Genomic DNA, 144179 nt, shown 5'->3' on the forward strand with positions numbered 1-144179 from the left:
CTCAGGCAGCTTCTCTTTGCTTCCCTGTCAGAAATCTGCGGGGAAGCAAAGAAATCTGAGGGGGTCATGAATTCTGCACATGCACAGTGGCACAGAATTCCCTCAGGAGTAGTATAGAGGAGGTAGCCACCTGACTCAAAATTCAGAGGGGACAAAAGACAGACTGGTGGGGGAGGAAAACTAATAAACTGGGACAAGGAGCCTGGTGTCTCGGAGGATGGTTAGAAAAACTGTGACTAGGAGTTGGGGGAAAACTGGGACTAGCTGGGCAAGGAGACTGCGGAGTGGACACTGGAAGTAGGACAAGGAGCCAGGGTCTCTGAACACTAGAGAATACTCCTCTCCAGAGCCTAGAATGGAACCCAAGATTCCTGAGCCTCACCATTCCTCTGCTGTCAGTGAATATCCATGACTTCTACTGGCAGATTGTGCTGGTCCACAAAGGGGAAGACAACCTATCATTACTATCAGTTACTCATTAGCTCAAGTAGCAGAGGTCTGTGCAGTGGATCTAAAGGTTCTAATCCTACTGATGACCCATGTGTGCACCATCCATCTTGTCCATTGAATGAGGTGGAAGTCCTGTGGTGATCATGGAACAAAAGACTATATCATGTAGCATATGCTGAAAAAGGATGCTTTAAGCTTGCACAGGGACCCTTAATTCTGGCATTCCCTAATTTCTGAGGGCTTAAATTTGCAACTTTATTAATCTACTTTTAAACATGGTTGTTCAATGGCCCCAATGGATCCAACCCATCATCATTCATTCATCACATAGTTTGGAGATGTTGAAATCTAGATCCAAGTTTGATGATTCAAGCCTACCTCAATAATGGACAGAGTGCCACATGCAGATCAACTTGTACTTTGGGAAGGTCTGGATTTGTACCCAACTCTAGATCCATACTTCATAATTTGGGCCCATCTCTCTGCAGAATTTCTACAGTTTAACAAAACTACTGTCAGTTGCAAGACATTTAATATTACAGTAATTCTACAATCAGGCATTGTGCAAAATCCTAAGAAATCTAAACAATGGCATATGTACACACGTGAATAATAAGTACACATGACAATAAATCTGATTTTTATTGAAGTAGCAATCATATGACTATCCATCCAGCCTTCAGAATAACAAAGCTAGCCAGCCTAAAAGGTAATGTCTACACTAACACTTTTGTCAGTATAACTTATGTCACTCCAGGGGTGACAAAACGCCCCTCTGAGCGACATAAGTTACACTGACAGAAGAGCCAGTGTGGACAGTGCTATGTTGGTTCAAATTGCTCCCCTTATCTCTGAACCTATTGACTCAGCAGCATGGCAATATTTTTCATCCAGATCCTCAGCCTCTTCATCTGGCAGCCTGGGCTATCAGACTTTGCCTAACATTGAACAATCCTGTCCTGTAAAGGTTCAAAAAGTTTCCCTTACTTCTAGAATACAATCAACAAGAAAATGTTACCTTTTAAATGGGCCAGATGTGTCTCTGATCAGTCTGATCAGAGTCACTGAATACAATTTTCATTCCTTGTGTTTTGGTGCATTTGATATATTTACAGTTACAGAGGTCATCAGTTTCCTCTTTAAGCATTCATTGGCTGGCTTTATCTCCTAATTATGTTTTGGTGGTGTTTTGCATAGTGTGAGTAAGAATTTTGAAAGGACTATCTAATGTGTATCCTCATCTATGAAATCCTGTTGCAGCATGGGATCTTAATTTGGTTTTGTATCAGTTTATGAAATCTCCTTTTGAGCCATTCATGGAAAGTTCTTTGTTTTATTTGTCTGTTAAGACTGCATTTATTATTGCTATTATGTCAGGTTGGCGAGTGAGTAAACCGCATGCATTGATGCCATTTACTATTTTTCATAAAGATTATGTGGTCCTTTGGCCTGACCCCAGGTTTTTTCCAAAATAATGTCTGAATTTCATATCAATCAGCCCATACATTTACTAGTATTCTTTTCTATGGCACATGCCAATAAAGGGAAATGTACTTCACATAATTTTAGATGCTAAAAGGGTTCTAGCATGTTACTTAAATAAAATTAAGGATTTTAGAAAGTCTTCAGGGTTGTTTGTTTCCCATGCTAAGCATCACAAGTCACCATGTATCCTCTCAAACCATTTCTAGTTGGGTGAAATAGTGTATCCTCAAGTGTTTCCATTTAGCTGCAATTCCTTTAGCTAAGGGAGTAAAATTGCATTCTATTAGAGCAGTGGTCCCCAAACGGTGGAGCGTGCCCCTCTCAGGGGGGGGGGGGCATGGAGGAATGTTTGGGAGGATACATGACAGGGTCCAGGCCAGGGGTGGGGAGGGAGTGCCACCCAGCCCTGCTCGGCCCCCAGACCAGCTCCGACACAGCCACAACTCCACTCCACCCCCTGCTCTGCACCAGCCCTGGCCCCTGTCACAGCTCCCCTCCACCTCCTGCTCTGCCCATAGATAAGTTGAGTAATCATTCTATTCCTGCTTCATTCCCTCTCTGCCCCAAGGTCAGCTCTGCCTCTAGCCCCAGCTCCTCCCCCATCCCCAGTTCAGCCCCCAGCTCCACCTTCAGCTCAAGCTCCTCTGCCGAGCCAACTGTGCTGTTAAGGAGGGGCCTGACAGGAAAAGTTTGAGCACCACTGTATTAGAGCAATAGCAACAGCCTTTGCTTACTTTAAGCATGTTCCACTTTGGGAATGTTCTAAAGCTGTTTTATGGAAGTCAATGCACACATTTATTAAGCATTTTGTATTGGGTTTGGCACCTAGACTAGATGCATGCTTTTGCAGAGCTGTACTTCAGCCCTTATTTAATTAGGACTCTATTTCCTACCTCCTGAGTACTGAGGACTGCTTACCAAACTATCCCATGAGTGTCCTTATGCAGAGCCACTTGAAGAAGGATTGAAGGCTACTTACTTATAACCAGAGTTCTTGACGATGAATCTGCATATTCACATTACCTGCCCCCTCCCCTCTTTCTCAGAGTCCTATAGCAGTTTCTCTGGGACAGCAGTGGAAGGAATGGAGGTGGTAGAGGGCACCCCCTTTAAAAGCCTTCCCCACACAACATTTGGGAACACCGAGGGAAGGGACAGGACAGGGCTCACAAGCACCACAACAAGCACTTCCTGGAGACATTCCACCACTGTGCTACAGTAGTCAGTGCGATCCAATGTGTGTGATTACGCAGAGCCACTCGAGAACTCCAGTTTAAATAAGTAACCCCCATTTTCCCAAATATCTGAGTCATTGTACATTGGTCTAAAATTTTACACAGCAAATTTCATGTAATAATATTCTCGTTTCTGGTTTTAAATTCCCTATGTAGCAATGCTGTTCTTATTGCAGCCAGTAAAGGTAGTGGTAATCATTCCAGTGCTAATGAATCTTCAGTCTCATTTGCAGGCAGCACATAGACTTAGCTTGGCATTTGAAACTAGGCAGATTCAGATCATTATGTTTTCTTCGCTGTTAATGCAGTTAATGATTATGTAGCCGAGTCTACGTAAAATTTTACAACTGATCCTCTATTATACTGGCAAAATGAGAGGATAATGTGACCAGCACTCACAAATTTGGCAGTAAAATATTTGGCATTTCCTCCCACTAGTGTTCCATCTGAAAGAACCAGTGTTACCCATTAATGTTCTCTACAAAGGTCTTTCTTAGAGCATAAGCTGGTAGAGTGGCTTGACTTTATTAAAATGAGTTGACAATTGTTGAGTAAGTGTTCTATTCCAGTGACTTGTAGGGCAAATTAGTCATTGAGGAAAGGGAAAGCTCATTAGTTGGTATGAAATTAGCAGAATATTGTGGCTTTATACAATTTTTGGTGGGGGCAAGAAAAATGTAATTTCTTTTGTATTGGTCCTTCAATAATTTTCAGTCTGAAATTTACATATATATGTATAAAATATGATTACATAATACAAATATATATTTAAATATGTACAAATATTATTGCATGCCCAAAACTTTGTTAAGGGAGAGTAAAGTTGCCCAGTGGCACTTCATGCTTTTCCAGAATGTGGAGAGTGGCTAAAATTACATTTCCGAAAACCAGGAAATATAGAGTTAATATGCCAATGCAACTTTAATTCCTTCCCTCTGGAGTTGGCAATAACCACTGGGAATTATGTGCCTGAGCACTAAGAGTTATCCTTTGAATGAAAGGCATTGCAGAACTTTAACTATAGTGGAGCTGCTGTTTCCTCTATAATGCAATTAAAGTAAAAAAATTAACTTTCCATTTCTTAATTCATATCATATTATTTTATTCCTTCGCCTACCTTTGTCCCTGGTCTATCCTACTCTCCCTGCAAGTTTTTTCCACCCCTATAACTCTCCTGTAACTTTTTAAGCAAGGAAATGGGACAGCTGGTTGAAAATAGAAAACGATTTTCATTTCCCCACAAAATCCTTTTTCTTTTAATCTTTCCCCCATATTTTCCAACATTTTGCCACTGAAATAGAAAATTTAGGAGAACGCTAAAAAAGAAGTGAAATGGGGGGAATGGAAAGATGATAAACCAAAAAATTGAAAACAAAAAAAACATTGGTCAAAGAAGACTAATTATATCCTCTTCCAGTTTTGTCATGAAAACAGAAAATTTCCTGAAATCTCTGAATTGGGGGGGGAGGGGGGGAGATGATTCTTCAACCAAAGAAGTTTTCAGAAACTTTGGCCAGCCCTAGAAATAGCATATTCTTTAATAATATGTTTAGTGCCAAGTTATAATAAGTAAAATACAAACAATTCAGATATATAGTGTTAATTAGAAGTGCTACAAACAAGGGTATCCTTTTAAACATGTATACATTTTCATATTTCAATATATCACAAAATTTACATGGGCTGTTTTGCCGACCCCTATCATTCAAAATTCATGAGTCAGGTCCCCCCAAACACCTGAGATTTGTGCATTTAAAATCAGTCAACTTTAAAAATAATAAAATTTGAGATTCATTTTGTTTGCTTTCTAGGTTTCGAGCTTGTAGGTTTCATGTTTTCAAGCTTTTCTCTGCAACCTGAGGGCTAGAAACTTCATTTTTTAAATGTTAAAGCTGAGAGTGTTGCATATATCACATGATTCCAGGAGCTGGAGCTTTAGAAAAATGTAAAATATTGGGATATTTATAAATATATCATGAATCTGCAAATGTTATGCTTTACTTGGAGAAAAACACATGCTTCAGAGCCGCATGAGATGAGGACTCTGTTTGCAGACCCTCCCCCTTTTCCACAGAAATGGGGCTCAGCTATAGTGTCCCTGTCCTGTGAACCTTGCAGAATGCTCTCTGATGGCCAGTGGTCTGTATTGGGGAAGGAGACAGGAAATGGGCAACCTTGTAGGGATTAGTGGACAGACTGAGGAAAGGGTGGGTGGCCTCGTCATGAAGCTGGGTGGACATATGTCTCCATGCCCTGCATGCAGCAGAGGTTACCTGTAGTCGTGTTATCTTTCCCTCTGGTGATGGGGATCCTCTTTTAAGAGAAGGTGAGGAGTGGCCCATGATCATCCATGACCAGGTAAGCCACAAGGTTTCCAGGTGGATTTCAGGACAGATTCCATGGAGAGGAGGATTAGGGAGGTGTTTTCTTCCCGCTGAGCCCAGCTCCGCAGGTTTTACTGGAGAAAGGGGTGATATGCCTGGTAGCAATTGTGAAAAAATGACCTCAAAGTTGCTCTGTCTTGCACCAACTAGAACGATCCCCTAGGAGCCACTCTGCCAGCTAGAGCTGGTTGGAATTTCAGTGAATTTGTGTTGAAAATTGTATTCTTAATATTTTTTTAAAAAAACACTCCAAATTTTAGGGTTCTTTACCAGCTCTGTTAGCCCAGGATTGCTGTATCACAACAATCTCCATCTTTACACATCCTGCCCCTGACTTGCCCCCCAAGAGGCCCCTGCACCAGTGGGGCCAGGAATAGGTGTCACAGAGCCAGCTAGATATCACCAGGGTGTCTCTTTATGCAAAGGGACTCCCCAAACATCCTGTTAGGGCAGCTCTCTCACCCCCTTATCCCTTGAGAGCAGAACAAAGAGGATGGAACAAGGGACAGAAATTCTGGTAAAGACTTTCAAAAGTGATTAGTGATATTGGTTGCCCAACCTGAGTCAGCTTAAAGCATTTTGATTTTCAGAAAGTTATGAACACCCACTTTCTGAAAATCAGTCATCCTTAAGGTGTCTTGACTTGGACACCCAAAAATGGAGGCATTCAAAATTCCTTTAAAAATCTTGGCCGCTCTTTTTATGTAATTATTTTTATTATTATATTATTAATTTGGTTTGCTTATTTATTTATTTCATTTTACTTAACTGAATCTCTTATTATTATTTCCCATTTCCCTTGCAGACTTTCCCAACCCCTCACATTTTTCCAATTTCTATTCATATTTCTTTCCTCGTGGGCTATCTCCTTATCTCTTTAGACACCCTACTTTGTTTTCTTCTGTACACATTGTGTCATTTTTTTCTCTTTTCCATTTTCTTTGCTTTTTCTTCTAATGTCCCCCATTTAATTGATTTTGCTGAGTCTGTGACTTTTCTTTTTCGGTTTCTGTATTTCTCCATTTAAGTTCATTCCTTTTGTTCTTTTCATTTACTTTCTTTCTTTGGTGTCTGGTTTTTTTTCTCTCTCTCTCTTTCTCTCTTTTCCCACTAGTCCTCCCTATCTTCTTCTTCCTTTTTTCTGCTGGCCAGTATGTGGGTAGCCCTAAAAATGTAACAGGAATAGTTTATTCCCCGTATATTTTCTTTAAACTACTGGGGGGGAGGGGAGGAACCCAAACTTTTATTTTTAAGAACACAAAGTCCAGGATCCATATAACTAGTGATAAGAAAACCTCACAAGCAGAATCTGGCTTTGACTATCAATGCAGCTGACCATATCATAAGCTTTTGGAACTCCCCAACTTGGGTTACCTTGTGAGATTTTGCTGCTTTTCTGCAATGCAGAGGTGTAACATTTTTCTCTTTTTAAAGATTTTTTTAAAATTTTAATGCTAATTTAGTTCCAATCTTGGGCTGAAGGTTCAGCTCAGTTTTTATTTTATCCAAACTGGCTCGCTTATCCCTCCTGAAAACCAATTAAAATTATTGTTCATAAAACATACCTTCTCTAATGAAAATGTCATAGAAATGAGATGCTGCTCACTGGTTTTAGGGTCTCTAAGCAGAGAGTTAAATAGGGTGACATGGAGGGTCAGCTGAAAATTAGCTACTTCATGACAGATTTAAAAGAAAGATAAATATATTTTTGATGGCAGCTGATGTGTACCTTGCAGATGAAGAGACCTCAGGTCAGAATGATCAACGATGCGCACTTGCTCCATTGAAAAATCTTAAATGGAATCCAAGAAATAAATTATATTACCTTGGAAAAGATTAAACTGAAGCACTCTGTGGAATAAAAAACTAAGATAAAAGATTAAGTGGTAAACCTAGATTGCCTTTCAATTTTTAGTGCATATGAGCTTAGGCACTGGTTAATGGAAGAACTGCTGCCATGTTCTGGAGGGCAAAGAATTGCAGCAGACATGGGGTTTCTCTTCCATGCAACTTTTTCTTTAATTTTAGTGGTATAAGAACTAAACAGATTGAAATTACTGTCAACCTGACACGGTTGTAACACTGGAGGAATGCAGCAGTGAATCAAGCCCTTGGTGTTTAAGAAAGGAGCAAATTCATACTAAAATACCTGGATAACAGTTTCTCAAGATAGAAGTAAGAGAAATGTTTCTAATGGTGCATTTATGACCTAGTGGAGGTATGCATTCAGGGCCAGCTTTTCAAAGGTATATAGGTGCCTAAAGATGCAGATGGACACTTACTGGGATTTTCATAACCACCTAAGTAGGTTAGGTGCCTGATATAACTTGATTTCAATGGGAATTAGGCACCTAACCTACTTAACTGCTTTTGTAAATCTTACTAGGAACCTATCTACATCTTCAGTCATCTAAATATCTTTGTAAATCTGGCCATGAGTTCTAAATAGGCAAACCAAAGGATGTAAACTTTCTTAATCATAGGACCCATCCAGGACGCTTAAGGTGGACAGAGCCCCAGTCAAAATGACCAAGATTCTCCCATGTTTGGGCCACTTTGCACAAGCTGCGGCACAATCCAGTCCTTAAGCCAGAAAAGCTACATAAGGATCACCACAGTGTAGGAGTACTGTCTGCTGGCACAGAGCCAATGAAATGGCTTTTATGCTACCCACTGCTCCCTGTGGCTAGCTTAAGAGCATAGCTGGGACAAGGGAGCCTGTCTGGGGCATTTTCTTCAGCAATTTTGGGATGCTGTATTGACCCATTGGGGCCACTGAAAGCTAGCATAATTTAGAGTAGCCTTAAGTCCTGCCTGGACTGTCTGCCAGGTGAGAAGAAAACAGGACAAAGCAGGAGGTGGCTCAAATTCCCCAGCTCTACACTAGCTAAGGAAAGGAGTATTCCCTTGGGAGCTGTTTGCATCTATTGATGGCCTCTTTGTACCATAGAACATCAGACAGGAAAACAGAGAACTGGCCCCCAGTTTCTGTGAACACTTACACATGTGACGCTGACATTCACTACCTGTGAAAATTTGTGCCAGTGAAACATCTTCAGGAAGTGAACACAAAGGGGGGGTGAGCAGGACCCTGTAGAAATCTGAATGACTATGAACACTTTTTTGCATTATACTCTCAGATCTGTATTGTGATCTCAAAACTGTTTTTTGGGTTTTTTTAACTGAATGCAGATAGTTTTCTAGAATCAATGTAATGACTGAGCCAACAGTGAGTCTGAGTGTTTTCTCTAAGTTTATTTTAATTTTTTTCCATTTAATCCAACTGGCTGTAATGGATTTTTTCCCCCTCAATGACTATAATTTTACTTCTCCAATTTCACTGATGTCTCCCAGGGCCTCACTATGCTCTATGTCAGGTTGCAATTTCCCCAATGAGATTTTGATGTAATAAAATGTAAGGGCACTAGTTCACTTGCCCAATCAGGATATGGATTTTTAGAGGAAGTGGTGGTAAAACAAGTTTAAACATGTAACAGATGAATAATCAAAAGTCCCATCATCAATGTATGCAGTTAGCTGCACGTGGCCTGATTGTAAAGATCAATACCCAGGAAGAGAGGAGATTTTAGGTCTCAGCAGTTAACTCCATGCCAGAGGATGAGACTGAACCCAAATTGACATGCTTAGCATTCTTATTTCCATGAGAGGGCTGGCATTCCAATGCTTTTCACATGCATTTTGCAGGGATATGGGGGTGCAAGCTCGGTGTTAATCCAAAAAGGAGTCATTCTGGATAGTCTTTGGCAGTTGGTGAGTTTTTTAAAAGGCAAATCTGAAGATGTAATAAATTATACATTCCTTCCTCCTTCTGTGTGATCAGTGCTGAGCACATTGCTTTGTCATACAACTGCCTCCGAGGCTAATCCTCCACACTTGCAAAATCTTCTTATTCTGACTGCCAGAGCACAGCTGAAGCCAGGATTTAAGACCCTAAAAATAGGAGCAGGATTATTCAGACTGCAGACTGCTGAAGTAGTTTTAAGGCTTTCTGGGGGGGAGGGGAGTTGCCATTTTAAAAACAGATTGTTGACTCAAAAAATTAGATTTAAGGAGTATTTTAATTAATCAGTTCATAGGCTCCTTGATTTTCTTACACAAATAGAAGAATCATGCTAGATTAATATGTACCTTCCTCTCCCCCCCACCAAAAAAAATCCAATAAAACCATTTAAACTCTTTTCTTCATACATTAAAAACACCTCTCAGAACCTGGGAGCTTCAGATCATTGATGTCAGCCTTTACTTGCTCTCAGCTTTGCCTAAAATAAGGGGAAAGGGGTCTGCAAACACCCCATTACTGAGGTTTTATTTGACTTTTCAGCATCTTTTGCAGTGCGGTTGGGAGTACGGGTATTCTGGTGCTCTCTGTAGGGACCCCACAGCCATGATACATAGCACTTTAGTGGTAGCCTTACTGGGAAGCCCTGCCGAGGGAACAGTGTTGTGAGGATTTTTAAATTTAATCCTAACAAGGATTTTTGGAGTCAGTTCATGGAGTCACTCCCAGATGAGAGGTAATTAGGCACAGCTGAGCCTACTTATCCTTAAAACCTTAAATAGAGGCTAGGGTAGCTATAAAGGAAACAGTAGTTTTGCTGGTTAGAGATAGCTGTGGGAAGCAAAAAGCTATTTGTTTTATTGGCGTATGTTTACAAGATGGTTTTGTTTGGGGGAGCTTAAGAGGCATGACGTGTGCATGGCCAAAGACTAGGATGGAAGCTCTGTTGTTTTTAAAAATAAATCTGAAAGAGGGATCATTGCTTGACCTGGGATCAGATTCTTTTCAACTGGATGGACCCTGGCCTAGCCACATTCAGCAATTGTTCACTTCTCTACTTTCCTCCCCCCACATTTGGATGTTCAATCCTTATGCTGTGTTCATGCAATTTGATCCCTACCATAATTGACAGAGCAATTGGGGAGTTGTCAGTTATTCTGCAAAATGTTTGAAAATATGAGCAGTACTACTGCCAGCCTTGCTGGAATTTGTGGCTGGGAGTCTAATAAACATAGAGACAAAAATAGCCCCACACTCCTAAAGGTGGCCAGTCCAGGTCAGGGTTAATATAGGGAATCTGCATGTAGCTGGAGATAGTAGACAAACACAGGTTTCAATAGAAATGTTAGTTTCATGAAAATTACTCTTAATAACTTGAGACAAGGTGGAGCCAACATGGCTACAACACCACATCTAAAAATCTATTGAATATAATATAGAATGAGGCTTTCTAGAACTTTTTTTTTTAAAAAAAAACCTATTCAGCAGAGATATAGTTATGTTTTAAAGAGGGTTTATTTAAAAAAAAACTGTATTCATTTCTTTAGCTTTAAATAGGAAAAAAGCTTTTATGGTAAGCTCTAGGGACCCTGACAATTAGCATTATAATAATTACAATAATGACATGACACTTGAATTATAAAAAGAGCTCATATAGATCACACTCAACCAACCAGTAACATTAAACAATTTTATAAACCGGAGCGCCTGAACTAAGCCAATATGGAAAAGCATCTTTCCTTCTCTTGTAAGAGCATACCCTCCATGTTCCCCCAAACCCTGTGAAACAAATGAAAGTAGGTTTATAATTTTCTATTTAATTCCATAAGATTTTATCTGCAAGAGTAAATTCACATTGTACTGGGTTTTGGTTTGTTCCCAAAAGTGTGCTTATAGGTTTCTAAGTTTCTTTCTTCAGATACCTTAAACATCTTACAAGGTCTCCTACCATCTTCACCAACATGGATTATGTTGCTTGGTCTCCTTGCTGAATCCTTGAGAATACTAGTTATGGAGTCTTCTGAGATTCCAGGAAGGTACTGGCTAGTCCCTACTTTGCAGCCATTCTAATTTCATTTATAAAAAAATGATCATACCATATCATTCTCACTCACTCCCCATCAGAGTGTAAATTCTTCAGGAACTCGTTGACTATTTGGCATTGATGACTTATGGCTATAGCTAATGAGAAATAATCCTACTGCCAGTTTCACATTGGATGGTTTAGAGCCCACAACCAATTAATACAACGAAACTTTCATTCTTAAAATTATCGTCCACAATATGACTGCAAATCTCTGCTGCCTGTCCCTCCCATCTTGCATTCCAGGAATGTGATAATTCTGTGATGATTTTCCTATTGAATCTCCTGAGGCTGTCCCAGATTTCGAATACTATTCCCTAGACTTTTCCCATCTGTCTATAGTAGACTCCTGGTTCAAATACTGATTTTCGCTCTTGTTTCTTATGATTCACTAACCAGTTTGGGAGTTACAGGTGTGAAATATCTGTTTATTTTTGTTTTTTAAATCTTGGTAGCTGATCTTCACTCTAATAAATATACTAAATATGTCAACACAATAAATACTACTTAAAAAAACACTGTGCAGCAAGATCTCCAATAATTCCTAAATGCTTTTTCAAACTATGGTCCTGATCCTGCAATTGGATCCGTTCAAGTGGTGCCTTGCACCTGGGCAAATCTGATTGCTGACTCCTGGCCTATATTCAGGGAAGTATCACAAGAGGGAGGAGGCAGTAGCAGCCTCCTTTTATAATGTCTAGCCCAGTGGTTAGGGAACTCACAATTCAATTCCCCCTCTGAAGAGAAGAAGGGATATAGAAAGGGAATGCCCATCTCTCAGGTGACTGCCCTAGCTACTGAATTACAGGATATTTTGATGTGGTATCTCAAATTCTCCTGCTGAAGCCATTCCACTTCATAGGAAATTAAATTTCCATTAGGCCAAAGAGAAGGAGGATCACTCTACAGTCCAGTGGTTATGGAGTCTTCCTCTTCAAATTCTTTCCCCTCATCAGGCAGAGAAGGGAACTGACTCAGGGTTGCTACATCCTGAGTAAGTGTCCTAAACAGTGGGCTGAAGGTGATAAGAAAGGCTTCTTCTTCCTTCTACCAGGCCATTTTGTGCTGTTTTTCAGATTTGTATAGTAGTGGTATATTTTCTGTTGTATTTTTCCATCCTGTTCCTAATATTCTGTTAGCCTTTTTGACCATTGCTGTGGATTGAGCTGAAGCTTGAGAACTATCCATGATCCAAGATCTTTCTTGAGTGGTAACAGCTAATTTTAGAACCCATCATTATATATGAGTATTTATGAGTAGTTGGCGTTATTTTCTCCAGTGTGCATTACTTGAAGTGCAATGTTTAATTTCATCTGCTATTTTGTCACCCAGATATCCTTTTGGTAACTCTTTGCAGTCATCTTTGGACTATCTTGAGTAATTTTGTATCCTCTGCAAACTTTGCCACTTCACTATTCACTCCCTTTTCCAGATCATTAATGATTATGTTGAACAGCACAGGTCCCAGCATAGATCCTTGTGAGGAGTTTGGGGTTTGCCCCCACTGGTTGTGAAAAACTGATCACCAATTCCTACCCTTTGTTTCCTATCTTTTAACTAGTTACAGATGGATGAGGACCTTCCCTGTTATCCTATGACGGCTTAGTTTGCTGAAGGCTTTGGTGATGGACATTGTCAAAGGCTTGATGAAAATTCAAATACACTACAGTGACTGGATCACCCTTGTCCGCATGCTCGTTGACATCCGCAAAAAATTTTAATAGATTCTTGGGGCATGACTTCCCTTAACAAAATCCCTGTTGATTCTTCCCCAACAAATCGTGTTTATCTGTGTGTCTAATCATTCTGGTTTTTTTACAATAGTTTCTACCAATTTGCCCAGTACTGAAGTTAGGCTTACTGGCCTGTAACTGTCAGGATTGCTTCAGGAGCGCTTTTTAAAAATCTGTTTTACATTAGCTACCCTCCAGGCATCTGGTACAGAGGCTGATTACAGCAATAGTTTACATACGACAGTTAGTAGTTCTCCAGCTTCATATTTGAGTTCCTTCAGAACTCTTGGGTGAATACCATCTAGTCCTGGTGACTTATTGCTGTTTAATCTATTTGTTCCAAAACCACCACTTATTGACACCTCAATCTGCAACAGTTCCTAGATATGTCAGCTAAAAAGAATAGTTCAAGTGTGAAAATCTCCCTCACATCCTCAGCAGTGAAGACTGATGCAAAGAACTTATTAAGCTCCTCTGCCTTGTCTTCTTTGAGTGCTCTTTTCACATCTTGATCGAGTAGCCTCACTGCCTGTTTAGCAGGCTTCCTGCTTCATAGATGTACTTTAAAAAATTTACTGTTAGTTTTTCTCTTTCTAGTTGCTCTTCAAATGCTTTCTTAGCCCTGGTTTACACTAAGAATTCAGGTCGAATTTAGCAGCATTAGATCAATTTAACCCTGCACCCATCCACATGACAAAGCCATTTTTGTCAACTTAAAGGACTCTGAAAATCAATTTCTGTACTCCTCCCCGACGAGGGGATTAGCACTGAAATTGACATCGCCTGGTCGAATTTGGGGTAGTGTGGATGCAACTGGACGGTATTGGCCCCCGGGAGCTATCCCAGAGTGCTCCATTGTGACCGCTCTGGACAGCACTTTCAACTCAGATGCACAAGCCAGGTACACAGGAAAAGCACCGGGAACTTTTGAATTTCATTTCCTGTTTGGCCAGCGTGGCGAGCTCATCAGCACAAGTGACCATGCAGTCCCAGAATCGCAAAAGAGCTCCAGCATGGACCGAATGGGAGGTACTGGATCTGATCGTTGTATGGGGACACAAATCCGTGCTATCAGATGAGGATTTTGGAGACGAGGAAGATGAGGAGGATGAGAATAGCACACGACAGGCAAGCGGAGAAACCATTCTCCCTGATAGCCAGGAACTGTTCATCACCCTGGAGCCTATACCCTCCTAAGGCGGGCTCCCAGACCATGAAGCCAGAGAAGGCACCTCTGGTGAGTGTACCTTTGTAAATATAATACATGCTTTAAAAGCAAGCATGTTTAATGATTAATTTGCCCTGAAGACTTGGGATGCATTCACAGCCAGTACAGCTACTGGAAAAGTCTGTTAACATGTCTGGGGATGGAGCGGAAATCTCTAGGGACATTCATAGGTGGCCGTTTCTGCTGGGCTGTTTGTCTGTGGCTCAAAAGAAATCATCCCTGCTTTTAGCCACATGGTGGGGGAGGGGGCCATTCACGCTGAGCTGTTCACATTTGGCTGACAGGGATCTTCTATGATACTAGTCACGCGGTGGGAGGAGGGGTGAAGTGATCATCCCAGAGAATTGGGTGGGGGGGAGTTTAGTTGGGTTTGTGCTGCACGTTAACCCGAAAACCACAGCCCGTCCTTTTAAATAGCCAACCCAACAGGTGCTTGGTATGGGAAAGGAGGGTGCTGCTGTTTGAAACCATTCCCACATGTTATGAAGGTTGAAGAAGCCAAAAGACTGTGGCTTACCATAGCTGCCTGCAAGCCGAATTCTTTTGCCTGGCCCTGCGTGTGTGGTCTCTCAGACCAAATGGGCAGGGCCTCAATATAAGAGGCAAAATGAGACCTTGTACCGAAAGCACATGTGCTATGTAATGTTAACAGCTTGGCTCACCGTGAGAGAGTCTACCCATTGTTCTCTAAAATGTGTGTCTTTAAATACTACTCTCCCTTTTTTTCCATCCACAGCTGCAAATGTTTCAACACTCCCCCTATCATCTCTGTCCCAGAAGCTAGCGCAGATAAGAAGGCGAAAAAATTGCACTCGCGATGAAATGTTCTCTAAGCTCATGCAGTCCTCCCACACTGAAAGAGCTCAGCAGAATGCATGGAGGCAAACAATGCCAGAGTCCAGGAAAGCAGAAAATGAACACGAGGACAGGAGAGATGAGCGAGATGAGAGGTGGCGGGAGTGTGATGAGAGAAAGCAGGATGCAATGCTAAGCTTACTGGGGGATCAAACTGACATGCTCCGGTGACTGGTGGAGCTGCAGGAAAGGCAGCAGGAGCACAGACCGCTGCTGTAGCCCCTGTGTAACCACCCGCCCTCCTCCCCAAGTTCCATAGCCTCCTCATCCAGACGCCCAAGAACGTGGGAGAGGGGGGCCCTCCAGGCACCCAACCACTCCACCCTAGAGGACTGCCCAAGCAACAGAAGGCTGGCATTCAATAAGTTTTGAAGTGCAATGTGGCCTTGTCCTTTCCTCCTCCCCTCATCCACCACCCCACGCGGTGCTTCCCTTCTCCCCCACCCCTCCCGGGCTACCTTGGCAGTTATCCCCCTATTTGTGTGATGAATTAATAAAGAATGCATTATTTTGAAATGATCACCGCTTGCAGCGGCAATAAAGTCATTGTTGAAGAGGGGAGGGCAGTTGGTTTACAGGGAAGTAAAGTGAACCAACGGGGTGGGTTTTCATCCAGGAGAAACAAACAGAAGTGTCACACTGTAGCCTGGTCCGTCATGAAACTGGTTTTCAAAGCTTCCCAGATGCACAGCACACCCTGCTGTGCTCTTCTAACAGCCCTGGTGTCTGGCTGCACGTAATCAGCGGCCAGGCAAATTGTCTCAACCTCCCACCCCGCCATAAACGTCTCCCCCTTACTCTCACAGATATTGTGGAGCACACAGCAAGCAGTAATAACAGTGGGAATATTGGTTTCGCTGAGGTCTAAGCGAGTCAGTAAACTGCACCAGCGTGCCTTTAAACGTCCAAATGCACATTCTACCACCATTCTGCACTTGCTCAGCCTATAGTTGAACAGCTCCTGACTAGTGTCCAGGGTGCCTGTGTACAGCTTCATTAGCCATGGCATTAAGGGGTAGGCTGGGTCCCCAAGGATAACTAAAGGCATTTCAACATCCCCAGCAGTTATTTTCTGGTCTGGAAAGTAAATCCCTTCCTGGAGCCATTTAAAAAGACCAGAGTTCCTGAAGACACGAGCGTCATGTACCTTTCCCGGCCATCCCACGTTGATGCCAGTGAAACATCCCTTGTGATCTACCAGTGCTTGCAGCACCATTGAAAAGTACCCCTTGCGGTTTATGTACTGGCTGCCAAGGTGGTCCAGTCCCAAGATAGGGATATGCGTTCTATCACCCCACCACAGTTAGGAAATCCCACTGCAGCAAAGCCATCCACTATTTCCCAGAGTCACTACCCTTGATAGCAGCAGCTCCGTGATTTTGTTGGCTACTTGGATCACAGCAGCCCCCACAGTAGATTTTCCCATTCCAAATTGATTCCTGACTGACCGGTAGCTGTCTGGCGTTGCAAGCTTCCAGAGGGCTATCGCCACTCGCTTCTCAACTGTGAGGGCTGCTCTCATCTTAGTATTCTTGTGCTTCAGGGCAAGGGAAAGCAAGTCACACAGTTCCATGAAAGTGCCTTTACGCATGCGAAAGTTTCGCAGCCACTGGAATCATCCCAGACCTGCAACACTAATTGGTCCCACCAGTCTGTGCTTGTTTCACAGGCCCAGAATCGGCGTTCCACGGCATGAGCCTGCCCCATTGCCACCGGGATGTCCAAATTGCCGGGGCCCATACTTTGAGAGAAGTCTGTGTCCATGTTCTCATCACTCTCATCTCCTTGCCTGCCTTTGCAGGTTCTGGTTCTGCATATACTGCAGGATAATGCACGAGGTGTTTACAATGCTCATAACTGCTGCGGTGATCTGAGCGGGCTCCATGCTTGCTGTGGTATGGCGTCTGCAGGACAGCAGAGTTGCAGCAGAAGCGAATGACGAATGCCACAAGAATAGATATTTATAGAGAATGACGAGAGGACCTGCGAGGTGGATTCATGAGAGCAGGAGAGCAGAGTTGCAGCAGAAGCGGTGGAGGACAACGGTTAGCACAGCGCACATTTCCCGAGGAAGAGCACACATACCCGGGAGCCCATGACAGACAACATGGAGAAATTCGCTATTGAGACAATAGCAGCAGAGCAGAGTTGCAGCGGAAGTGGTCGATGACGACGATTAGCAGTCCTACTGCACCATCTGCTGAAAGCAATACGGCGTCCACACAGAAAAAAGGCAGAAACGATTGTCTGCCATTGATTTCGCGGAGGGAGGGGCGACTGACGACATGTACCCCAAACCACCCGCAACAATGTTTTTGCCCCATAAGGCGTTGGGAGCTTAACCCAGAATTCCAATGGGTGGCGGAGACTGCGGGAACTGTGGGATAGCTACCCACAATGCACCACTTTGTAAGTCGATACTAGCCACAGTAGTGAGGATGCACTCCATTGTCGTAATGCCCTTAGTGTGGACATATGCAAATCAACTATACAAAATCGATTTCTAAAAATTGACTTCTATAATATCGACCTAATTTCATAGTGTAGACATACCCTTAGTCTCCTGCCTCATGCTTTAACACACAACCTACCAGAGACTGTGCATCTTCCTTATTTTAAAGGATCTCATTTCCCCCCTCCCGCCCATCTCCATTACTCTGATGTTTAGCCATGGTGGCGTTCTTTGGGTCTTCTTTTATTGTTTGTGGAGTTTTTTTGATTTGGGCTATTTATTTAGTTTGAGCTCTTCTATGATGTTTTTAATGGTCCCCATGCTGCCTGCAGGCATTTAATACTTGTAAATTCCTTTTAATTTCCATCTAACAAGTGTCCTTGGTTTTGTGTAGTTCCCTTTTTTGAAGTTGCGTATTACTGTGGTGGTTTTTTTGGTATTATCCCCTTTACAAGGATGTTAAACTTAATTATATTCTGGTCACTATTACTGAGTAATTCAGCTACAGTTACCCCTTGGACCACATCCCGTGCTTCACTTAGGACTAAATCAAGGATTGACTCTCCCCTTGTGGATTCCAGGACTAGCTGCTCCAAGAAGTAGTCATTATATGGTGTTTAGAAATTTTATCTCGTACCCAGTCAATCTAAGGATAGTTTAAGTCACCATTTATGGCACTTTCAGCCTTTGTAGCCTCTCTAACCTCCCTTTACATTTTGACAATCACGGTCATCCTTGTGGTCAGGTGGTTGGTAGTATATTGCCACTGCTATACTCTTTTATTCACGCATGGAACTCCTATCCATAGAAATTCTATAAGGAGTCTGTTTCATGTGAAATGTTTCCTTATTTGACTACATACTTTCTCTAGCATATGCTGCTCCACCTGTGTGACCTACACTGTCATTCCTATATATTTTATACCCTGGTATTACCGTGTCCCATTGATTATCTGAATTCTACCAAACTCCCAGTATGCCTATTATCCTCAGTGCCAGGCACTCTAGTTCACCTCTCTGAGTATTTAGACTTCTAGCACGTGTATATAAGCACTTGAACATTTTGTCAATATTCAGTTGCTTGCCTTCGTGCGTTATATTTAAATGGCACTCTTTCATTTGACTTTCTCACAAGCTCTTACCAGTATCTTACTGACATCTGTCCTCCTCTCTCATCTAGGATACAGTGTTCCTTCTTTATTAACTTCATCTAAGGGATGTCTCCTTCTGAAACATATGATCCTTTGCATCTGTCAGCGTTCTCTCTCAGCCCTTTGTTTAAAAACCAAAAAACCAAAAAAAACCCAACCCTACAACCTTTTTAATTTTATGTGCCAGCAGTCTGGTTCCATTTTGGTTTAGGTGGACCCTATCCCTCCTGAATAGGCCATTCCTTCTGCAAAAGGTTCCCCAGTTCCTAATAAACTTAAACCTCTCCTGCCTACACCATCATCTCATTCACAAATTAAACCCTGCAGTTCTGCCTGTCTTTCTAGGCCCATGTGTGGAACTGGGAACTTTTAAGATAATGTTACCATGAAGGTCCTGGACTTTAATTTCTTACCTAGCAGCCTAAATTTGGCCTTTTCCTATGTCAATGGTACCTACATGTAGTGATGAGCTGCCAAAATCTTAACAACTGGTTCCCTCCTCACCCCACGAGGGGGTTGTTGCCCACCCCCACCCCCCCAGGATCCCTGCCCCATCCACCCCCCTCCCCTGTCCCCTGACTGCCCCCAGAACTGGGCAGGAGGGTCTTGTGGGCCACCGTAGTGGGTGTCCACCCCGCCCCTAAGAGCCAGAGGGACCTGCCGGGGGGCAAGGTGGGGAATCCCGGTGGTGCTTACCTGGGGCAGCTCCCAGGAAGCATCCAGCAGGTCCCTCTGGCTCCTAGGGGCAGGGGAGCGTAGTGGCCGCTCCCCACACTGATCACATCAAAAGTGGTGCCTTAGGTGCCGACTCCGTGGGTGCTCCGGGGCTGGAGCACCCACGGGAAAAATTTGGTGAGTGCAGAGCACCCACTGGCAGCTCCCCACCCCGCGCCCCACCCCTGGCCCCAGTTCACCTCACCTCCACCTCCTCCCCTGAACGCGCTGCCCCGCTCTGCTTCTCCGCCCCCCCCCCCCCCGGCTTCCCGCGAATCAGCTGTTTGTGTGGGAAGCCTGGGAGGGCTGAGAAGCAGGAGGCAGCTTCGCACTCAGGCCCAGGGAGGAGAGCTGGGGAGGCGAGCAGTTACCCTGTGCACCCCCGGGTTACCTGCTGTGGCGTGGGCAGCCCTCCTTGCGCCCTCCCCTCCCCCCCCTGCCCCAGCTCACATCCACCTCCCTGGCCCTAAGCGTGAAGCCACCACTTGTTTCTCAGCCCTTCCAGGCTTCCCGCTCGATTCACGGGAAGCCAGGACGGGGGGCAGAGAAGCAGAGCAGGACAGTGCGTTCAGCGGAGGAGGCGGAGTGGAAGTGAGGTGATCTGGGGCCAGGCGTGGGGCGGGGCGGGGAGCTGCCGGTGGGTGCTCTGCACCCACCAAATTTTCCCTTTGGGTGCTCCAGCCCTGGAGCACCCACAGAGTTGGTGCCTAAGGAGCCACTTTTGGCCGGTTGTTAAATTCAACAACTGGTTCCAGCAAACCGGTGCGAACCGGCTCCAGCTTACCACTGCATACATGTAGCATGACCAGTGGCTCCTTCCTAGCACTATATATAGTGCTAATCTAAATATCTCATGAGATCTCCTACCTTTGCACCCATCAGGAAACTCACATGGTCATCAAAAACCCAACTATCTAGATTTCTAATAACTGAATCCCCCACTGCTATTGCCTGTCTCAACACATGGAGGGATAGCATCAGTCCAAGAGGCTATCATCTAGGAGATGTTATGGGATCATTTCCCTCTGTTCCAGCTTGATGCCCTCCTGCTCTGAGACTTCCCTCCTCTTTAACAGCACTGGTGCTATCAGACAGGAGGTGGGACTGCTCTACGATATCTTTAAAAGTCTCATCTGTGTACTTTTGTCTCCCTTAGCTCTTCCAGTTCAGCCCCTCGGGCCTCAGGAGCCCATACTAGGCTACTGAGACCTGAAATTTGATTGCACTGCATGCACATCTGAGCTACCTTCCCACAAGGAAGGTAATACTACGTGTTGCACTCAATGCAACAAACTCAGTGGCCCTGCTGCTCCTCTTCTGCTTGCATTTTTACTTGTGGGGGTTTATTGTGGCATAAAATAAAGAAATATATCCTAAACTTGGCAATTAATTAGAAAGGTACCAAGTCCTCATGAAAAGTGTTATAATCCCTTGGACTCTTCCCACTGCAACCAAATTCTCTCCTTACCTTGGCAACTCACTCAGTTGCTGTGCTTCCTCATTCTGTCGTGGGCTCTTTTTGCTCAAAGGAGGTCTCTAAATTTATACCTCTGGGTTGGCCACACACCTCTCCCACCTCCTGTTGATTGCTAGGGTCCTGACCTCAATCAAGTGACCTCATAGCTTCAACAGAGTCAGTCATTGAGTTTAAGGCCAGAACGGACCACCGGATCATCCAGTCTGACCTGTATATCACAGGCCCACTAAACCTAGTCTCTTAAGTCTTCGGCTAACTCTTCATGACCTTCTAAATTCTGTGCTTGACACGTTCCTCTGAAGCCGAGCAGGCATGTATCACTAAGTTAGCAAGCTAAAGCTTAGCAGCTTAGAGAGCTGGTTCATCAAAGTTCAAATCTCAGTAAGTTTACTGCAGCCTTCTCACTGATTCAGGAACATTTTGTTGATGGCTGCACATGAAACTACCAAGAGTTCTTATTTAATTTAAAAATAAAACCAAAAAATAAACATTTACACTTTTTTCAAGTTGTCTAAAAGTTTAGAGTACCGGAAGGTTTTTCTCTTATTTCTATAATGTTGAACAGTTTTTCATAGGTGCAGGGATTTTCTTCTCTAGGTTTTTCTTCCACATGAAAAATAAGTGTCATCAAATCTAAAGCAGTAAACATAAAATATATAGAAGGGATCTTTTTACTAAACACTAAAAGTGTTATAACTCTCTACCTTCTTTCCTCTGTTAGACATCAACTGTGTACAATCCTCTGAAGAGGTCACAAGTCCTCTCTGCAGACGTACCACTAAGAAGGATCTAGCAACCACAACAATGAAGAGAATAAGTAATCAGTGTGAAGCATGCTTTTCTCCCTTGCCCTTCCCCAGGGAAATGCTACACAGGATTGTATTAACAGGAGTAGCTGGGTAATCATTCTGTTCACTAGTTACAGCTCAATTAGAATATTCTGTACAGTTCTGGGAAGCACTCTTGATTCAAAAAGAGAAAATCAAGTTCAGTTGAAAATCAGCAAAGCTAATATAAATGTTTGGAAAATAAGGTTAAGGGAACTAGGCATGTTCATTCTGGGGAAAAGATGTCCAGCAAGAATATACACTGCTTCAGACATGTGGGAACGAGAAGTGTGCTTAGAATATTTCAGTTAGAAATGGCAGGCTAGTGACATGCCAATTACTGCCAAGAACCTTTGTTTTACCTGCCATACAATCCTACTAAAATGTTATACCTAGGACCATCCATTCAATGGAGCATTCACCAAGTACAGCTAATTAGCACAGTAATGAATATAGTACCCATTTATGACCCATGTTTGATTGGGTTTGTTCCAAAGAGTTGCCTTCCTCTAGTTCATAAATTTATGGTGCAGTGGTAGCCTTAGAGGTCAATTTTTATAGAAGTTTTAAACCTTCATTTTGTGTGGGTTTTTCTTAAATACCATCTTGAATGCCAAAGACAGAATACCAACATTGAGTACTGTTTGAATTTTCCATGGCAAATTGATGAAAAACAGATTGATACAGATAAATACTAACAGTGAATCACCCCATTAAGTAACCTTTTTTTTTTTAAACTGGATTGTCTTACTCTTCTTTGTACTACTTTTGCAAGACATCTAAAACATTCTGGGACCTGTCCTTTGGGTGCATTATTGTTCCTCATGTGCTGATTCCTAGACTATCAGTTCTGCATCAGTAGTATTGTCTGTAGAGCATTTTATGACTTTGGCTATAATGGAAAAAATTTACCAAGCCAAACCTAGTGACTCCAAATTAGGGCTGTCAATTAATCACAGTTAACTAAAATTAATCGTGATTAAAAAACTTAATCCGTTTTAATCGCACTGTTAAACAATAGCATATCCATTGAAATGTATTAAACATTTCTGGATGTTTTTCTACATTTTCAAATATATTGTATTCTGTGTTTTAATTGAAAACAAAGTGTACAGTGCTCACTTTATGTTTTTGCTTACAAATATTTGCACTGTAAAAATAAGAAACAAAATAAATGGTATTTTTCAATTTTCATGCAAGTACTGTAATGCAATGTTTTTTGTTTGAGTGCAGTTTTATGTAACAAACCTAAAATTTTAGAGCCTACACGTCTGCTTGGTCCTACTTCTTGTTCAACCAGTCACTAAGACACAAACAAGTTTGTTTACTTTTACAGAAGATAATGTTGCCCTCTTCTTATTTACAAGGTCACCTGAAAATGAGAACAGGCCTTTGTATGGCACTGTTGTAGCTGGCATCGCAAGATGTTTACATACCAGAAGCACTGAAGATTCGTATGCCCCTTCATGCTTCAACCAGAGGACCTGCTTCTATGCTGACAATGGGTTCTGCTCAATAACAATGATCCAAAGCAGTGTGGACTGATGCATGTTCATTTTCATCATCTGAGTCAGATGCCACCAGCAGAAGGTTGACTTTAAATATTTGACTCTTCATCCCAATTCAGGATGGGTTCCCCTTGCCACTCCCCGCCCCCAAATTTATATTTGTAGTGGGACCTAAATTCTATTCTCTGGACAGCCCTAGTTCAAAGCCTGCTGCTGATCTATGTGGGGGATGTTCCATAATGTGAAAACATCTTTAAATCTATCATATTTTTTTCAGTATAAAATGGAGTTTAAATTATTTTATGATCATTCAAAGAATGTTTCACAATTTAGTCATTCATCACACATTTTGCCAGTGTAACCCACTGGCTAGTGTGGGTCATCCATCCCACTCTGTGCCCAGTACAAGGCATGGAAGTCTGAAACTGTCAGTTTGAGACCCTGTCATTCTAGCATCAGTTATAAAGACTCTGCTTTTAGCTCTGGAGGTCATCAATTCAATCCCTAATTTTGGCCAAGATAGTGAATGTCATAATATAGATGTCATACATCAGCATGTTTGAAGGTTGAGTTAGCCTTCATACTGGCAGGAATGGGGGTCCTGGAGGCAGTGGGACATAGGCACATCTGCTGGTGTAATGCAGACATGTCCTGAAGTGGGGTGGGAGCAGCCAGGCCTAGAGGCCAGACCAGGAGCAGCCTGCTGGTTGGAGTAGGAGTCCGAGATCAAGAATGGGACCAAAGGATAGAATCAGGAACTGATCAAGGCTGGAGTGGACTGGTCAGGCCAGGAGCAAAGCAGGAGCAGGGAAGGCACAGGAGAGATTGTAACTGTGAGCCTGTGAATTGAGCAGCAAGAGATCAGTTGTTCCTATTGGGCTTAAGAGCAGGCCTGCTGGCTGATTTGGCCAATCAGAGGGATTGGTAAATCAGGCAGCCCTGATGTTATATAGCTGTTCTCATAGGCTGCTTGAAGACTGAGCAAGCAGAGTTGCAAGTCCTCATTCCTAACCATAGGAACATCTGTCTGTATCCAATTTCCAGAAGTCCATGAAAGGATATGGAGTGTTTTGGGAAGTAAGTGATGACAGGCTCTTGCAGAGGTTCTCTCCAGATGACCGTTACTGTCAGCTCTCCAGATGATTGTTACTATTAAACAGGGAAGGTTGCTTTTGGTGTATGTACTTCTGGTAACTTTTTAAAATGGGGATGATGAAATGTAGAAGAACATACTAAGGCATTTCACAGCCTCTCAATGTAACCTGTTCATTAATACTTTATATCCTCTACAGAGGCTAAGGCAAGAATCCCAGATATTCTGATTTAGTGAGGCACTAATTCCATGGAAATAATACATTCACTAGGGAATAGCTAGACCTGGCATCTATGGCTTGGTGGTGATTTGTAAATAAGACTAAAATGTCCTAGACTGGAAACTGATCCAAATTGTTAGGGTAATATTGTACAAAGATGTTCAGTTCATTTGTGTCAGTCTTACTAAATTTTAATAATCTGCAGTTATCTAAAATTTGGTGAAATATGGTTCAGGACTGTTGGCAGGACTTCCTGGACAAAAAGGTGTACTTTAGAATGCATACAACTGCCAAGGTGGGAGGTAATGTCATCTAAAGAAATGTCATAGGAGTGGCATGGGAACTGAACTGTTTGAAATTGGTATGGTACTCTGAAACCAAGATGAGACAGAGATGCTGTGGGAACATGACTAAGCATTTCAACAGAAGATCACAGCAAAAGTATCAGTTGAATGAGCCAAACCAAGGACTCATTAAAGAAGTTTTAACTGTATATAATATAATGTAATTGACTTAGTACATCTTCCTTTTAAAGAATTAATAACATGTAGGATACACGCTATATAAAGTAAGAGGCCAAAAATGACTAACCCAATCCCAGAATGTGTGATGCATGCATTGTATGTCTAAATGGGTATACAAAGGAAGAGGCTTTTTGTGTAATGCCCCCATCTCTAAGCCATCAGCTCCAGTGTCCTTTGTCTGCTGATTGGCGTCAAACTGAGTTCTGGGGGAAACAAGTGGATAAGGTCTCAGAGGATACCCTAACACTGGTAGCACAGCAACAGTGACCTGAGCTATAATATTATACACAACACATATGGGAGAGCAAAGTTTGTGTCTTGAGCTCTGCACTCTGTAAATGGAAGAACCCACTACATTCAGGAGGGGGAGAGGAAGGAATTGGGAAGAAGTATAGAGGGTGAGACTGCAGGCAGCTACCACACTCCCTTTTCTCTTGTAAAGTGGTATTACTTTGGTAGTCAGATTATTTTGAGGGCTGTTTTACATCCTCTTTTGCCACTGAAGCAAATATGTAAGCCTTATCTTTCACTTTTGCCTTTTTTCCAAATCGTGTGACCATCATGTCACTCTCTTACAGTATAGTTTAGATTGAGAACAAACACTACTCTCTAATTGTCAAAATTTCAGTAAGCCAGCTAAAAGGTTTGCCATATTGTGCTTTCCCTTTGCTCAAGCTATAATAGCACCAGGACAAGCGCCCAGTACAAGCAACATAGCTACTTTCAGAAAGTAGCAGTTCAGGGATAATAAGTTAGAAAATAAGTTAGAAATGGCCAACAATTTAAAAAGAAATGAGTCTACCATTACAAATTAATTGCAGTTTCCAGCTGCATAGGGCACGAGGAAATTTGGGGCACCAAATTTCCTGGTGCCATGTGTAACTGCGTGCTGCTCCAGCCCCTGCTATGGCTCTTCCTGCCCCACCCTCACTCCTTATAAGACTGCAGGAGGGCCGGGCCTGCACTCACCAGCGGTGGGAAGTGCAGCGACCCGGCCCCAGCCACGCTGCCAGTGAGTGCTGGGGGGTGGTTCCCCAAGCCAGCCCCTCCCCCCGTGGAGGCCTAGGGTCCACCCCCCCGCAGAGGCCTAGAACCCCCCCACACACATACACACACACACCTCCACGGGGGAGGAGGGGCTGTGTAGGGCCCCTGAATTGCTAGGGACGACCCTGAGTGTTAGTAACAGCAAAGAGGGCTACTTGCTGTTACTTGCTATTTCAGCCAAAGGGTCAGTATGACTGAATTGAGAAATGATTGGCCTAAATCTTCTGAGGTTGCTGCATTCTTTCCTAGAACTAACAGTCTAGCTGGCATTTTATGGTTTCAAATAAAGCCCTTATTTTTGGGTTCCTGGGGCTAGATTTATTTTGCTTCAGTCATACTAATTGGATACTTACACTAAAGATGGCTCCATGGCGTTAATTTCAAACAGTCCAGCTACATTAGTTGAGGGGATGGATGGACAAAGTAATCCATATGCTTGGGAATGCTGGAAAGGAGGAAAACACTTCACATGAAAATAACTGGAATATAAGATTCTGGATTCAATAAAACCACTTGGAAACTAGAGATGTCTCACTGAGACTTACAGGGCTCAATCTACAATCAAGATTTTGATGGCCAAATTCTAACCATTGAATGCATGAGATACACATTAGTTGTAGCAAAACTTATGAAACTGGTTTTATCTTGCATCAAAATTTTAAAGGTTTTTGGCTGAATCCTTAGGTACACCTGAAAAGAGGATAAAGTAGAGGCTCTGACACTTTTCCATCCCCCGCAATCCTGGATGTAGCTAGGGGCCACTTCAATCCCAGCACAAGCTTGAGCAAACTCAGTGTTGCTCTAAACTGTGCTGGCTTGAAGCAGAGTCCTAGAAATTACTATGGCAGCAGGAGTTATGGGATCTCAGTATCCCCCACCTGACCCTTAACATACCCTCATGCCAGGGCAGTCTAGGAATAGATGACTACAGCAGCAGTGACAGTTGATAGGGGAATCCTTACATGCCCACTTGAAGTAGCCTTAGTTACCCTGTGTCTACTAAGTGACACAAAAGGGACTTAATGGGCTGCAAATCTATCCCTATATGTGTGTTAGCTTTTCTGGATGTACATTAAAAGAGCATTCAGGTTGTAAAGTCAAGTACTCAAAAGTTAGGAAATGACATAATTAAGGTTGGCTGCATAACCTTAATTCAGCCCACTTATGCATATACATTCTGATGGGCCCTGGCTTCTGCCCTCCTCTACTTCTGCTCCAAGGCCAACTCCTCTTGGTCCCCTATGCCAAAACTCCTACCTCCTGTCCTGCTCTACTCCTCCCCAACCTCTGGCTCCTGCAAACTCTTTCCCCTGATTTCAGTTCTGGTATTCAGCACCAGAGCAGCCCCAGGTTGCTGGGAGTGGGAGAAACAATTACAGGGAAAGTCCTACTCAGCCCCTGCAATCCCAGGCTGTAACATGTTCAGTCAGAATGTGGGCATGGTGCATTTGCAGTCCAGTAAGCCCACAGGAGGTGTGATAGGAATGGAGTCTGCTCAGATCAGATGGAATCTTCAGTGTTTGGCTACAAAGCTCTGCTGAGCATGTGTGAACTAAGATTTTTCTGATGTTTTACAACTTAAGCAAATCTTCATGGGGATGGCAAAGCATGATAGCCCCGATACAAACAGCAGCCGCCCACCACCACCAAATTTCAAGTTCCTGCTTCAAAGCATGGAAGTGCTGGAGGTTCTCAATGAAACAGTTGCAAGAATTTTTTTAACATGGGCAGAACAGCCTTGTTCTCAGAAACAAGTGAACTGTCTTGGCTGAAACTTTCCAAAAGAACTAAAATTCTGCCTGAGGCACACATCTAGCCCAAATGACTAAAGTTTGGTAAAGTTATAATCAACTGAAAACAGGTTCTTAAAATGGGAAGTGTTGGGCCACTTTAATAAGTGGTGCTACAGGTTCATCTAGAATAATGCAACAGAATGTTATACCTTCAGAATAACATGACAAAACCCATGTGTCCTAGTGGAAAACCCTGTCTGGTAGGGATGAGTATTTAAAAAAAAATAATTCTTACACAGCCAATATTATACAGGTAGGGTTGCCTGTAATATAATGAGGATGCATGGATCAGCAGGAGCTCCTTGGAGGAAATGTTAACAAGACTAATTGACAGCTTGTACTTGATTTCTCTGGGAGCAGAGGTTATAAAATAGCAGGGAACTAGCTGAGGTAAGGTAGAGGCTGAAAGAAATCTGATGGGTTGCAGGCCTGTTTAAAACAACCTCTCTTTTTGCCATGGGTTAAAGCCTGTGGGAGCTCTGAGTGTGCATTCACAGACAGAATTTGATACATTTACTATACAAATCCATATTCTTTCCTGCTTGTGATATACTGAAATAATTCAGGGGATTTATACATAAATTATATAGTAACATTTTTTAAAATGGCCTGACTCTGGTTGCCTCAATATCTGGATGCCCATTTACCCTCTAAAAATCAGGCTCCTTTACGCTGTCTCATTGGCAACCCAATATTAGTCACTTTTAAAAATCTTGGTCCAAATACCTACATTAAGCATTCTATTAGTCATCCTTTTTGTATAAAATTGCCACCTAGTAATGGTCCTGGATAAGATGGGGGAGGGGAAGCACGAAAAACAAAGGGAAAACAATAAGAATGAACAGGACATAAAGAAATCATTGGATTTTTATTTATATTTTTCGTTATTGGCATTACAGATAAGACAACGATTACCTAGAGGGCTGTGGTAGCTGTTTCTATTTATTTCCTATTGACACTTTGCCAGTGACAATCATGTTCACTAAACAAATTTATAAGCTTCGCTTTCAGAGACTGATGCACAATAACATTGCAATAAGTAATATTTGTGTTATCTTGTAATGGCTTGTAAATTTAGCTCACTACTATTAGACACTTCTTCTGAAGGCAATCCAGGCTTTCTAAATCTATTAAAGCTTCTTTAAAAATGTTGTTGTCCTTCTTTAAAACATATTATCTTGCTTTCAAAAACATTTACATTCAGGGACATACTATAAGCACCTTTGGGACATGGCTAATCTTTGTCTTTTGAGAACTATATGAATAATTATATTTCCCCCTTTCATTTTTCCATACATCCTATTTTTGAGACGTATTAAAATGTTGGACCAGATCCTCAAGAGCTATAAATAAGCATAGCACCAATGGAGCTCTGCCCATTTGCACCAGCTGGGGAGATGGTCCCTTGTTCTCGATCTTACTCCTTTATGAAAAAAAAAGATTCTGCCAGCCTTTGTGTGTCTAGGTCTTAGCAGACCACAATAATGATGCCTTCTGCATTTCATCCTCATTTAATTATCGTAACATATTACTAGTCTATAAACATTAATTACCTGTGTAAACAGGAAGATACCTGCTTATACTAATGAGCGTGCCTAGCTAACAATGAAATACTTACTTGGCCTGGGTTTTTCCCTCTGAATCAGCAGCCATTCCTTTTCAGTGATTTAATCACTTTCTTTCCATTTAATTACTTTGAGGATTAACTGCAGGCAAGTGTATTCCAATAATAGGCTGATCTACAAAGACCAGGAAGCTTTCCCTACATTCCAGGGGGAATTCACCACTTCCGATTGTAAGGCTGCTAAATAATCATGTTTCCTTTATCCCTTAGGCCTTGTGTATCACCTTACAGTACTTGCTTAGGGTAAGGAAATGGCATGGGATGAACTGTTTGTTTGCAGTTCTGGCAGGAAAGAAAATAAGTCCTTTCTTAACCTGGGCTACACAGAAAACTATTTCTTCCCAAACAAAGAATCATTAAAGATTTTTGTAAGCAAAAGCTTCTGCCAAAACCAAATCAACTTGCAGAACTGTGAAGCTTCCCTTCGTTGCTACACCAGTAGCTGGGGATAGCTATAAAAGGATCTGTAGTTCACTAGAGTCCATCTGATCAGTTGATCCTACATTTTTAAGTTGGATTTATTTTATTTGCAAGCCAGGGCTAAGATTATGGCCCAGTGTGTTATGGAAGATAACTTTATCCTCATTCAGAACAAAAGTTATCTGTTGGAGCTACTTTGCTCTGCTAAAGCACTCCCAAAGCCCTTTATTTGACTCCTGACCTAGACCTAGCTTACATTAGAAAAAGCTTGCAAATTCACTATCCCACAAACCCTCCTAATGTAGAGATGGCTTATATCTGAAAAAAAAAATACTTACCCCATTTCGTGGGCAAATAAGCAATATCAGGAAAAGCACTTTTATGCCGGTATAATTGGATCTAACTAGGGCTTATGCTGGTATAGAAATGTCATTAAAGAGAAAAAATCACACCTGTGACATTGGTATATAAGAATTCCTAAAGTAGACCCACCCCTACAACTGCTCATTTCATTCTTATAAGTCTTGACTGCATCATGATTTAAGGCTTGATTCTGGAAGGTGCTGTGGCTGTAGTAAAAGCATTTTGTATGTAGTAAAAGTATTTTAAGAACATGAGTGATTCTACTGGCCTTGCTAAGATTACTCTCATGCTTAGTTAAGGACATATCTGAGTATTTTGCTGGATTGGGACCAGGGTGAAGCTGGTTGGAAATTTTTTGGACAAATCATTTTTGTCTATAAATGCTAGTTCATCAACCCCAGTACTGCTTGCACACACACAACGAATAGCTTTGGAATTATTTGGGGGGGTTTATTCAATTTTGTTTTTCTGGTTAGCTTTTCAAAATCAAAGCTAATTAGACAGACAATATTGAAATGTTTCAATTGACCCAAAATGGGTGTGGGGTGTGGAAATGGCTTTTTGGTTGGCTGATATTGTTGAGATTTCAAATTTTGGGCCCAACTCAGGACAGGAAAAAGCTTGGCACTTTCCAATATTCGTGAGACTGGAAACCCATTTACCACCGAGCTCTATAACAGAGTGTTCAACACCTAAGGTTGAGCCCTTAATATCATACACTTGTCTCCTTCTGCTCACTTCCCTGTGCGTATGCAAGGTATAATCTCCCCTCCCTGTTCTATTCACCAAAAAAGATGTTGATTGAAATGCAGGTCTTTGCAGAGAACACTAAACTTTGAATGCAAAACTAATTAAAATATGCTGGTTTGGATTGGTTTGTTTGTTAGCCTTGTGTTGGGTTTTTAATCTATCATTCTTTCTTTTCAAAAGTGGATATAAATTCACAACAACTTTTCTGTGTCATTCTGACCAAAGAATATTCATACATGAAAGATTCACATCTCTCAAAATAATTGAAGTCTGGGGAACAATGTATAATACAAATAAGGGTATCTTCCAGTTGAGGCTCAGCCAGAGGAACATACCTCTCAACTGTCCCTCATGAGAAGGGACAGACCTCATTTTGCAACCAAGAAACCTAGTGAAAGTGATCTTACACAATCTCACTTTTTTCCCCATAAATTTTCAACATTGATAATGTTGAATCATGAGACTGGGGCTTTTTTAGACATTGTTATTCTAAATAAATTAACCCCCCTGTCGTGTTAAACTTTTTTACTGTATTTTCTACATAATGGGTCTTTCTCCGACATTTGGGCCTCCACTATGTGAGAATGTAAAGGAGGCTTCCTTTCGTCTGGTAGAGCTACTGCCTATTAACGGCTTCAAGCATCATTTGTGGTGAGGTGCAGAAGTACAAACATGGCCACTGCAGACACTGGATGGGGGAGAGGAATATTCCACTAACTTGATTCATTGGGTCCATTGTCTGGCCAATGGCTGGCAGATAAAAACCACCCTATTTATGTAATGGGTTGAGGTATATCTTTAAAAAGAGAGGTTGTTTCAGTTAGCAATTTTGAGCCAGATTCTAATCTCAGTTATACCAGTACAAATCAGAATAACTTCACTAAAATCAGTGGAGTAACCCTAGCCTTATGCTGGTGTAAATGAGACTATATTCTTGACCACTGCATATGCACATGAAAGCTGTTAGGCACATTTGAACAATTCAACATTATAAATGGAGACCAGTCTTACAGTCTAGTGATAAGCTTTTTATTAAGCACCCCGTCCTGTGACCAAGGTACTTGGATACTGCACAAACAATTACAATCAAAATGCCAAGACATTCATAAAATACACAGCAGGGGTTATGCAAGAAACAACTTCTGAAAATGGAGTTTAAAAATGAGGAAGCCAATGCTGCTATTGAGGCAGGTTGCCCCTATCCTTTAGGGTGGTCTCCATCCCAGGGACCGTCATACGAAAGTCACCAGCCAACCAAAGGTGAGATGATAGAATCCCTAAAAGACAGGCCCACCCAGTGCACAGACACACAGCAGACTGTGACTCTTCCAATAAGGAAGTGTGCCACAGCAAACTCCAACTGGTCATTCAAAGCCAAAAAAATAATGGCTGCACGGCTGGGCCGTAAGGGCAGCAAGATTAAACCTGGCGAAAAAATGAAGGCAACATAGGGTTCCATAATAGAAAGAGAAGGATCTGAAAAGAAAGGTCAGTGGCAACAGTTTTTAGTGCTCAGCCTCATTTATGAAGAGTTTTCAGTAGGCATGTTTTAATATCTTACTGGCAAAGAAACAAGCACTTAGCACTGATACCCTGAGTGTGTCATACCAATATTTAAGTGGTGATCTTCTTAAAGCCCTAGGTGTCCTTTGTGTGTTTTAAGGAGGGCTTATAACTTTATTGTTTCATCTCAATAACACCTTGAAAAATGCTAATAAAAGGAAATAAACTCTCTAAAGAAGCTTGAGAAACTTTTGAGGTCATTGTTTTATGGTACTTCCACAGTAGTAATCGTGCCCGCTTTTGTATGGCAATATGATACAGATAAATGTCTGAGACTTAACTCTTCTCTGACAATCAGGAAGACCTGAACGTATTTGGTGTGCGGGGACCGGAATAGCTCAGAGGTTTTGGTAAGGTTATGGAACCTTCAACTCTAGGTTGCCAGTTCAAATCTTGTTGATAATGACTGGAAGTTGCTTGATGGCCCATTAAGTGAAATGAGTGGGTGGTGTTAGACCAACTCCTACTGAACAGGTGTCCACGTAGTTAAACCATCACCTGGAATCCCTGTTGTTGTGCCAAAGGTTGGATGAATGGGCATAGAAAATGAGCTATGGTCTTGCCCCTATGGTTGGTCTGTCATGGCTAGGTTGATGCATATTGATGAGGCAGACTGCACCATTATTGCACATGCTATGCTTATTCGGTGGATCAATTAAGGATTTATGTTCTCAGGGCTGCTGATTTAGAACATTTTAAGGCAAAGCCATACACTGAAGTAGTTGTTATACCTTATTAATTATCTGACGTGGTGGTATGTCCCAGACGAGAGGGACACTTCCAAAAAAGTATTTGCAAGAGTTGAACATTTACATGGATAAGAACAACCACCAGAGTTACAATACAATAGTAGGGTATTTAAAAAACAGAGTTTTGGAAAGGATATAACCTCTTGTGCTTCTGGGAATAAGCCAACCTCTGGGTAATGTGAGTAAGAAGGAAAATTTCCCCTCTGGGCAGGTAATTCCATAACTGTCTGTTGAAGGGTCTGCATCTGAGGCTTGCCTACCTGGACCAATGGTTTGGAATTTCCATACTAAATCAATGCTACAGTCCAAGTGCACCACTTCATCTCCTCTTTTAACATTTCCATAGACACTTGCTGGCTGTAGGCAACTCATTACGTGACGAGTAGCTCTGGGAGAGAGACCGTTTAATCAGGATTAAATATCAACAGCTCACCTCCACCATGACAAGAGGAATGTCTTGCAACAAGTCATGAGGTGGCCATCAACAGTGAATCAGTGACCAGCATCTGGCTGGTCTTTTCCTCTCTCCCACTCCCAGCATCAGCAAAGGGGTCCACACACAATGGTCCCTCTTGCACTAAGTAAATTGTGAAAATAGGAGCAGTCATGTTTGCAGCATCAGACCAGTTTACAGTTCTCTTTTGTACAAGGTTACAGTTGGATGTTTCTAAAGCATGCTATTTATAGCTGATATATAAAACTTCCAGTTGAAGCTACTTTTACTTTTCTCTAACACAGCAGACAGGACTTCTGATGCTAGCAGTTTTTGTATGGCAATGCTTAGCTGATTCATGTGCTGTAAAGGTGAAATTTGTCAGTGGTGCAAAGCAACTTCTGTCCTTTAAGGTCAAGCAGTCAGTAATGCAAAGAGAGAATAAGTACATTATATAGGAAGCACATTGGACCAAATTCTTTTCTCATTTATACTAATGTAAATCTGGATTAATACCACTGAAGTTGGTGGTGGTATGCTGGATTTACACTTGCTTAAGGGAGAGCAGAATCTGATCCATTATCATAAATATTACAATATATCCCTGCATAATAGTACTGATCTAATTTATTTAGATAATATATTAATAATATATAATATATCTTTTAGAATATTAGGGTTGGAAGAGACCTCAGGAGATCATCTAGTCCAATCCCCCGCTCAAAGCAGGACCAACACCAACAAAATCATCCCAGCCAGGGCTTTGTCAAGCCAGGTCTTGAAAACCTCTAAGGATGGAGATTCCACCACCTCCCTACGTAACCCATTCCAGTGCTTCACCACCGTCCTAGTGAAATAGTGTTTCCTAATAAAATATATTTTCTTTCTTACTAATATGACAGTCATGAATATGAGAAGATGGCAAACTCTCTCTCATCCTCTCTGCTGAAAATTAGGTGAGAGAAAGGAAGTGGTAGCTTTGTTTTTGTTAAACCATGTGAAAAGTAAGTCGTGGTCATAATTGTTCAGAGAAAACATGAGTCAAATGCTAGACTAATTCCACCAATTTATGAGAGATTTTTCTTTCCTTGGCTCCTCCTGATGATATGCTAGGCAAATTTTGGACAGGAAAAGGGAACAGGCAGAATTGTTTTTCTTTTTTATCCCCTGGCCCTGCAAAAATATGCTGCAAAGCTTCCAATGTTCTATTTGCAATGTTTGTCATTTTCAGGAACTTGCAGGGATTGTAAAAGTTTACCTCAGGAACATTTTCTCTCCCTTAATATTTTTTCTTGTTTTTTCTGCTTGGTAAAGAATGAGTGCTGAGGGACTTCCCGTGCTCTGAGGACAGGGGATGTGCAACTTCCAAGTTCAAAAGGGAGACACACCATGTCCCTGATCATATAAGTGCTTATAGAAACAGTTCCAACATTGTCTCATTTACTGGCCTTCATCCAAGCTGATGTTGCAGGTGATTGACTATCAATAGCAACAAACTCACTTGATGCCCAAGTCACTCTGCAGCTGACATCAATTGGGCATCTTTGGCTTGAAATGAAACACACTGTACCATGCTCAATACAAATTAACAGATGCCTATTATGTCATCCAATAATTGTTTTCCAGATTAGCAGGGGGAGACCCATAAAATGAAACCATCACAGTTCAACGAAACTGTATTCTCTCTCCAATCAGGAATAGAGAAAATAAGTCTCTTTATGGTAAGAGTGTGTAATTTAAAAACTTGCAATGTTTGCAACATTTCACCATTAATTATTCAGTAATTTCATAAGATCTCCTCTCAGCAGCTTAGTTGAACCACTAGTTATATTGAATAGTCAAAAAGCATGTTAATAAAGCAGGTCAATTAGAGCCTAGAAGCAAAATTCCACTCTAAGGTAATGGGGAACTGCATTAAATTCAAACCCCAATTACTCTCCATCTGATGGAGTTGGTACATCAGATTACAGGCCACAGAAAGTTATTTTAAACTCAGCATTTCCAACATTTCCAGCACTGACCCATTGTAAATCATGAATAATACATTCTGGGCTAGATCATACCAGTTATGTACAACTTTGAGTCATGGGAAATGCAGAATTGCACTGCCTCAGGAGCAGCTCAGGGATTTCAGTGAGCTGCCTTCCCTTCCTGGTGGGTGTGTGGCACTGGGGGCAGGGAGGCTGTACCATCCTTTAGAATGGTGTAATGTGCTCCCATTGCTGCAGCCAACCTGGTTTACAGAATGATTCAGAGTGGAGGTTCAAACCAGGGCCTCACCCCCTCCCTGGCCCTTTTTGAGGTAATATGAATGAACAGAGGGAGCAGTCTTTGGTCCTCGCACTGCGCTCACAAGGGATTGGCGGGGAAGGCTCCTTGTGATTATCCACCCAACATACACAACTTTAAGGGACAGGGACACCCTGGCTTTGCATTTTAACATACCTGTTTCTAATTCTAAGCCAATCATTATCCCACTCTGTACAGCTTGCCATGAACAGGGACACAGTAGATTTCAAATTAGAACTTAAAACTCATGCCCCTGTGTGCTGGGCATGGACATCGACTATCTCATGGCACCTTTTATAAGGTGTGCCCTGGTATCCTTGTCTGGATTTTCACTTCAAAGTTCTACAACAGGCTGTGTCCCAGTTCGATGTCACCCTCCACCCTAGAGATGGCTGGAGAGCAGTGGCTCTAAATGTACTAGGAGGACTTGTGGCACCTTAGACACTAACAAATTTATTTGAGCATGAGCTTTCGTGGGCTAATGCTCAAATAAATTTGTTAGTTTCTAAGGTGCCACGAGTACTCCTTGTTCTTTCTGCTGATACAGACTAACACGGCTACCACTCTGAAACCTGTCTAAATGTACTGTTATATAGTTTGTGATTTGGGATCATTACGCATGAAAGATGTCATATAAATATATAGTAAAATACTGTTGTCCTTATTAATTATCATTGCTCCCCTTTTTTTTTTTTGGTCTACTTTTACAGTTTTTAAAGCAGGACATTTAATATGTATACATGCTGCCCATTAGATTAATATTAACATTTTTATATACCAATGGCTTTTCTTAAAAAGAATAGAATCGCTTATTGACCAAAATGAGGAAGCAACTACATATTGTTGAATACATGGATTATTCCTGAAATAAAGTCCTGTGCTAGGTATCACCTTTTAAAAAAAAATTAAAAAAAGGTTTTATAGAATTGCTTAATTACTTTATTTCTCGGCAATGAGATATATTTAATAACCAAGGGCCACTTTGTGCGTTTAGTTTTTAAGAACTCCCTATTGAAATAAGCACATGGGCAAATTTGTGTGTAATTTTGAACTCAAAAGTTGAAATGTTTCATTATAGAGTTCATGTTCTGTTAAAGTGACTCCGAGAAAGTGATCAGAGAAGGGGCAAAGAGGAAAAATCAGACAAAAATAAGGGTGAAAATGTTCAAATGTTGACACATTGAAAAATAAACAAGATTGTGAATAGAGGAAGCAGAGAGGAAAGAAATTGTAATATGAAATAAACATAACATTTACAATAAAAGATAGATAACTGACGCTTGCCAGCATAGCTGTTGGAGGATTCACCTTGTTCTAACATCTAAAAACAGACTACACTTTAGTTAGAGATTTCCTTCCCCACCCCAGTTGATGCAAAAAATCTGGGTTTAGATTACAGGGGAAAGAAATCACAACCTCAAACTTGTTTTGCAAACCTGGTGAAGCCAGAAATTATAACTCAAGGTTTGCAAAATGTTGATCTTCATGAAGTTCAACTGTCCCAAATAATAGCAGTTCAGCAAAGCAACATTCTTTCCACTAATAGATTTTGCCACTGACAAAAACTCCTTCTGTGTGACTTTGGCTAAGGGCTCTCCCTTTTTCAGGTCCTCATGAAAGTGTCAGATGCTGCTGCAGATATCATCTCTGATGGATGCATGTTTCCTCACTTTTCGAACCTAGTCTCATGCATGACTGGGTGGCTCAAAGTATTGGCAATGACCTTTGGCAATGACGTATAGAGCCTTTTGTCTCTAGAACATTGGTGTGAATCCAGGTAAGTCAATAGTAACTATAAGTCACTCCTATTTGAGGGCAGTTTGGAGACCTATGAGTGGCCATCTCCATTCAGTTCTCATAATACAGAGGTGCACATTGCAAAATCATTATCACAAATGTTCCTAACTATATCAACAAAAAGGCAAGGATTGAATCAATTAAGAGTTTGAACTACTTTACCATAATCCTTCCAGGTTCAGACTGAGGCGCACTGGTCCATTTGAGGAGCTTGCACTGTCTGCCATTTCCTGTGATACGCTTACTCTATGAAGAGGAGTTTGTGGTCTTCAAAAGCCATCAATCCAACACATCTGGCAAGAAATTAATTCCACTGGAAATGTGTTTGTTTGTTTTTTTTAATCTATCATCCAGGTTGTACAGTAGGATCTCATTTTTGTTTTAATTTTCTCTTTTTTAAAAGAATTTATTGCATACTCGATCACCCTGGCAAGTGTGAGCATCAGACAAAAAAAATCAAACATCACTATAAAGTTCAGTCAATAGTGTTTAATATAAAAGCCATGAACAGTGTATTTACTATGTAATAGAATGCTTATTTTCCCTAGTCTCCTGTGGATAGTGTAGCCCACCCCATTTTTGTAGACTATACCATTTTTGCAATGAAGAAAATATATTTTAAAATACATGCTGCTGGCATCTGATTTTTGTGGCTGTTTTTCTTGGGGAATTTTTATTTAGTTTAAACACCATTTAAAAAAGTTGGACACTAAGGAGCACATCTGAGGATACAATAATACTTGGCTATTCAGACAGATGTGGTAAATCACATGTTACAGATCACTAAGTTAATGGTGCAAACATGCTACAATATAGGACTGGTTGCCAATTACATTTCTGAGATACTGACAAATACCGATAAATGAAGGATGGATTAAAACCAGGTCTGAGCAGACATCTTAAGCATGAACTTTGACTCTTGCCAAATGGCAGGTTAGACAGTGCTTTATTGCCTCTGCTGAGATGGAATTAGATACACTGCATCATACGGGAACATCCAGCAACAACATCAGCCTACAGACCAGTAGAAGGGTTTTTTTGCAGTTGGTCTCTAGACTCCTAAAATGTTTCGGTGCTCAAACAAGCCTAAATTGTTTTCTAGTTTCTCTCTCAAGTATTTTAAAGGTGCTTATCATTCTGGTATCTAAGCAACAAGCTTCAAAGAAAAACATGGGTATTTAAACTATGAGCAACCTGATATGTCTGATCCAGTAAATTATACATCATTTTAGTGATGTGTCAAGGCCATGATTGCTTGACTAATGTTAAAAAGACATTGTTTTACTAAAACATCCACAGACATGATGAGAAACAGTAACATTTTATTTTAAAAGTGGCTTTTGATTCTTTTTAAAAATGGTATTGTTTAATTCCTGTTCACTGTGTTTTACTTAATAAAAAGCAAAACCAATCAAACTATGGTACTGCTGCCAGCACAGAGGCAAGAGGACAGGTAGACCAGCACACTATGGACTGTATGGTACATTCAAACAGATGCAGAGGCTGAGACATGTTTCCAATTGTAAAAAAAAATTGTTTCACTTGTTCTGCTTTTCTAACCAGTTCACTCCAAGATTCTTGGCTGCTCACCAGCATAGAGTGGCCATGTTATCACAGGAAGATACTGCTCTCACAGTGGTAAACAAAACAAAAAACGAAAAGGACATTTTTATGATTTATTTAAAAATAGTGTGGTGACAGCTAATGTATGGACGATGGAACACTGCATATCACAGGAGGGCGACTGACCATGGTAATCCCACAGCTCTCCAGCATTCCCAGACTCAGGGATACTACCAATCTCCCAGAGTTACTAAAAGAATGGAGTCCCAAATCGCCATAGGAAAAGGGTTTGATCCCACCACCTGACACAGAGAAGGGATCTGAATTTGGGTCTCCCGCATTCTGGGTGAGTGCCTTAACCACTCGGCTAAAAATTATGAAAGGGGAACCACCTCCTCCTCTGGCAGTTTTGTGTGGAGTTAGGCATGCTCTGAGCATGCCTCCCAGGCTGGGCCCCACAGGCTGAATTGGTGGGAGAAAGCCTAGTCTGGCAATCCTTGTGGGGCTTAAGTACAAGAGGTGCCCGGTCCCTAGCCAGAGATGGCTGTGCACATGCTCATTGGCAGAAACGTAGGCACCTAGGTGACTTTAAGGGTGGAAATGTAGGAGCCTTGGGACTTTAATCTTCTACAGTGTTAGGTGGCAGCCAAGCAGGGATTTTGAGGATCTCAATGGCACCTCAATGTTGGACTTACATCTAGAGTGGCAGTGAGGCAGTTAAGCAGTTAGGCAGTTAGTAAGGTGGCTCTGGCCCTAAGTGACTTGCCCAAAGTCAGGCAGGAAGTCTAGTCTGTGCTAATCATGATAGTATCTGAGCACCCTCCAACAGAGCATGAAGCAACATGACTGCACATCTGTCACATGTTCTATCAGCCTCTCGCCAGGGAGAGAATGAGGTGCATTGGAGTATGTGGTTTTAGTAGGTGGCTTTTGTTTTAACATACATATTGCTGTGTATTTATATTTGATAAATAGGCCTTGCACTTGGAGCAGAAAGCAGTGAGGTTTGTGAAGATCCTTCATTCCTGGAGGAGTTTATCCCACAGTTTTGAAGTGCCCCTGGAGAAAGTGCAGGGACTTCAGCAGAGCAGGGAATTGAACCCAGGTCTCCAGAATCTCAGGCTAGAAGCTGAACAGTGGACCCCATCCTTCCTTTGTCTGTTCATAGAATAAAGATAACAGATTTTCCAGGGTGAACCTGTATTTGGTACTCCCGCATCCCCCAAAAAATAAGCAACTGGGAATATAAGGCTAGCCCTGCTCCAGAACCAGGATTTTTGGTTTCTCACATCTGATTTATTTTTTCTCCAGGCTCTGACAAAATGAACCTTCGTAGCAGTTATTTTTCTGTCATTCGGAATTTAAAGACAAAGCCTCTGGCTATCCTAAAGGCTACAGCACAGCTATAGAAAGCACTCCTTCAGCAATTCCTGAAAGCTTTCAGTTATGTGTAGCAAAGATCAATTTTTGCTATGACGTTTTGGGGCAAAATGCCAGCATTTTCCTCCCCAAACTGGAATTGGCAAAAAAAAAAGGTGCAGGTTTTTCCAGCTTTGTTCTGAGTTTAGATGTTTGTGCAACTCTATTTTCCATGCATACAACATGACTAGCAGGGGAATGGGAGAAAATGCCTTGTGCATGATGGTACCCAACTGGTTGCAGATGAGTAATGTTGGCAAATTTGAACTGCCAATTGTTACTTAATGTAACAAAATAAGGCACTGTAAGGTACTGGCTTAGATCACAATTTGCTGTAAAGACTCAAACAATGAAACACATTAAGGGCTAGATTTTCAGCTAGTATAAACTGGGTTATGCTGATTTACATCAGCTGACGAGCTGGCCCTAAAGGAATTCTGAACAATAATGCTTTGTCTTGTTTTTGTTTGGACCAGGTATCTTTCCATTTGCAAATCTATTGCCACTGTACTGGATATAGAAATCAACATAGCACTATGATGTAGGAGCATTTGAGGTCTAGAAGGACCTACTAACTAATCCTATCTTAAGTCACAAACAAGGGATTTTTGTGATGTTTGCCTTAGGCCATACACTTACACTACCACTTATGTTGGCAAAACTTACGTCACTCATGGGTGTGAAAAAAACACTTCTCCCACCGACATAGCTACCGCTGCTCGTTGAGGTGATTTGATTATGTCGATGGGAGAGCTCTGTCCCATCAGCATAGAGCAGCTACACGAGTGATCTTACACTCCACTTACGCTCCATCGGTACAGCTGTGCCATTGGAAGCTGTCTAGTGTAGACATGGTCTTAATCACTAATGAACATGTGTCAATATCACAAAACCTTCATGTTTAGGTGCAACTGGCAGTTTCTCCTCTCAAGAGTCCACAAACTAGAAAATCAGGAGTTCAGATTCACATTTCTTTGCCAAAGCTTTGTACAGTGGATTTTCTCATGTGGACTTTTTTACAACTGAATTCCATAGATTGCAGTAGCTACCAGTTTCCTTCTAGAGTTAATTTGCAGTGATGACTTTGATCTATAAAATCTTCCTTACTTCAGGTCCTGACTTCCTTGGAGAATTAATCTCTCTCTAAGGCAACCTGACCACTGAGATTTGCTGGGATAGTTCTGATAACAGGCAAGCACTAGAGGTTCCTCAACTCTGGAACTTGCTTCCCATTTTGGCCTGACAAAGCCCCAGTATATTTAATATCAAGTCCATGGTGTGCAGGCTTGAAGGAATAGCTGGGCAAATATCTGATTTGCAATTATGCTAGGGGCTGGTCTTGGGAGTTACGTTCAGATTTTACTTTTGTGAAATTGTTATCTTATAATTATTTCTTTAAGTCACTTAACATGTGCCCAGACAATTACAATGGGTAATTAATGTAAAATATATATACTAATTGTGTGTAATTGGGGAAAGCGTGCAGTAACTTTCAATTTATGTGAGATGATGCTTTACGTGAAAACCATAGTCTCTTGCTATATGCTCTAGTACCAATAAAAGTCAAGTCTGTAGCTGTAAATATGCTGCTCATATTCATACTCCATTGTTGTTAGGGATACTGTATGGTTTGTGGCTCGATGCTCATCTTCAGTAATTTTGGTTTTCATTTGATTTTCTCAAGATTTAGCTGTTTTCTGCTCTCCACGAAAGGGCCCTCTGATTCCATACATAATAGCTCACTGTTTGTAGTTTCATGTTCTGAAGGATGAAGTGATTCACAAATAAGCACAAAAACTGGGTTTGGAAAATCAGAAGTTGTTCCTTGAAAGACAAACAAAAAAGCAAGAAAAAAATCTGAAGTCTTTTTGTTTTGGTGGCACACAGAATGCTGTAATAATACTATGATCAGAAGGAAAAGTGGCTTTTACAAGACTGGATGGAAATTAATTTCCATCAGTTTAACAATGCTGAATAGCTAATAATGGTGAACAGCTGAGAGTGACTCAGCATTGCATCAATTGTGCCCATGCTCTCAGGATGTGTTTGTTTTCAACGTGAAACCAGATTGCAACTTTCTTCTGATTGCCAATGACTAAGACACATGTAAGATGTTAGGGCTTGAATCATTGTTCCTGTTTTTTCCTCAAACAGATAGCAAAAGAAATAACTCAGTGGGGAAAAATTAAGTCTCACTTAAATATTAAATGTTATCAAGTGCTTAAAGCAGTGGTGGGCAACCTGCGGCCCACGGGCTGCATGTGGCCCATCAGGGTAATCTGATTGCGGGCTGCAAGACATTTTGCTGATGTTGACTGTCCGCAAGCATGGCCCCCCACAGTTCCCAGTGGCTGCAGTTCACCGTTCCCAGCCAATGGGAGCTGTGGGAAGCAGCAGCCAGCATGTCCCTGTGGCCCGCTGCTTCCCGCAGATCCCATTGGCCGGGAACTGTGAACCGTGGCCACTGGGAGCTGCGGGGAGCTATGCCTGTGGACGGTCAACATTGGCAAAATCTCTCACTACCCGCAATCAGATTACCCTGTTGGGCCGCAGCTTGCCCACCACTGGCTTAAAAAACCATAACTCTGTCTCAGCCTGCTGGGTGGAGGAATTTAGCCCATATCTCAGTCCAAATTTTGAAATTAAACAAATCGTCTTTAAAATGCCTAGTAGTTTAAGAAGTCCTGTATCCCTTTCACTGTCCTTAATCTCCAGCAGGTCTTCTGTCTCTGCTGACATCCATCTTGGAAACTCATTAATAGGCATGAAAGCCTCTGCTGGGCCAGCTGCTGTCTGTAAATTTGCAAGGCTTGGAGCTTCCTTAGGGTACGGTGACCATGAGTCCTTGAAAATTGTTGATTTCCCACTTTTCAGTCCCTGTTGCTTTTGCAAATGATGGTGTTTTGTCAATCCTTGAGCTGGACAGCAGCTGGCAGAGTAAAGTCAATAAAAAGATTACCATAGACTCAAGTGGAAGTTGGCTCAGGCCCAAACCCAGGTGCACAGCCCCGGCTCATGAGAACAGTTATGATTCTCTGGGTCTTAGGTTATGGACTATAACTGTATTTGTCATAAAATGTATCCACACGAGAATTTTTTCCTAAGAAATTTTGATTGGGATTTGACCCCATAAATTCCCACATCCCAGTAGCCTGGCATCATAGGGAAGGAAATATATTTTAAGTCACTTCTGAATCCCCATATGGCACAGGCTTGAGTCAGAGAACAGCACGGGCCTGAAAAACTCAAGATATCTGCAAAGGTAGGATCCCTGTCAGGCCAGAAGAGGTTGCCTGGTATGTCCAATACGTTGGGGTGGGGGGTTCTTCCATATTTACTAAAACATAAGACTCAAACTAGAAACTTAAAAAAAAAGTTTCCTGGATAAAAGTACAAATGAAGACTTGGGAAGTAATATGTACTTTCTAGGTTACCTCTGACAGCAGGCCAGTTTCCTTTCAGCGATGTCCACATCGTTCTGGCTGTAACAGGTCTTCCCTCGCTGGCAACAGGGTTTTGTTCCTATGTCCCATCAGTGCCTGTGTTGGACTTTTTTGGCCATAGATGTATTGATGGAATTTCTTCACTCCAGATATCATAGTCACAAGCTCTCTTTCTATTTAGGGCTACCCCTGTTCAATCCTGGATAGGATTTGATGGTGTACGCAACCGGATGCTTCTGCAAAGGAGATACATCCAGTCCTTTCCCTGATGGATCACACTGGAGTGTCTGTGGCTCTCTTGGCTGGTACTGCTTCAGGACAGGCTCATCTATTTATCATTGGTTTCAGCATGTCAACTGCTTGTTGTTGGGGGCCTGCCCAGTCCCATTCAACATCCTGCCTTGTGAGCTGAGTTAAGAGTTCCACTACTGCAGCCAGCTGTGGACAGAACTTGGACAGAAAATGTATCATTCCAATGGAGTGTGTACCCCATCACATCCACTGGAGCTGGCTTCTCTCTGAGTCCCTTGATCTTGCTGGGATCTGCTTTCAGCCCCTCTGCTGTGAGTAAATGTATGTTACCTCCTGCTGTTTGAGTCAGATTTTTTCTGGGTTGAGTTTTATGTTCTTGTCCTTGCATTGCTGTAGGAACATTTGCAGTTTTCTGTCATGGTCTCATTCACCTTCTTTATCCATGTTCCCTTCCCCTACAATTAGGATACCATCAGCAATTACTGTCACCCCAGGCAGCCCTTGAGCGAGCCTTCTTTGGAACATCTCTGGTGCTGGGCTTATGCCCCTCAGCATGTGCAGCCATCTATAGTGACCAAATGGCATTGCAAAAGTTGTCAGCATGCTAGACTCTTTATCCAGGCTTAAGTGCAAAAATCACATCATGGACCGGAAAGATCCTGGCTTTGGAAAGTTCTCTCAAGATGTCATCAATTGTCGTCAGTGGATAGTGGCATCTTTTCAATGCCCAGGTCAGTGGCTTTGGGTCTATGCAGATGAGTAATTTGCCTGATGACTACAATACCACCACCATGCTGCTTAGCCAGGCTGTATTGGCCTCTACAAGTGCTATGATACCCCTGCTCTGAAGACTTTTGAACTTCTTAAGTATTGGATTATGTAGTACCAGTGGAATTTTCCTTCAGGGCAAGCCTATGTTCCACAGGCACGGTTTTCCTTTTGAAGAACTTTTCCCCTTTGAAATCATCCCCCAGAGTTGTCTTCTTTGTCCATGGGGCTCCCATGGTCAGTTAACATCAGGTTATATTTTCCTACAGTCTGTATTATGGTCTGATTGTACATGATTAGAATCCACTTGCTTTTTGCAATTTTTTTTTTTCTAATCCAATTCACCTCCAAGGAATCACATTGCAGGAGGCCCTGCTCTCCAGCTAAAATCACACAGGGCATTTCTCCATTAACATTGTTACATGCACAGAGGTTATTGTCCTTTGTTTCTTTCCTGTCCCAATAACATGAACCAGTTATGCTTTCTGACTCAAGGAGAGAGTCATGATTTCATCGCCACTCTTTGGTGCATCATTCCCCTCTTGTACAAGTCTGATGGAATCTTTCTGGGACCTTCCTCTGCTCTTGCACACACTGCTAAAGTGGTTCAACTTGCCACATTCCTTGCAATGTTGTCCTAGCACGGGGCACTTTTCCTTTTTTCACTCATGCACCCATATAAACAGAAAACTTATTTTCTTAAAGGTGCCTACGACTGAGTCCTAAGTGCCAGAATCACTCATCTGTTCTTTTGTGGATCTTATGCCTGTGCCATTCATAGCATGAAGAACATTTCGGAACAAATTCTGTTCTCACTTACTTTGTATAAATCCAGGAAAGACCCTGGAATGGTCTCTGTAACTGGGTGGCTTGCCCGGAGGCTAGAGAGCCTGGGCCTAAACCAGCCCTGGTTAGAATGTGAGCTCCACCTGAGCGGAACCAGGTGATTCCAACATAAAAGGCAGCAGGGAGTGAGTGATTGAGAGAATAGCTGAGATTGCTGTAGGTGTGCAGTAAATTGGCTGAAACTCAGGAACTGGTAGAAGAACTGCAGAGAGTATGAGTGGACCCTGAGATTAAGGGAGCTGTGACAGAGGACTTGCAATGAGCAGGAGGCTCCTGTTAGAGACCCTGAATGACAGATGGGTTTGTCCTTGGGAGCCAGAGGGCGGAGAAAGGTTTAGCTTAACCCTAGGAGTAATGAGCCTTGCTCCTACTGGAGACCTTGACTAGGAGAAGGGTATGGCAGCCTGGAAACCAGAGGGTTGAAGAAGGCTAAGCTCCAGCCAGGTAAAGCTTTGAGAAAGTTTGTACTGGGGACTCAGCTCTGGGAAGAAAGGCTAGGGGCCTCCCTGCGTTGAGGGAAGAAGTGACTGAACCTCCATTGGGGCTTGTAGGTAAGGATTCAGTCCTTACCTGAGGGGGGAGAAATTGGTAGTATGGCACTGCAGAGTGATATCTGACCACAAGGGGGTGCTTGGAGGCAGTCAGTGGCCTGTGTGCTACAGTCTCCATCACAGTTAATGGAGTTTCTCTGGATTTACATCAGATGAGAGCAGAATTTGATTCTTCTCCTATAAAAACTATCAAAATGAGATCAGTGAGCCACATAACATGCAAAGCTGTGGTACCCCAGATGATTTCCAAATGTCATTTAATTAATCTGTGAAAAGATCACAAAGAAAAGCAGAGGCACACACCATCCATATTAATTTAACTTGCAAAGTTCTTGTTTGAAGATTCAAGCTTTAAAAAAAGTTGGCACGGAGTATTTTTTTTTATCCAAATAAAATGAGTGAAGAACCCTAAAATATACATATATGCTATACCATATGCCATATCCACCCAATGAGCACCAAACAACCGTCAAAGCAAATATGTGAACCATAAAATGATTAGTAATATGCATCATGGATCCAAGGCAGCCTTAAAGTAGTGCAAATATTGCTCTGAGCAATAGAGAGGGGTCAACCAGTTCACCCTACATAAGCATACTGTTGTTTTCCCAAGTGCTGCAAAATCAATAGCACAAGTAGCCTGCAGGGAAACTTGGGAAGTCACATGCTAGTCTTTATGATTCCCAGCCCAGGCAAAAGCATTACTCATGGTTCTGTTTCCCAATGTGACATTCCCACTCTGCATTGCAAGAGTTGCACATTGCATGGATAAGTCTAAACTGGTATGGGTTGCCAGCAATCACGGAAGTGGGCACCGATGGCTGAAGCTGGCTGCAGGCATCTGATGGGGGTGGGGGGGAAACTTGCAGGCAAGGGGGCCTGGGCAGTGGCAAATTGCATCCATACACAGTGGACAATCCATGCATACAAATAGTGGGCAGATGTTTGAGAAGAACTTGTTGGATCTATACAGCTCGAGATAAATGAACCTAGATCAACAGCATAAGGTTAATGCCAGGAATGAAATCAGCCATGCTGCTGTAAAGGGTAAAATGTTCATTTGGAGCAAACACTTCTAAATGAAATGGCCTACGCACACAATGCATATAATATGTGCCTGTTTGGTACCCACTAGTCCTCCAAAGACTCTCTACTGCTTGTGTATGATTGCCCACCATCACTCATCCTTATCTGCCTGCATTGCAATGAAAATGTTATCAAATTCCCATGTTCCAAAATAGTATCACAACAGTTATAGCAGCAAACAGATGTCCCACAATATTAATGCGGACACTCAAAGATCACTGATGGATTATTCAGTCCAGGTGGGGCCTACCGTCCACCAAGACACATGACTATGTAAGGTCACTGCAGTCACTGGAGAAGCACCAGTAGAAAAAGTGCAATAGCAAGCTGCAAGCTGACAGGAAGCTCACCGCAAGCTGACAGGAAGGTATCCAAAAAAGCAGAGCAAGAAATGGTGCCAAGGGGCTTCCCCAAGGCAAAGCTGCTGCTAAAAGAAATGGAGAAAGCAACGTGAAGCAGTCTCAACCAAAGCAATGTCCTATGGAATGAAGGTGTGTCCCACTTATTCCTCTTTCCTAGCCCTGACTATTTCCAGAGCCCCTTGCTAGCATCTCCCAAAGGACCAAAACTGCAATATGTCCTACTAGTTTTCCTTCCTTATTTGTGTCCCTTGGTTCTTACACTGACATTGTATCCTTCATTGCTAGTTTTCTCCTTTTCTCTGTCTGAAATACTTTGTTCACCTATTCTCATGGTGTTGCGCATACACACTTCGCATAATGTAAAGCAGTCAGTGGCTGCTGTATTTTAAGTACTGTTTGTGCCTTTTGTGTACACACACTCCATCATAGCATTCGGGTGAATGTCGCCTGACTATAACTGCTTCTGCACTGATGCATGACCAAACCATAGAGCTGATGTGCAAATCATTTTTATACCTGGGAAACGTAATATTTCTCCATTCTCCTCAAATTAAAATAAAAAGGACCATTTTGGTTCAAGCTTTTAAAATAAAATGAAATTTGGACCAGACCTGAAAAGTTTCTAAGTGGCACCTTAGAGACTAACCAATTTATTTTTATATCTTTCCACAGTATGCATCCGATGAAGTGAGCTGTAGCTCACGAAAGCTTATGCTCAAATAAATTGGTTAGTTTCTAAGGTGCCACAAGTCCTCCTTTTCTTTTTGTGAATACAGATTAACACGGCTGTTACTCTGAAACATGTAAAATGATCTAACTATAATTCCCACTATAGCACAAATCACTTCATCCTGCATAGAAATGCAACTCCTCTGTGGTGAAACCTGGCAGCTGTTTAACAGTGCACAGAAACATTACACAACAGTTTTCGAGAGGGAAGTGAAGAAAACTACTGTAACTAGTTGGATCTGCAAGGGATATTTATGTAGGCAGGAAGTAGTTTCCCACACTTACTTTAAAAAAAGTCAGAATGATGTAATTGGGTTTTTGCTCTTTTGTTCAAGTAAAATGACAATTACTACTCTATCATTTTTTCCTTTTCAAAAGAATTGAAGTTTGCATATGGCTGACACCTTCTTTTTCTTCATATTTAAAAAGAATTGTTAATTTAGCTAAATGCTTTTAAAGCATCATTTAGAATCTTTCTGAACAGCAGGTCAGAACTGTGTGTTTTGGATCCCAGAATATTTTTGCCTTGGTTCCCTAGTACTCTGAGAACAACTCAGGAAGTGAAATGTATTATATGATTCATTTCTTTTTGTGCAAGTAATTTTAAAGGGTTTAATAAGATAAAGCTGTGGATCATTTTCCCCTTCACGCGTTTTCTTTAGCCTTGACAATCCTGTATTTTTTTCAGTATGCCAGCTGATGATACTTCTTGTTATAGTGAGTCACACTGAGGCTGTGTCAGTCACATCCTGTGACACTGAGTGATGTCACACACCACTGTGTCTGTGCAGAAAATATTTTAACCCCTTGTTTGCAACATCTTGGTCCTATTTTTAAAGGCAAGTTTTGTTTTTGAAACAGTACCATGTACGATGTACTTAAAGGTGATATGCAACTGTAGAATGAGGAGGTGTTAATGCCTTTTAAATTCTTTTTGATATGCAAAGAAGGCCAACAATTCCTCTAGTGAAACAAGGGAGAACTAGACTCGATATTCCTAACTGTATGAAAATAAACAAACGAAAGCCCCATCCCCAAAAATATATATAAATAAATTGTTCAGGCTTTTCTTTATACAGCATAAAAAAAATAGACACAAACCCAATTTTTTTAATATCCTTTACTATTCATCTTTAAGGACCTACAACTGCCCACTTGCAAGATCTGTGTGATAGACCTTTCAGCCCAAAGTGACCCTACAAAAGAAAGTCCTTTTTATGAAGAAGATCTAGCTATCCTCCTACAGCCAGAATTAGTCAGCCTACTGTTTATGGCTCCAATCCTTCAAAGAGCTCTAAGTTAAGTAGAGCCCTGCACAAGTATAGAACCCTTATTGAAAGACCTTACCTCAGTTGTAATGCAACACATTAGCAGCATTGGGGGAAAAGAAAGTCTAGTTTTCAAAGTAATTAATATAATGAAGAAGGGGGGACATAATATAGCCACATTTTTTCTCTAAGTTACTACCTATACATTTTAGAATTTGATTTTCTATAGTGCCCATCACTATAGTATATTTTACTGTGGTTATTACTGTTAATCATTGTTAGGAAACACAGTATTGAAAAGATGTATCTTTCTGTACGTGAAGAAGGTGAGCTGTATTTTATGCTCAGTTCTAATTATAATAGTATATTAAAGCACAGCAAAAATTCTTGCTTTATTTGATGGTACTCCACAGATAAGGCATTTTTAAATTCTTCCTCGGCCTGAACAGAGCAGCTGATGGTAAGATCCATTTCTGAGATGGGCATGGAATCTCCAGTTTTGGAATTTTTTGTGTGTGCAACTATGACAGATGTGCAGACTTCCCTCAGGAATGTTTTTAAAGTGACAGTCATGAACTCTGCCAAGTGAATTTACCCACTAACAGAGAAGAAAAACGCCTCTGCCCCATGCTTGAGCTCTGCCTATTCAAGTTCACTTCAAGTACATTACGTATCTTATGTTGATGGTGTCTCATGTGCCATGGCCAGGATCCTGTAAGTGGGTCTGTGTAGAACACCCCTGAACCCATCTAGAGGACTTCTACCAGCTTGACACTGCAGGAACAGATCCCAAATTTCTACCAACACAAACAGGAGATGCACAGTGAGAGTTCTGCACACTGAGATAATAAAGTGAACATTTCTTACCTTCATTATTTGTACTGTGATCGTGCCTAGAGATCACAACCTAATTGTGCTAGGCACTGCAAGTATATGTATACTGGGGTTTTCAAAGGAGGCTAAAGGAGTTAAGGGATGTGCCTTAGGCTCATTTGTAAATCCCAGTCTTAATGAAAAGACACACCATGTCCCAATCAGCTTACAGTCTATGGTTGTGCTTTTGCATCACAAGTCATAATGCACTAAAAATAAGGATCAATTCACCTATGAATGGACTGGATCCTTATCTGGTGTAAATCAGCATCTCTCCATTTTAGAGCCACTTCATCATGTGGTGTCATGAAGTAAAATACAATGTCATAGCACTGCACTGGGATGTGTGAGTTGTTAATACATGAGACCATTGCTTCTCCATGATGCCTGCCAATGACTAACTGGGCCTTTCTTTTTTGCTCCTGGCTGCTGTCAGGATGGCTGTCTTCCTTGTCTGTCTCTAATTCCTTTCACTATCCTCCTTCACCGCCTCCCAGCTGATGGCTGAACAGAGAAGCCCTATCCTCTTCTTCCTGTCTCCTTAAGGGAAGGAGGTAAAAAGGTGTCAGAGGAGTTTCCTCTTTACCACTCTTCCACCCCTGCAACTCCTATTGCTTCCTGCAGGGTAGGAGGTCTCCTCTTCTCTGTTCTTCCCTGTCTCTTGCTACCTAGCAGGGAGGAGGCATATCTTTTCTCTCGTTCCACCACTGATCGGGAATGACCATTTGGTCAGAAGGAAGGAAGGCAGTGCTTGCCCCAAACTCTCAGTCCAACAGCTGGCAGAAGCATAGTTTCCAAGCAGTCGGGGGGAAAACCTACCCTGGCATGAATTACAGTAGTCACAATATAATTCCACAAAAGATTTCCAGCTTAAATCCTAAATATCCAATTTGTTGTTGCCCACAAATGAAATTCTTTTGTCTGACTCCCTGATCAGCAGGTCAGAAAGCTTAAAGCACTCTGTCTGGTGTGGTTTTGCTGTCCCTAGATCACTACTGTTATTTTCTTTGCAGCTAGTACACTTCAGGAAACATTTATTTTGACATCTATGAAGACTATAAACTTATGTTTCTTAACAGATGCACAACATCTTTATCCATCCCAGCACTTAGTTCTATTGTTTAGAAGATGTGTTCTCAAAAGGGTGCTCTGAAAAGGGATCCCCAGAATATATGTTTGAACATGGTCTTGGCTGTACCATACTCCCACATTTGTTCTTCTGGTAACACTCCCAACTGGTGTAATTGTGTTGGCAAAACTCCCATGGCTTTAATGGGCAGGATAAGGGCCTATATATGGATCAAACTCAATCCTACTTTGAGAGATCTGACAAGATCACAACCCCAGATAGTGTGGGCAAATGCCTAATAATGATTCTTAGAATGATCCCTGATATGCAGGGAAAGGAGCAAGTGACCAACCAGGAAATACAAATTGCTTTTATTAGTGCATTTTCACCATTGTCTTTTGTGCAGTTTTCTTCATATTCATCCAACTATAAATTCAAACCTGGGGGAAATGTTAGACATCATTTATTTAATTAAGATCTGTGAAAAGATCAGGACAGTTCAACAAAATAATTTATTGTGATGCTAATTCTTAGTTCAGGTTTGTTCACATCCCCACATTGCCATATCCATGTGAGTTAAAATGGACTATTCATGGGTACATTAGTATGCAAGCTTAGAATGTGCTTTCTGTGAGCATTCTTTCAGGTTAACCTCCAGCTACTGATACGGTCATGGAAAGTGAATGCAAAAAGATGGGAGGACAGGTGATGTCAATTCATTTTTAAATTGGAGCAAATATCTGGATCTTTTATTTTATTTTAATTTTCACCCAGCAATTTTCACTGATCTAACTCTGAGTTCTTGAATTGGAACCAGCAAAATGCATCATATTTTATATCCTTTTAGGTTTATGTGCACAGAAGGATGTTGCATCTACAGATGTTTCAGTACATAAACTCAATTGGTGATCAGTGTGTAAATGGAAGGAGCACGTCCCTTCTGGAAGTGCTTATAAGTAGTGATGATTTGTATGTCATGTTTGCACCTGTACTCCTAAAATTAATTCGTTTTCAACAATGATTCCATTTTATATTATGGTATTTGAAAGATCTTTGCAAAAAAGTGTCTCTAATTCGCACAGATTTCATTGGACATCTTTTGCAGAAACATCAGTAGTTGACAACACAAATTATAAAAGGCCAATAATGTCTTTCCTTTCCAGACCATTGGAAAAAAACATCACATTCCTGGCCTTGGGGAACAGAGTTCAAGGAAATCTTAATGTCTCTAGAAAGGGGAAAAAACAAAACGACCCTGGAATTCAACAATATTGCTAGATAAAGGATGAAGTGACTCATAGGCTAATGCTACAAAAGCATAAACAGCTCTGTATAAGATACAAGTAAGTGTTAAACTAAACTGACTATATCTTAGACACTTCTTTCCAGAAACAGATTTCCCCTTCCCTAGGATAAGGAGTCTGCTTTCCTCTCTTATTTAGTAATGATAATGATTGACTTTACTCTGAGCCCTTGTGGTTATTAATTATGAGAAGACCAAAAAAACCCCTCTGGCATCTGATTAAAAGAAAAAAGCTTAAAGCAAATAACTCCGAGATCAATTCATTGTTAAAATACTGACACTTAGTAGGTGTGTAAACTTGTGTCCCAGTTACCTAGGAGGCAAGCCATTTTCTTATATTTGAATCCATTACACAGAGACGTGTACACAGTATATTAGAGCTGTTCAAAAGTGAAAATATGTAAATAAAAGTTTCCTCATTTTCTTTCACTGTCTGTTTCAGGTGATTATGGGGCCCCTGCAATTTGACAGAACAAGCCACACCCCTTCAGATTGATGTATATTGTGATGGGGCAAGGCCAGATGGCTATGGAAAAGTAGTGGGAGATAGATATATTAGCTCCAGGCTAAACAAATCCCTGGTACCAGGATAAGTGAAATGGCAGCTGCTCCAGCTCAATTAAGACACCTGGGGCCAATTAAGAACTTTCCAGAAGGCAGGGAGAAGGCTAGGTTGATTGGGACACCTGAAGCCAATCAGGAGCTGGCTGAAAACAGTTAAAAGCCTCCCAGTTAGTCAGGTGGGTGTGCATGTCAGGAGCTGTGGGAGGAAGTTGTGCTGTTGGAGAGGCTGAGTAGTACACACCATATGAGGCACAAGGAAGGAGGCTCTGAGGTAAGGGTGAAGTGGAGCTTGAGGAAGTGAGGGCTGCTGTGGGGGAAGTAGCCCAGGGAATTGTACATGTTATGTTTCTAAAAGGTCAGCTACCATAGCTGATACTATTAGGGCCCCTGGGCTGAAGCCTGAAGTAGAGGGTGGGCCTGGGCTCCCCCCGCCGCTTTGCCCCCTGATTAATCACTCAGACTGGGAGACAACAGAGACTGTGCAAGGAAGGATAACTTCTCCTCACCTCCCTTACTGGCTTATGATGAAAATGGTTCAGTAGACTGTGACCCTTGTGTCTAGAGAGAGAAGGGTTACGTGGAGGGTCACAGTGAGCCTCTGAGGCTAGCGAAATCCGCCAGGAAATGCGGGACCCACGGAGGCAAGGACAGAGCTTTGTCACAATATGGAGGCACCAGGTGATGTCTGGGTGCCTGGTGTCCCCTGTTGTATCAACCTTGTGCCTCAGAGACTGCAGAGAGGGCACTGCTCCTCAAGCGAAAATGGACTATTCAACCATAGCACCCAACTGGCCATTGTCCATGTTGGGTGCTGTGGTTGAATCCTCTTTACCCCTTTTTCAAGGAAGTAGGTGCACAAGGCAGTGTGGGCTTTGCACTATTTTGGTAACTTTGATCTGGTTGAGTAGTGGTAGCTGGGGAGGGTTTGCTATGAGCAGGCATCATATGGTATCTTTTTTTTAAGTCATAATTTGAAAGCTTATTAAAAGTAAAGGGGGCGGGGAAGGATGCATGTGTTTTTCATATAGAGCTGAGCAAATAATTGATTTTGGGTCAGTGGCCAAACAGAAAAATACTCAACTGATTTTTTTTCTCACCGAAATGAACATCTGGAAGGAAAAAAAAATGTTTGGGAGGAACAAAATGTTTTGACATCTCTGAATTTTGTTTCAGTTTGTTTGGTTGAAACTATTTGCCATATTCAACCCAAAGTTGCAAATCAGGTACATCTGCACTGCACAGTTCTTCCAGCAACGCGTAGTGTATGTATGTACATAGCCCCTATAATGTGGGTATAAATAGCAGTGTAGATCATAAGGCACAGCAGGTGAATAAAGACACACCTGAAGGGTGTGGGTATGTAGAAGTACATTCCATACATGGCTTTCCACTCACCCAAGCTGTTGGTCTCCATCTGTGCTGCTATTTTTAGCAATGTAGTATCCTGCTGCCTCCCTGCTACTGAAGTCCTTCCCTGCTGCAGGAAAAGACTCTGGCACAGGAGAGGCAATCCCACTCCCTTCTCTCAGCAGAGCCTCTCTTCACTGCAGTGAAAAGCTCTGGCAACAGAAAGCTGCTGAGGCCTTTCCCTGATGCCTCCTCTCTATCAGAGCCTTTCACTCGTATAGGATGCAGCCTGCTTTTCACTGTGGCATGCAGCTACATTTAGACTACACACTGCAGCTGGTCATAGCTATTGTTTTGGTGTCCTGAAAAATGTTCTTTTGCCATGAACTTACTGTTTGCCAAAAATGTTTCATGCAGCTCTAGTTTCATATAGATACCATGTATGTATTTTTAAATGTTACATATTTGTATGGACTGCAGTATGGGGGTTTCTGATCCATCCAGTATATATAACATTAAACTCATAAATCATTAAACTCATAAGATTCCGGATATCTGGTCCACTCTACTCCCTGGGAGACACTCATGTGGCAAACAGAGCAGAGACTCCCCATAACTCCCTATCTGGGGGAGCCCCCAACAGGCATAGACATAACATAGTTAGCCTCCGTCTAGCCTCCAATGCAGGGGATAAGGGTGGTGAGGGGTATACTGGAGTAGGGGAGCAATTGCCAGAGCATGATGAGCTCCAGCTATTCCCACTTTATAGGTGGCCCTCTAGGGACTATAGCTATCTGGCATAAGCTAGAGGAGTCCCCAGGCTGCTCTAGCCTGTGTTGGGATCAGGGAAGAGAATCAAGGAGTTATCGTAAGCTCTCTGACAGCCCCACAACCAGCTTTGCTGAGCAGAAACTGAGCACAACAAAGAATCTGGCCTATATATTACCCAAATGTATGTAACACACTTTTATTTAATGTTGTTGAAAATGAGACAATTTTTAGTATTGTCATTATGCATCAGATATTTTACACGGTTTTGAGTTAATTACAAAGCCCTTCATTCTTTCTTTTGTGTTCAGTGTTTGTTAGAGTTCAGTAATTAGTCTTTAAACAAACAATTGCTCTTTAATTAACTTTTAAGTATCAATAAATTTGAATGAAAAATTTGAGCCTCTCTGTTATCAGCCTCACCTCAGCTTTTAGGGTTCCCTGCATTGCATCAAGCGCTGGTTGGCAGCATTTTTCTCAGAGCTGACACTCTTTCTTCAACATCTTGATAATGCTGCTTTGTTAGCAGCAGGCTAATATCTTACACACCAGCCTCAGAGCTCCAGAAGCACCAAAAATAAAAAAGGAAATAAAATCAAACAGCGTTGTGAAATATTTATCCATGCTACAGATTCACCCTTTGCAAAACACCCAGTCTTCAAATAACCTCCAAGAGGGATATTATATTTTAATTATATGCAAAGATCCTCTACTCTTATTAATTCACCCATCCATTCGAAATATCCTGGGATAAGCTGAGCAAAAACAGTTCCCTGTAGCTAGCTACAAATCCCAGCCAAACAAGTGAGTGTAAATTGTTTATTTTCCTTTTGTATTTTGCTGCCATTTATAGCAGCAGAGCAAGATAATTAGTAACCTATAGGCATGCCTAATATTTATCATAACCAACTCCTAAGACATATTTTTGAGATATGTGGTATCTGGCTGTGGTCTGTTTGTTTCAAATCAGATTAGTACAACCTAATTTTGTATTCCTATTGTGCATAGTTACTTCGGTGGGAAGGGATAAACGTGGGGCAGGCAGACAAGACTCAGAGCTTCAGTCTGCTTCAAGAGCATGTCTCATTTATGTCCTTTGTCCACTATGTCATGTCAGCATACTGCACACAAATATTGGCTCTGGCCGTTAATTAATGTGTAAATGTGCATTAAGTTTTGGGGTTGCAGCCCTGATCCGCCTGTCCCAGGCAAATCTGTGTAACTGCAAATAAATGAGTATTTATCATTTCCTGAGTTCCGTTCTGGCAGTGAGCCAGCAGAGATTGTATGCTGAAATTAGAATAGATGGGAAGGTAGGACTTGGTTCCAAATTGATTTGATGACAATAGCAAATCTGAAAGCAGCTCCACATTTTTAAAGGTTCGCTGTGCCTTTTTAGAAAGGAGGGAAAGAAAAATATTCAGGAAAACAACGGGAAGTAACTCGAAGTCTGGCGAGTATTCTCATTTGCTTTGATTCTGTTACAGCATTGTTTTAATGTCATCAGCATAAGAGCTAGAGCCCATTAACGTCACATGCTGAAAGGCATAAAGCGGAAATGAGGAAAATGCCTGTGCCACTCATCTAGTTATAACTTAGAGATTTTCCTTTGTGTAAGTGCATGCAGTTTAAAGATCAAAGGGGTTTTATCCAACCACGTCAAATTGTGTCGATCCCCTCAAAGACCAAAAATATATATTACTGCTAATGAGAGTAATCCAGTTTTATAATACGATTAATAGGTCTTTAGCCGTGGTTTTTCTGTTGGGTTTTATCTACCCTTGGAAGCACTGGGGGAACACACAGCACTGCTATGGCTCATTTTTTGCTTGTGAAATAAAATACCTCTTGTACCTATCAAGATTTTTTTTAAAAAAAAACCTCTTTGTTTGCAGCCTGATGTAAAATTATTTGTGATGTGACAGGTCAAAAAAACAATGAAAATTTCATACATCAGCATTAATTTCATTAGCTGATGAATTCTTACACTTTGGGTGCTTGTCAGGAGGATAGATGAGGCAGAGTTCACCAAGTGTTTGAGCAGTCAGGGTGTATCCCTTTAAAAAAAGCTGATACAATGGAAAACAGAACTTCTGAAATGACACGTTGTTAAATAATTATAGCAGGAATTGACCTTGTGTCACATTTGTTTTGATGACTCAATATACAAGATCAAATAAAGCTAGCTGAAATAATTCTCATCTGAATGGGTGCCAGAACTGTAAGCATATTCATTGACCCCATTTCGTTTTTTTTTTAAATGCTATCTTTGCATTATCTGAGACTGTCTACCCAGGGTCATGTTTGTAAGAGACACAAAGATAAGGAGGTGGCTGGTATTATGAATGTTAACAACACAAAGGTGTATCTCAAAGGTGACTGTCCATAAAAGTCTTGTATTTCACGCATAGTGCATCTCTGACCTGCTCTATTTATCCAGGGCTGCTCCTGAAATGGAGCACCGGTTATGCCAAACCGTGTGAGGTGTAAGCTATGCCAGGTGAGGTGAGGTGTGAGCTATGCCAGGTGGGAGTTGGCTTTGTGATGTGGACAAATATCTGCTGAAATCAGCAAATTCACTACACTTAAGGTCTGATACAGCCCCCTTAATCCATAGATAACTAAGGGTGGCAGAATGAGGGCCTTGTGAGGCTACATGTACTGGTTTGTTGTTTGTTTGTTTTTGTTTTTTAATCTGTGGCAGGAAGCCACACGGGAGCGGGGCTAGAAAAGTTTATAGACAGAAGCTGTATATTCAAGCAGAAAAAGAAAATTTAGGGATAACTCTGTTTTCCTTATTTTAATACAGTTCCTTGTTCAGTGTTAGGGGAAAAAAACAGCTCTTTCTGTGATTCTTGATTGTTGTCACAGAGCACGGAAGATTTAATAGTCTCGGGAACAGAAAGCTAAATTTGGCCTTTCCTCTGAAAAAAAATACACAATGTGAGGATCCCCCAACATGGTTTCATGCAAAGCATCTGCTCAAGGTTTGAGTTCAGGGAATCCATGGGGAAAGGTTCTCCTAGAGAGATGGAGGTAGGAGTCATCCTGCATGCATGGCTGCCTCTCAGGGATGCTTTGCCTGCTAACCATACCTCCTGTCAGCATGGCTCCTGCAGGAGGTATGCTGCCATTGGTATGGGCTGCCTCATAACTGCTTTGTTGCAGGATTGGAGAGGGTCAACGGGGCAGTAACAAAGATCTGTGCTGTATGAACTGCTGGATGGATGCCCACGTGAAATCCAGCTGGCCTGAAGAGCAGAGAGCTGTGGAGCACAGACATGATCTCTGTCCCCACCTGCCCCCCCAAGCCAGCCTACAAATCTCCACAGGGCTCTGACTCCCCTGATCCCAAGCAGGATGGCACCCACGGGGTTCCAGAGAGGAGAGAGAAGTGGTGCTGCAGAGGCACCACGGCCTTCCGTGGGCAGCGGGCGTTCTATAGGCACCACTGGGTGGCAAGTTATCCGAGTGCCGTACAAAAGAGACGTTTAAGGCTGATTCCAGCGGAGCTGAGGTAGAATCTAATTACCTGGCATCAGATGCCATATAAAGCTTTGTAGTGCTAGAGTCGGTATATTTTAAAATAGAGATTTGCAGATAGTGAACTAGCTATACATTACTTACTACCCAGTTGACTATTATAACACCAGCGTCTCGCTGATACACCATTTGCTGCATACGGCAAGTGGAGCTCCTTTTATTCCACTGTTCTATGACCTGAGGCTAAATTGGCTTATTGTGTAACACAACACAAAGAGAATTGGAGAGGAAAAGAAGCCTTTAAATAGTAAAATCTTTCTTCATGAACCAGTGAGTTCTCTTTGCAGCCAACTGGCTGATTTGCATACACAGACTGCACAGTAACTCATCATGCCACCATAAAAGCCGTTCCTTAAAGGGACCTTGTCAAGGTTAGTAGCCCCCAAATTGATCAACTTACTTATACCTATTATTTATTGCACCCAGAGAGGATGTGGTGTGCATAATATCATACTCATGATGATGGAAGATAAGGGACTGAAAATGAAACACTCCTATTTCCCTCCAGTGTAGTGAATAAGGCAAAAAGATTAACTAACTCTCATTTAATCTGGATGTATGTTCTTTCTCCTCTGTATTATCATTACATTGATTTTGCACCTAATTTCTGCCTTTATCAGAGTTACCGGCCTAATAGATCAGGGTGGGGGGGAATGAATAGATGTGATATATCTTGATTTTAGTAAAGCTTTTGACACAATCCCACACATTCTCAAACTAGGGAAATGTGGTCTAGATGAACTTATTATAAAGTGTGCGCATAACTGGTTGAAAGACCATACACAGAGTAGTTATCAATGGTTTGCTGTCCAACTGGGAGGGTGTATCTAGTGGGGTCCCACCAGGGTAAGTCCTGGGTCCAGTACTAGTCAGTATTTTCATCAATGACTTTGATAATGGAGTGGAGCCTGTGCTTGATAAATTTGCAGATGACACCAAGCTGGGAGGAATTGCAACCACTTTGAAGGACTGAATTAGAATTCAGAATGACCTTGACAAATTGGAGTATTAGTCTGAAATGAACAACAAGTGAAGTACTTTGCACTTATCTTTAGGAAGAAAAAGTCAAGTTCACAGCTACAAAATGGGGAATAACTGGCTAGGTGGTAGCACTGCTGAAAAGAATCTGGAGTTATACTGGATCACAAATTAAATGTGATTCAGCTATGAAAAAGGCTAATCATTCTGGAGTATTGTATGTAAGACGAGATAATTGTCCTACCCTATTTGGCACTGATGAAGCCTCAGCTGGAGGACTGTGTTTAATTCTGGGCACCACACTAGGAAAAATGTGTACAAATTGGAGGGAGTTCAGAGAAGAGCATCAAAAATAATAAGTTTAGAAAACCTATGAGAAAAGGTTAACAAAACAGGGTATATGTAGTTTTGAGAAAAAGAAGATGGAGGGTAGACCTGACGAGTCTTCAAATATGTTAAGGGCTTTTATAAAGAGAACTGTGATCAGTTGTTCCCCATGTCCACTGAAGGGAGGACAAGAAGTAGTGGGCTTAATCTGCAGCAAGGGAGATTTAGCTATGAGGACAAACTTTCTAACTATAAGGGTAGTTAAACTGTGGAATAGATTTCCAAGGGAGTTACTGGAATCCCCATCACTGAAGGTTTTAAAGAACAGGTTGGACAAACATCTGTCAGGGATGGTCTATGTTTACTTGGTCCTGCCTGAGCACAGGGGGCTAGACTGTGACTTCTCGTGGTCCCATCCAGCCTTATTTTTCTATTACTCTGATTGCCTTTTCTCTAAAGCAAGAAGAAAATCTATTTCCTGCACTTCTCTTCTCTGCCAGGACACATTGACTCATCTAGGAAGTATTTGTAAGTAACACAAACACATAAATTGATTTTCTGAAATCAGGTTTGTAACACATGAAAAAATGATGTCTTTATGTGATATACACAAGATCAAATTCTGCTCTTATTTACAGCAGTGAATCCAAAGTAACTCCTTTGAAATAGCTCAGTTACTCTCTGTACACGCCAGCATCACAGCAGAATTGTTCCATGGTACGTGTGGCTAGGTTATAAATATAGATTAGTTCTGAGTCAAAGACTTGGAGAGACCACCAGATCATCTAGGCTGACCTCCTTTATATCACAGACCTCCCGCAATGGCAGGGATTTGGTTAGCATGAGAGACACCCAGATAATCCAGACAAGTAAACTGCACCCCCATGCTCCACAAGAAACCCCCTTATAGTCACTGCCAGTCTGACCTGGGGGAAAATTCCTTCCCAATCCCAAATATGATGATCAGTTAGACTCTGAGCTATTGCCTGAGGGGGCACAAAAAAGCCACTGAGAGTTTGGCCCTGGAAATTATATAATGAACAAAGAAACAAGAAGAACGATCATGTGGTTAAGACATTGGACTGGGAGCTGGATTCAACTCCTGGCATTGCCACAGACTTCCTGTGTGACCCTGGGCAAAGTCATTTTGCCTCTGTGCCTCAGTTTACTGACTGTAAAATGGGGATGATAACAATAATAGTATTTCCTTTCTGTTTTTTCCCTTATACTTTGAAGAATTGACAGCCTAACTGGCTTCCTGTGTGTCAGAACCGTGCCTAGCACAATGGGGCTCCAGTTTCCGCCAGGTGCTACTGTAACACATGTTAGGATATAGATATTCAGGCCTGCCTGTAAAGGCCTATACTCTAAGAATTTAGGTGTATTCTTATCACTTGGCTAGTTCTAGAGGTATAAAAGAGAGAATCAAAATCACTGTCTGCTGGTGTAAGGGCCTTCTCTTACTGTGACAGTCTGAGGCCCTGTTCTTAGGCTAAGGCCTTTGGCTAAGCAGCAGAGGCAGCCATAAGCCGGGAAGCGAATGGTCACATCCTCACATTCCAACCTGGTCACATTGAAATAAGGTGCTATTGGGCTGTTAGGAATACAATCCTGTCTTGATAATGCCTATCGCCTCCAGAGAAAGGGAAGTGCCTAGAAAAAGTAAAAGGAAACTTAGTTTGATAGCATCCTGTCTGGCAAGAACTCACTTATCAATAGCTGGGATGTGAAATCCTCACTTCTGTGTTGTTCTATCATTGTAGTCCCCATTTCCCTGTTGTTTGTCTGTATAATCTCTGTCTGGTTCTGTGATTGTTTCTGTCTGCTGTATAATTAATTTTGCTATGTGTAAACTAATTAAGGTGCTGGGATATAATTGGTTAAATAATCATGTTACAATATGTGAGTTTAGTTTAATTGGTTGGTTTAATTTCAGTAAAATGATTGCATCCAATGAAGTGAGCAGTAGCTCACGAAAGCTTATGCTCAGATAAATTTGTTAGTCGCTAAGGTGCCACAAGTACTCCTTTTCTTTTTGCGAAGACAGACTAACACAGCTGCTACTCTGAAACCAGTAAAATGATTGGTTAAGGTATAGCTAAGCAGAACTCAAGTTTTACTATGTAGTCTGCAGTCAATCAGGAAGTGGGGGGAGGGGCAGGAATGGTGGGGGGGGAATTGGAATCATGTTTAGCTAAAGGGGGAAATGGGAACAGGAACACAGGTAAGCCTCTGGTGTCAGAGCTGAGAGGAAGGAAACTGGAATCATGCTTGCTGGAAATTCACCCCAATAAACATTGAATTGTTTGCACCTTTGGACTTCGGGTACTGTTGCTCTCTGTTCATGCGAGAAGGACCAGGGAAGTAAGTGGGTGAAGGAATAAGCCCGCTAACAACACACGTAAGTGTATTTTGCATGGTTTGAACAAGAGGAAGTCTGAGTTGCTACTCTATGGCAAGACAGCGCTGTGTATGTCTGTCGCTGATAAAAACTGTTGCAGTTTGTTTCTTACACTTGTCATGTTGTGATGCATGCAAAAACTAGGAGCATGGAGAGGTACATATGGTTACAATAGAAGCCTTTCTTACAGTGAAACCTGAAACAGACACAGACAGGCCTTGTATACTCCAGAGTTAGGTCAATATAAGGCAGCTTACCTCAACCTAACTCTGTAAAAAGAAAAGGAGTACTTGTGGCACCTTAGAGACTAACCAATTTATTTGAGCATGAGCTTTCGTGAGCTACAGCTCACTAGCTCACGAAAGCTCATGCTCAAATAAATTGGTTAGTCTCTAAAGTGCCACAAGTACTCCTTTTCTTTTTGCGAATACAGACTAACACGGCTGTTACTCTGTAACTCTGTAAGTGTCTACACTACAATGGTGCCCCCACCGATATAAGTCGCTCACTACTTCAACTTAATAACTCCACCTCCGTGAGAGATGAAGCACTTAGGTCGATGTAGTTAGGGCAACACAGCATCTCCATAGACACATTACTTATATCACCTGTTGGCTGTCAGCCCAGCAGTGCATGGCTCACCAGTGCATGGCTTAGCCTGTCAGCCCCATGGTGAGGGCTCCAGCGGTGAACCCCTTGCCTGTCTGACAGCTCGGGCTGTCAGTCCCAGGGGTGGGGGCAGGCTCCAGGCGTCAGTGCCTCACAATGGCTCAGTTCAGTCGGTGCAAGCGTTCCTGGCGAGGATGCGCATCGCCAACAGAAGGAGCATAGTGTGCGTGTGAGCTACTGCTTTAATTAGTGCGGTGACTGTATGTTGACTTGACTTAAGTCGACTTAATTTTGTAGTGTAGACAAGGCCACAGTGAGCACTACTTCCAGGTATAGTGAAACCTACAATATAAAGCTGTTAAGGGCCTAAGGGAGTCTTTTCATTGACTTCAGTGGGGCTGGACCTTAGTGCCCTCTGCCCAATACTTTTCTATTGTTCATTAAAGATAAAAAGAGAAGATGAGGGCATTTCTTACCTGACATTATCTGAAATGAACCATGTGGCCCTGCATTAGCCATTGTGCTGTATCTGAGCATGTGCAGGATCTCCAAGAAGCTAGTTCCAGATCTTGAGACAAGCAGTCACTGAATTCTTTGGGGCTTGACTTCATTAATGAAGCTATGAATACTCCAGTTACATATTTTCAGAAGTTTCACTGATTTTTCTTTGCTTGTTTTTCTGCTACTGAAATAGGTGCACAAATTACAGCCCGGCACCCTCTAAATACATTAGGAAGCCATGGGTAGTGGAAGGTCACCAGCTACCCCAACAACAACTAAAAGGAAGGGGAAGCCTGGAGCTTGGTATACAGGGAGACCCTATAAGAAAGAAATAATTTCCTGGCCCAGCCCCACCTGAGATTTGTATGATTGCTCAGTTTTGATTAAGTAGGCAAACACACAACTGTGTGGTGTGTCTATGGGTTTTTCATGGTTTTAAGCACCCCCTTAGCAAAGAGGTTTCTGAAGGTCTCTGCATAGCTACATTTATGGTCAGATTTCAGATGGCATACAACAAAATACAAACCTAATGGAAGATACCAGGGGAAACCACACATAAAAGATGTAAGACATTTGAACTCTGCAAATAATTCTTAGCAAATGATTTCTTTAATGCTTATTGCCTCTCTTTTGGTTCTCAATTTGTCCATGAGCAGATTGCAATCTTCATTCATTATTCAAAGTTATTCAGCGAATATCTTTTTTAAAAATATATTAATCCTTGGTCTGTGGTAGTTTGACTACACACAACAATCTTTGAAAGTTGAGCTGTATTCAGTAGCTTGGTGAGACAAATGGGTCATGTAGTTAGTTTTCTTGAGCTTGTTCCTGTCTATTTAGGATGATCTTATGCCACCCTAATCCCCATGGTACCTGAGGAGTGGATGATATAATTCTTAGGAGCACATTGCTGGAGCAAATACTCACATTCAATGTCTGTTTAAAATGAGCCGATTCTGTGAACTTTCCTGAATATTAGTTTGAAACAAACACAGAAGATATGCAAATGTGTTTTAAAGAATTTATTTTTAAAATTTAGATGAGTAGTCACAGACAATTTTTAGAGCATTGGCCCAGCTTTGTCAAACAATATCTGCCTGATAGGGCACCTACAAAGAGATCTATAACCTTATCTTCATTTATAAGGGCTAAACTTGGGGAAACACAATGACCTTATCAGATCTTGGAGAGGAGGCTCCCTGATATCTGTATCCATTTCTGTTAGGGCCAGTATACCTGTGACATTCACCTGGGAGAAATGTGTCCCTTGCAGAGGGCTTCCCTCAGGAATAGCTCATATCTCCTTTGATCTGAGGTAACATGATGGCAAAAGAGATGAAATCCGTAGTGTTGTGCAAAGGTATGTATCAGCTTTTTATTAGAAAGCTTCCTTCCTTTGAAGTTTTAAGGAAATTACAATTTCCTTTTTCCTGCTGCAAGATACATATTACCTAATAGTTAAACTGAATCCCTTGTAACAATTCATTTTCCAAGCCTCACCAAGATTTAGGTCCATTTCAAACAGCATCTCTAATCTGCACACCATTCCTCAAAGGAATATCTCAGGTGATGAGGCAAACCTTTCAACTAACTTTTCTTTATATGGCTAAATGAGCCAACGTAACACAATGCCACATTAACACTCGCATAAAAATATCACATCGGTCATTAATATGTGCAATGAAGAGCACAGTTCTTGGTTTACAGGCTAGTAAAGAACATAACATTAAAATCACAAGTACAGAAACTGTATGTTGGGTGAGCTCTTGTTTACTATTTTATACCAGATTATCATTCTACAACAGTCCTGGCTGCCCTGAGTAGCTAACCATTTTACATGTTATAAACAAGGAGTTTCAAGGGCAATGGACTTCAGTAGCTTTATATAAAAGTGTGATTTCATTGTTATGCTGTCCCAAGGCTTTGTGGCTAATTGGCACACTTTCTAAGGACTAGTGTGTGTACCCCTGCTCATGTTGGTGAGCATTTATTCAAGTAGTCTCATTAAGTTCAGTGGGGCTATTCATGCAAAATTAATGAGGTTTACAAAATCTAGCCCTAGGTGCACAGATGAAATTGTACAATAGGTGAGACAAGATGTTGCTACAACTTTCAAAGGGCCGGGGTGGGGGAGCAGTAAATGAGAGCTGCAAGTTAGAGATGTACCATCACGATTCATCACCTACAAGTGCTTATAAATTGTTTATTCTTCCCTCTCATACTGTAGGTTTTCATGTTCCAACATCTACCACACTTGGCTGCTCTACAGACTTATCTGCCTTGCAGGGGTTCTGTGAGGCTTAATTAATGCTAACATCTCTCTTTGAAGGTGTAAAGCACTATATCCAAGCAGAGTGGTGTTGTTGTTTATATTAATTCCAATCCTTAGGCAACCTCCAGCAGATCATTAGAGAGCTGACATGGAGTGTAATAATTGATGTGCAAAGGATGGAGTTAGCTTTTTTCTGTGGACTCAAAAGATTGAGACAAAGCACAGGAGAGTGCACTGGAGAAATAAAAATCTATTTTATTGTATGCTTTTCATCCACATATATCTTTTACTTCCTCATCACAGTAGACTCCCTAGCCCATCCTCCATGTATTCTTACAACAACTCACTTCCGTAACAATACATTGCTGCTCTGGGCTGGGACATTACATTTTCACTGTTGCTGCAGAGGTGCTTGTAATTCACTAATAAAACAGTTAATTAAAATTAAACAAATGGATCACTTTTCCTTTTTCACACCAAACTATTATGATGGTTGGCAGTTTTTAGTTGATATTGCTAAATCATTGTTGTTTTGGTCACCGAGGGTAGCATCTAGCTATGTGTACGCCACCTATTGTTGTAGTATTTCTGCTTTCAATTGGATGAGGTGTGATTATTCTCAGATCAAGAGATTGCCTGATAATAAATAACATAAGGAAAATAATAATTTGTACTTATGAAGCATCTTGCATCTAGTGTGACTGCAAAGTGCTTTACAGTTTTATTATTATTGTCCCCATATCACATGGAAACTTGAGACAGAAACATTAAGATTCCACCACAGCAGCTAGAGGATTAGTGGCAGAATTAAGACTATACCCATTCACAGCCCCCTGCTTTGACCACTAGATGATGATGCTTCTCTGAGGTACATGAAATGTCATCCAGTGACATACTTTTCCAGGCAGTAAGTAGCACAGGGTTAGACAAACCCTTTAAACCAATTAGAATTGAGAAACTACAATAAACGGCATTTAACATATCTTTAGACTGATATACAGAAATACAGTCAGCATATTAAGTCATTTCCTTTTAAGAGCAGAAACGTTTACGTCCGTGAGAAAGAGATGAAAAGCTCATCACAGTCTCACAGTGACTAAACCCTCCAATGGGGATCTGTCTTAAGACACTAGAGAACCAGGGTCAATGTACTGAGGCAAGAAGCATTAGGATGAGCAGAAGAAAAAGCCTGTTAATAGGCAAGTGTATAAACATGATCATAAGGGAAATTTACAATTTTCCCTAGCAAATTTCAAACAAACTAGTCACGTTGCATTAGGCTTTTAGTGATATTTTCCTCTATTACCAAGGAGCTCTGTGCTTGAAGCACTCAGTACTGGTAAGAGACACATTGCTCTATTTGCAAAGCATACTAACCCTAAAGACTGTGCAATCGATTTCTGTCATAGATTAAGTGACCTCTGAGCCTTTTGCTTCTAAAGGGGGAGAATGTTGCAGGTAGAGAAATGTTCATCACTTGGTTAAGCTAAACCTTTGTTTGCTATGTTCACATGAATAACTTATAGCACCATGGCATCATGAACAGCAGCGGTGACACTGTTGACATGACAGCACTGTAGACTGAATCCTGATCTGCCCTACAAGAATAAGATGGAATATTTGCTCGTTTCACATTTCACCAAGCTGGGCTGTTCAACTATTTATAAGATGAATAGAAATTTCCACTCTTCAGCTGACACACCTGCCTTTGCCTAGCAACTGATCAAACAGAACTAGCTAAGAGAGAAGGAGCATCTGAGAGAGACAGCTCTGTGCTGGGGAACTGCTACTGAGGGAGTTGCCATTGTTTTTCATTCAGATTCTGCTCTCCCGGTGTTATGATGACACACGCTACTTCAGTGGTAGTTATTTATATACTGGGGCCAGGAAACAAGCCCAGAGAGTTTAAATATGTCTGTTCCCTTTGAGCCAGCTGGGCAGTGGCCTGAATAACGTCAATGCAGAGCCCCACAGCCCCATGAGGAGCACTGGGCAATCCCTTAGCTTCCTAGCGCTCACTTAAGACTGCACCAGGTGCAGGCTGCACTATATTAGCATGATGGAATGTGAATTATCCAGTGCACCGTGTCTATTCCACAGGCAGGTTAGGAGGGGGACCTGGTGGGGGAGGTTATGACCCTTGCTTCAATCCCAACTCCCTTTGGAATTTCTTGTCCCCAGAGGTTGCAGTGCAGAGATATTAATTCTGACTGGCTCTTACCAGGGCAATGAATGCCATAGGCTTCTTGTCTCCAACCCCATGTACATGGGAATGGACCAACCCCTGTCAGGCCCTTTTACCTTTCAGGGAGAAAGTGTAAAGGGACACCCTGGGTGCGAAGCATTACTCAGCTGAATGTGCTTGACAGGAGTTGTATTTCCTACAGCATAGCACAATCGCAGCTGACAGTTACCCCAGTCATTTTGAATCTGCATTGGTTTTGCAAATTTGTGAATACCTGTCAGTTGGCACTTGCCAACCACTAGGCACAAAAGATTTGGCAATAAGGCATTTGCATGTGTTTGTACAGCATGTTCTGTTCCTGCACTCTCCACAAGAAAGATCCCCAGAAGGAGCTTCATAGAAGGACTGCATAAATAGATAGCTAAAATATTTGAAAGTTAGGATGATCAGGGAAGAGTACCAGCAAAAATGCAGCTTTCAGACATTCAAGTCAGAATGGCCTGGCAAAAGCTGGATGCTGGAAGACCTACGTTATTTTTTTCTGGGATTACAATAGCAGCCAGCAGCCCCAGTAAGGAACAATGCCCCATTGTGCTGGGAACTGCACAAATACAGAGGAAGAGACAGTCCTGACCCCAGAGTTTAAAATTGCATTTAAGACAAGACACAACAAATACTTGTAACAGTGATGGGAATGCAAAGTTACTTACCTGTACAGTAGCAGAAGTTCAAGATATATTGGTCAGATGCACATTCCACTAATGGGGCGCAAATGCACCACACACAAGTTCCGTGTCTTGCATGTGTCCTGAGAGGTTCTGTGCTCTGCGATGAAGGCATATGAGGGTGGAGCGCACCAACTGCCCACTCAGTTTCCTTTCAACCACAGAATTCTGGAAGTAAAGGCTCTGAGGTAGAAGTGATGGAAGGTAAGTCATGAAATGTACACATGGGGAACACATCTCAAAGAACTCCAGTTACTATACAGCAGGAGTTCCCAAACTGGGGGTCGGGACCCCTCAGGGGGTCATGAGGTTATTACATGGGAGAGGGGGGTCGTGAGCTGTCAGCCTCCACCCCAAACCCTGCTTTGCCTCCAGCATTTATAATGGTGTTAAATATATTTAAAAGTGTTTTGAATTTATAATAAGGGTCGCACTCAGAGGCTTGCTAGGTGAAAGGGGTCACCACTACAAAAGTTTGAGAACCACTGCTATACAGGTCAGTAACTCTGTTTTCCTTCAAGTGATTTTCCGTGTGCATGTTCCACTAACTGACTCCCAAGCAGTAGATCAGTACAATGGTGGTGTGTGGCTGTGGCTATATATGGAGGGCCTTGTCTTGGTAAGCTAGTGGTCCCTGTCTTGGTAATCAACTCTCTCCTGAGCAGACCAATGTCATCAGTATGGGCACATACACATTGACTGCTATGGACCCAATGGCCAAGATTCATGATCTGGTTGGTAGGTGTCCCAGTATGTCTTGAGAAGAGACTCTAGAACACGTTTGTGAGACTAAAGAAGGTAGAGGAGACATCGTGGAAGAATATATATGGGAATACTCCAAGACATGACTATTGTCCAATACGACTGAGGAAGCTGACGAGAAAGAACATTGTCACTCCATATGTGGTACAGTAAACTTAGGCTTAATTGGTGAGGTCCTGAAGGTACTCAGTGCCATAATCAAAGAAAGTTCCAGCACCACTAGAGAAATGGAAGTGGAGAGCAGTGGTGATTCTGACTCCTGCAGGACCACAAGATCCATCGACACTTTAAACATCAAATGCTCTGGTGTTGAGGGGAGAATGGCCAAGAAAATGCTGTGGCATCCCTGGGTAACAGTGCTGGCTCAAATGCTGAGAATGTGGGCAGTTCCGTGGTCTGCAGTGCCCAAGGCTGTGGTGCCAGAATAGCCTAATCAATGGTGCCAGTGTTGAAGAGTGGAAGGTTGAAGGGGCCAACCTCCTAACTAAAGTGGAAGCTTGTCTTGGTGCTACTCTCAATGGCTCTTCTGCCTGTCACTTCAGTGCTGAGCCTTCAGCACCACGGTGAGGGTGAATTTTGGTGGGAACTGCATGGGGCTGCGAAGGCTCGAAGGAAAAGCAGCACGGGGATGGAGGTCTGCCTTTTGAGGAGATCTTCATTTGAGATCTACCTGTGGAGCTCCCCACACCTGGTATCTTCTCTAATAATGGTCTTTTGTTGGGTTTGGCCAATCTTGGAGCCAGGGCTAAAGGTGAAGCCCTGTGAGTCAGTGAGCTAGTGATGTATGGGGGACCCATGATCTGGAGTTTTGATTCCAGCCTCATGGATTTGCCCATGATATATATCTGCAGTTGAGCCTCCCTGTCTTTGCAAGCCCTGGGGAAAAGGGCTCTGCACATTTTACCAGTCTGTGCAATGCCTGAAGCAATACAGGCATTTTAGGAGCATGTTGTTCACAGAGATGGTACCCTCACATGAGGGGCGGTATTTGAATCCAGGAGCCGTGGCAACATTCTGGTACCAAAAGTCTAATCATGGTAAATCTAGAAGAAAACTTAAGAAATTGCTAATGGGCAACTGTAAACAGCCTAATTATACTAGAACTAACTATACAATACAAAACCAGAGAAAACAGGGGCTGTTGCAGCTAAGGACAGTGAGCCTCTACAACCAGTAAGCCACTCCGTCTCAGAAGGCAGTGAGAGGAACTGAGTGGCAGTTGGTGCACCCTGTCCTTTCATGTCTTCAACATGGAGCACAAGGACTTGCCAGGTGCACATGCACTGCATGGCCACTGCTGGTCAAAGTCTCTGAACTCTAAGTCATGGGACATACGCTCTCATTAGTGAGCTGTGAATATAGGCAATCACTTGAAGGAGTGCATGTGATTATGTAGCTTAGCTATGTGCAAAAATGGCAGGCTGAGTAAATATATAATTAAGTGTAAATCAATAATCAACCATTCCTAGCAGCCACCTTCTTATAAGGAACATTTCTGCAAGCAATAAGGTTGGTGATCCAATAAGTGCCACTCTTTCCTCTGAATCAGAATTGATCCATTACCTGAGCATGGTGGCCAGGGGCACTGAGCCACTCAAGGCTCTGTCCTTTGGATGAGATATGAAACTAAGGTCTGGCCTACTTCTTCTCATTGAATACCCTGTTTGTGCTTTTAACAAAAGTAGGAATATGGCTGGTTGAAATGCTTCTCCTAGCTAAACTCCAGCTTGGAAAACTATATTCTACCTACCTACATTCCCTCCAGCTGGCTAAAATATTTTTTCACTTCCTGTTCTAGAGAAGTGTACATGTACATCTTGTGTATTGTTAAACAGTTGTCACAACTCATTCCCCACAGGACATTCCCCATCATCACTGGATGAAGTGATTCATGTATAGTCTGTGTATCAGTATGTAAAGTATTTTAGGATGAAAGACTATAAATAAATGCTATGTATTCTTATTGTTCACAATCTAATAAACAATATAGCAGTTCAACTAAACATGTGGTAAGATGATTTTTGATTAAAAGGTTTCAATGCTGAGCAGGGGAAAAGAAGTGATAGCTGCCAAATGACCTATAAAAATATATTTATTTAGGAAAGTGAGTTAGTTTATCCGACTAATACAAGTCAGAGATGAGCGGAAAGCAGGGTAAAATATTCCATGGATTCAGTGAAACTGACCTGAGTTCAGATAATAAATTTTTTAAAAATCTGAACATGATTCAAGTTTGAAGAGATATCAAAACCAAAAGGTATTTCCAGGGAGCTCGATTTGGTTTCAAAACGTTCAACAGCCTTCACAAAGAAGTAGTCTCTGACCAGAATATTCAAACTGCCTCTCTCGCCCTGCGACTGACACACATTCTTTAATGCAGAGTTGACATCAGATGTGAGTGGGGGTAGGGGACGTGGCTCCCAGTGGGTGAAAGCTGAATCGAAGAGTCATCCTTTCGCATTTCAGTAAACTCAGCAGAGAATGACTGTGATTCAAAGGCTCCCCACCACCTCCACCACTCCACAAGCCCTAGAGCTACTGTTCAGCTTTGTAGCAAGCTGTTTGCTGGAACGCTGAATGCTTCATTTAATAAAAAAATTAATCCTGCCACCATCCACCTTGCTTTAACACCCGCCCACTTGGAAAAACTGAAAGCAGCATATCTCCTCGGAGGCTGCTAATGCTATTAATTCTCTTAACAATCTATGCGAAATGCAAAGGCTAGGTTTTGGCAGGCTGCTGGGCCAGAGCACATTTTATTTCCCTTTCCATAGATCAAATGTCAGTGTCTGTCTCCCATGGTTAAAAATAGAAAAGCCTGATTCAGTGCTCTGTTACCCCAGTTTTACACCAGTGAAACATCACTGCCTTTCATCTGCATAAAACTGGAGTAACACATGGTGATGAATCAGCTCCCTTGTCCCAGAATCCACTTTGTGACTATGGGGGGGAGACAGTCACCTTTAAACTCATCATCTGGTAGCTACAGGGTCCCAACACAAACACCTTGCTGAGAATTTTTAATTATCACCATAAAGTGTTCACCACTGATTTATTTACCCAGCCACGGTTCATTTACTTTTGTTGTTGTTGTTGTTAAAGGTGGTTTTAAGGTGCTGGAATTTCCCCACAAAACATATTAAGTGGTGTCAGCTGAAGAGTGTGACACACTCCTAGATCTTGGAGAATTTTACATTGCCACATTTCTATAATATCCACCAAGACATGGTAGGGAGAAACGGGGCAGGGCTGATTCTCGGTTACACTAAAGGTCCGATGAAGTGAGCTGTAGCTCACGAAAGCTTATGCTCAAATAAATTTGTTAGTCTTTAAGGTGCCACAAGTACTCCTTTTCTTTTTACTAAAGGTCCTGTTACTGCACTCCAGCACCAAAAAGAGCCTTTAATCGGGGGGCAAAAATAGGCCCCTGAGAGTAGTGCAGGGGGACTTCCCAGCCACTCAAGAGCTGGTTTAAAGACTCTACACTAGTTGCTTCCCAGCCCCCACAGCACAGAGGCCCTGTTGGAGCTGGGAGTGGGAGGGAGGAGGCAGGCAAGCATTAGGGAGGGAGTGTGGTTGGAGTACACTGTATTCAGCTCCCCAGGGCCCACAAGGGGCATTGGAAGCAGAGCATAAATTATAGCAGCTGTGAGGCTGCTCTGAACTTATACTGGGGAACCAGGCAGGCCCCTGAATGGTCCCCGAATAGGGGGAGCACAAAAGCGGCTTAAATATCACCTTTGCCTTGCTCGCTCTGCTCCCTGAAACTTGGCAAGTGATAGAAGCCCATAAGAGGAAACTTAACAAACTCCATCTGAGAGGCTTGCAGAGAATACTTGGTGACCACCGGTGGGAAAAAGTAACTAATGGTGATGTTACAAAGGACTGGCTAACAGACTTTAGAGACAATGATTTGAGAGAGAGGGCTGAAGTGGCTTGGGCATGTTGTATGGGTGTCAAAAAACCATATTCCTACACAAGCCCTTGACCGGATACCATTTGGTGAAAGAGAGAAGGACAACAGATGACATATAAGAAAATCATTGAGAGAGATGTCACTGCCATGGAAACAGACTTGTCATGGAACAAGAAACATGGCATTAAACAGATGGAGGTAGAAACATTGCATCACAAGATCCAAGAGCATCTAATCTAGTCTCCCCAACCCATTCCTGCCCCAAGTTCAGGAGAACAGGAACTGCAAGTGTGTGCGGATCCACTATTTTAAGTGCACCATTAGCACTTAGAAACAGGATACTTCACCCACTCACCATCTGAGGAGAGAAAAATATGTTAAAAGGGCTTGAATGTGACAGCTCCTGTAGTCCTTAAAGTCTGGGTGTCTTCAGTCCTAGAAAACAGTCTGACACTTACATTTAACGTGAAAAGACAAATTGTGTCCTGGGCTATAGGTGTGCAATATGTAGGGCTGTAGGTGTAATCAGTGGACATTGTGCAGGAGGATCTAGGAGCACAGCAGAATTTGGCCAGGAAAGCTGTGTTTCCAACAGGAGACTCTACAATATTTGCAAATGTACAATGCAAACTAAAAACAAAATAATTAGATGAAATACAGTAGTGTGGAAACGGACGAATCTTCCCAAAAGGCTTAATTAATTCAAAAGGTAACCAAGACAAAAGCTCCTCTTGGGATGTAATATTCTATTTCAATCCACACACTATGGTCGAGACAAGATCTAAGGAGGTCATGGGCAGTGTAATAGGAAAGATCTTATTTTCAACCTCAGCCTCTGCTGGGAGTGAAACTCACTCTTGTTTGAAGGAATGTAAAAAAATAGGTTAGGGGTCTGTTTGCACTGAGGAGGTTTCTGTCTCACCTGATTTCCAGTGCTACAGAGCCTCTTAGTGCTATCCCAGCATTGAGCCCTCTGTCTAGTCAAGGTGAATTAGCTGTAGCTGTTTAAAAGCAACATTTTAAAAGCAGCATCAACATTTAGTTAATACAGCTTCTGCGAAGAGCTTTGTCATAGAGGGCCTGGTTCTTATATACACTTTATAAAGTGAATTTAAATAGCAGTATAAAGGGGCCTTAGTGTAAATGAGAATCAGGCCCTACAGTTTCAGATTGTAGGGTCTGAGGCCAATCTTCAAAGGTACTTAGGCATCCAACTTCCATTGAAATTGTTGGGAGTTCGGTGCCTAAATACCTTTGAGGATCTGGACTTGAGTTTCCTTTCCCTTAGCACCAGTATAAATTGGAAGTTCTTCCTTTGAAATGAATGGAGTTACTCTGGTGTAAGTGAGAGGAAAATCAGGCTAATGGTGTTTAGAAACAAACCCCTTGTAATAAGGGGTTTAAAAGGCTTCCAGAAAATCCAATGTGAGCTGAAATTTGGCATGTGGAATATCAGCTCAGAGTAGTTAATTAATTGGAAAATTGGCCTCAGTAGCCTGTTTTATGGTTTGGGTGACCTGGGGCTGAGGCTCGCTCAAGAAGTGCTAGACTGAGCACCCCTTTTGCATGTTGGTAAGCACTGACCCACACAACTAGATCCCAGTAAAGCCAATGGGTGGACGCGGGTGAGACAGTGCTCATCACAGTAAGGGCTGCACAATTTAGCCCTAAGTATATAAAACAAATTAAAGCCAGCAATTAGGGCTGATAATGCCAAGATGAATTTTCTTTCAGAAACACAGGGCCTGCTCCTGCTTCCAATGGAAGCAGAACTGGACTCCCACAAAGAACATCCTGGCTGGAGTGAGAGGGGAGAGATCTTTGAAAGGCAAGTTGTAGAGGGCTTGAAATGCTGGCACATCAGCACTCCATATATTATTTAAATAGTTGCTAATGGGCAAAACACACACACAGGCAGAAATCAGTAAGCTACAAAAACAACCACTGAAGATAAGTTCCAACATTCCCCAAGCCCCTATTTATTTCAGTAGACTGTGCTGGAATTTCTAATGCCTCCCCAAGCACCTAGCAGGAGTCTGTCTGGAGAACCACAGGGCTCACTACACCCAAGCTTCCAAATTAAAAAGGCCCTAATACTTTAATAATCATCATCAGACTTATTCTCGGCCTATTACACAGGAGAGGAAGGCTTTACGCTTTCATTGTGGGATGTGGTTTTCTTTCAGGGATTAAAGAAATAAACCCATTCAAATGACAGGTAATTTTTTCCAAACAGCCATTTTCCATCTTTCATGAGGAGCCCCAGGTGGTCCTCCTGTTCAACTCAACCTCACACTATGTCTCCTATTAATATTTGCTGTTTGTTCTGCCACCGTGTATTTATCTGTAGTCCTCTCCAAGGAAAAAGGATGTCAACGGTTTGGGCACAAAGGTAGCTTAGCTCTCCATGCAAGAGCAAAATTGGAGATGGAAATGAGCTCCGTTAAAGTACTGCAGTTCTATTTCCCAAATGAAGCAGAACTCTTGCACTGAGCTAGTCTTAAAGCACTGTAATCAAGTACAGTTCTTACAGTGCCTGAGTTATATAGAGCCCCATGTACAGCAAGGTAATTATCAGCTGCCATGGCTTAGAAGTGCTACTTTCCCTTCTACTTTTTGCTCAGCTTGTTGGAAGGAAAATTACTAAGCCTAGCTTTGTAAGAAATATTTGTAGAAAAGGGCAATGGAGATATTCAACCTACCAATGGATATCCAGAAGGAGAGGTATCCTTAGGGATTCTGGAGCTCTCTTTATTATACTACCTGTTTCAAAAGACTAGCTAAGCAAAGCTCAAATTCCATTTCTTAATGGTTGGCATGATGACAGTGTAGAAATTGCTTCATAACAACATCCGGTGATAAATGAATTACAATATTGAAGAGTTTCATGTGCAACAAGAATGATTTCTCTATGATGGAAAGGCAAGTGCAACTGAGAGTAACATGATATTGACAGAGAAGAGCGGTGGTGGGGTGGAGAGGAGAGGGGAAGTGTAATAAATGCCCAATACTTCGAGTGAAATCCTGACCCCACTGAAGTCAATTGGAGTTTTGCCATTAACTTTAGCGGAGCTAGGATTTCATACTTTGCCGGTGGGAAGTAGGTACTTGTCCAGAGTTTATGTTTCTCCTGCGTACATTTTGTATCTTTTTTAAGTCAGTAAAGCCATTTTTTAAAAGTATATTAGCTAGGTGAACTCCAATAAGCTACTTAAACAGCACAAGCTGAACATTGTGTGCAAATAACAAACATGTCTAATGTGCTCCCTTTCTCACAGCAGCAGTTGAGATCATGAGCTCAGGACCCTTGTACAGAAGTAATATTATACAGATACACTGGTTAATGGTTCTAGTGACAGTGTACCTTGCACTGATAATAAAGGTTTGTTTTCTAATTTTATTCCATCTAAATGTGTGAAACATGCCAAAGGGAAGCATTCCTTTGGAAACTTCCATGCGAGCACAGAGTCCTTGGGGAAAAAGACTCTGATGCGCCCTGACAATCAATGGTCATTATTTATATCCCTGTTCATGAACCACACATCTCACAGCCCTGCTTCAGACAACACAGAAAAGAATAAGAAAATATGGGCCAAACAAAGCAGAGGGAACTGCACTGAGCAAATTGTTCCAGAATAATGAGATACAGATGACCTAAAAATGTACCAAAAACTTGATTGAAAAGAATTTGACTTTTATTTGATTGCATAAGCAGATGTAACAGAAGGAAGATCAATAGGCAAACTGTTCTCAAGATGCGACCTGTAAAAACAGAAATGTTTGTTCCAGATCCCATGGATGTGAGCTCCGGCAGTGGATACACAGAGAGGCTCCTTACTTTACATGGCTAGAGAAAGTGGACAATAAAGTGATGCAGGTTGTAGACCATTTAAGATCTTTTAAGTCTGTAGGACAGGATTTCAGAGTCAGTCCACTGATTTAAAGGGAGCCAGTCACCAAGGAACCAGATGTTTGGCGGTTAAGAAAAAACTAAAAAATATCTAATAGCAGCCCTCTGCACAAGACAAACTAGCTGCAAAAACTGCTCCAGGCACAGTTAATCCTAGTGCAACCAGGAGGATTCCATCCACACATCTGCACAAGCCATGGCTACAAGATCGTTGAACTCATACCTTGGGAAAAGTGGCAAAAAGTACATAACTACTGATGTAGGGCTCAGGGAACCGGTAGATATGGAGTCTTTCACCTCTACATCAGGGTGTCCAACATCAAACCAGATAATGCTAGCCGGGAAATGGCAATCTGTCTGCAGGCCAAAACTGACATGTGCACATATGCACACATAGAGGCCCTTGAATATATGGGAAGGAATTGAAAATAAATTGAAATGAAGCAACTCACAAGATAGTCTTCTTAGTGACTTACTGAGAACACTCTATGCCCTGGTCTACACTAGGACTTTAGGTCAAATTTAGCAGCGTTAAATCGATGTAAACCTGCACCCGTCCACATGATGAAGCCTTTCATTTCGACTTAAAGGGCTCTTAAAATCGATTTCCTTACTCCACCCCTGACAAGTGGATTAGCGCTTAAATCGGCCTTACCGGGTCGAATTTGGGGTACTGTGGACACAATTCAACGGTATTGGCCTCTGGGAGCTATCCCAGAGTGCTCCATTGTGACTGCTCTGGACAGCACTCTCAACTCAGATGCACTGGCCAGGTAGACAGGAAAAGAACCGCGAACTTTTGAATCTCATTTCCTGTTCGGCCAGAGTGGCAAGCTGCAGGTGACCATGCAGAGCTCATCAGCAGAGGTGACCATGATGGAGTCCCAGAATCGCAAAAGAGCTCCAGCATGGACTGAACGGGAGGTACGGGAACTGATCGCTGTATGGGGAGAGGAATCCGTGTTATCAGAACTCCGTTCCAGTTTTCGAAATGCCAAAACCTTTGTCAAAATCTCCAAGGGCATGAAGGACAGAGGCCATAACAGGGACCCGAAGCAGTGCCGCGTGAAACTTAAGGAGCTGAGGCAAGCCTACCAGAAAACCAGAGAGGCAAACGGCCGCTCCAGGTCAGAGCCCCAAACATGCCACTTCTATGATGAGCTGCATGCCATTTTAGGGGGTTCAGCCACCACTACTCCAGCCATGTTGTTTGACTCCTTCAATGGAGATGGAGGCAACACGGAAGCAGGTTTTGGGGACAAAGAAGATGAGGAGGAGGAGGAGGAGGAGGTTGTAGATAGCTCAAAGCGAGCAAGCGGAGAAACTGGTTTTCCCGACAACCAGGAACTGTTTCTCACCCTGGACCTGAAGCCAGTACCCCCGAACCCACCCAAGGCTGCCTCCTGGACCCGGCAGATGGAGAAGGGACCTCCGGTGAGTGTACCTTTTAAAATACTATACATGGTTTAAAAGCAAGCATGTGAAAGGATTACTTTGCCCTGGCATTCGCAGCTCTCCTGGATGTACTCCCAAAGCCTTTGCAAAAGGTTTCTGGGGAGGGCAGCCTTATTGCGTCCTCCATGGTAGGACACTTTACCACTCCAGGTCAGTAACACATACTCGGGAATCATTGTACAACAAAGCATTGCAGTGTATGTTTGCTGGCGTTCAAACAACATCCGTTCTTTATCTCTCTGTGTTATCCTCAGGAGAGTGAGATATCATTTATGGTCACCTGGTTGAAATAGGGTGCTTTTCTTCAGGGGACACTCAGAGGTGCCAGTTCCTGCTGGGCTGTTTGTCTGTGGCTGAACAGAAATGTTCCCCGCTGTTAGCCACGGGGAGAGGGGAGGGTTGAGGGAGTAGCCACGCGGTGGGGGGAGGCAAAATGCGACCTTGTAATGAAAGCACATGTGCTATGTATGTAATGTTAACAGCAAGGTTTACCCTGAAAGAGTGTAGCCACTGTTTTATAAAATGTGTCTTTTTAAATACCGCTGTCCCTTTTTTTTTCTCCACCAGCTGCATGTGTTTCAATGATCACAGGATCTTCTCCTTCCCAGAGGCTAGTGAAGATTAGAAAGAAAAAAAAATGCACTCGTGATGAAATGTTCTCTGACCTCATGCTGTCCTCCCACACTGACAGAGCACAGACAAATGCGTGGAGGCAAATAATGTCAGAGTGCAGAAAAGCACAAAATGACCGGGAGGAGAGGTGGCGGGCTGAAGAGAGTAAGTGGCGGGCTGAAGAGAGTAAGTGGAGGGCTGAAGACAGGGCTTAAGCTCAAATGTGGCAGCAGTGTGATGAAAGGAGGCAGGATTCAATGCTGAGGCTGCTGGAGGATCAAACCAGTATGCTCCAGTGTATGGCTGAGCTGCAGTAAAGGCAGCTGGAGCACAGACTGCCACTACAGCCCCTGTGTAACCAACCGCCCTCCTCCCCAAGTTCCATAGCCTCCACACCCAGGTGCCCAAGAACGCGGTGGGGGGGCCTCCGGCCAACCAGCCACTCCACCACAGAGGATTACCCAAAAAACAGAAATCTGGCATTCAATAAATTTTAAAGTTGTAAACTTTTAAAGTGCTGTGTGGCATTTTCCTTCCCTCCTCCACCACCCCTCCTGGGCTACCTTGGTAGTCATCCCCTATTTGTATGATGAATTAATAAAGAATTCATGAATGTGATGCAACAATGACTTTATTGCCTCTGCAAGTGGTGATTGAAGGGAGGAGGGGCGGGTGGTTAGCTTACAGGGAAGTAGAGTGAACCAAGAGGCGGGGGGTTTCATCAAGGAGAAACAAACAGAACTTTCACACCGTAGCCTGGCCAGTCATGAAACTGGTTTTCAAAGCTTCTCTGATGCGTACCACGCCCTCCTGTGCTCTTCTAACCGCCCTGGTGTCTGGCTGCGCATAACCAGCAGCCAGGCGATTTGCCTCAACCTCCCACCCCGCCATAAACGTCTTCCCCTTACTCTCACAGATATTGTGGAGCACACAGCAAACAGTAATAACAGTGGGAATATTGGTTTCGCTGAGGTCTAACTGAGTCAGAAACTGCACCAGCGCGCTTTTAAACGTCCAAATGCACATTCTACCACCATTCTGCACTTGCTCAGCCTGTAGTTGAACAGCTCCTGACTACTGTCCAAGCTGCCTGTGTATGGCTTCATGAGCCATGGCATTAAGGGGTAGGCTGAGTCCCCAAGGATAACTATAGGCATTTCAACATCCCCAACAGTTATTTTCTGGTCTGGGAATAAAGTCCCTTCCTGCAGCTTTTGAAACAGACCAGAGTTCCTGAAGATGCGAGCGTCATGTACCTTTCCCGGCCATCCCACGTTGATGTTGGTGAAACATCCCTTGTGATCCACCAGAGCTTGCAGCACTATTGAAAAGTACCCCTTGCGGTTTATGTACTTGGCGGCTTGGTGTTCCGGTGCCAAGATAGGGATATGGGTTCCGTCTATGGCCCCACTACAGTTAGGGAATCCCATTGCAGCAAAGCCATCCACTATGACCTGCGCATTTCCCAGGGTCACTACCCTTGATATCAGCAGATCTTTGATTGCGTGGGCTACTTGCATCACAGCAGCCCCCACAGTAGATTTGCCCACTCCAAATTGATTCCCAACTGACTGGTAGCTGTCTGGCGTTGCAAGCTTCCACAGGGTTATCGCCACTCGCTTCTCAACTGTGAGGGCTGCTCTCATCTTGGTATTCATGCGCTTCAGGGCAGGGGAAAGCAAGTCACAAAGTTCCATGAAAGTGCCCTTACACATGCGAAAGTTTTGCAGCCACTGGGAGTTGTCCCAGACCTGCAACACTATGCGGTCCCACCAGTCTGTGCTTGTTTCCTGAGCCCAGAATCAGCATTCCACAGCATGAACCTGCCCCATTAGCACCATGATGCAAGCATTGGCAGGGCCCATGCTTTCAGAGAAACCTGTGTCCATGTCCTGATCACTCATGTGACCGCGCTGACTTCGCCTCCTCGCCCGGTATCGCTCTGCCAGGTTCTGGTGCTGCATATGCTGCTGGATAATGCGTGTGGTGTTTAATGTGCTCCTAATTGCCAAAGCGAGCTGAGCGGCTTCCATGCTTGCCTTGGTATGGCGTCCGCACAGAAAAAAGGCGTGGAACGATTGTCTGCCATTGCTGTGACGGAGGGAGGGGTGACTGACGACATAGCTTACAGGGTTGGCTTACAGGGAATTAAAATCAACAAAGGGGGTGGCTTTACATCAATGAGTATTTCAGGCAGGACTTCACGGAGGGTTCCAATAAGAAATGGTGCACCTAAGTAATTGTTCTTATTGGAACAAGCAGGTTGGTCTGGCCTCTGATTGATACATGGCTAGATTTACCTCACTGCACCTTCTCTGTGAATGACTGCAGTGTGACCTAGAGGAATGAGTCCCCTAGACGGGGGAGGGGGGGAAGCAAATGAGTACAAAACAAATCTGGTCTATTTCTTGTTTTGATCCACTCCATCTATCTTTTACATCTTTGGCTGGCAGCAGACGGTGCAGAAGGACTGCAAGCCATCCACATCTCATGGCTGCTCGGCAGAAGATGGTACAATAGGACTGCTAGCAATCCGTATCGCCTGCCTATTCACCATAAGATGGTTCAATAGGACTGACTGCAGGACTAAAGAGAATGACCTGGTCAAGTCACTTCTAATGTAATCCCTGCCCCCATGTCTGCCCAGGCGCTCCTGGCCGATGTGGCCAGGAGCACCTCGGACATGACGATGATGGCTACCAGTCCTATTGTACCATCTGCTGCCACAAGGCAAGGGGTTGATGCTGCTGTGTAGCAATGCAGGACCATGTCTGCCAGCACCCAGGAGACATACGGTGACGGTTACCTGAGCGGGCTCCATGCTTGCTGGTATGGTGTCGGCAAAGTTAACTCAAGAAAAAAGGCGCGAAATGATTGTCTGCTGCTGCTTTCCGGAGGGAGGGAGGGAAAGGGGCCTGACGATATGTACCCAGAACCACCCGCGACAATGTTTTAGCCCCATCAGGCATTGGGATCTCAATGCAGAATTCCAATGGGCAGCGGAGACTGCGGGAACTGTGTGATAGATACGCACAGTGCAACGCTCCGGAAGTCGACGCTTGCCTCGGTACTGTGGAAGCGCTCCGCCGAGTTAATGCACTTAATGCACTTAGAGCATTTTCTGTGGGGACACACACATACTCGAATATTTAAAACCGATTTCTATAAATTTGACCTAATTTCGTAGTGTAGACATACCCTAATGTTCTGCTTGGCAAGAGCAGCAATGTCAACATTGAGCTCTGTTGTGGCAAACCACAGTATTTGAGAGAGATTCATCCAACTGTGAAAACAATACTTGGATCTGATGTGCCTCCACGGTCAACAAGGTGTTCTCACAAACATACTATCTAAATTATTGCTTCAGATCCTGCCCAGCCCAGGTCAGGAGGGGCCATTAGTTGTAAAAAAAACACGGTGTTCTGCTCCATATTAACCTTGATATATAGATGGAAATCACTTACTGGTCTGAAGGGATATGCAAACCCCATACTAGGCAAGAAAGGGTTAATGTGCTGCTGCAAGCTCAGTCAGCCCCACCCTGCTGTGCATGCAACAGGAGGGGTTAAAAGGAAAGAAACCAGCTCAGCTGAGAGCTAAAAGTATTGCTGGGATTCGTGGGGGAGCAGATAAGAAAGTGGTGAGGATGCTTTACAGAGCGTTAATGAGATCAGTCGTAGATTGTGGGTGTCAAACCTTTAGTGCTGTATCCAGATCGCAGAAGTTAGAGTCAATTCAAGTTCAAGCACTATGAATTGAACGAGGTGCATTATTTTTCGACATCGCTGTGGGTAATACAGGCCGCTACGGAGAAACGCCTGTCAAGTTAATAATGAAAATGTGAGATCTGATGTTTTGGGCTAACGTCAAGGGAAATTGCAGCGATAAAAATACTGTACAAATATATGAGGAGTTTTGGGAATTAAGTGGATGAAATGTATCCAGATACAATAAGAAGAGATTAAAATCTATAGTTATGGGGCAGTACATTATACCTGGAAAATAGTCTCTCTGGATGTGGATTTAGAATTATATAATGAAGGGAAAGAAACAGGTGTCCTATATGACAGATAAAATTTATGAGTACATGTATGGTAAATGGAGTCACCACTGCTGAATATATACTGATGGAGCTCAAGATGAAAACACGGGACGGGTGGGAGCAGCCTTTTGCATTCTTGAGTTTGGAGTTAATAAAATTAAAAGAATGTCTAATTTTATAGCTGTTATGACAGCTGAATTGGTGGGAATAATATCAGTAAACTGGATAAAGGATGCATGGCCTACCTCAGCTGTTATCTTTTCAGATTCATTATAAAATATATACTGGCTATTAAAAGGGGTACCTCAGAAGCAGGAGTGATCTAATCAATGAAATATTGTTTTTGACAGCAGAGTTAGTATGCTCCGCTATGAACACGGTACTAGGATGGATTCCAGCTCATGCTGAGATACCTGGCAATGAAATAGTGGCTCAGAAAGCAAAACAAATCTTTAAAAATGGAGAAATTGAGATACGGATTCCTTTGAGTAAGCAGGAATTTAAAAGTTTAGTTTAAAAAGGATTTTAAAAGGAACGGCTCAGCATTGTGGACCAAGGAGAAACGAAAAAGAATATTCTATGAAGTATGCCCCAGAATAGAGGATAATGAACTACTTCAAAGTTGTGAAAGGATCAGGGAAGTGCTCATATTTAGATCGTTATCTGGTCACTGTGGTTTGAATAATAATTTATATTTAATGAATAGACACAAAGATGGGTGATGGCACACATGTACCGTTAAAGAAACAATTTATCCCCTGATACAGGAATGCAGGGATTGTTCCCAGGAAAGACAGGCTCTTTATGAAGAATTCAGATGCTCTCCGGTGACAGAAAATACTATGAGGGGTTGAGTGAGAGTATTGGGAAAGTAGAACATTACAAAAGTTCTATTACATTTTTTAAGGCAACAGAGGTAACAAAGTGTCGGCATGAATGTACCAGGAATATACTAGGTGGTGTTATAAAACTCAGCAGATAATTCTGCTTCACCATAAAGTATAAGAAGAATTGGGGAGCTAGGGCTAGTAGCTCTACATTCTACGCCAACAGACATTCTATGCCAACAGGAGAAAGCTCTCCCATCAGCATAATAAATCCACCTCCGCGAGAGGCAGCAGCTATGTTGGCAGGAGAAAATGTCCAAACAGGTGCTTGGTTGGTGTAACTTATTCACACCCCTGAGCAGGGCCGTCCCTACCTATATGCAAAGTGCACAGATTTCCTGGTGTCCTGCTCAGCTGCATGCTGCTCCAGCCCCTGCCCCACCTCTTCCCCATGGCCCCCACTCTGCTCTGCCGCAGCCCCACCTCTTCCCACCCCTGCTCTGCCCCCACTCCCCATAAGACTGCAGCAGGGCCAGGCCTGCACTCACTGGCAGCGGGAAGTGCAGCGACCCAGACCCAGCCACGCTGCCGGTGAGTGCTAGGGGGAAGTTCCCCACAGCCTCCCAAGCCAATACCCCCCCACACACACACACAGAGGCCTGGGTCTTGTCATAAATATAAAGGGAAGGGTAAACACCTCTAAATCCCTCCTGGCCAGAGGAAAAACCCTTTCACTGGTAAAGGGTTAAGAAGCTAGGATAACCTTGCTGGCACCTGACCAAAATGACCCATGAGGAGACAAGATACTTTCAAAGCTGGAGCTGGGGGGAGAAACAAAGGTTCTCTCTGTCTGTGTGAGGCTTTTGCCGGGACCGGAGTAGGAATATAGGTCAGAACTCCTGTAAAGAGTTAATAAGCAATCTAGTTAGATATGCATTAGATTCAGTTTTGTTTGAATGGCTGATACAATAACTTGTGCTGAATGTAGATTCCTGTTTTTGTGTTTTTTTGTAACTTAAGGTTTTGCCTACAGAGATTTTCTATGTTTTGAATCTGATTACCCTGTAAGGTATTTACCATCCTGATTTTACAGAGGTGATTCTTTTACTTTTTCTTCAATTAAAATTCTTCTTTTAAGAACCTGGTTGCTTTTTCATTGTTCTTAAGATCCAAGGGTTTTGGTCTGTGTTCACCTATGCAAATTGGTGAGGATTTTTATCAAGCCTTCCCCAGGAAAGGGGTGTAGGGCTTGGAGTTATTTTGGGGGGAAAGACGTTTCCAAGTGGGCTCTTTCCCTGTTATTTTTGTTAGATGCTTGGTGGTGGCAGCAATAAGGTCCAGGGACAAAAGATAAAATAGTCTGTACCTTGGGGAAGTTTTAATCTAAGCTGGTAAAAATAAGCTTAGGGGGGTTCTTCATGCAGGTCCCCACATCTGTACCCTAGAGTTCAGAGTGGGGAAGGAACCTTGACAGGCCCCCACACCCCCTACCCCACCGGGGGGTGTGTAGGGCCCCAGAATAGCTAGGGATGGCCCTGCCCCTGAGCAGTGTAAGTTATACTGAAGTAAGTGGTAGTGTAGACCTGGCCCTAGAGTAAGCCCTCAGCTCTCCCTCAATGAGAGAAGCCTGGCTAGTGTCAGGAACTGAGCAGAGGCTGTGGCCTGCCAGGGTGTCCTTGAGAGAAGGTAGGCCTGATGCACGGCTGTCCTTAGCCATAGGCAGAATAGGCAGCCGCGTAGGGCACCACTCTGTCTAGGGCACCACTCTGCCGGGAGTCCAGACAGACGGGAAGCAGTGGAGCATGTAAGAGCAGGGATGCTGTGTCCTAGAGAGAGCCGAATGCCGCACAGTCTGAGGGAGGGGATTGGCTGCTGGGGTCTCTGGGAAGGGGAGGGGTTAGGGGTGGGGGAAGGAACTCACCTGTGAGTGAGACTCTCTCCCCCGGCGTGAGGTGAGGCAGGCTCGGCAGCTGCAGTATCCTTTGTTGCCCCCCATAACGTCCATTCTCCTCCCCCCCACCACGGAGCACCCTCCCTTCCCCCCACGGAGCACCCCTTTCTCCTGCCTCCCCTCCGGCAGGGCTGTGTTGGGTGAGGGGAAGGGGTGGGCTGACTGGCTGCAGTGCTGAGGAATGAAAGTGAAAGTAACTCACTTCCTCGGCAGCCAGCCAGGATTGGAATAGTCACACAGAGCTGGCTGGGCCAGATAGCATGAGTGAAAAATCAGGACAAGGGGTTGGGGATAGAGTGACCAGGTGTCCCACTTTTAGAGGGACAGTCCCAATTTTGGGATCTTTTTCTTATATAGGCTCCTATTACCCCCCATCCCCTGTCCTGGTTTTTCACACTTGCTGTCTGGTCACCCTCGGTGGGGGGTTATTGGTGACTATATAAGACAAAGCCCCAAATATCAGGACTGGCCCTATAAAATCAGGACATCTGGTCACCCTAGCTGGGGAGCGCGTCTCTCCCCTGGGCTGGCAGTGATCCATCTTATCCGGGGGGGAGCTGCGCAGGGCAGGATAAGCTGCTGTGGCTCCATGGGTGCCCCGTCCCTGAGATCAGATGCTGTGCTAACTTCACCATGGTCCATTGGGCTGGCGGTGGTGCCCATTGGCGTGTGATCGGACCTGAGGGTTTGCTGCTGCTGTTGCTACTCTGCCCCCCAAGAGGTGGATTTTGGGGTCCTGCAGTTTTCCACCTATCTCCTCCTCTACTGCAGCTGTTGGACCAGCAGGCTGGGGTGTGAGTGAGCCAAGCATGAAAGCAGTACTGTGTTGCCATTTAGATTGTCATTTAACAGCTTTGTTTGCCAAAAATGTTTGCTAACAATCCTGAATCCAGTTTCAATATTTTTTTTTAAAAAAATCAATATCTTAGCCGAAAACAGAAAATTAAGTTGTTGACAATTATTTGTGACAAGTTTGGTTTGGGGCAGGGAGTGGGCCAGTTTTCATCAGAGAAACAAAAAATGCTGACTGGCTTTCCTATAGCCCTGTTACTGCTAAATAGAGCCCTCCAACAACTGTAATATGCTTATCTCCTTACTAGTGTTTTGAGTGACCATATGTTGTATTAAGATTCTCTTGCTTTTTTTCCCAGTGAGTCAGTATAGCTTTTGCCAGCCCAGAGGTTGGGCAGCCAATGTCTTATGTTTTCACAATGTTTTGTCCAACTTTCATAAAGTAGATACATGGTTAATATGAGTTAAAAAGGCCAGGGACGCTTCCTTGTGAAGAATCTGTGCAGCAGATCATGCTCAAACTGTGAACATGTCAGTTGTTGATGGAACTTTAGAGGCAGTGATTTATCATGTATTTCCGGCCGTGCCCAAAATGTGCTGCTATTTGCTAACATCTTTCCAAACAAAAATAAGGCACAATAGGACTCCTGTAACACTTCTGTGCTGCCTTAATCAAGAGGAGATGATTCTGTGCTGACTTCATTTTGGTCACTTTGTGCTTTACCTAGGAATAAAACTAGGGTTATATTTTGCCACTGTTTGGAAACCCAGCTTATTAAACTGGATAATGCCATTGATCTATTTACAGTATAAGGTTGATAGAGAGTTGTAACTAACATTAAGACTGATGCCTACTATACATTTAAAACTAAAAAGTGACTTTGTAAAAATGACATGGGTTTCCAGCTCTCCTGTTTGTCAGTCAGGGTGGATCACCTTGTGAGGTGTCTTCACACTAGCTCAAGGTCACAGACTCATGACTTTCCTATATTAGTTATTTTAAATAATATTTCTGATAATCTGATCATTTAAACAGTTATTTCTTTAAAAAAACACCCTTATAAGTTATGTCATATCAAAAACAACTTTCCGGGTCACAAAAAAGAAAATGGAAAGATGAAATAGGATTAGCTGTACAAGCACAGAAGGGTTCTATACTTAAGTTTGTACATCATGAAAACAACAAAGTTGATCAAGAGCATCAAGTAACTGCAGCAGAAAATATTTATGCAGACGAAGCTCAAGAAATGCAACAACACAGAGAACAACCATTTGAAACAGATGCAGACACAAAACAAGAAATTACAACAGTTGAAACTGTACTAGCATGGGATATAGATGACATTGGCACATGGCCGCAATTTTTAAACAATGAATTCCATGCCATTATATTTGAGAAAGGCCCTGGGAGAATAAGAGGTCTTGAATATCCTAAAGACATTAGAGGTAGGAAATTCACAGAAAACAATTACTACCAAAGACTTTCTAATGGTGAAATTGTCAACAGACAGTGGCTTGTGTACTCTAAATGCAAGGATGTTGTATTTTGTTTCCCATGCAAGATTTTCAATAGTTGCAATTTTAAGATAGCAACCATGGGTATTAATGATTGGAAAAATCTTAGTCACATATTACTGCAACATGAAAAGGCACATCACATTGAAAGTATGCATAAACGGTGTGAGCTGAGTGTAAGGTTAAAAAATCAGACAACTCTTGATGCCCAGAATCAAAGATTGCTGAAGTCAGAGAAGCAGCATTGGTGTTGTGTTCTTGAACATCTATTATCTATTGTTGAATATCTATCAACAAACAATCTTGCTTTTAAAGGAAGCATTGAGAAATTATTCCAGACCAAAATGGCAATTTTTTGGGCCTTGTACAATTGCTGGGAAAATTTGACACAGTGATGAGTGAACATCTCCAAAGAGTAACTGGAAATGAAATACATGACCACTATTTGGGACCAAGAATTCAAAATGAGCTGATCATGCTAATGAATCATGCTATATCATGCTAATGAATGATAAAGTGAGAGTGTCAGTGAATGGCTCTAGATGTGAATGCTAACACCTCAATCCATCTGTCATACAAAGTGAGGACCAAGAACCAGTAACGTTAAAGGCACAGACACTTAAATTAGGATAATATCATCACAATTTGACCCATACTATCAAGGCGGGGAAGCCCAAAATCTTATGCCCTGTATCTTATTTATTCCTGCTTCTTGTTTAGCAAACTCCATCTAATTCTTCACATGACCATTTTCTTCAAAGGAAAGAACCTGTATTCTACTTCACATAATTACATATCAGTGGTCCAGCAATCCTACAATAAAAAACATGCCATTTCTATTTCAACTTTCTAAGAGGCTGACAATGAGATGACAATGAAGGGGAAACTGATTTTTAAACATGCTGAAAATTACTGGGGATGAACAAAAGTTTCAGTTACAAATCTTCCCTCCAAACTCAAATAGAGCCCAAACACTGAGCACTCCCTTAAACAAAGGAACAATTACAGTATCTACTAAATTTAAGAGGATAGTTGGTTTTGTAGCAAGTAGTACTTGGTTAATAGCAACTGAGAGATGTTCTTTAAATGAAAGCGAAATGCACTTAACATTTCTTGCTGATGAACCATTAATTTGCTCACTCAGGAATCAAATTTCTTCTTCAGTTTTACATTTCCTCATAAGAAGCAAAGGAGAAACAGTATTTCAGCCAGTGTGTAGGTTATGACAGAGAAGCATGTGAATTTAAAGCTTTGTAGGTTAGGAGAACTAGTATTTTCCTATGATGAAACCACGTCTGCATAACTAGCCACTGACCTTTGTTCTTATCCTCAGCAAATGTACCGTCTTCATAACAAAAGTAAAGCTGAGAGATTTGAAAATGTCAAAATAAAAGACCAACAAAGAGCCCCCCCCCCCATCGATATAAATATTTACATTTGAAATATCCATTTGCTGAACTGGATATTTCAGCCACCAAGAATCATTTGAATCTCAATGGGTCCATGATGAAGACCTACTAGTACTCCTGCTTTGAAAAGCAGCAAAAACAGCATTTTTTTACTTCTGATGTGTACATGGTAAACAGCTTTCCACCTTATAAAGTGGCTTACATTCCAACAATGCCATATCTCGGCTGTTCAGTTTTTATGATATCATCCAGACTTCACAGCTGTATACCTTACTAATAGTGAATGCAGACCCTTCAGAAGACAGCTGTTTTTATTATTAATAGGAATAAAACAGATGCGTGTTTTAAAACTATCCCAAATAATGTGTCATGTAGCAGAGAGGGGAGGGGATAGCTCAGTGGTTTGAGCATTGGCCTGCTAAACCCACGGTTGTGAGAGAATCCATCTGAATTCACAAACTTTTCAGATCTGGAACTGCAGTGGCCAAAATGCACACCATGGGTGTTTAAATATAGCCTTCTTCAGTTTATGGAGATTACAGATCAGTGTGCAATGCTTCACCAAGATCCAGAGAGCCAGCCTATACCGTGGTGTTGGATCTTCCACTGGCCCAATCTTCCCCTTCCGGTCCATAGGTAGGAGGGGATCCTCAGCCTATGGATTTGGAGCTAGCCCCACAAAGGGACTTAGGCATTGTGATGCTAAGCGTGGCAGCACCTGACTTTTAGGTACCTTGCCACTACGAGGAACCCAGGGCCCCAATTTAGTCACTGGGCCACAGCCTGGGTGAGAATGACTCTGTATCCTAATGGTTAGAGCACTCACCTGGGCAGGAGGGAGACCCAAGCTCTAGTTCCCTCTGCTCCAATGCATGTTTAATTATTTATACAAAGTAGAACCGCTTCAACAGGAAAGATTCCTCCTTAAAAATAAGTGCACTTTCACTTCCTTCTGTGGATTTGACTCAGCTCCCTCTGCATATCATGATAAAAGATGTAGATATAAAGTTTGCCAGTCTTTAAAACTACGCTCCAGGTTTTTTTATTTCATTTTAGGTTTTTAATACTAGTTTAAAGCACTTCTATGAAAAGAAATTCTGTTGCCTTCTATGAATATCTTACAAATCAACAAACAGGTGTAAATGGAATCAAACCTAAGTTTAGTCTATAAATGGTAAATTAGCAATATGCTAATGAGGGCCTAACAGGAACAATTTGCACTATCTTTCTAAAGTTCTTTCCAACAGACTTTATCATTTAATACATCTTAGGAAACTTTTTGATAACAGAGTATGTCATAATGATCCTCAGAGACTTGTGGTTATACTGATGTGCCAGAACACTGAGTACATTAATGATGAAAGAATCATCCTGTCTTAAAGTACACAACTATTAATGCTTTGCAAGTGTGCTTTGCCTGGAATTTAAATGGACTATAAATAATTGTTTCTTGTTATATTTATGTCAATAGTTGGATAAGTTGTGAAAGGCTTGTCCTTCTTTTAACATATTAAAGTCTGGAGTGATTTTTTTTTGTCATTGCTAAAAATGATCATTTATTTTCCTTACAACGTGGAAGCTAACTGCCTGACCAAGTTAGAGAAAATACACAAATTCATGATGAAAATGCAGAGGCCACTGTTAAGATAAAAAGATGATCCATAACATTTTTATCTTACTCCAGACACCCATAAATGAAGTTCAATGTAATGTTTACCATTGTTTCAAAGTAGTTTTCTATTAAGTTGTTAATTGGATTGTAAATGCATAAAAATGTATGATTATATAGTGGAAAAACTTCTGTTTCCATTGACGTGCAATTTCAAAGGGCAAACATATGAAATTGCTTTTATTGGAGAAGATAAGCTAATTTTATTACTCACATACAGTATAAGGTATGTGAGCTGCTGAAGAACTGGCTACTAAGCAAATAAAAAGTGTACAAAGGGCAATGGGTCACTAATCAAAAACATTTATAAACTTAGTTCCCTCATGTAGCTATAATTAAATACTAAGGGCCAGATTTTCAGTCCTCTGCCTCCATTTGTTCATGGGCAAAATTGTGCATATGCAAACCTGCATGTGCAAACAGATATATTAACACTTGTGTGTGCTCTTGATGTAGTCTAACACCAATGGGGCCAATGAATTTGACAGTTCAAAGGCTAACAGTTGTGCATATACAAGTGACTCTTTGAGGAGTGTGTCAAGTGTTTGAATGTTTAGCAGCTGTTTGCAGTTCACCCCTGCAATGCCCAGACATACATTTGTGCATATCAGTTTTAATTAGATTTTGCAGTCCCACAAATGGAGGCCAGGCCTGGCCAGGCTGAAAATTGAGATCTTAATGACCATAGTAGTCAAAACCATGGTTTTATATACCCCATCTAAAAGACACCTCATTGTCCCCTAATACCATGGACAACTTTGTTCCTGATTGATGCATGGTTTTGTAAGGGGAGAACTGGAGCACAAGGATCCTTCCCCCCCACCTCCTTCTGTTCTTCCTGTGCACTGGCAACAACCTCTCTGCACCCAGGGAACACAAGGACTGACAACTCCTAGCTCCCCCTGGAGCACAATCCAATCCAAAGTTGGCACAGAGAAGGGAGTTATGTCTCTCAGCCCCCACACTGACCCATGGAACTGGTGAGGCCTAAGAGTGGTATCTGCTGCACCATCTCAAAACGTTGTGCAGTATGTATGCTCCTCTTGTGACATGAGATGCTCAGGTAGGAACTGGGACTCCAGAGGCATGTTAGAGTGGTCCGCCTCCACAATGTACATAATGTGGGGCAGGGGTTAGATCTATGCCACAATCTGGCCCCAGTGCCAGGGGCTTGCTGGGGAAGAGAACCACCAATACATCAGCTACTATTTCCTATAGCAGCTAAGTGTTCATTCCTTGGAATGCTTGCATCCAAGGACAGCCCCACCGTAACGCTGCTTAGCTTGAGAGATCTGATGATACATGAAAAGCATCTAGGTGCCATATTAAATATGCATTCCCTTTCCTACTAACATCAATCCATCAAGATTTTAATGTGGTGGTTTTCTTTTTATTCTGTGAGGCCCTTGGAATGTTGAGGCAGATAGGCACCACGGAAATGGATGCATTTATTGATTGTGGGTTTTGTTTTGTTTTGTTTTGAATATGAGAACTTGTCATCAACAAGAGAGCTTCTGCTGAAAATGCTCATACTCATCTTTCCAGGAAATGAAACCTCTATCTCGTCCTCACCCTTCAAACGTATGAGGGGTTGGTTTGTTTGGGTTTTTTTTTTTGCATTTATACCACCAGCAAAAGATTATCAGATAATTATTTCTGAAGAGCGATTCCTTTTCATTCACTCATTGGATCAAAGTTGACCTGGGTAAGTCCACTGGGTTCACTAGGTTTACTCCAGAGATGAATCAGGCTCATTGTTTATTTCTGGGTTTAAACCCATTTTTATATGAAGGCTGAATGTGGCATTTAATTGGTGAGGATTTTTATCAAGCCTTCCCCAGTAAAGGGGTGTAGGGTTTGGGAGGATTTTGGGGGAAAGACGTTTCCAAGCGAGCTCTTTTCCTGTTATATATTTGTTAGACGCTTGGTGGTGGCAGCAATAAAGTCCAAGGGCAAAAGGTAAAATAGTTTGTACCTTGGGGAAGTTTTAACCTAAGCTGGTAAAAATAAGCTTAGGGGGGTTTTCATGCAGGTCCCCACATCTGTACCCTAGAGTTCAGAGTGGGGAAGGAACCTTGACTAACACAGCTGCTACTCTGAAACCATTTAATTACTGTTTTCTAAAAATCACTTTCCCATTTTTGCGCTCTTCTGATTAAAGACCAGTTTTAGTCAAGCCTCAGTCACCTGTGTGAGAAACAAGATCCTGCAGCCATTGTGTTAAGCAGTTTGTTTTGTTACTCATGCTGTAGTCAGCAATAGTCTAACTAGTGCTTGTCAACAACAATTATGATTTTCATGTTATTAGTCACTTTCCTGATCTTTTATGTCTCTTCTGCTTGGGAAGTATCATTTCCTGGCAGTGCCCGGGGACATGAGGACTTGTTCACAGCCAACCCCAGGAATTAACTCCACCTAAGGAGCAAACCCAGGACTTCTCTTTAAACTGACCATTCTAGTTATAAACGCAGAAGGCCACGTTTGTTCACAGTGAATCACATGTAACATCACCAAAACCAATGGACTAGTTGTGTGAGAAGATATTTTTCAATGTGAGTAAGTGTGGATAAATCAGGCCCAGAGTTTGCAGGATACTGTCCTGCCATTTCTGGTAAAATATCTCTGGAATACATAATGAAATTAATAATAATCATTAATATCGTACATTTATATACAGCTGTTCATTCCAAAGGACCCCAGAACACTTTACAACCCACCAGTGAAATGCACTCCTGGTGCAGAAAGCCAGCAAAATTCCTATCTATGTTTAAAAGCCCAGTTTGGGGGATAAGTCAGAAGTCACCACAGAAGGTACGTTACCACCACATTCCCAGCATGCCATACGTTGGGTCTCCATACTGGCCCTGCGTAGACCAGTGCAGAGGAGTGCAATTAGAATGGCTTGCAGATGGGCAAGGGCAGGGGAGGTACCAAGGGATCCAAGTTTATACAGATCCAATCCAGCAATCTGAAAACCCCATGAAAGCATTGTAGCTGCTACTCAAACCCAGTGTCTTGGCCCTGGGTTAGCATGGATTTCACATGCCCAATCATCCTGCACTTCAATCACAGAGAACCTATACATAGGAAAGGCGGGAATCATGCAGCCACCTCTTTGGTGGGAAAATGGCAGCTAGATGGAGAGTCAGCCTACTGAACAACAGGTTGGGGTAATAGGAAGGGAAATGTAGGTCTAGAATGCTGGGCACAAATCTTTACTTTTGCAAAAAGTGCCATGGAATCTTTAATATCCCGGCACGGCAGACAGGATCTCAGTTTGCAACATCTCATCTCAAGGACAAACAACAAACTGCCTGGAGTGAATATAAACAGAAGCTTCTAACTCAAAATGGTTTTGCAATCTTAACTGAAGTATTTGTTCCCAAGCAGAAAGTGGTCTGGGTCTCACTTAGGTTTTTTTTAATCAGGAAAGCAGGAGGTGGCAGTTGGGAAAGGGTGAATTTTATCATATATAAATTAAAAGTTAAATTCCCTTTCTCAGATCCACCTACTCCCAGCTTGATCAAACCAATCATGTGAAACCTGGGCCACTTTTAGGTTTCATAGTACGAATGCAATATAACACCTTATCTGCCAATGATCCAGAAGCGAATACAAAGTGAATACACTGGTAATTTGCTAACACATCTTCTGGGTAAAGTTGCAAAACAACTATAGTTCAAAACCCCTGTTCTCATTTGCTCTTAAGAGTCTGAAAAATCCTTCATGGTTGCTGAAGTGTTCTGTGCTTCATCTTGGCTGGAAGGTAAACTTTTTGGAAGACTCAAGGAAAATCATTTCATAATGTTTGAGTTATTCAAGATTTTAAAACAATTCCTCATGGTGAACATTTACCGCCACTCTTTTCCCCTTCCAGGGACAGATTATTCCAAAATGGCTTCACTCTGAAACTGAAAATTCTCAGCATGGAAATAACATTCCTTCAGGCACATTGCATATGCATAGACAGCACATGCAGTTGTGTATACATGCATATTCAGTAGCATGCCCATTATCTGAACCACTGGGGCGACACCAAATATTTTGAGATAAGATGAAATTCACAGCTGTGCAGAAGAGAGTGTAAGTGGAATTTATGAACTACAGTGGCCTTGTCTGGCCCTTCTTCACAGAGGTGAATTGGGAATAGTCAATACACAGGGAGTCAATAGATCAAAGCAACACACTATAGTTCATTAGAAAGGGAGGTTTGCAAGTTTTGGCTAATCAGGTTCCTACCAGACAGGAAATAGCCACCGGTACTTTATCTGATAAGCTTTTAATTTTTTTAATTAAGAAATAAACATCATCCTTTCGCCAGGGTGGAGGGAAGGGAGAAGTCATACTCCATTTTTCTACTTGAGAATCCTTCAGTGCATTTTCTGTGAGGAAATGACTAAAATAAGCTGCTGCATATGTCCTTAAAAACACTTTGACTGTATTCCTCTTTAATTATTAAGCTTCTTCAGAGGTTGTAAGCCAGTGAGAAAGAGATTAGAGGGGTTACTTAGTGCCTCTGTGCCCATGAAAATCCCTTAGCTACTGTAGCACTGCTTGGAGGGTCCTGAAAGCTTTAACATAATCCTCGCTGCCCAGACACCACCACCACTGTATTGACACATACAAATATCAAGCTGTAATCCAGAAGCACTTGTACAGGGAAGCAAGATCCATTTTAGAAATCACATTTACAAAATAACCTGGCAGTTAGTGCAGAATGACAAAACAACTCGAGGTTAGAACTGCATCCAGTACTCTTAAGGAAAAGAAAATCAGAGGACCTACATTGTAAATTATGATCTGTTGACATTTTCTATTGTCCCTTCCCATGTGCTAGCTTGGGGTAGGGACTGAGTTTTTGTTTTGTTTGTAAATGCCTTGCACAATGGGGTCCTGGTCCATTATTGGGGTTCCTAGATGCTATTATGTTACTAATAAATAAATAATCAGGTATAAACCTATTGCATGTCTCCATTGATGAGATTTTCATGAGAGTAAATTAATTAGCTGATGAATTGGTGATCAGTTCTGTTGTAATGGCTGCTTCATTATTTCATCTTCGGGACTTTTATTAACAAAAAGTAATACAGCAGTAAACTCAAGGAGTAATTCTGAACTGCAGAAAGGCTTGAATGAAGCACTACTGTTAAACCAACAGCAGCTGTAAATTTCCAAAGTGAACAGGTTCCAATCATGATATTAAAGCAGAGAGACAACTGTCAACTATGCATTAAAGCAACATCTGCAAAACAGAACATAGCATCTTCTCCAAAGATCTGTTTAGTAGCAAATGCTTCCTGGGTTAACAGGAATTTAGATTTGTTTCGTACATTTGTCAGAAATCAGCTGTAAATATGAAAACAGGGACAGCGGGGTTAGTATACAATGAAAGGTGCTCTTGATGAGTTTTTTAAGGGGTACTTCACTTTTAGAAAAATCTAGTAATCAGTTGTCAACTTTATACACCTCTGAGGGTATCAGGTGAATTAAGAGGAAGGATGGTCTGCAGTTAAGGCACTGGGGAGATCTCAGTTCAGTGGCTGGCTGCCCTCACAAACTGTGCATGTGACCCAAGGAAGTTGCCATCTATGAAATAAATGTGATAATATTTCTTGTCTATTTAGATAGTAAGCTCCTTGTGGCAGAGACTGTTTCTTTTGTATACGTACAGCACCTTGCACAGTGAACCCCAATCTTGGTTCAGGCATCTGAGAACTACTGTAATAATAAATGTGTATTTAAGTTCATAGAAGCAAAATTGATCAAACCTCTTTGTTTTTAAGTACTATTGTCACTACAGAAGTATTATTCTAAATACACAGAGGGCCCCAAGCCTCACAGAGTCTGAGACGTGTAACAGCTTTGCCTTCTACAAAGTGGCTGATGATGACTTATGTTTGCAGATGAGACATATTTGAAAATCACCTCCCTTGTGTATATTTTGAATTATATTAAAAAACATATAATACATAGGTTGTTCATAACACTCACTTACATTAAAAAGTTTATGTATTTGTTTCAATTTGACCTGGGAATTTATGTTCTTATGCGCACTAGACTATAAATTCCAGTTATATTTTGTGGTAATCTCTCAGGATAAGGTAGGCAAAGAAAATGCATGGCAAAGAAAACAGACCTTATCTGTTACCCCCCTGGTTCACTCACCTCTTTCACATTAATGGCAGTAAATGACCAGGATTAGCAATTCTTCTTGACTCAGAATAAAGGATTTGATAAATCCATGGCACGGAGCATAAGTCAAAATAGCAATTGAGAACAGCAGCCTGTTATCAAACCATCTGGGATTTGAACTAACTCTGCTGACAGTGCTTGGCAAATTTTAAAAATTGCTCTGATTAATTTTTTAAATAAATGAGCTCCCAAAGTGACAGATTTCAGATATGAAAACTTAATATTCCTTGCTAGTTCTCTATATGCCATTGTTCACTGGAGAGAGAGGAGGAAGCTCTGTGCTACTTTTTATGCCAAGGGGGAAATTGATACAGAGCCATCTGCAAAAGCTTTTTGCTTGATCCCTTGCAAATTCTTTTCTGCTATTCATGGCCAATGAGTGGCAGGTGCCATTCTGAAATCATGCTGAAAGAACTGACAGAGAGTTTCTCCTCTTCAGACTACTGGCAGGCATACGCCAGAATGCTGTGAGGGATAGCCATAGCTATTTATAGGTAATCCCCTTTTTGAAAGGTCATATTTCATAGTGTATTCGTTTTGACCCTCATCTATCCAAAAAATCATTCTCTTGCAGCTCATTCTTAATGGGTATTTTTAAGCAGATAAAAGTGACTTATAAAATAATGTAATAGAGTGGAAGATAGCCTCTGCCCTAATGCTGACAGGCCAAAGAATGAGTAGCAGTTACATTATCTTATATGTCATGAATTGCAACATGCTCCCCTCCTATTTTTTTTAAAAGACAACTTAACTCTCTCCATCCAGGGCAAGGCACTTAATTCACACATTGTGTGCTCTTGGTAGTAGGATGTTTGGGCACATTGAATCGCTTCCCTTATCATAAGCTGCTCATCTACAAGCAAAAAGCCGTTTATCAGCACACTAACATTTAGCTCACAGTGAGCTAGAAAGCAGAAGGGCCACCTGCCCTGTGTTTGTTGGCACTTCTGGCTCTGACTGGAGAAACAATGACAGCTCCCAGAGCGAGCCAGGTTTGTGCTTTTCCCCCATACACACAAAGTGTCATTTTGAGCTGAAATCTGATCCCCAGTAGAAAAGAAATGTTTTAACTCTGACTGGATTGATCAGATAAGGCAGGAGGAGACTGGCAAGGCCAGGGAGCGCCAAGATGCTGACAAAGCAGCATTACAGCACCAGGTGAAAGAAGGGGGGAAGTAGATATGTATGGAAAGATTTGCACAATGTCAGGCAATTTTTTCCTGGTCATCAGTTTGGAGGGGAGGGGCAAATCATGCTCTGCTGGGTGCTGCTTCTGACATTTCAACATCAACAAAGATTGCTCAGCTCTGTCACAGCAGTAGGGGGGTCCAGTCAGAGGTTAAAGTAAGCTATTCTGCTGCGCAAACTTTTTGAGGCAGGAATGGGAGAGACCAGAGAGGAACCGGCTGTAAGTGTCACCTTAGGTGGGGGCAAATGCCATCTCATGAGAAATGACAAAGGGAGCATTGTTAAGAAGGGATGATATTATCCAACGGTAGGGAGAAAATGTACAATATTGCTGGCAAGAAAACTTCCCTCTCCCCCCATTCCCATCCTTTTAAAAGGAAGAGGTAAAGGCAAAGCATGAAGGTATCCCATTGCACCAACAGCAGAGTGGAGAGATGGTGATGGGGGGGGGGGTATCATCACCTTCACTTTCTCAGACTCAGTGCTAATGCCTTTCATCGAGTAGTGTCACTAAGGCAGACCAATGGGAGCAGCAGTGGAAGGGGAAAACAGCGTCAAATTCTGTAGTTGGGCTCAGAACTCACTCTTGGTGCGTTTAATGGGAGTTTTGTTCTGAGTAAGGACTGCAGGATTTGTCCCACGGAGTGTAATGGATAGACTGCAATGAGATGCAAGGATGTCACTTCACTGAAGGGGTCACTCTCCTGTTTGATGATCTCACCAGAGCCACACAATGAAGTTAATTCTGTGCCACACACTCCAGCTTCTTTGTTCTTGCTGTTGAATTTGAATAAGGTCTGGATTAAAGACCGTCGTTACCTTTTCAAACTCTTTAAACAATCAAAACATTAATGAATTCAACAACTATGTAAGAGAGGCCTGAAAGTGCTGAAGTGGTTCCGCAAAGAAAATTAAAAGGATTGCCACCATTTTGAGAGACCTGCATTTGAAGGAAAGACATAAGGAATTTAGTTCTCACAATGCTCATATAACTGTACCGATGTTGCTGTACTGCTGAAAGATCTCTCGTGTACATGGGAGAGAGCTCTCCTGTCGACATAATTAATCCACCCCCAACAAGCAGTGGTAGCTATGTTGGCAGGAGAAATTCTCCTGCCAACAGTGCAATGAACACTAGCGCTTATGCCGGCATAATTTATGTAGGTCAAGGGGGTGGAATATTCACACCCCCAAGCAACGTAAATTTTGTTGACATAAGTGGTAGTGTAGACGTGGGCTAAATGTCAGATAAATGGGTTGTAATTTTGCTAGGGTTAACCAAGTAGGCTGAGATTTTCAGAGGATACCTAGGGACTTAAGTACCCAACTTCCATTCACACTCTATAGGAGTTGGGTGCTTAACTCCCTTAAGCTCTTTTGAAAATCCCAGCCACACATATTAACACTCTCTATTTGTTAAAGTATAAAGTGCTCTTTTAGGCCAGATTATGACCAGCTCTAACCTGGCTATGTAGAGGAGTAACCTTCTCCATGCAGCCTGTATGTCCACTTTTGGGCTTCTTGGACTTTGAGTCCAGATATGAATGGGAGAGCAGATGCTGCATACCCCATATTCTTCCCACCCCTGAGCAGCTAGGCAGAGAGTGATGGGATAGGGCCAGAGCCTTGGCTTCACCCACTACATGCCTGCCAGCAGAGGTAAACCAGCATGAGGGAGGAGTACACTACACCCACTAACATGCTGTAGTAAAGTACTGCCCTCCCCACCTTCCGGGGCACAGCGGAAACAGAGGAGGGACTTTGTTCTTTGAACAAAGGCTCAGTCTAGCTCTTATTTAGCATTTGAATTTAATCAAGATTGCAGAGCGATATCATTCACTAATGACAATGGAGATGAGAGTTGGACAATGTTTCACAGGTGCCACATGTATAAATTACCCAATCAAAACCCATGGCCCATGTGACGTAGGGTCATGCTCCTTCTACTGGTTGGTGGAGTGCCTACAGCCCAACGGGATTGTGTCATGGCATGGCAGTGTCAGCAGTCAGGTCAGGATTAAGAGAGACCTCGCATGCTGGTGCAGGCACTGTGCAGCTTCTCTGCCCGAATTCTCCATCAGTAACGTCTCACTGTGACTCCCATTTGGGAAACCTTTTCCCACAAGGGGTACCAGGAGTGACTTCATCCCTCTCCTTGTCCTTACCCATCCCTTTCAGGGGTCTTGACAAAGAGAAGCTAGTCACACACTGCAGCTTCTTAAGACTCTCCATTAATACACAGAGGTGCCTCCCAGAGACTGGGATAAGGTGACAACCCAGAAACCTGAACTACATTTTTTTGTCAGTGGCCCAGCAGAAGCATCCTCCATCCGCTGGTGTTTTTACAAACATTTTAAGGTAATATCATGGGGGTGAACATCAAGCTTCAGCTTCCCAGCTAACTATTAGTGCTTGCTCACTCTCAAATTCAGTCTTCTATTTTTGTGCTCACCTCCACCTGAGTTGTGATGCCAGCGCAGGGGGTTGTCTTTCTCCGATCACTCTTGATGTGCAACCAGTGACCTTACATGTGAATGTTTGCTTATAGAACTCTAGGCTGGCTTCACCCTGTGGAAGGACACTGGGTCTTTGAATGGGGAATCTACAAATGTACAGAACGTACATTCCTTTGATAATTTAATGTGCTTAACAGGGAGTCCTCTTTCATCGAAGATAGCATGTTAGCACCTAGGTGCCACTATAACAAAGCCAGCTTTCACTTCAATGTGAGGCATATGTTTCCCTCCCCAGGCAAATGGAAAAGATGATCTGGCTAAGAACAACATAGTGTCATCTGAAATGATGCCAGGGTGCAATAGAGGCTTTCCATAAGAGTGGATTGCTCAGGTAGCAGATACAGGCTGTTGCTTCCACTATCATCATCTTACCTCAATGTCATAGTCCTTGTGCTGTAGGCTTTGGTTCGAGTGGCATTCAAATATACAAATGGTTTATTTCCACCTAATCAGAAGGGTACCTGAATTTCTTTCTCAGTGGCTAGTAGTACTCTTTGCATAAGATTATGCTGGGCCTTTATTCTGTACTCCCTTCTTCCATCTTCAACACTTATAGCCACCTTTCTTAAAATCTCATATAACCCACTGGTGAGTGTGTTTTATGTGACATCCCCCCTCCCCCTGAGGCCCATCCACAGACGAAGTGACCCTACTACAACCCCAGCTACAGAGTCTGTCTCCTTAGCTCAAGCTGTAGAGACTCATGATTTCAACTCTGGGGGTCCTCTGGTGCCAGCCAAGATGGCAGCCCTCACACTTATTTTCTCCTTAATCTTTGGATCATTTCAGCCCTCTGAAAGAGAGTGCAATTCCCAGTGCAGTCAATGGGAGCTGCACCTGCTTATGCCAGGCCTGATTTTGTCTCTAATGACACTGCTGAAGTGAACATCGTTATTGTTACCATAAGATTCACTGATTCTCTTTAGTTAGTTCTTCTAGAATGGAACCTTTCCTGAGAAACGACTCAAGAGCCTGACAATAATCAGCTGCTTCACAAAAGTGGTCTTTTATGAAAAATGGAGCAGGACTACATTTGTGACAGCCACAATCTTGCCAACACCAGTGACCAAACTGGGGACCCATGTCAGGAGATACGACACACAATGACCATCTGGTTACAAACTCATTGCATTTGTGGCACACACTGTGACTGTCTCATGATGAAGATGAGGCCATTCTTGTGTGCTGCTTTGCTTGATGGTGTTACCAAAGGGTGGATAACTGGAAATACAAGGACGTTATTATAGACTATTCTCATGCTACTGTAAGAAAGGTTCTGTTTTAAGAAAAATAATGCTGCATTAAGGCCCCGACAGTTTTAGTTTAATGAAAGGACTTTAATCAGTCACTGTGCTGTCCAGTGCTGAAAAGACCTACGTCTCAACTTTCTTTAATTTCTTCCATTTTCTTTTGTCCCTATGACAGCTGTAGCTTTTTAACAGATCTTTGGAGAGAGATCTTCAGAGCTGTAGACATGCTGCCCCTTCACTCTGTCTTTGTTGATTCTCCACAGCATCCCCTATAAAGGAGGTGTTTATCAGTTGTTTTAAAATTATGCTCATGGTTTAGAATGCTTTTAGAGTGCAGAAACACAGTGCCAGTTCTTCTAAGGCTTTACAGCTTTTTGTGGAGTGCTTTTAGAAAATTATGCTTGAGCGTGGGGAATGATTCAGCATTTTCTGAGTAGGAGTACTTGTGGCACCTTAGAGACTAACAAATTTATTAGAGCAATTTCCATCCTACCATCAACCTCAGCCTAGACCAATCCACACAAGCGGTCCATTTCCTGGACACTACTGTGCTAATAAGCAATGGTCACATAAACACCACCCTATATTAGAAACCTACTGACCACTATACTTCCTACATTCTTTCAGCTTCCATCCAGGACAAACCACACAATCCATTGTCTACAGCCAAGCTCTAGGATACAACCGCATTTGCTCCAATCCCTCAGACAGAGACAAACACCTACAAGATCTCTATCAAGCATTCTTACAACTACAGTACCCACCTGCTGAAGTGAAGAAACAGATTGACAGAGCCAGAAGAGTACCCAGAAGTCACCTATTACAGGACAGACCCAACAAAGAAAATAACAGAACGCCAATAGCCATCACCTTCAGCCCCCAACTAAAACCTCTCCAGCGCATCATCAAAGATTTACAACCTATCCTGAAAAATTATCCCTCACTCTCACAGATCTTGGGAGACAGACCAGTCCTCGCTTACAGACAGCCCCCCAACCTGAAGCAAATACTCACCAGCAACCACACACCACACAACAAAAACACTAACCCAGGAACTATCCTTGCAACAAAGCCCGATGCCAACTCTGTCCACATATTTATTCAAGTGACACCATCATAGGACCTAATCCCATTAGCCACTCCATCAGGGACTCGTTCACCTGCACATCTACCAATGTGATATATGCCATCATGTGCCAGCAATGCTCCTCTGCCATGTACATTGGCCAAACCGGACAGTCTCTATGCAAAAGAATAAATGGACACAAATCTGATATCAGGAATCATAACATTCAAAAACCGGTAGGAGAACTCTTCAACCTCTCTGGCCACTCAGTAAAAGATTTAAGGGTGGCAATTTTGCAACAGAAAAGCTTCAGAAACAGACTCCAACGAGAACTGCTGAGCTCGAATTAATATGCAAACTAGCTACCGTTAACTTGGGTTTGAATAGAGACTGGGAGTGGCTGGGTCATTATACATATTGAATCTATTTCCTTAAGTATCCTCACACCTTCTTGTCAACTGTCTAAATGGGCCATCTTGATTATCACTACAAAAGTTTTTTTTCCTGCTGATAATAGCTCATCTTAACTAATTACAGGTTTCAGAGGAACAGCCGTGTTAGTCTGTATTCGCAAAAAGAAAAGGAGTACTTGTGGCACCTTAGAGACTAACCAATTTATTTGAGCATGAGCTTTCGTGAGCTACAGCTCACTTCATCAGATGTTTACCGTGGAAACTGCAGCAGACTTTATATACACACAGAAATCATGAAACAATACCTCCTCCCACCCCACTGTCCTGCTGGTAATAGCTTATCCAAAGCGATCAACAGGTGGGCCATTTCCAGCACAAATCCAGGTTTTCTCACCCTCCACCCCCCCACACAAATTCACTCTCCTGCTGGTGCTAGCCCATCCAAAGTGACAACTCTTTACATAATCAAGTCGGGCTATTTCCTGCATAGATCAAGGTTTTCTCACATCCCCCCCACCCCCATACACACACAAACTCACTCTCCCGCTGGCAATAGCTCATCCAAACTGACCATTCTCCAGGTTTAAATCCAAGTTAAACCAGAACATCTGGGGGGGGGGGGGTAGGAAAAAACAAGAGGAAACAGGCTACCCTGCATAATGACCTAGCCACTCCCAGTCTCCATTCAAGCCTAAATTAACAGTATCCAATTTGCAAATGAATTCCAACTCAGCAGTCCCTCGCTGGAGTCTGGATTCGAAGCTTTTTTGTTTTAAGATAGCGACCTTCATGTCTGTGATTGCGTGACCAGAGAGATTGAAGTGTTCTCCGACTGGTTTATGAATGTTATAATTCTTGACATCTGATTTGTGTCCATTTATTCTTTTACGTAGAGACTGTCCAGTTTGACCAATGTACATGGCAGAGGGGCATTGCTGGCACATGATGGCATAGATCACATTGGTGGATGTGCAGGTGAACGAGCCTCTGATGGTGTGGCTGATGTTATTAGGCCCTGTGATGGTGTCCCCTGAATAGATATGTGGGCACAATTGGCAACGGGCTTTGTTGCAAGGATAAGTTCCTGGGTTAGTGGTTCTGTTGTGTGGTATGTGGTTGTTGGTGAGTATTTGCTTCAGGTTGCGGGGCTGTCTGTAGGCAAGGACTGGCCTGTCTCCCAAGACTTGTGAGAGTGTTGGGTCATCCTTTAGGATAGGTTGTAGATCCTTAATAATGCGTTGGAGGGGTTTTAGTTGGGGGCTGAAGGTGACGGCTAGTGGCGTTCTGTTATTTTCTTTGTTAGGCCTGTCCTGTAGTAGGTAACTTCTGGGAACTCTTCTGGCTCTATCAATCTGTTTCTTTACTTCTGCAGGTGGGTATTGTAGTTGTAAGAAAGCTTGACAGAGATCTTGTAGGTGTTTGTCTCTGTCTGAGGGGTTGGAGCAAATGCGGTTGTATCGCAGAGCTTGGCTGTAGACGATGGATCGTGTGGTGTGGTCAGGGTGAAAGCTGGAGGCATGCAGGTAGGAATAGCGGTCAGTAGGTTTACGGTATAGGGTGGTGTTTATGTGGCCATTGTTTATTAGCACTGTAGTGTCCAGGAAGTGGATCTCTTGTGTGGACTGGACCAGGCTGAGGTTGGTGGTGGGATGGAAATTGTTGAAATCATGGTGGAATTCCTCAAGGGCTTCTTTTCCATGGGTCCAGATGATGAAGATGTCATCAATATAGCGCAAGTAGAGTAGGGGCTTTAGGGGACGAGAGCTGAGGAAGCGTTGTTCTAAGTCAGCCATAAAAATGTTGGCATACTGTGGGGCCATGCGGGTACCCATAGCAGTGCCGCTGATCTGAAGGTATACATTGTCCCCAAATGTGAAATAGTTATGGGTAAGGACAAAGTCACAAAGTTCAGCCACCAGGTTAGCCGTGACATTATCGGGGATAGTGTTCTTGACGGCTTGTAGTCCATCTTTGTGTGGAATGTTGGTGTAGAGGGCTTCTACATCCATATGTCAAGAATTATAACATTCATAAACCAGTCGGAGAACACTTCAATCTCTCTGGTCACGCAATCACAGACATGAAGGTCGCTATCTTAAAACAAAAAAGCTTCGAATCCAGACTCCAGCGAGGGACTGCTGAGTTGGAATTCATTTGCAAATTGGATACTGTTAATTTAGGCTTGAATGGAGACTGGGAGTGGCTAGGTCATTATGCAGGGTAGCCTGTTTCCTCTTGTTTTTTCCTACCCCCCCCCCCAGATGTTCTGGTTTAACTTGGATTTAAACCTGGAGAATGGTCAGTTTGGATGAGCTATTGCCAGCGGGAGAGTGAGTTTGTGTGTGTATGGGGGTGGGGGGGATGTGAGAAAACCTTGATCTATGCAGGAAATAGCCCGACTTGATTATGTAAAGAGTTGTCACTTTGGATGGGCTAGCACCAGCAGGAGAGTGAATTTGTGTGGGGGGGTGGAGGGTGAGAAAACCTGGATTTGTGCTGGAAATGGCCCACCTGTTGATCGCTTTGGATAAGCTATTACCAGCAGGACAGTGGGGTGGGAGGAGGTATTGTTTCATGATTTCTGTGTGTATATAAAGTCTGCTGCAGTTTCCACGGTAAACATCTGATGAAGTGAGCTGTAGCTCACGAAAGCTCATGCTCAAATAAATTGGTTAGTCTCTAAGGTGCCACAAGTACTCCTTTTCTTAACTAATTAGCCTCTTACAGTTTGTATGGTAACTTCCAACTTATCTGTATATATATATATATATATATATATATATATATATATATATTTTACTATATGTTCCATTTTATGCATCCGATGAAGTGAGCTGTAGCTCACGAAAGCTTGTGCTCTAACAAATGTGTTAGTCTCTAAGGTGCCACAAATACTCCTGTTCTTTTTGCGGATACAGACTAACACGGCTGCTACTCTGAAACCTGTCATTTTCTGAGTATTTTCTTTAATGCAATTTAATATCTATACAAGGCGAAATCCTGCCTATCTTCTGTACAGTCTTGCAGCAAGGGGGAACAGAGACATTTGCCAATATGTCCATGTGCATTTCACAAGGAATCTTTCAAGTGCAGGGCAGCTCAATGCACTATGTGTGCTCTTTGATGTGGCTTTCAGCAGGTGCCAGTTGCCTATTACTCATGGGGGTGGCTTGTGTTTATTACTCAAGGCAATAAAGGAGCACACTAATTTGGAGGCTAGACTCCTACTTCTTCCAGAAAATTTAAAGTATATCACATCTGGCTGTGGTGAATGTCCCATCATGTTAACATTTTCTAGTGAACATTTGTGCGCTACATAGAAATTCCAGCTGGCTTCTCAAACTGTATACTGAGCTGCTTATACTTAGCTTTGTGGATGTGTACAATCTTCTCCACAGCACAGAAAAAAGCAGGATGTATTCCAGAGTGTTTTGTTTATTGAAAGGTAACAGGAGCAGATATTAATTTTGTTTAACTACTTCTCAAGTACCTGGCATATACACTCACATTACAGAGTGAACAAACGTAACAATTTTATGATCAATAAGCAACGTGCCATGAAGTACAATCTCTGACCTTGCAAATCAGAATATAATCACAAAACAAATACATATAAGGTGCTGTATTCAGACAAATTTTTTCTCATCTACCCTTTTACCATTTGAATCTTATTTGCCCAGACTTTCATAAGACAAATATCAAGAAATGTGATCAGGCAAACATCTTGTCTGGGTGAACCTATTTTAATTCACTTTCCTGATCCTGATGGGTTGGTATATGTCAAGTTTGCTTTTCATTGGCTAAGACTGAATTAATGTTGTAGCTCTTCTTACTGATTCTCTAGGGCCATTAGTTCTCACAAGCACTCCGTGTTCAGAAGAACGTATTTCCCCTGCCCACAGCTGAGGACACAAAGCTTGAAAGCTCTCTCTTCTGGTTCCCCTTTTTAGTAGTGTTGTTTCCCATGGAAACAGTCTCACTTTCAGAATGTTGCTGTCTTCCTCATTCTCAGAGGCCAAGCTCATATAAACTTTTTCACTGTAACTAAATGTCATTTCCCTCTGGCCTGTTGGAGGCTGGTTCTACTGGACATCATAACTTAGCAGGCACTCAAGAGATTTTGTTTGTTTTAGTGTGTCACCAGTGGTTTAAAGAAAATGTTTGCATTTCACATGCTCTTTTGAAAGAAGGATAAGTGTTTTTGCAGCCTATTCTTTTAGTGGGTGGCATGAAATCTGTATTTTAAGATATATAAAAATGGAAAAAAGCTGCAGAAGACTGTAAGACTAGCCTCCTCCCCCATTTAAGTATTCTTCCTATATATGGATCCTTGGATATTTAGGATCTGTGCCCAGCATTCAGAAGAGCCCACCTCAAAGAGGCAGAATCTGGGAGAGGGTTACAGAGCAGTGCAGGAAAAAACCCCAGCAGGTATTGCACCTCACAACTGATCACTGCTGCTAAAAGATAAAACTACTCTGAAGAATATGGGAGGAGGAGAAGCGTGCTCTCTGATCGTTTGTATCAGATCAAATTTTGACATGCTCCAGACAACAGAGGATGGAGGAACGAGAGGTTCATAACTTCCTGTGTCAAACACCTGCTTGATGGGGGAGGACTAAAGAGGTGCCTCCTACAGGAGCATAGCAGGAGAGGCAATCACGTGATTTGTTAGTAATTCAAGAGCAGGCGGCAGAGGGGCACTTGGGTGGGTGAGGCCATGGCTGTTGGGCAGTGCTCATGTGCGTGTGTGAATAACTCAGTTGGGTTCTGAGTGCTGTTTGATAAGAATTATCTTTAACATATTACCAGATTGCCTAAGGGAACATGAACCATGGGCCCCACTGTTCACAGAGCAGCAAGAGCAGTGCTGGTGTGAAATCAAAAAGTTCCCAGACTCCATGAGAGTCATGGTCTATGACACTAGATGGACAAACCAGGGACTGCAGATGGATGGAAGTGTCTGTGTCTGGGGACCTAAACTTCGGGAGAGGGCAACATTTTGGTGGCTCTGAATCATAGTCAATCCATGCCTTCCGACATAGTTACAAAATGGAGGGAGGGAAAACATGAATGTATTTACGATTGGTGGCTTTATTAGCAAGAGGCACCTCTGTGAAGCAGTTTGGCAAAAGGCTAAGTTACACTTTCCTTAAAATGTTGCACTAAAACTATAATAAGATGAGTGCCTTGTTAGATTTGGTTTTGTAGAATCTTTTGCAGTTTATTTAAATCATGACAAGGGTATGAAAAGAAGCACCACTGTTAAAATCCACACTGCATTGTGAACTGCGGTTGTGATCTCTATCATATGAGCTTGGAGAACCCAGTTACCAAATAAATGTAAGTCTGGAGTGTCTTTCGTAATTATGGATATTTGGAAGAAACTGTTCATTCAAGTTTAAATTAAGTGACATTATTAAGATTTATCAGGCCCCAAAGTTAACCTTGAGTGCTTTTGTAAAGGCTGTTTTTATCAATTGTAAAGAGCCTGAAAAAGCTATCAAGATCCTTGAGTGACAAAGAGCAGCACTGTTAAAACCAGCCTTGCTGCTGGTGACTCTGCAACAACAAACCAAGAGCACTAAATTGGTTCATGTGGTTGCTGGCACCCAGTGCCAGTGGCGAACAACAGCAGGGGTTAGTTGTTCTCTACCCTTATGGCCTTCCATCCCCTCAACTTAACTAGTGGCCATGCCCTGGGGTCTCCAACAATGTCTCTGGGTGCCTGTATGCAGGTCACACCATCCCGCCACACTGCCTGTCGACTGTGCTCTCGTGAGCAGGCAAGGTATTGAAATATTCAAGAATGTTTCTTTCTGGAGCACTCTGAGAGCACGATTCTTATGCTATGTAGTTCAGTACCTGCCTGCTTATGAGAACTGAGCAGACAGGCAGAACGGAGGGATTGTGTGACAAGCACTTCCACATTCGCAAACAAAAAACACAGCTGATGGGTCTAATTTTAGGCCTCCCAGCAGTCTCCCTTTATGGTAGGATGAAGAAAAATATGTTCCGTTCACCAATAAATGGAGATACTCGTTGTAGAAGCAACGTTATCATCCTTAATAGGCATGGCTCAGTGGTAGGGTATCGGAGCTGCTGTTTAAAGTCTGTCAGGTAGTCCAAATCAGGAGAAAGCAAATCGGGAGACCTAATATGAATGAGCATATACCTAGATTCTGGATCATACACAAACAGTGAGCAGCACTGATTCACCACTGCCTTGCACACTGTACACCCATTTACACTTGTTAAAATGTAAAAAGGGGTACAAAGGGGATGTAAAATGCCACCTACTCAGAATGGTAGCATGTTACATCCACTTAACACAGGTATAAACGAGCACACAATGTGTAAGGCCGTGGAGAATGAAGTCTGCTGTGTCAACATCTCACATGGCCATTCTCCAAAAACAGAGGCCTATGTAATGCCCCTACTTGTCAACAGTGACATGTGCTCCAAAAGCAAATGCAAACATATACTACTTACCTCATGTAACATGCTAGAGAAGTAGGAGATGAGGACCAGTGGGGACAATGATGTGGATAATATCACAGCTAAAATGAAACCAAAACATAAATGGCCAGGCCTGGAGAAAAGGATTTACTTAACGACAAACTATGATGTGTGTTTTGTTTTGTATTCTATTCTATCTATGTTCTTATACCATGCTGATCACCAAAGTATCTGAGTGCCTTCCAGTCATGAATTAAGCTATGTGATTAAACATCTATCATGTGTTGTTTCTTCTCTCATCCTGTCCCTTGGGGAATAAGAGTGTACAGTTAAGTCTTGTTTTGGTAGGGTTGGGTTTTTTTAAATATAGCTGTGGATGTTTATGTTGCAGAAGGCAAGGCCAAAGAAATGCGCCTTTTTGTACTAGGAGCAGAAAATGGTGGTGAAGGTTCTTAGTTCCTGGGGAAGTTAATTCCACAGTCTTCCACCAGTCTCTGAGAAAGTTCTGTCTCCCCCACAGACTAGCTTCACCCTTAAAGTAGAGAGTTCCACTGTGCCAGAGGATTGAAGTTTTTGACCATGGTTTTCATCCTGGAGCTGTAGTCCATTTTTCAGGTGTCCTGGGCCCCCTGCCATGGAGCAATTTGAGAAAGGACCAAGACTTTGCACTTAATTCAGTATTCAACAGGAAGCCTGTATAGAGAGCAGAGAACAGGCTTGATATGTTTGCAGTAGCCTGTGTTGCTGGGAAGATGCACTGCCGTGTTCCATACTAGTTGGAGTTTCCTAAGTACTGAAGGCTTCATGCACAGATGAAAGTGGAAAGGTAGTGGAAGTTTTCGGAACTTCAACTGGAGAAATGGGACAGATTGTGGAACTTTGACACACAAAGTAGAAGACAATAAAGGAATCATTTTAATGTATTTTGAGCCTCTGCAGTAAATCACAAAGACACAGCCTGTAGGGGAGACATAGGCTTCCTTCCTCCCTAAAGTTTTCAGTTCTCTGAGATGTATTATGAACATTTCCTTGACTTTTTGTGTGAGTGTGTGCAGTATCTTAACAGCATAAAGGATGCAATGGGATCTGTATTTAAAGTCTTCAGCTGACTTTGTGAAAATCTGCCCTTTCCACAAACAGAGCACAGGGCAAAACATTTCAAAAGCATGTAATTTATATAGGAACCTAAGTTCCAATTTCAACTTTAAGCACTCAGGAGCCTAAATCCAATTGACTTTTAATAAGACTTAGGCTTCCAAGTGCCCTAGTTACTTTTGAAAATGACACTGAAATTTTTACCCCTTTTTTCATATCACAAACCAGGCTTATGTCAAAATCTTGCTGATTCTTTCTACATGACATCTTTAAGAGGTGGCTTTTCCTATCCATCCATACATCTAAAACTCTCTCTTCTCCATGCTCTCATCATCTTGTATCTCAGATACTGCAACATCCTTCTCTCTGGCCTTGACAACGGTAATCCTGCCATGCTCATATCCATACAGAATGCTGCTGCAAAGATCATTTCCCTAGCTTTTGACAGGGTTTCCCCTCCCACCCCCAACGCCCTCTTTTCATCCCTCTATTGATACTCTTTGTCTATCACATCAAACATAAGCTGCATGGCTTCTCTTTCACTTCACTGTCCCCATCCTACCTGGTATCTCTCATTCAGTAGCTGGAGATTGACTCCTGCCTCTGATCAGACCATGATGCCAGCCTCCATTGTTTGCTTGTTAAACTTTCAAACAAGCACCTTTGTACTTTCTCCCATGCCACACCCCTCCCTCCCCATGCCCCGTTTGCGAGCAGCTCCCTGTAAACATCCACAATTCTAATGTATGATCTTCCTTCAAAACAGCCCTTAAAACTCTCCTTTGCCATGATGTCCGCAAAAAACTTCATAACTATTATGTGCTGGTGTGCTAAGACCGTTGCCTCTCATGCTGACCAGTGTTGTCCCATTGTTTACTTGTATCCCCTGTCTGTCTGTATTTCTCTGTTGTCTCTCATCTTATACTTCATTTGTAAGCTCTTTGGAGGAAAGACCATCTTTTGCTGTGTATTTGTACAGCACCTAGCACAATGGGGTCCTAGTCCATGAGTAGGGCTTCTAGACACTATGGTAATACCAATCCTGAATAATAATAATAATCCCTATGAAAATACCAATGAAAAAACTCCTCTTTGCTGTTGACTCCTAAATATTGCTAGAGGTTATTTTTATTTAAATTCACGAGTCACGTTGAACTAAAAAAATAGATATATTCCTGTGATAAATGAAGCTCCCTTTTATGGATATCCAGCCAGCCAGTTAGCTAAAAAATCCCTCTGGGTAGTGTTCTCTGCTTGCTTTACCTGTAAAGGGTTAAAAAGTCCCCCAGGTAAAGAAAAAAAAGTGGGCACCTGTAACCTTTAAGCTGAACCCCCAAGAAAGCTATTTTGGGTGCTTAATTTTTGGAATTGCTCTTTTAAAATCTAGCAAAAGCCTAAGTTCCGGATGTATTTTCTTTCTTTTTGTTTTTAATAAAATTTACTTTTTTTAAGAACAAGATTTGGATTGTTGTGTCCTAAGAGGTTTGTGCCTATGCTGTTTGGTTAAGTGGTGACAACAGCTAATTTCCTTTGCTTTTTTCTCAGCTCTTCCCCAAAGTGGGGGTGAAAGGGCTTGAGGGTACCCCACAAGGAGGAATTCCCAAGTACTCCTTCCTGGGTCCAAGGGTTTTTTTTTTCATTTGGGTGCTGGCACTGTTTACCAAACCAAGGTCAGAGAAAAGCTGTAATCTTGTGTGCTTAATAAAAGCCTGAAGTGGCAAGTATTAATTTTTAAAATCCTTGCGGCTCCCCCACCTTCTGTACTCGAAGTGCCAGAGTGGGGATTCAGCCTTGACAATTCTCCACTTTATATAAACTCTTATAGCAGTCCAAGTGGAAATAGGCCCACATCCCTAAGGTTGTACCTTGATTATTTCTCTGTGCCCATAGTGGTGAATGGAAGTAAATGGCCAACTGCTGCTACAGACGGATATAATATACAACAGGAGAAGACTGACAATAAATTACATACAGTTGTCACCATTGAAACAATTCACATTTTACCAACAGTGCAGATGCATTTTACACAGTACAGTATACTCTGTGGTATCGGAGATACTGCAGTTATTTTCCATTCTGCAGATAGGGAAATACTGCATTAGTCCAGAGGATACTGTGTAGTAACTAGTGCTGACTTTACAATGGTAACCACTGAAAATGTGGAGAGCTTCAACTGGCAACTTTTGTTTGTTCTAAGGGCTTCTCTTAAGTTTGCACTTGTTTCTGAACACGACAAAACACACAGCATGTCTTTATTGAAATAGAATCATCATGCTCTGGAAGTCTACTGGAAGTTTCAAATGCAGCTTTGTCTGCTACAATGCAGAAAGGCAAACTAAAATAGTTTTCACCCTGCAACACACAAAAACACCTCTCATATGAGATATACATCCTGATGCCAAAGGGCTGGAGCAGGAAGAGTAATCCTTAGCAGGTGTTTATGCCAGAAAACTGAACAGTCGCTTAGTCTTTGTCCCGACACTCCACTTTACATAATACAGAAGCAGACACATTTTAAGTCATCTGTATGATATATCGGATCAGTTGCTTTCACTTACAACAGTATTCTGGCTTGCACAGCATTGGTTTGTAACAATATATGCATTTGTGCGTATGTATTTGCGATGTTCCATCTGGCTCTGTAACTACAGTATATCACTAATCTACAATGGAACAAAAAAAAACCCTGCAGACATATGATGCGAGAGGGTATAAAATATTCATGAGCTGTTTTTCTTCTAACTTGTTACCTAATCTTACAAATATGTAGGTTGTTTACAAGCTTTGAACCACACTCCTCACTAACAAAGAAGTCATCAGGGATTTGGGCCGACAACCATAAAGCTTTTTTGTAATATTTATCACTCCACTGGCTCATGAGAGTTAATATTGGACTCCATTTCCAATAGCAGGGAATCTGATTAAAGAAATCCTGCGGTAAGAACTAAATTACTACATCCACTCCTTCTTTATTGGATGAGATATTCCACTGATGTACATGGATGGAACTGGGCGTGGTAGTGCGTGCCTGTAATCTCAGCTACTTGGGAGGCTGAGGCTGGTGGATCGCTTGAGTTCAGGGGTTCTGAGCTGTGGTGCACGATGCTGGTTGAGTGTCCGGTGCCACTGACAGCCTGGCCAGTGGGTGGCTGAACGAATGTCTAGAACAAGAAGAATGACGTGTTGTGATTGGCACTCTCTCCGTGAGGGCTGATGGACTGATCAATCAAGGTGACATGGATGGATCCATCAGAATAAAGTCTGGGATGGGAGAGAGACTCTGTGTAAAAGTTCTGCATTTTATCTGATCTTAGCAAACAACTCGCTAAAATCAGAACCAACAGAAGATATTTGCATGGTTGTGGTTGTTTTTTGTACTTGATGAGCTGCATTCTTCAAATGCAGTTTGTTCTTTTATTTTCCATATGCACTGCATATACCCCTCCCCACTCCCAGCAATGTTGAGCAAGCACAGAGCCCATAATTTCAATTGGAATTTTGAGTGTTCAGTAACTGAGAATCAAGCCCATATACTTAGCCACAAAGTTACTTTAATCCCTCCAGTTATAAATCTTTGTAGACTCATAAGTGAATAAATTGCAGCCTGATCTGCTTCCATTGAGTTCAGCTTCAATGAGAGTAAGATTTACCCTGCTTATTCAAGCAGTATTTGGTGGTTTCAATTCAGTGTCTATTCATATGGGTTCAGATGAATGAATGAACCCCAAAGCTCATGCAAAACTCGGCTGAAGCCTGTTTTTAGGTCAAAACCTATAGAAATGATAAGATTTCCATGGTTTTCAAAATAACATCATAAATTCAGGACCAAAGTTTCATGAACCTTAGTGAACTTTTGATAACATCTAGGCCAGGGGTTCTCAAACTGAGGGTCAGGACCCCTCAGGGTGTCGCAAGGTTATTACATGGGGGGTTGCAAGCTGTCAACCTCCAGCCCAAACCGCGCTTGCCTCCAGCATTTATAATGGTGTTAAATATATAAAAAAGTGTGTTTAATTTATTAGGAGGGTCGTACTCACAGGCTTGCTATGTGAAAGGGGTCACCAGTAAAAAAGTTTGAGACACACTGATCTAGGCTAAGCTTTTCATTTACACAGCTTTGCTCCTAATACGTTGTTGGAAGGCAGTGGGTCTGATATTAAAGAAAATAGCTGAGATGTTTTTCACAGTTTTAGATGGGGATTGCATTCCCTGACATCAGTAGAGTTATGCACACTTACATCAGGGTTGAATTTGTCCCAGAGTACTGATGAAGAATACATATCTATTTTTATTGGTAGAGGTTTGCAAGCCACACCATAAAGAGCGAAGCAATGCCCATGAGATGCTAAAAATGCAGAAGGCTTGATTCTGTAAGGTGCTGAGATCCCTCAGCTTCCCATTGATGATCACAGAACCTTACAGCAGATGTGTAACATCTTGCTAAGCCACAAGTGAAAGGACAGTGCATGGTGTTTATGAAGTGAGCTGTAGCTCACGAAAGCTTATGCTTAAATAAATTGGTTAGTCTCTAAGGTGCCACAAGTACTCCTTTTCTATAGGCATATGAGTGATTTGTCTATTGGTCACCTTATATGCAGCAGCTATTTGTAACATAGTAAACCTCTGGATCATTATTTTAGAAGTTTCCAGACTCAGCAAATCATCTACATTTATGCTACAATTTAAAGAGATGGAGGTCCTATTGAGGGTCTGAACTGAGGGCCAGATTGCACCCCCAAGATCTAATGAATCAGGGAATCTGTTTGTGTGGGAATAACCATGTCCTGCCAAAAGGAGAAGGACATCTCCATGAAAGCAACACCACCTTTCATCCAGACCTCTCAGATGGCAACCTGCAGAGTCTGGATTTGTGATGATTTGGGAAATCTACGTACAGTTTATGAATTCTGTTTAAGATTATGGACTCTGCAGGTATCTGTGTCAGACTGAAAACTATTTTGAATGTGGGGTTTGGTTTCCTTCTCTGTTCTCCTTTTATCTCCATGTTGGACCAAAATTCCAAGAGATGGTGGCACAGGGCTGACAATAAAGGGTTATAAAACCTTCATGGTCTTCTATTCAAATAGAAACACCTGTAGATAAAGAGTTGGCTACTGTCCCGAGACTAGGCTGCCCAGGTGGGCTGATAACTCTGCATCAGCTCATCTGGTGAGGCTGAACACAGGGTCACCTGATACAGGGAATGGGAGGGTTTAAAAGAGAAGGTCTCTAGCAAGTCATTTGGAGAAGAGACTAGAAGCAGAGGAAGCTTGGGGCAAGACAGCAGAAGGACATTGACGGTAGAAGTCAGAGTCAGGGAGAGACTCCATGGTTCAGAGAAGAAGCCCTGTGCATGGGTGAGGACCATGGACTCCCTAGGTGACTCTGCACTAAGGTCAAAGAACTCTCCAGAGTGGTGTGGAAACTGAGGCAGGAAAATTCATATAGATGTGTTTTTTACTTGGTCTGGATCCTTGTATTTCTCATGCTGTCTAAGTAATGAGTAAATGTGTTTGAATCCTAAGCAAAAGTCTGTCTTTGTTCCTGTTTTCTTCACTATCACATGCCCCTGAGGAGGTAAACCCAGAAGGCCAGTACGGTTGGAGTTGTGGGAAATGGAGTGCTTAAGCTACTGGGGAGACTGAAGGAGCTGGCACTAGTTTCAGGGCCAAACTCAACCAGGGCCTGGTTAGTGTCCAAATAGGCAGAGCTCTACCAAGGCTGTATGTGCCTGACTAGATCCATGTAAAGGGATATAACACGGAATGTGCAGATTGGGGGCCAGGTGCAAGTGTCCCTGCATGTAATGGGCTAGGGGTCATTGAGGTGCACATCATCCCTTCTTCAGCCCTATTGAATTTATCAGCCTAGGGTCCAAGACTGTCTTAATATTTCTGCAGAGCTATCTTCATGGTGGGGATTCTCCTTTAAGAAGGGCCCCTAGGGCTGCTTGAGCCAGAGGTTGTCCGTAGAAGCTTGGCTCCACTGGAAAATAAGTGAAGGGGGATGGAGGGCTGCCAGGGTCACAGTCTCTACATGGAGGAATGACAGTTTTTGCTAAACACCTTGGATCCATCGGGATCTTCTGGGTTTGGGGTGTGCTGGATCTGTGGCCTGTTCCATAGGAGGTAATACACTGGAACAAGCAGGGAAGAATTCTGCAGGAGGATCTTCAGAGATTCTCTCTCTTCTTATCTACACCTTCCTCCTGCAGGATTTACAGGCATCACAAATAGTAATTCAGCAGATGACAGACTCTGCTGTCACACTGGACATGGTATGAGCATTTTGCCACATCTAGTAGCTAAACCCTTGGTATAAAGTGGGGGGAAGAAAGCAGTCCTATTCACACCACAAGGTTATGGGTCTTAGAATGTCTATATAGGCCATTTGTCTGGGAATGATAACTTGGCTGCAAAACAAAACAAATCTGTGGTAATATTCTTTATTTGCATTGTAATCAGGAAATAATGTGGTAGAGCTAACAAAAGTTATCTGATAGTATCCATTGTTTCCAGCTATGTGAACATAAAAGTCTGCTGCAGTTTCCACGGTAAACATCTGATGAAGTGAGCTGTAGCTCACGAAAGCTCATGCTCAAATAAATTGGTTAGTCTCTAAGGTGCCACAAGTACTCCTTTTCTTTTTGCGAATACAGACTAACACGGCTGTTCCTCTGAAACCTGTCATAAAATATATGGTGTTCTTTCCCAGTTGCTGAGGTTATTTTGTGTCAGAACTCTACTGTGTGTGATTTCAGTGGGGCTCTGAACTTACTTAACCATTCCTCAGAGAAATCACTTCTGCCATTTGTAAGCTATGACCCTGGTTCAGCAATTTAGTTCTGCACATGGCTAGCTTTAAACACTTGAATAGTACCTTTGGAGTCAATTGCTTTATAAGTCCAGGCCTATCAGAGGGGGTCAGGGCTACACAGTGAGGAGAGCTGGATCTCAATGCAGATCTCCCTCAGCAGGTTCCCCACATCCTGCACCATAGAACTGCACCAGTGTTGCTGACTTTTGATCATACACACCTGTGAAGGTGAAGGTCAGAATTTGCCCTTAACTTAGCAGTGAGCAGTTAATGTTTGGGGTGAAAATCACTTTTTCAGGGTTTCTTCATGTTTAGCTGTTTCGTGGGCACCTACATGCTGTATTAGAAAACAAGTGTTCTGGAGATTTCATCAAATGAGCTGTAAAGCAGGTAAAATTTAAAGGGTCCCTTGTGGCTTAGAAGTAGAGCTGTGCCTACAGCTTCATTATGTAAATGTTCCATGATTGTTCTCAGACTTAGACAGCTACCCAGTCTGCCTTCTTCTTCTCCCTAACCTCCATAGTGCTGTCCCCACTTCCCCTAGTGGCCCCACCATTCTCCCTGCCACGGATCTCCTCTAACCTGTCCTTAAGTGTTTTGGGGGAAGACCTGTGGCTTGAACCCACCCGTCCCCTAGCTGATACTGCAACTTAACCCATCTCCCATCAAATAATGCCACTGATCCTGCAACCAATAATGCTCTTGGGGGAAAATGAGAACACATTGGGTATGACTGCACCCCTTATAAAAGGAAAAGCTCCCCCTCCTACTGCCGTCAATGAGCGCAGCAGCTGCTGGGACAGTAGTGACCAGTAAGACTTGGAGTATAAGCTAGGGAACCCCAACAACTGGGAAATGCAAACCTCGAGGCAAACCTGCAGGAATTTGCCCAGTGCCAGCTCCTGTGAGTTGACTCTGCAAGGTCAGGTTCATTCAACCTACATGAAGTGAACTCTGCAGGGTTCATTCATACTCTCTACTTATTGTGTATGTCAATGAGTGCACCAAGTTTACTATATTCCAAAAAACTTTCAAATGTCTTGTTAAGTGACACATAGCATAAATGAATATTTAAAGGATTTATTGCCTAGATATAAATTTTTTTCCAAATCATTCTTTTATTTTCCAGGTTGTAAAGTGTTCAGATAAACAAATCTGGATTGGCTTTACTTTCGCATATGGTTCCATGACTAATTTACTTTTATTGCATCATAAATGAACATCCTGGACATTTTACTCTTAGTTCCCAGTGTGTTTTGGAGGAAAGTGCAATATAAAGTTATGTTTGTGGAAAAATAATATTGAAGGAGCTTTTGTAATCTACAAAGCTCTCTTGCTGTGGGTACCCACCCAGCCACTGAGTTCACTTAAGGCACTTCTGTTATTAATCCAGGTTTCAGATGCTGAAAAAGCAATATTTTCCATGGAGGGTTCTTGGCTCTAGAGGTCATTCCTCTTCTTGGACTGCCAAGCACTGTTGATCTTCAGAGCACAGTGCAAAGTTTGTCTGTTTACTTAGGCCTTTTCCTGAGCAGATTTTTGGATGGAAAAGGGAAGTGTCTCTTGTCTTAAAGGATTGATTGGGAAATTTGTTAGGCATGGTGCCTACAGGAGGGTTTTTGTGCCCAGGGGTAGTAATTAGTTTGGAGATTGTCTCTTCACTGCCAATTGTGAATAATATGCTCTGAATTATTTATCCTGCTTTTTGTGGATGTAAATCATCCAGATTCTTGGACGATGGGCACATGTTTTATAAATATGAATGTCAATCAATAAATAGATGTGAGTGCCTCTAACTAGAGATGGTCCAGAAATGTTCAGGAAAATGTGGATTTAAAAAACCCTGGGTAGCATAGGACAGGTGTTTTGACAGTGGTGACTTCTTTTGTGTATCAGTGGCCCCCCCACCATGTTTTTGATGATATTCTCATAAATTCCTTCAACTGCAAATAGTGGCAATTCCTAGAAAAATATTTCAGTACTGAGACAAGCACCGTATTGTGATTCCCAGAAGAACCACAAATGGATTGCATTTTTAGATCCTACCCTCCTCTCACTACAAAATGACCTGTACACATAGGTTACAGAGAAGCACCAAACAAAAACCATCCAGACCCAGAATTTCTTAACTTCAAAGTCTAGTTGTTCCTTGATTGTTTTAAGCGTAATTCGCAATGGTTCAACAAATGTCTCGTGTGCACATGTTTCAGGCTACAGGTTTTTCATTAATTATTCAATGAAGTCTTTAAGTATTCATTATTCTTAGTGTGTCATTGGTTACCTAAATACTATGGTATTGTTTCTGCTGCCTGATTGGATGGATGTAACTTTATAAACAAGGGCAAGAACTTTTGGGGCCAATGGTGAATTACAAATGCCCATATTTGCCTTGGATAGTACATATCCATATTTGCCACCTGCAGGGTAAAACTGTATGTGAATATGGGTAATTGCATGAAGACTAACCATTCCCAGTCATTCATGCAAACAAAACTTTAGTCTCCAGAGAAAAGCAAACAAAAGGGGTGTAAACATAGATTGATTGAAAAATGATTCAGAATTTGTGGAAATATTCCTGAATAATTTTTCCCAACATTTAATGGTCACACTAAGATCCAGGGGAAATGCAAACTCTATTAAACTGGCCTTCACACAAATTGCCATCTTAATTCAATCACCCAGAATCATAAGGGACCCTGAATCTAGTTTATAGACTTGTGCAAAACTGTGGACTCAAACAAAGTAAAAAGGAGAAAAGAGTCATTATTTCTGTTGCTTTTTATAACTTTTTATGTAGGATTAACAGATAAATGCTTTAAATGAAAAGCTATTTAGCTTGTCTGCATTAACTATTACAAGCAAACGATATTTTCTTGGACTTTCCCTTGAGATTTTAATTGCCTCAAGCTATCTACAATTATAGGTCAAATTTTGTGGTGTGTTGCATCCCATATAGTCCCATTATCTTTAACCGGATTAACACAGGGAATAAAGCAGCATAAAATTTGTCCTGGTATGTTTCAAGGAGGAAGAATGAAATATCTCCTCCTCCTCCTCCACCTGAAATCAACATGGTATTGTGCTTTGAAAAGGCCAAGCTCAGAGTCAGATAAAGAGCAATGGCATGTTTTAAAGCTATGCAATCTGAAGATAATTTATACAAATGACAGCACAGTACAGCACAAAGTCAAATTAACATTTATTGGGAAAACCAGACAACTACCAAAAAAAAACTCACTTCGGATCATATTACAACCTTCCATGGAGTGAAATAAGCTAAAACACCTGTTCCATGGAGTCAAATTTAATAGAAGCTTCTCTGATTCTTTCTATTAGATTTTATTCCATTAACAGCTGTTTCAGACTTTTAATCCTGAGGGAAGATACTGACAGTTTTTAGACTATAAATAGTACCATAGATTGAACTTCAGTTATTAGATGTAACAACGTTTTTATAGAGACAGATTAATGTGGCTGAGGACATAGTATAACGCTTAATGGGTTTTTTCGTGGTGAAAATATATTACTTTTTTTAGTGTGACAGGGTGTTCTCCCGAACACTATCCCTAAAGGGGTTAAAATGGATCAGAAGGGGTCACTGGACAGGATGGGCTGCACCTGAGTGAGGTGCAGGCTGGCTGTACAGTCCTAACTGAACATGAAGCCCAGCTGGGCAGGAAAGGGCATATATAAAGCCAGGGAGCAGAGTACAACACAGCATGGCAGAGAAGGGATTAGCAGTCACTCCCAGGGTTGAGAGACAGGAGTAGTAAGAAGCCTAGGAAACATAATAGCAAGGGTGAAACCATATGGAACTTAGCAGCTAATTGTAAGATCCCTAGGCTGGAACCCAATGTACAGGGCAGTCCTGAGTTCCTTTGCCAGCCCCTGAGCGAGCGGCACAAACAGGGCAGTGGACTTTGAAGACTGCCTAAGGTGGTTTTGTTTAGAAACCTTTTAGAAAGTACCCTGAAAGGAGGCAACCTGTAGTGACCTGGCCAAGGGGTAAAGCTATGAAGAGGAAATACTGCAGCTTGTTAGCATGAGAAAAGGCCTCAGTATGAGTCTGGGACAAGGGGCTGAGAAACTTCCAGAAGAAGTATCAAATCAGTGATGAGCTAATCACCAGATGCACCACAAGCAGGTACCACAGTGGTGACTGGAGCCCACTCCTTCATATCTAGTATATTCATTGTTTGGAAAACAGGTATGTTGTGGATCTAATTATTCTACAAGCTGATTAGACTGGATGCTCCAGGGATTGTGATAATGGTGTGAAGGGTGTGGCAAATTTCCAGTGACGATGGTTAGACATTTGGGCCCCTATCACGGAAACACTTGAGTATGTACTCCGCTGTAAGCATGTGAGCACTCCTGAGGGCTTTATTGGGACTACTCATGTGCTTAAAGTTAAGCACAATGAACAGCTGGCATTTCAATGGTCACAGTGATAGCTGTGGGAAAAGTGATCAGGTCCCAAAATAGCTCCTTTCATCCCAATATTGTCAATGTTATGTTTAATAAGTATAGGGCTATATTATGGCTGTTATCTGAATGAAAATATAGAGAGTTTGAATATAATTGCCTGTTTGTGTGGGACATGAGAGCCATCATGCCTATATTTCCAAAAAGTACCTTAGCACTTTGTAATAAGTGTAATGCAATACACAAGAGAAGGTGATGGTGCCTATGGGGATAGGACTATTGATTGTGCATTCTGCTTTGAAGAGCTGGTGCTCTGAGCCCAGTCCAATGCTCCAGTACTCACTCCTTTCCTAGGCATGCGACTTGTTGCCTCCAGTGGGAGATATGCCTGAGTAAGGAACGAATGAGATGTGCAGGACTGAGCTGCCTGTTGTTTGTGTCTGAATAATTCCCTATAGAATTCTATTACTATGCTCTCCATTTTAATACGGATAGTTTTCCATCCCAAAAACCCACAAAATAAGTATTGTTTACCCCCCCCCCCGAGCATGTTCCAGGTGTTTGAGGATACTCTTAGTTTTTACCAAACTTCACATTTAATATTTTTATAACCATCTTCTCTTGTGCTATCTAGTTACACACATAGCTACCCTATGTAAATGCATCGTCTTGTTGCTAATCTATTACCCTCATTTATACTCCTCTGTGGGACCAATCCTATTAAACTCCTATTAAAGTCAATGCAAAGACTCCTGTTTGAGGTGGGGTTTGTTTTTGTTTCCAATGGGAATTGGATCACACCCTATGCTAGCAGGGGTGAATCTGGCCCAATGGAGCTACTCTGGATTTACACTTGTGTAACTCAGTAGAATTTAGCCTCTGATATCCAACGTAAAATATACTGCAATTAACATCAATGTCTTAGTGTTAAAATATAATATGTTTACTCTAAGGGTTCCATATTTTCCCTTATCAAATATACCTGCTTGTAGCGAGTTATGGATCTGCTAAGGTCAGCTTCTGAATGAGAAAATGATTCAGAAATTTCCATGAGGAACTAAGTCATTTAGGATTAAATTTTTAAAGTCGCTGGAACAATCCCATAACAATTCCTGGGTCAAGGCAACAGCTATGCTTCCTGTACAAACATTTACAGTGCCAGGGCAACATGGGAGGATGACAACAAACTTGTCATCACCTATAGGCATGACAGCTATTCCCACTTTCTGCCTTAAAGAACTAAGGCCTACCTCTTTTTTTTTTTTTTCCCTCAGCTAGAATGGGGTTCCACTGGCATAAATGAGAAGAATTTGGCCCCGATATGTAACTTTTTTTCACTGGAGCATATACTTCTTAGAATTATGGCCATTGCTCATTTTTACAAACTTAGAGCAAGATCCAGGTCCCACTGAAGTCAATGGGAGATTTTTACATAATTTCTTTAATGTGAGCAGGATCAAGGTTTCAATGAACAGTTGCCTGCAAAACACATCTCCAGGAGAACCGGAGAATACTGGGTAGTCCTATTTAAATAGCTACAATATCTGCCATTAGACTAGACAAAGCACTTAATGCACTGTAGATAGCATTGCTCTATAATCCAGGGGATAAACAAGTTGATCCAAGAGGTCTTCTCTATCTTTAATTTCTGCTTTGGAGGCTGTTAGACAGTGGCATGACGTACCCTGTATAGACTATGTTTAGAGCCAAATTATAACCACCATATGCCAGGAAAGGGGTATTATGAAGAGGAGAAGGTGTAATGCTCCTGCAAAGAAGACGGCCACATTGAGCAAAGGCAGCATTCACTGCAAGAAACGGTGACTGGTGTCCGAAATCGGGGCCTGCAGCAGAGCCAATCTCTGGGCAACTTAACGAGCACAGCTGATCTGTAATAGGCTGTCTGACAGGCTACACCACCTGATTGGCTGGAAGAATCAGAAGACAGGATCTTAAGCCCAGCACCAGCAGTTCAGTAGCTTTGCAAACTATTTGCCCACAGCTGTGGTAGCTTCTGTATCTGCTTGTTCCCAGGCATACTCCTGCCTTGGCCCCTGCCTTCCCTTATGCCAGGTAACCTGGTCCTGACCCTCTGCTCCATTTCCTTACTTCTGACTTCATGTCTGGCACTTGGCCTCTGGCTCCAACTCTGGACTCTGATTCCTGATTACTAATTCCTGCTGTACCCACTGGGCCTGACTCCTGCTTCAACTATTAGTGGCCAGGTTGGGCAGTTCATGCCTAACTTCTGGCCAGTATTACAGAAGGTGCCTGCTGTACCTCTTCAAAAGTCTAGGAAGTGCTGCATCTGAGCACACTCCCCCGGCCTTTCTGAGGGCATTTTAGCCACTTTGGCTCAGATGCTACACATCCCCCCCCCCCCCCCCCCCCCCGCACACACACGCTCTGGTTGTGGCCACCATGATATAGCCTTTACAGTTTGGCAAGTGGCTAAACAGGGCTCTAGAAATTTACAGCTAGGATTTCAGTGGAATGAGACATTTAAAAAGCTCATTTTGTTGCCCAACGCAGTAGCTCATTGTTGAAATATATGCTGTATGTGCTCTAATAAGGTTCAGAGCAATTGCCCTGTAGGGGGAAATAAGGAAATTAAATAATATGGGTTCAGACCTTCTGTTTACTATCCTCTGTTCCCTACAGTAGTTTCATGCTACTGGAGGGAAGAACGGTTGATGTATAACACTCTTAAGGAGGGGAGGGATTTGAGGATTTGGAGACATTACATTAAAGCAAAATTCTTCTCTTCATCCACATGATGGATTAAAGAAGAGAAATTTGCCTGGAGTCTTTGCATACATGATCCTTGTCAAATAAAGCCAGGTACCATGAGTCTTTCTCATGGGTAGATATTTCTTTACAGGGGTGCTGAAACAATTTGTATAATGGGCAGGGGGGCTGAAAGCCATTGAACCAAACTGTAAACCATGTATATGATGGAACCACTTCAAGCTGCTGTATCCAGCATCTGTTTCTCTTTCTTTTTCTGAGGGTTATTTATTTTTGGTACTCCCTGTAGCAGAGGGGAATAACTCATAATGAGCTCTTATAAATGGCTCTCCAACACAGAGTGCTGGAATGCCACTAAAAATATTTTGTCTGGCTTTTTCTAGGGCTCAGATCCTCAGGAAACGCATTCATTGTTTAATGCTTTCATTTTGCACACATCCAATACTTTCTTTGTCACTGAGAATACCTTATTTTTAACAAGTTTGTTTTCTGACTGAATGCTGTAAATAGGCCTCAATAGCTTTGGCAAAAACACCACTCCTCAGCTGTACAGATGTAACCAATTAGCTCTTAAAATATCAGACATGTCAAACCCTGCCCCTACCCTTGTTTCCCCCTTGAAATAGGTGGACAGAGAAGTTATCAGTTGATTGGATTGTAAGTCAAGGGCTACTTTGCTGACTAAACACCACTCATAAAAACTGAAAGGTAGATTGACTTTTAGGCACAGCCCTGAGCAAGGGTGGTGTACATGCAGCATTGCCACAGGAGGTATTGGGCCTGAGAAACATCTTCCTGGCTCCCCCCTTGATCCAGGTGGATAATAACTTGCCACTGACCTATAAACTCAACAAATGATAACTACAGCGCAAGTTCAGGTGCTCTTGCTCATGTCTTGGGGGATGGAGATAAAGCCTATTCACTGCTCCTCCCCAGCCACTCCTCATTGACCTGGTCTGGAGGAAGGATAAGCAGGCATACAGCACCTATTTACCACATACAAGCTAGGCCATTCATGTTCTTACTCAGCATTCGTCCTTTGTGCAGGCATGATGTTCAAGTCACAACTGAGTCCCAAGAGAGAAAGCAAGCACTCTCCTGAGGCCTGATTCTCTTCCCACACCAGTTTGACACTAGTGTAACTCTATTGCCTTCATTGGCATGTTCCTTGATTTACCACTGTGTTAGTGAGCATATTTTCTCCCCTCTGGCATTTCTGTCCCAAGTTCTTTTTCAGAATGACTCTTGAATTTCACAGTCAGCAACAATTTGGCACCAACAGTGCAAGCACCAAGTACAGATTACAAAATGTTTCATATTCAGCACATCCTGTAACATGCACTCAGTCAAGGGGATACTGTTCATCTTGATTTTTGTGAACAGATTTGTCAAAAATAGCTTTCTGGAGACCTTCTACTCTTCCAATGCTATAAAATTTTATGGGTGTGTGGAAAATAAAAGTAAAGCTAGGTGGAATCCAGAGAACTTGTTGAAGTGCTCGCATGTTTGCTTACAGATTTTTTTATATATATTTACACAGCTGCTATATATATATACATATATATGGCACATTTTCCATCATTAGCTTTCCAACAGGTTAAGATGGTCATTCAATGATATAGCAAAACACAGTAGGCCAAATTCTTTTCTGGTGTAAATCCAGAGAAATTCCATTGAGGTTAAGGAAATTTTTCTGGGCTTATGGCTATGTAACTGAGAGAAGAGTTTATCCTCCATGTATTCTGAGTTGCCAGCAAGATGTCTGACTGTCTGTACTCTAGTAGATTATCTGCCATTCATTTCTGTGTCACAGCTATGGAAACTATACTACCAGCAAGTAGTCAGTTCTGTAGTCGTATGCTGCAGCTGATAAAATGATAGGAATCTCTCCTTCTGAGAGCACTAGTCAAAGGCTGTCTGCAGCATTGTTCTTAATTCTTGAAGGGCTGAATCTACTGCACCAGCATCTACAAGAATGTCTGGAATGTCCCCACTCAGCCATATAAAGCTCAGACATTTATTCCTACCTGCTAGTGTTTATATATACACACTTGAACTAGACCTGAGTAAAAAAAGGCAACTCCCCAGTTTGCACCTAAGCCTGATTTTAGTTGTGCTGGTGTAAAGCTAAAGTAACTCCCCTGTAGTCAGGAGAAAGCAATTCCAGATGTGCATGGGTTTTCGAAAGATTGGAATCTGGCCCTTTCTTTGTTTGGTGACTCTGTTCAGCTAACTTACATTTTTAAAGTAAATGTTCTATTCCAGCTCTGCAAGGAGAGCTCTAAAAGCTAGATTATTGTTAGCTCTAACCTGGGTGAACAGGGAGAAGCACAGATCTCCATTCCATCCTTATGGCTACAGTGGTCATAAGTGCTTCCCTCACCCACCCCTTTCCACAGCTCTTGACTGCCACTCCTGCTACAAGAAAGTGGATGGGTAGAGAGCTATGGGGAGTGGGCAGAGCCTTGGAGGAGCTGGATGGCCACTGTGGGGAAAGTAAGCTGTACCCTTTTCAGGGCTGCATTGAATTAATTCCCTCCAAGAAGGGCACAGTGGAGGAATTGTGACTTTGGAATGAATATGGCTATCTGCCACCCCAAACTCATATAGGCTCTTCTATCTTTGCAGTAAAGAACTAGGCACATTGTGAGGACTGGCTAAGAAATGAGTGTGGCTCATGTTAAATGAGCAATCTCATCACAGATATAATCTTATCCAAAGGATGTAAGTAAAATACTTAATAACAGTATTCCACCTCATTGCACCAGCACTAGAGAGCTCTGCAAGCTAAAATGGGGTAGCTAATGAGGAGTACCTGACTGTAAACTCCTCCAGGGGAGAGACGGTCCTTATATGGATTTGCACCTACTAAATACCCTAATGGGGATCATGGCCTTGTTATCTTGTGAAGGCTGGATTAAGGCATAGATAGGCCTGTGTCAAGGGCCTAGCTTCTGAAGATGTATCATTACTTCAGAAACTCATCTTTCATATTCAAAATAAAGTACATTTCTAGCCCAAATGGTGAAGAAGAGCTTGAAAAGGAGACCTCCATGTAACCATTATCATGAGTACCTGAGTCTGCAGGCAGCCTGGAATAATAGCTCTAAGAGAGGGAGCTGCCCTGTTCATCTCAAGGGTTATTAACTGCAAAGACACATACTCCTTTGTGGGGCCCTGCCAACACCACCCCAAGAGAGGATTCTGTAGGCAGTAGAAAGAAAAGATTGCAGTGGGCCCAGCCCACCCATTCAAGCAGACACCTGTCAGCAGCGGGGGTGAGTAATGGGGTGGCTAGGGGGCAGAGCTGCTGCCACCCTTGCCTTTCTGGGGGAGGCAAGCCTCTTGCCACTGCTGGAGGGAAGGGCCCCGGCTAGATCACTTATGGCTGGTGGGACAGGCCACAGAGGAATAGCTGTGGTGTACACATATCATAACATGTCTAGAGTCCTAATTTGTTCTAATTTGGCCCGTCTGTGGACTGCTTCAATATAAATATTAAATTACGTGCAGAAACCTTGCTTTCCAAGAACACTAATGTTGCAAAGTCAAGAACTCAAAAGTTAGGACACGCCAGACTTACAGTTTCCTGTGCAGCTTTAATTTGGTGGTCTTGTGTATCTATCCTGTACATTGGAAGGAGGCAGAGATCTTGTGGGGAAAAACAATCTCTGATCATGTAATTAAAGACTGCATCATCATAATTCATACTTGTAAGGTGGCAGAATTTGCAACCTGATCTAGTGTCCAGTTCATTCTGGCAAAGAAAATGTGAGGAGTACAAGTGAGACCAGAAAAATAGTAGCTTTAAAGTTTTATATCTCCAGTAAACCTGAACTGAATTTCATGCAACAAAGAAAAAAACCATTTCTGTGGGCGTTCTCCCTGCCAAATATTGCTGGAAACAATGGAGGTGGGAGAACTTTTCCGAGAAAGGTTGCAAAACTCCTGTATGCTAAAAAGTGTTAGGCTACCTAAATATAAGGATCCATAATTAATAATGTGGTGACAAATCTTGTATTTCAGATGTTCAAGGATTAATAGTGCATCCATGTCTACTTTTTTGAATGCAATAGATTTTCATGTCATGTTTGAATTGAACGCATTAGGTCTCTGCAGGACATTCTGTTTAGAAAAGACATTACAGTACACTGAAGAGGATAAATTATAAAAACTAGAATAGGAACGTTAACTCAGTTAAGTTCGCCACAAGTACCAATACTGAGCCAAAAGGACTCAGAGATAACTCTTGATTTATTCTCTTGCCCCGGTAAGACAGGCTCAGCTGCTAAACTGGCTTTATTTCAAAGGGCCATAACCTGGAACCAGTTTAAATCCAATCACATCCAGTTTGCAGTTCACCAAAAGAGCCCTGTGGAGATAGAAAGTTTTCCATTTTTAATCCTTTACCCGCTGGGTGTTCAAAAAAAAAAAAACTCACATGAAAAATACCTCCTTGTTTATGAATGATTTATGTTGGCGTCACTGCAAATTTAACAAGAAGAGGCTGTGCCTTTTTTAAACACAACCCTTTCCACACTCACAAAGATGCTAAGAGCTCCAAGTGTGAGGGCTGGTTTGTGATAGCAAGGTTAGAATATTGGCTTTTCTTTTTTTAGCCTTACAATACGCTGTATCACAGGTTTACGTTTCTGGTATAATTAAGTGTTCTGCATTTCTCTATCACTTTGGGTAATTCCATCATCTTGCCACTCTCCCAAACAATTCTGGTGTCACATTTGACATCCAGGCTGCAGCTAAATCCTTACAGTTCCTCTTCTATAATATTTATCCCTTTCTCCACACCCCTAGCATAAATATCTTGGGCAAGGCTCCTTATTATTTGTATTACACTAGCACCTAAAGTGCTAGCAGTTCTCAAACTATGGGTTGGGACTCCAAAATGGGTTGGGACCCCATTTTAATAGGGTTGCCAAGGCTGGCTTAGATTTGCTGGGGCCTGAGGCTGAAGCCTGAACCCCACTGTCCAGGCCAAAGCCCGAGGGCTTCAGCCCTGGGCAGCGGGGCTCAGGTTACAGGCCTGCTGCCTGGGGCTGAAGCCATAGGGCTTTGGCCCCATACACCTATGGCAGTGGGGCCTCTGCTTTAGCACTCCCACCTGGGGCAGTGGGGCTCAGGAAAGCTTAGGCTTCATTTCCCTCCTCCTGGGGTCATGTGGTAATTTGTGGTGTTGGAAGGGGGTCACGATGCAATGAAGTTTGAAAACCTCTGATCTAGAGGCCCCAGCCAAGATCTGCACCCCATTGTGCCAGACATTGTATAGACACTCAGGAAAAGACTGTCCCTGTCCCAGAATTGCTTACAACCTAAATAGACAAGACAGAAGGTGGAAGGAGAGGAGAAGTGGCCTGCCCAAAGTTACACAACATGTCCGTGACAGAACCAGGAACTGAACCCAGTGCTCCTAACTCCCAGTCCAGCACCCTATCCACTAGACCTTATTCCTCTGTAGAACTGTGTAAACAGTAAAGGATTCTTGAGCAAACACACAAATGCTGAACATTTTGATTCAGCCATGTTTACACCCTTTTTGTGTACTCTGGGCAAATAATCACTTGAGTGAGATATATAGTTCATGTGAATGTTTGAAGAGAGCCAATTGCAGGCCCTTAGCTAGGACTTGTTTAAACAAGAAGTGCAATTTAGCGTTGAAGAAGCTCCTGGGATTAGAAACTCAGTCCCATGTCAACCCATGTAGTAAGCCTAAAGGTGTATGGTCTACCAGCTGGGAGACGCCTCCATCCCCCAGTTGGCTAGCACTATCAATCACAGCACAGTGTATCTGCTATCTGGGGGTGCAAGTTGTTGCTTTCCAGGGCTCTGTGGAACCCTTCCCTGGCCTGCTGGAGCACTAATGTCTGACAATTTGATAAATTATTACATTATTCTTGTTTCATTGCTTAATGAACTCCTCAGCTCAGCTGTAGGGCCAAATTTTACCTTGGCCAGTATCCTTGCTTATCTTAGAAGTAGTGATCTGGACAAAATTCTGACCTAACTCTGAACCTAGAAAGGTCTTTTGAAAGCATCAGAAGAATACAGTATATTCTTCTCATGTTTATATTTCAGATAATCTGGTGATCAATTTCAGCTGCCTGACTCACTTTAAAAGAGAGACTGAGTCACAAATCACTAAAACATTCACGATCCTTTAAGGAGCCATAACTGAACAATCTGACAAACTGGATCACTGGGAGCTTTCTGAGAGACTGGAAAATCCTTTTGTAACTGCTTAATCAATATATATCTGAACACACAAACTAATAACAAAGAAGGGAAGAAATTGAGAGAGAAAAATGTTACCACTGTCTAGAGAGAATAGTGCTCAATACAGGATGTGTACTAATAATGTGTTCAAATAAGCAGGAAATACGTACTCCTGGCTACACCATGCAAGCAGCAAAAGGCTGTGGAGCTCAGCTGAGCAACTGGTTTATCTGTTCTGCAGAGGGGTCCACTGGGTACACCATCTGAAACAGATGATAAATCAAGGCCTTGATTCTGATGTGCTGAGCAGGTGCAAAAGTAACTCCATTGGAATCAGGATCTGGCCCATACTGGATTTTTAACAGAACCAAAATCAGTTTCCCAATTTGAATGCTTTTTTTCCTAACTATGGATGACCTTTAACAAGAAAGTTGAAATAAACACATCGGGCACCCCGTTCTGGTCTGTTTGCACTGGCAGAAAGTGGCTAGCATGTGGGAATCTTCAGGGGAATGGAGCCAGAACTTCACCACCCACCCTTGCAGTCCCCCCAGCTGTAGGTTGGCCAGAGGCTGAGTCACAACTGGGGCAGTGGTTGGTATAACTGTCCATAGGGAAAGATTAACAGCTGACAGAAGTTAGAGTAGCCTCAGGACTCATCTAACTCATGTCAGGAGCCAAACCAGCTCTGGGGATTGGGGAAGTGCAAGGTTGGCATACAGTCATCTTTGTCTTTCCCACCATCAGTCCTGCACTGAGCACATCTTGGCCATAAATCACAAACCAAGACATCACTTGTTTACAAATAGCTACAGGCTATGGGGGGAAAGTGGGTTGGGAAAGAAAATAAGAAAATGTAATCACATGAATTACATGCTGCTGCCAACACCAATCAATTAGAATGATCTCCCAGCAGACCTTTATTCTGATTATTAACCATTTCAAACAAAGGGCTGGATCCTCAGCTGGTGTAAATTAGTAGGAAGCTCCACTACATCATTTTTTCACCAGAGGATCTGTCCCAAGGTGTTGTTTTTTTAAAAAAAAGAAAGAAAAAAGCTTTCAGTTCATGGTAGCAAGCAAAGAAAGACACAGGTGATGTTTTGCCAGTGGAGCCCACTCACATTAGAATTGTGGATACTACTTTTGACCATTTGGCTATACACATTGGTTCCAGTTTTCAGCTTCCTGTAGCGGCTTTGTGTGCGGCACATATGTCAAGGAGTCTTGCTCAGCAGCAGATCCTCCTGTCTTAGTGCCAAAACTAAAACTAGTGAAGATCTCAGTATCTTTCATGGGAAGAGCTGTCTTTTGACAACTGACAAACTCCTCCCACTTGCCGTTGTATCATTGAAAGATGTTGGTGTCACACCCGTCAAGGTAGAGAGTATGCCCTGTGTTCGTTAACTACCGTTCAACATTTTAAAAAAATCATATTGTCAAGCTTGTATTAGCAATTTGCTGCTGCCGCATTAAGGAAATATGCCCAACACAATCAGATTCTATAGGCTACTACCACTGCTTTAGATGCTGCTTTGAGCAATGTCCAAATTGAGTTCAACACTTATGATTCTTTTCCCTAATGCAGTTGTGAGGTAATGGTTCTCTTAAACTAAATCTAATCTTCCAGCTGTAATCCTTAGAAGAAACTATAACTATACTAGTCATGTTAGATCTGGGGATATGAGATCTTAGTAAATCTTTCAGAGTTTAAGATTATACACAGTGGGAATCTGCTTCATCAGTTGACTTCAGTTTCAAATCCAATTAAAACTACATAGCATTAATAAACGAAGTCAGTAGTATTGGAAAATATTCAGCTTTAATATGTCAGAATTGTAAAGAAATGTTTGCTCACTCTGTGTGTATGCAGCTGTTTAGTTATAATCGAGATTGTCTGGAGTGGTTCATGACCCTAAATGCCAACCTCAGGCCAGACAAGAAGCAAGACACAACCAGTTTGAGGTCTCTATGGTCTATAATTAGATTTCACCAACCCAGTAACGTGTGAATTCCTAACTCATAAGTCTTACCAGGGAGTCAGACGGTCTCTTTGCGTGTTCCAGACTGTCTTGCCACCCTGGCAAGCTGGACTGTGTGATAGATGGCTGCTTACACCACAAATCACATCAGTATTCAGATTACTGCCAGTCCCAAAGAACGAGTCACTTACTCCAGGTCAGTTCTCCAATCCACAAAGACAGCACTTGTAGACAGTGCTGTAACTGACTGAAGATTTATTAACTCAGAAAAGAAATGAGTTATTTATAATATTAAATCAGGTAAACAGACACACAAATGAGGTACAAGCTTAAGTATCATAGAAGCTTCTGTGATGATTAAACTTTTTTGTCCTCTAGGGCTAACCCAAGTCAAGTAGCTTGGGGATCTCTGGCTTATATTTGGGAGTCTGCCCCTTAGAGTCCAGACAGCATGAAGATTCCAATTTCTTTTAACAGGTTTTTATTCCCTTTCCCCAGCATTCAAGCTGTGATGGGCCATGGTGTGTGAGGGGAAACAATCAACAGTCTTTTGTTCAGTGGCTTGACTGATGTCTGTAGACCTTCTTTTGTTGAAAATAACACCTCTTGCGGTAAGCTAGCATTTCACACTTGGTAATGCTTCTCCCTGGGCTGTGGGGAATTTACAGTCTTGGAAAACATTTATAGTTACAGAGCAAACATTTAAATATTACCTGATAACATAGGATGCAGACATTATAAGTAGGGTTAATACATGCAGCATCCTACAAGCATTTCATAAACTTTAAACATGTTCACATAACTCGAACACACAGGTAAGCCAGACTGGTTTCCAGCTATGCATTTTTGTCAGCGTTTTAGGGGCCTTAGCATGAGCTGGCACCTGGTCTGCCAACGTCAGAGAGATCTGAACTGGACAACAAACCTGGAAGTAGAAGCTAGTTTTTTCTCTCCCCAAGCCCCCAGGATAGTGGGTGGGAAGATGAGGGAAGAAACCTTGTCAGTAGTATCTGGGAACCCCTAGTAAAAAGCCTGGCTCTACAATCTCTACTCAAGCAAACTTCCATTAAATCAATATCCAGATTTTCAGCTGGTGTATCGGCATAGTTTCATGGGTGGCTTCCCAGTGATTTCTGTGGATGCTGGCTCAGGCTTTTAGGTTATTAGCTCTTTGAGGCAGGGACCATGTCTGTACAGCATCTAGCACAGGGGGGCCTGACCCTGGTTCAAGCCACTGAACAGTATCGTAAGAACATTGACTTTTTTAAATTGGTCAGCTTCTGCAGTGTCCAACTGCTGCAATGATGAAACCTGTCATCATTTCTCCGCTTCACACACTGCCATCTCAGAGAGGCTTTCTGCACAGGAAATAGAGCAGTCACTGCCTAGCAGAAAAGATAATCAATGATTCTACAATTGCAAGCAACAAAGTCCATTTTCAGCACAGCCAATCCTGAAAAATGTCATCTCTGCCAGGGTATAATTTACTTTTTTTAGGGATGTTTTTTAAATGGTAAAAATATTGTGTATGAGCAGGAGCATCTGTGTCACAAGGGGTGTATCTTTCTACTCCAACTACTGAATTTGGCACACTGGGATAAGTTAAAATAGTGATATGAAAGATGTGTGCACCGGGGACTCAGTCCTTCAAGTGTTGCCTACAGAGCACTCTAGCCTCAATCCAGCAAAACGCTTAAGCATGTGCTTATCTTTAAACACATGATTTCTGTGGAACAGCCCATGTGCCTAAAGTTAAGCACATATGCAAGTGTTTTGCTGGATTGGGGCCAGGATGCTCAGCACCTTGCAGGATCGAGTCCAGTCCACTTCAGAAATAACTAAACACACACCCATACATTTGATGTATTGGTTTGAAAATATACTCTAGTGTGTCAAAGCACCACTTTAAAAAATGTCCCCACGGTGGCATAGCTGATTGTCTGATGATGCATTAGGAAAGTTGTGCACTGTCAACTCAGATTTCAGAGTAGCAGTCTGTGTCCGCAAAAAGAAAAGGAGAACTTGTGGCACCTTAGAGACTAACAAATTTATTTGACCATAAGCTTTTGTGAGCTACAGCTCACTTCATTGGATGCATGCAGTGGAAAATACACTGGGGAGATTTATATACACAGAGAACATGAAACAATGGGTGTTACCATACACACTGTAACTAGAGTGATCACCTAAGGTGAGCTATTACCAGCAGGAGAGCTGAGGGGGGGGACTTTTTGTAGTGATGATCAGGGTGGGGCATTTCCAGCAGTTGACAAGAATGTGTGAGGAACAGTAGGGGAGGAGGACGGAATAGTTTTACTTTGTGTAATGACCCATCCACTCCCAGTCTTTATTCAAACCTAAGTTAATTGTATCAGTTTGCAAATTAATTCCAATTCAGCAGTCTCTTGTTGGAGTCTGTTTTTGAAGTTTTTCTGTTGAAGAATTGCCACTTTTAGGTCTGTAATCAAGTGACCAAAGAGATTGAAGTGTTCTCCGACTGGTTTTTGAATGTTATAATTCTTGACATCTGATTTGTGTCCATTTATTCTTTTATGTAGAGACTGTCCAGTTTGACCAATGTACGTGGCAGAGGGGCATTGCTGGCACATGATGGCCTATATCACATTGGTAGATGTGCAGGTGAATGAGCCTCTGATAATGTGGCTGATGTGATTAGGCCCTATGATGGTGTCCCCTGAATAGATATGTGGGCACAGCTGGCAATAGGCTTTGTTGAAAGGATAGTTCCTGGGTTAGTGGTTCTGTTGTGTGGTGTGTGGTTGCTGGTGAGTATTTGCTTCAGGTTGGGGGGCTGTCTGTAAGCAAGGACTGGCCTGACTCCCAAGATCTGAGAGAGTGATGGGTTGTCCTTCAGAATAGTGAGGTTTTAGTTGGGGGCTGAAGGTGATGGCTAGTGGCATTCTGTTATTTTCTTTGTTGGGCCTGTCCTGTAGTAGGTAGCCTCTGAGTACTCTTCTGGCTCTGTCAATCTGTTTCTTCACTTCAGCGGGTGGGTACTGTAGTTGTAAGAATGCTTGATAGAGATCTTGTAAGTGTTTGTCTCTGTTTGAGGCGTTGGAGCAAATGCGGTTGTATCGTAGAGCTTGGCTGCAGACAACGGGTCATGTGGTGTGGTCTGGATGAAAGCTGGAGGCATGTATGTAAGTATAGCAGTCATTAGGTTTCCAGTATAGGGTGGTGTTTATTTGACCATCGCTTATTAGCATAGTAGTGTCCAGGAAGTGGATCTCTTGTGTGGACTGGTGCATGGAGCAGGTCCTCAAAGAATCAATCCTGAAGCACTTGCATGAGAGGAAAGTGATCAGGAACAGTCAGCATGGATTCACCAAGGGAAGGTCATGCCTGACTAATCTAATCGCCTTTTATGATGAGATTACTGGTTCTGTGGATGAAGGGAAAGCAGTGGATGTATTGTTTCTTGACTTTAGCAAAGCTTTTGACACAGTCTCCCACAGTATTCTTGTCAGCAAGTTAAGGAAGTATGGGCTGGATGAATGCACTATAAGGTGGGTAGAAAGCTGGCTAGATTGTCGGGCTCAACGGGTAGTGATCAATGGCTCCATATCTAGTTGGCAGCCGGTATCAAGTGGAGTACCCCAAGGGTCGGTCCTGGGGCCGGTTTTGTTCAATATCTTCATAAATGATCTGGAGGATGGTGTGGATTGCACTCTCAGCAAATTTGCGGATGATACTAAACTGGGAGGAGTGGTAGATACGCTGGAGGGCAGGGATAGGATACAGAAAGACCTAGACAAATTGGAGGATTGGGCCAAAAGAAATCTGATGAGGTTCAATAAGGATAAGTGCAGGGTCCTGCACTTAGGACGGAAGAACCCAATGCACAGCTACAGACTAGGGACCGAATGGCTAGGCAGCAGTTCTGCGGAAAAGGACCTAGGGGTGACAGTGGACGAGAAGCTGGATATGAGTCAGCAGTGTGCCCTTGTTGCCAAGAAGGCCAATGGCATTTTGGGATGTATAAGTAGGGGCATAGCGAGCAGATCGAGGGATGTGATCGTTCCCCTCTATTCGACATTGGTGAGGCCTCATCTGGAGTACTGTGTCCAGTTTTGGGCCCTACACTTCAAGAAGGATGTGGATAAATTGGAGAGAGTCCAGCGAAGGGCAACAAAAATGATTAGGGGTCTAGAACACATGAGTTATGAGGAGAGGCTGAGGGAGCTTGGATTGTTAATCTGCAGAAGAGAAGAATGAGGGGGGATTTGATAGCTGCTTTCAACTACCTGAAAGGGGGTTCCAAAGAGGATGGCTCTAGACTGTTCTCAATGGTAGCAGATGACAGAACGAGGAGTAATGGTCTCAAGTTGCAGTGGGGGAGGTTTAGATTGGATATTAGGAAAAACTTTTTCACTAAGAGGGTGGTGAAACACTGGAATGCGTTACCTAGGGAGGTGGTAGAATCTCCTTCCTTAGAGGTTTTTAAGGTCAGGCTTGACAAAGCCCTGGCTGGGATGATTTAACTGGGAATTGGTCCTGCTTTGAGCAGGGGGTTGGACTAGATGACCTTCTGGGGTCCCTTCCAACCCTGATATTCTATGAGTCTATGATTCTATGACTGGTCCAGTCTGAGGTTGATGGCGGGATGGAAATTGTTGAAATCATGGTGGAATTCCTCAAGGGCTTCTTTTCCATGGGTCCAGATGACGAAGATATCATCAATGTAGCGCAAGTAGAGTAGGGGCATTTGGGGATGAGAGCTGAGGAAGCGTTGTTCTAAGTCAGCCTTAAAAATGTTGGCATACTGTGGGGTCATGTGGGTACCCATAGCAGTGGGTTTTGAAGGTATACATTGTCCCCAAACTAAAACCTCTCCAACACATCATCAAGGATCAACAACCTATCCTGAAGGATGACCCATCACTCTCACAGATCTTGGGAGACAGGCCAGTCCTTGCTTACAGACAGCCCCCCAACCTGAAGCAAATACTCACCAGCAACCACACACCACACAATAGAACCACTAACCCAGGAACCTATCCTTGCAACAAAGCCTATTGCCAGCTGTGCCCACATACCTATTCAGGGGACACCATCATAGGGCCTAATCACATCAGCCACATTATCAGAGGCTCGTTCACCTGCACATCTACCAATGTGATATATGCCATCATGTGCCAGCAATGCCCCTCTGCCATGTACATCGGCCAAACTGGACAGTCTCTACGTAAAAGAATAAATGGACACAAATCAGACCTCAAGAATTATAACATTCAAAAACCAGAGGTTGGAGAACACTTCAATCTCTTTGGTCACTTGATTACAGACCTAAAAGTGGCAATTCTTCAACAAAAAAAACTTCAAAAACAGACTCCAACGAGAGACTGCTGAATTGGAATTAATTTGCAAACTGGATACAATTAACTTAGGCTTGAATAAAGACTGGGAGTGGATGTGTCATTACACAAAGTAAAACTATTTCCCCCCCACACACTACTGTTCCTCACACATTCTTGTCAACTGCTGGGAATGGCCCACCTTGATCATCACTACAAAAGTTCTCCTTCCTCACCCCCACTCATGGCTCTCCTGCTGGTAATAGCTCACCTTACATGATCACTCTCCTTACAGTGTGTATGGTAACACCCATTGTTTCATGTTCTCTGTGAATATAAATCTCCCCACTGTATTTTCCACTGCATGCATCCGATGAAGTGAGCTTGTAGCTCACGAAAGCTTATGCTCATAAATGTGTTAGTCTCTAAGGTACCACAAGTACTCCTTTTCTTTTTGTCAACTCAGAGTTGATGCAAAAGGGCAAATTGAGCATTCGAGGTGGGTATAAGAGTGAGACAGACGAGAGGGACATGGGCTGAATTTCTGATAATTCCTGTGAAGTCTAGACAAAGCCCCAAGGCCAATCACGCTTCATTCATGGGAAGAAGGTCTGTAAGATTTCGCTTCATATTGTGTTAAATAAAAACACATATTGGACATGTTAGGATGCAAGGGTCTAAAACAAAGTGTAAAATGACTTTATGAGCAGTCTTCTACCTGTACCCTGAAGGTAGGAGGCAGCTGCCCATGAGAAGTGCATTCTGTACCAGCAGTTTTGGATCAAAGGTATTTTGAGATCTCATTGCTGTAATTCTCATTCCATCTCAATGGTCAAATAGAACTGCAATTTGTAGTTACTCCAAAAAGACCTTTATTGCTGTTTGGCCTTTTCACCAAGAATATTTAACATTTTAGACTTCCCGTTCCAGAGACAGTAAGCTTTTCAGGGCAGGGACCATCTTCCTGTTCTCTTTTTGTACAGCACCTACCACTATAGGGTCCTGATCCATGACTGGGTGTAGAGGAGTTTAGCCAGGGCTCGTCCCTCTTTGGGGCAGCTGGGAACCACACCACCTCAGTACTTCCTTCCAGTTGTTGACAGTGAATTAGCCTGGCCGTGGGAGTCTCTGGCCACTGCAACAGTAGAGGCAAACAGACAGTTATTCACGCCTGGCCTGTGGTTGGCAGGCAATAGTGAGTCCACAGCTCAGATCCTCAGGCAGGAGCTGAGCAACAGTTATATAATTAGCAGGCTCAGCCCTGAGTCAATGGCTCAGGCCCTCAGGCAGGGGCTGAGCAAACACAAGTAAACAACCAGCCCAGGCTCTCAGCTCAGAGGGGCCTGGGAGGGGGGGAGACTGCCACCCACAAGTTGGGTGGCATGGGGGGATGCACCCACTCCACTGCATCCCAGCCCGGGGCCCTCGCAGTGGCAGAGGACCTGCTGCTGAGTCAGTGGGGATCCTGGCTGCAACGGGGAAAAATTGGTGGGTGCTCTGCACCCACCAGCAGCTCCCACCCTGCCCCAGCTCACCTCCACCTCCACTCTGCCTCCTCCTCTGAGTGCACCGTGTGCCCACTTTTTTCCCCCCAGCACTTCCGCTGCGAAACAGCTGTTTCATGTGGCAAGCACTGGGAGGGAGGGGAGAGAACGTGGTGCGCTCGGGGAAGAAGCGGGGCCAGGGCAGGGGTTTGGAGAAGGGGTCCAACAGCGGCAGGGAGGGGACGGAGTTGGGGCGGGGACTTTGGGGAAGGGGTTTGAATGGGGACAGGGTGGGAAAGGGTGGAGTGGGGGTGAGGCTAGGGGCATGAGCACCCAACGGTGCCGGGGAAAATTGGCACCTATGGGAGTTGATCCAAAGAAACATTGAACTCAATGGAAAGATTGCCATTGGGTGATCCAGTGGCCATTGAAATCATTAGGCCTCCACCAAAATTTTCAGTGACTCCCTCTGCGTGGAGCATAAGTGGAGGAGGATGAAGCAGTGTCAGTGGCTTCCCTCCTAGATGTTTGAATCCCACTCCACAGCAGGTGCTCCTGGGGATGTAGTGAGACCCAGTCTCATTCTCCTCTGCAGCCATGGGAAAAATGGGGAGGTGAATCTAGCCCAGTCACTGTTTTCCATATGAATCGTAAGTATGCTCAGTGCCTAGACTTTGAGAACAATTCCACTTTCAGTGTGGGAACGATTATTTACGTTAGGGCCCAGGGACATCACTCAGGATTAGGACACCATTGTGCTAGGTGCTGTACAAGCACTTTAGCCAGGAAAACACTTATGCACATGAGTATGTATAAGCACGTGTGCAGCGCCACCTATTTCAGTGAGACTACTTCTGTAATTTTAAAATTAAGCAGATGCTGGATTGGGGCCATAGGAAGAGACCATCCCTGATGCAAAGCAAGGAGTTTACACTCAGTTCTTGTATTTTTTTTTTTGTTCATTAGTCTGACCTAAGAATCAGCTGGAACAAGAAAGGGAGAGTGAGGATAATTGTGACAGATGATTTTGAATAGTTTCGTATTTATTTTTGTAAGGTAAAAATAAATACCAGTGATCTCCACTGGTCCTCTGCCTAGCAATGTAATACATATACACCAGGATACAGCAATGCACAAAAAACCCAGACACCTCATGAGGAGAATAAACCCTGCAGCTCATGCAGCAGATGCATTAACATGATAGGTTTCAGAGTAGCAGCCGTGTTAGTCTGTATCCGCAAAAAGAAAAGGAGGACTTGTGGCACCTTAGAGACTAACAAATTTATTTGAGCATAAGCTTTCGTGAGCTGCAGCTCACTTCATCCGATGCATGCAGTGGAAAATACAGTGGGGAGATTTTCATGTTCTGTGTATATAAAATCTCCCCACTGTATTTTCCACTGCATGTATCGGATGAAGTGAGCTGCAGCTCACGAAAGCTTATGCTCAAATAAATTTGTTAGTCTCTAAGGTGCCACAAGTACTTCTTTTCTATTAACATGATAGACTACTACAGCTCCAAAGGAGCAGTTACAGCCATCATGGCTGTAAACTAAGAAGGATTTATACAACAGGCCACAACACTGCTGAAGAATGCACTGTTTAAAACCCCACAATTTTAAACATTCTTAAACACATGTTTACGTGAGAGGCTATACAGTCTTACCAGGTAAAGTCTGATTTATATTTCTCTTAAACAGCTGTCTCAGAATAAAAGAGAAGAAAAATGAAGTTGAAGTGGCATTCGGTTTGAGAGACAGATCAACAGAAGCTGGGAAATTCAAAGTCAAGGCTGCCACTGCGTCCTTAACTGAACTCTTGGTGCCCTGGGATTGTAAGGGCTTCAGCTCAGTGTGGGATCTTATGTAACACATGTGCCACAATACATAGTGATGCTGATCTAAAGTCAGCCCTCGGGTAACTCCACTGACTTCATTAGACGTACACCAGAAATGAATTTGGCTGAAGAGACAAGTCATGGACAGCATGCCAGTTCTAATGTTGCAATTCTGCTATTGTTGGTCCATGTCATGGTGTTGTTAATCTGTTTGTTTCTTTTTTGTTTTTTTCCTGGTTAAAATAGCTGATTGATTTAAATCCACTTTTTATACTGCTACAGAGAAACAGAAATGATCAAGAAATCCTAAGCAGGTGCTTACTGAGAGGTCCGTCTCCAGCCGCAACTGACCTACATTCCTCCCATCTGTTACAAACCTGATTTATGGAGAAATTGAAATAAAACACTTTCTGGAAATTTAAATGTTCATAATGTTACCACATTGTGTCCTGTCACATCCTTTTGCTGATAACTGTCTTCCTCCTAATCTAAGATACTTATACTGATA

At 42.5% G+C, this 144179-nt stretch overlaps 1 long non-coding RNA gene across 1 annotated transcript; it reads right to left on the reverse strand.

Moving 5' to 3' along the window:
* Nucleotides 1-37752: 37752 nt before the first annotated feature.
* LOC140905040 (uncharacterized) lies at nucleotides 37753-87307 on the reverse strand. The gene is made up of 3 exons (XR_012156720.1): nucleotides 87243-87307; nucleotides 69783-69980; nucleotides 37753-38338 (listed from the first exon to the last, which is right to left on the reverse strand). It is a non-coding gene; the product is annotated as an uncharacterized lncRNA (long non-coding RNA).
* Nucleotides 87308-144179: the final 56872 nt, after the last annotated feature.

The sequence above is a fragment of the Lepidochelys kempii genome, chromosome 1 (genome assembly GCF_965140265.1).
Source record: "Lepidochelys kempii isolate rLepKem1 chromosome 1, rLepKem1.hap2, whole genome shotgun sequence".
NCBI lineage: Eukaryota > Metazoa > Chordata > Testudines > Cheloniidae > Lepidochelys > Lepidochelys kempii.